The following is a 144,179-nucleotide window of genomic DNA, read 5'->3' as shown; positions in this document are numbered from 1 at the left end:
TTTCATTGCCACACCTCGGTGAAAGCAAATGTGATGACCTATTCAAATATGTTAAAATCAGTTATTTCTCCCATATATTTAGGTTCCAGTGTTAGTTTTGTGTCAATTTTGTAGCAATACCTCTTGTAGCTAGCAGCCTTTTCCTTGATTGTTGATTCCCTCCCCAAATGTGAATATATGAAAGAACTGTGATTGTGGCAGTATGTGAGCTTCTGGTGTGGGAACTTCCTCTGCCTATGAAACAAAACTTCTACAAAACTTAGGATATAATTGCTAGGGAGCTACTGTACCAATACAATGAAGGTCAACGACTTGTCCATGATCAAAAGCTAATCAACATTAGAATTTGAGTTCAGTTTTACTGAGTCTAAGCCAGAACTGTCTTGGGTCATGCTGCCTTGAGCCCATATCCAGAAATAAGGAGAATGAGTTCTTTCTGGAAAACGACTAGCATAATAATGATCATCAAAAAGAAGAGAAATGAAAAAAGTCCTCAAATATTTTACAAAAAAATCGAGAACACTTTAAAGCGTATTTCTATGCATTATTTGTAAGGGTTTAAGAGTTTAACTCTCTTATTAGGTTTATAAACATGTACATGGTTCATAGATTTTACATATAAACCCCTGCTGCTTCTCAAAATAACCATCTACCTCAAAATGTATTGTAATCTCTTTTCAAATCACAGAAAGTGAAGAAAATTATGTGACTAATAAAACATAGGCTTCATTATAAAGTTCATATTTTTTGAAGATATGAGAAATGCCTTTTTGGAAAACCATGCCTATTGGCTAAAGTAAAATTCTTAAGCAGTTCAAATTGTTTTTTGTCATCTTCTCCTCTCTTTTTTCAGTGCCCTCCTTCCTCTTCTTGTCTACTTGTCTGTCATCACACAATAACTTTATGCTTTCTCTCTGGATTTTTAGTATCTTTAATCTATCTCACAGAACCAGAATTTCAGAATTGTAAATTACTTCAGTGGCTATATAGTCCCATACATATATGAAAGAGATCCCCACTTTTACTTATCTAGTAAGTGTCAAAATTTCCCCATTTCCTTCATCAATACTCATATTCCATGAACTCAAGACCATTAACTAGCCTGTTTGTCCTCCAGAAACTTTTTAATTTTTCATGCCTTTCCTAAATTATATTGCCAAGAACTGAATGCAAAATTATAAATGTGCTCTCCTGAGAACTGAATACAAAGTTGTACCACACTGTAATGTGTCTTAATGAAGCCCAAGATAAAATTATTTTTATGGTGATCAAATCATATGATTAACATGCAACTCCCAAACCTTCCTAGATATTTTTCAGACTAAGTGCTATCCAATTACAGTGCCACCACCCAGACTTCAGTCTTCCAGGAAACTGAAGCAATTTACTCACTCTCTTTGTTTAGAAAATATTAATTGAGTTACTTGAAGAACTTCAAACTTCAAGATCCAGTTTAAATTTCATTCTCTTTGAAAAGGTTTTCCTAATTTCCTAATACTAGTTCTCTCTCTCTCTCATTCACAATTCATTCCCAATTTACTGCATCTATATCTTTTTTGTATATTTTTTGAGTGTTGTTTCCCAAATTAGACTGTGAGCTCTTTGAGAGGAAACACTATCTTTTGTCTTCCTTTCTTTTCCAAGAGCTTAGCACAAGAAGTGGAATATAGTAGGAAGGCAATCAGTGCTTAAATAATGAGCACTTCCATGTGCAATTTTTTGCTTGGGATTCTTCTGGTTATACTATAAGAAAATCTAAATTTAAAACCAGGCAGCTGTGTCAGAATGGTGTACGTGTATACAGGAAAGCCTAGAATATAAAACAAGTTTGAGTGAACTCACAAATGTTCATAATGATAAATCATCCTCTAACATATAAAGGAGTTTCTTGGTGTTGTCCTAATGGGGAGTAATCTATACAGTAGACACCTCTGGGTATGTATGATGGAATACATTGGTTGAAAGTGTGTGTGTGTGTGTGTGTGTGTGTGTGTGTGTGTGTGTGAACAGAAAGAAAGGCAGAGATAAAGAGAGAGATGTCTGACTGAAAATAGATCTCAGCGTTGAAGGGGTTCTCTAGTCAGATATCTAGAATGATGTAGGCTTTGCTATATGCTGCTTCACATAAATGAATGATTTGAACGAGGGCATATATGGCATACCTGTCAAATTTTGCTGATGATGCAAAGCAGTGAGCTATAGCTAACACTTGAGAAAAATGACTATACTTTTTATCATAAGAACAAACAATGCTGTATAAAACAAACATTTAAAAGCACCTTTTATTTTAGGTTTTCTTAAGAGAGGCAGAAAGTCCAGGTCTAAGGACATGATGGCTATGTTATTGTCTGCCTTATTCAGACCTCAGCTCCAAGGCTTTTTGCAGTTCTGGGTACTATATTTTAGTAAAGTCATTGAAGAGATGAGGGAATCAGTGCGGATGTCACAGCATGGAGAGACTGGGCGGGGGTGGTGAAGGTGACATCTATTTTCAAATATTTGAAAGTCTGTCCTGTAAAGAGGTATGAGATTTGTTTACTTTTGCCTAGAGGGAAGAACTATGACTAATGGATATAAGTTGCAGAGTGACAGACTTGAGCTTTAAATAAGGTCTACTTCATAACAAACAGATCTGTCCAAAATAATGATTTGAGGAAGCAATGAGTCCTCCTTCACTTGGGATTTTCGAGCCAAAGCTAGACAAATAGTTGTTAGGAATATTGTAGAGGGCTTCTACAAGTTTGACTGAACTGCTCCTCCCAGGCCTTCCATTGATGAGATCTGGAAAAGGTCATCCATTCTGAGAAACATTGGATGATACAGTAAGTCCTGTGTAAATACTGTTTATACCAATACCTGACTCAAGGAACCTAAAACTGTAACTAGGGCCACTGGCTCCCAGGGCTCTGCCATCTACTTTACTAATAAATGCTAGGAACCACCTGGCCTTTCAAGCTGCCCTGCTGCCTCCCCTAATTGGAATGTGAGTTATTTTGAAACAGGGACTATTTTGCTTATCCTAAATGACTTTCCTAACTCCATTATCTATCCCAATCAATCCATTTTTGCCTTGTTGCCTGATTAATATTCCTTTTATATAAATTTAATCATATCACTCCTTGTCTTATGGGTTTTTTCCTTAGGTTTTATTGATACTTTTTTATTTTGACAATTCAAAATATAATACTAGATATAACTTAACCCCCAAGCCATGAATCTTATCTTGTACTAAAAAAATAATTAAGCATGTCAGAAAGCATATGCAACATTCTATTCCTATTATCCCATGATTCTTCAAGAAGAGGAGGGGCATGTGTTTCCCATTAATTTTGTGGGCCTAAGTTTTCTCATTACAATTATATAGCTTTCAATTGTATTTTAGTGGTCTTTTAAAATTTATTATAATTGTATATAAATGTTAATAATAGTAGCAAACATTAATATAGTGCCTTAAGACTTGGAAAGCATCGCAAAGATTACTTATTTTATTCTCACAAAAATTCTGGTGTATAAATACTATTATCCTCATTTTATACTAAACTGAGATAGGCAGAGACTTATTCAGTCACTTAATTGATAAGTACCTGAGGCCAGATTTGAACTCAAGGCTAGATTCTACTTTATCCATTGTGTTACCTGGGTATCTCTTTGTATTGTTAAACACATTTCAAATGAAGAAGCAATCTTTTTCTCCTACAGTCTCAAACTCTTAGCATAGGACTCTATCCATCAATGCATGCATATTTGAAAAACATTTGCTGTTATAAATCTGACAGCTGATTTTAAAAAGTCTCTATATCCAAATGATGAAAGGTCTGCTTTTATTAAGTGTTAAGAGTTTTAGCAAAAGGATAGATAACTTCTTTTATAAAGAGGCCACACTGACCTTGTATCATGGTTCCTAAGAACAATTCTGGCTGGACAAAATTACAAATAGCCCAGGAAAAGGCAACTGATAAGGCAATATTTCAAAAATTGAATGAACTGACAACAACAAATAAAAAAGAGACTGATTATGAAAACATAAAGGAAGGGAACTCAGCTTCAAAGGAAAACTGCAAAGGACTTTTAAGGACATCACTAAGGTTTTATTGGACCAAACTATCCTACTTTAGAAGTCTTTGAAGCTAAATACCCCTAAGAAACATTAAAGCATGAAACTTAGAACCCTGAGCATAACCTGCATGGGGGCCTCTAATCAAGTACTTATACTGATTTTATGACTTAGGAAAACATAGAATAAAATCTCATAAAAACTTCTTGTATGTGCTATGTGCTCTATTCCAAAATGAGAACGGAATGATTTCATCAAATGGAATATTAATATTGATCATTATAGATTAAAACAAAATAGAATTGAGCTTCCTTTTCATTTCTAATATTCACTTTTCGGATTCAAATCAAAGAAATTGGCAAATGCCCTGTTTAAGCACCTAACGTGTATGGCACTGTTAAAGATCAGGGACTCAAAATCTGAAAACTCATGAGTCAAAATAGCATTAAAGAGTAGAGTATTCCAGGAAAGTTTCAACTAACTAGCAGAAGAAAAATGAACTTTGAATTCAGAACTTACTTCTTTGGTTTCAGTTACCCAGATGTCGAATGGCTATATTTTGGTTCTAAATGATAAGATCTTTTTTTTTTTATTCTAGTGGCCTTACAGGTCATCTAAACCTCTTTCTCTCTGTCTCTGTCTCTGTCTATCTCTGTCTGTCTGTATCTGTCTCTCTGTCTCTTTACTTTCATGAGTGAAGCAAGTAAGGCATAGAGAGGTCAACTGATTTGCCAAATGTTACACAGCAAATATCTTTTTTTTTTTTAGTTTTTTATTAATAACATTTTATTTAGTGATAACTTTTGACTCTTGAGCAGCAATGGTTTTTTTTTAAATATATTTTATTTGATCATTTCCAAGCATTATTCGTTAAAGACATAGATCATTTTCTTTTCCTCCCCCCCACCCCCCATAGCCGACGCGTAAGTCCACTGGGCATTAGATGTTTTCTTGATTTGAACCCATTGCTTTGTTGATAGTATTTGCATTAGAGTGTTCATTTAGAGTCCATCCTCTGTCATGTCCCCTCAACCTCTGTATTCAGGCAGTTGCTTTTTCTCGGCGTTTCCACTCCCATAGTTTATCCTTTCCTTATGAATGGTGTTTTTTTCTCCTGGATCCCTGCAAGTTGTTCAGGGACATTACACCGCCACTAATGGAGAAGTCCATTACGTTCGATTATACCACAGTGTATTAGTCTCTGTGTACAATGTTCTCCTGGTTCTGCTCCTCTCGCTCTGCATCACTTCCTGGAGGTTGTTCCAGTCTCCATGGAACTTCTCCACTTTATTATTCCTTTTAGCACAATAGTATTCCATCACCAACATATACCACAGTTTGTTCAGCCATTCCCCAATTGATGGGCATCCCCTCGTTTTCCAGTTTTGGGCCACCACAAAGAGCGCAGCTATGAATATTTTTGTACAAGTCTTTGTGTCCATTATCTCTTTGGGGTACAGACCCAGCAGTGCTATGGCTGGGTCAAAGGGTAGATATTCTTTTGTCGCCCTTTGGGCATAGTTCCAAATTGCCCTCCAGAATGGTTGGATCATTTCACAGCTCCACCAGCAATGAATTAATGTCCCTACTTTGCCACATCCCCTCCAGCATTCATTACTTTCCTTTGCTGTTATGTTAGCCAATCTGCTAGGTGTGAGGTGATACCTCAGAGTTGTTTTGATTTGCATCTCTCTGATTATAAGAGATGTAGAACACTTCTTCATGTGCTTGTTAATAGTTTTGATTTCTTTATCTGAGAACTGCCTATCCATTTCCCTTGCCCATTTATCAATTGGAGAATGGCTTGATTTTTTGTACAATTGATTTAGCTCATTATAAATATGAGTAATTAAACCTTTGTCAGAGGTTTCTATGAAGATTTTTTCCCAATTTGTTGTTTCCCTTCTGATTTTAGTTATATTGGTTTTGTTTGTACAAAAGCTTTTTAGTTTGATGTAGTCAAAATTATTTATTTTACATTTTGTGATTCTTTCTATATCTTGCTTGGTTTTAAAGCCTTTCCCCTCCCAAAGGTCTGACATGTATACTATTCTATGTTTACCCAATTTACTTATGGTTTCCTTCTTTATGTTTAAGTCACTCACCCATTTTGAATTTATCTTGGTGTAGGGTGTGAGGTGTTGATCTATTCCTAGTCTCTCCCACACAGAGCAAATAGAAGATAATATAAAAGAAAATGCACAGCAAATATCTTTATATTTGAAATGGATTTCAGACTAGGTCTTACTGTTGCAGGGATCAATACATTATGCTGCTTTTTAATACTGTCAAATAGTTGTAAAATATCTGGAATTTTTGTTGATTGGCCAATCAATAAATTTAATGCTAAATGAGAAGGGGGATATCAACCATCCCTTTTCATAAAACAAGATAGAAAAACACCTTTTTTTCTGAAAATTAAGAATGGTTCAATTGACTCATTTGGAATCTCTATGAATATTAAGTATAGAGAGGGAATATTCTGTTAGGTGGCCTTTTGTTCTCTTCAAAGTCATCTCATTGCTAATTAGAGGCAAATAAAATATATTTTATTCAATTGTACAATAGGCGCTTATCCTTCCGGTGTCAACATTTATGGCAGTTTATAGCAAATGAAAGTGAGCAGCTGTGAGATCATAAATGCCAAGTTTAATTAAGTTTCTTTTTCATTTCTCACTACTCCATATACAAGATCATTGTCTTTCTATATTCCACTAATTGCTCTGCTCAGCCATGTCAGAGTAGTTTGTGTCTCAACCTATAAACACCAGCCTTGTTACTTCATGCCCTTTAAGTGAAGACCGTTCCTCTACTGCATGATGATTCTACAGGCTAAGTTTGTGTGTTCTCCAAATAATGATTTTATGCTGAGTTTACATTTTCAGGCCCATTTATTTTAACGGTGACAAATCCAAAAGAACTTCTGGTCTTGCTATGAAGATGCCCTCTTCACACATCAGTTGAATCGCATGAGATCTAAGTAGTCATAGAACCATATAATTAGAAGTAGAAGAGACCTGAGAGGTCATTGAATCCAACTCCCTCATTTTACAGATGAATAAACTGAGGCCCAGTGAGGTTGAGTGGCTTACCCCAGATCATATAACAAATGACTAACTTGAGCACGATTTTAATTTAGCCTTTATTTAAGTCCAATACTGTCCTTAAAACCATGCTTCCTCATTCTTTCTATATGGACAAGTTTTGTTCACGCAACTATATCATCTTGCATGATTCTAAAAATTCAAGATACTATGGGCAGCTAGATGGCTTAAATGACTGACAGCCAGGCCTACAGATGGAAGGTCCTGGGTTCAAATCTGTGCTCAGATACTTCTTATCTATTTGAACCTGGAAAAATCACTTAAATTCCATTGCCTAACCCTTACCATTCTTCTGTTTTGGAAACAATACTTAATATTGATCTAGATGGAAGGAAAGGTTTGTTTAAAAAAGTCAAGGTGGGGGCAGCTAGGTGGTTCAGTGGGCTGAGAACCAGGATCAGAGTTGAGAGGTTCTTGGTTCAAATATGGCCTCAGATACTTCCTAGCTGTTTAACCCTGGGCAAGTCACTTAACTTCCATTTCTTAGCCTTTACTACTCTTCTGCTTTGGAACCAATACACATTCTAAGGTGGGAGGTAAAATTTTTTTAAAAATTAAATAAAAAATAAAATTTAAAAAGTAAAGGTACTCTCATTTACATGCTATTAAATTTGGCCCAGGAGAACTAGACTAGTCAAATGTTTCAGGATCACTTCAAAAAAAATAATGTTTTGAAGCAATATCTTAAAGGATTTTACCAGATATTTGGCAATGTGATAGTCACTTTATCAATGAGCATCAAATACTTACTGTGCCAGACACTGGCTTAGGCATTCATCTGCAGTGACTGAATGTTAGTAGGATAAGAGGATCCTGATTTGAAGGAGATTTGTCTTATTGGAGTTGTGTTCCAAACTATCATTATAATGAATAAATGAAACAAATGAATGTAGAGGCATCAATTAAATGCTTATTAAATGCAAAATAAAAATAATGAACAATTCATTTATACAAAAGTATTATTATAAAACAATATTGTTTGTGCCACATCACTCAGGATCATGCAAGTAAACATAATTCAATTATTTTGGGGGGGAATTAACGTTGCCAGAACTATGGCTTCTCAATTAAGTTTCAACTCAGACACATATTATGCTGAATTCTTCTATTTGAGTGAATGGTATTATTCTAATACATTTGGCAATAATAAAGGCCATGAAAACCTGATGGCACAGGAAGGGCAAAATAAGGGAAATTTTAAAAAAAATTTCATTCATTTATTTATTTAAATTAGAATATTTTTCCATGGTTACATGAATTATGTTCTTTCCCTCCCCTCCTCCTAACCCCTTCCCATAACCAATGAGCAAATCCATTGGGTTTTACATGTGTCATTGATTAAGACCTAGTTCCATATTATTAATATGCACCAGGGTGATCATTTAGTTTACATCCCCAATCATATCCCCATTGACCCATGTGATTAATCATATGATTTTCTTCTGTTTCTACTCCCACAGTTCTTCCTCTGCATGTGGATAGTGTTCTTTCTCATAAGTCCCTCAGAATGGTCCTGGATCATTACATTGCTACTAGCAGAGAAGTCTATTATATTTGATTATGCCACAGTGTATCATTCTCTGTGTACAATGTTCTCTTGATTCTATTCCTTTCACTCTGCATCAATTCCTGCAGGTCATTCCACTTCACATGGAATTCCTCCAGTTCATTATTTCTTTGAGCTCAGTAGTATTCCATCACCAACATATACCATAATTTGTTCAGCCACTCCCCAATTCAAGGGCATCCCCTAATTTTCCAATTTTTTTACCACCAAAAGAGTGCAGCTATGAATATTCTTGTACAGGTCTTTTTACTTATTATCTCTTTGGAGTATAAACCCAGCAGTGGTATGGCTGGATCAAAGATCAGGCAGTCTTTTAATGTCTTTTGGGCATAGAGATTTTTTAAAAAATAACTGTAACTCCTAGATTCATTTTGCAGGCACATCCTAGGGGAATGAGAACAATCTCTTTCTTTGGGGTGAGTTCTAGGAGAAGTGAGAAGCAGTGTTTTAGTATGGAAATACACTGAATCTGGAGTCTGTGACCATAGCTTTGAATATTGGCTTTGAACCTGCTACCTGCTGCAAGTGATTGTGGGCAAGTTCCTATAGCTCTTTGACCTTCTATTCCTCATTTGAGTGTTTAAATAATTAAATTAATTAATTAAAATTATTCACTAGATGATGTCTAAATCCATGATCTTATGAAATGGAAAATTAAGCATTTATCTAATGAATTTAATCTACTCTAATAGAAAAACTGGCCTTTTGGGACCTCTCTTCTTAAAAAGTAGATGGAAAAGCTTCAAGATTCCATTACTTTTGTTATTATCTATAAAATTACATCAACTCAAATCCTACTCCAAGGTCTCATCATGGGGTGGAGGTTATCATAGGCTATCTAATGATATGCCAGGGGAACAAAAACCATTGCAGACCCTATCAATTTGTAAAGGCTTTGAGCTTGATTGAGTCATGAAATGAATGCATCTTTTTCAAAGCCATTATAAATTAACTTAGTTTACCAAATGGCATCCAAGTTATTTTTTTTCAACCATTGTAACTAATGACAGTCTATTAATATAAAGTAAAATTGTAATCTACATTGATGGAGGGCATGCACATGGCAATTAGATCCACAATCTCAAAATATGTACAAATCTCTTTTCCTTACATTTTCTCTCTAATTACTAAAATGCTCAATGTTCCCCATATTGGGGGACCAGGAGATTTTCTTACTTTGTTGTGCACATAGTACTGATGATTCTTGTCTTCTTAATATCCCCTTAAATCAAAGTTTTTAACCTTTTTTGTGACTCCTGGAACTTTTGGCAGGCTAGTGACATCTATGGACCTATTCTAAGGATAATGTTTCTAAATGCATTACATAGTATACATAGGATTACAATGGAAAGCAAAAGTTATTGAAAAATATATGTATATACATATATACATATATATATATTTCCCTATTGAAGTTGAGACCCTCTGAAATCTACCTAGCATTTCCTTGTGGACACCTAGATTAAAATTCATATCTTAAAAGATGATAAGTGACTGTATAAAAAATGAAATTCTCTCACTGCACTTAGAATACTACTGTCCTTCCTAAAATTTTAGCATGAGGGTAGTATGTGGAACAATGGAAAGGTCACTATCTTCATCATTTAGCTTCTTTGTGTTTGAACAAATTATTTAACTTTTCTAAGCCTTAATTTTCTCATATGTATAATGAGCTAGTTGTATGAAATGTATTACTTTGGGAGGTTATGTCTTGCATTTCACTTAAGGTGTAAAATCAATGATAAATAGTCATCCATAGGACTAACTGACTTCTAAGATCTCTGAGATCTAAATCTATGATCCTACTTTAAAGGGAGATGAATATTGGTGGCCATATGCATCATTAGTGACTATATGTTATTCTTTGGCTTCTTGTGTAAAAAAAAACAAAAACAAAAACAAAAACCGATGTTTTTAATATATCTACTATGTGCCTAGTGGGAAGGAGAAGGGAATAAGCATTTATATTGTGGCTACTATGTTCTTCCAAGCACTGAGCCAAATAAGCACTTTATTAATATTATTTCAATTGATACTCATAAAAACCCTGTGAGGTAGGTACTATTATTATTTATATTTAATAGTTTAGAAAACTGAGATTAAGTGAGTTTTCTTGGGTCATGCAGTTATTAGTATCTGAGGCAAGATTTGAACACAGATATTCTTGACTCCAGGTTTAGCACTTTATTGACCCAACTATTTGGTGATGGGTAATGAATGTGGAAGTGATCAATGGTAAGAATAAGAATAATACATATTTCTAAAATATATTATGGTTACAAAAGCACAAAAACATAAGCCAAGTCATTATCAAATATAAGACCCAATAATCTTTAAGAGAAATGACATCATTAAAGAAATAGTGTGTGTGTGTGTGATAGTGATATCTTATCTAATCATGTACTGGCAGTCTGGCATTTATGATTATTTAGTTCTAAGTAAATGAATTTGTATAGTGAATACTGTCACAGGCTATGATATCAGGAGATAAATATAAATGACCTTGCTATTTTTCTTAGAAATAATAAAATGAAAAACTTACAGGTGTCAAGAAGGCCATGACAGTTTTATAACACCAAGTTGACTGTATTTCTTAGTCAAAATTTTAAAAACAGCTTACAAAATTTATAATTCACATTTTTTAAAGATCTTTAGGATTGGAGCTTAAATCCAAAAATTCTTGTTCCAAGCAAAACAAAAGATTAGGATATTAAATGGTTAGTGACAATATAGAATTTTTCTTTGACCTGGCAAAGTCTGGAGTTACATTTGTATAATTGAAAACTTTTACCCTAAAAACGAACTCCATTTCCTAGGAGCCCACTGACTTCCTGTCGTTATGTACTTTCTGTAGACAGAGGATATTAGGGAGTGGGCAGTCCTCTTGGGCTGGATGACAGTGAGCCTGGTGGTTGTAAGGTGAGTGTCTGAACTGGCTGATTAGCCATGGGCACATGGTCTTTATTTTATATCCTCTTTATTCCTTGATTTCTAATGATCATATAATATTTTACTATTTGATATTAATATTAATTTTTACATTCATTAATAGGAGAACTTTAAAATGTTGGGTAGCTATAAATCCACAAACCTCACTGTGCAAAAGATATTATAGAGTGGGGATCAGTTCTCTTGGGTTTACTTGGGGGCAAAAATGAAGAATCTGAGACATAAATAGGGTTTCCTGAAAATTAGTGTTGTCCAAAGTGGAATGAATTTCCCTGGATGGCAGTGGGCTTTCCCACAACTAGTGTCTATAAGCAAGCCTGAATAGTATTTCATTGGGGATGGTTTAAGAGAGATTTTTCTTCATACATGTTTTGGATTTAATAGCCAACAAGGTCCCTTCAAACAGAAATAACATGATTCTCTGAACTTTTTTGCTTAGGAGGCCAAAAGTTAGAGAAAGAAGAATTTAGCTCTTCTAATCAGATTTTATTACTGACACAGCTATATCATTATGATGGCAGAACCATTTGAGAAGTAACTTGAGTCAAGCAATTGTGGTACTTCTGTATAGTAGCATGGACTTTGGTCTATGGATTTTTCTTTTTGTAGGAGGACTTTAATGAATCAGCACGGGCAAAAGACATTGGGACATTTCAAATATTATGTATGTATGTATGTATGTATGTATGCACTGTCCAATAATAATTTTGTAAAACTATGACTAGATCTTTTCAAACTATTATGGTTCCATTGTATATCATATAGGGTTTTTTATGATAAATAAATAAGTTTTCTGGGGACAGTGGTAGAAGTTCCATGACACCAAGGACTATATCGTATATTATATTTATATCTCCACAGTGCCTAGAATAATGTTTGGTATATGATAGTTGCTTAATTCATTTTTTCAACATACAGATTGAAATTTATGTGGAAGAAATGTAGAACATAAGTTCATTAATAAATCTCCCCATTATATTTTTTGCTAATTTTCTATATTATCTAAGTACAAAAATAAAACATGGCGTTTGCTTCAGACACTTTTTTAAAACTCTAAACATGGTGTTTGTTTCTCTGAAAATGTTATTTTCCAGGTAGACAAATAACACTTTAATGAGAAAAACAACCTCATTTCTTCAGTGTCAAAAGGTTCTTTACCAGAATAAGGCATGTTCAACTAATTGTTATGTTCTCATTTGTTATTAGCTTATAGCAATAATGTGAAATATTTCTCATACAGAAGCTTTCATAGCCATGAAAAAATGGGCAGCAGAAAGGGAAACCAAAGTCAGATGAGGGGCAGCACAACATATTAGTTAATTTCTTACAATTTTCTCCTCTGCTCTCTCCTCTTCTTACTACTGCAAACTAAACATTCACATTTGCACACATTAACAGAGATAGAAACACACACACAGGCACTTAAAAGGAGCAAAACTTATGTTCAAATTGTCTCAATAGCCATGGGATCCTAGTGATAGTGGATTGAACTTAACCTCTCTTAGCTTTCATTTCTTCATCTGTATAATTGGCCTAAGAATCACATCTATTTCAGGGTTATTAGAAGATCCAAGGAGATAGATAATACCGAGCATTCCAAAAGTCTAAGAGCAGCTTGAAGTTATCAGACCTTAAAACTACAACTAGATTTTTGATACCTTTGCAAACTTCTATGCCTTCTGTAAATATTATTATTATTATTATTATTAGTAGTAGTAGTAGTAGTGATTTCTCTTTCTTCCACTATTTCAAATGAGATTTAAGTAAGTGCCAGATTGTATCTACCAGAAAAACAAACAAACAAACAAACCTGATTTTGAAAGTATTTCCTCTAATGTACTTCCCATTGCATATGATTGGGGAGATACTTGGTCAATATTAGGTCAGTTATTAAGGTAGAACTACTAAATTTTTTCTTTGAATAAAATGATCTGTGTAATGTTAATCCATCTTTTTAGACCTTATGAAATGATTATCATCTCGAAATTATGAAGCATCTAAAGATTACATGGTATTCTCCTCCCTACAATCTTGAGAAATAAATCAAATTTAGTATATATAGCTCCTTTTGTTGGTATCACATCTACCCATTGGAATGCAAAATATTTGAAGATAGGGGGTTTCATGGATGACACAATGGAGACAACTATGTGGAATGGTCTCAAAAAAAGCTAGCATGACCTTAGTTTGCATTAGAACATAGCATTCAGGAATAAGAAGGCAATTGATAGAGTACAAGTCTAAGAGTTAGGAAGAAATGAGTTTAGAACCTTCAGAAACTTACTAGTTGTGTGAACCTAGGGAAGTCACTTAACCTCTGTTTTCCACAATTTTCTCATTTGTAAAAATGAGGACAATAATAACACTTATCTAATAGCATTATTGTCAGGATCAAATGTGATAATAACTGTAAAGTGCTAGCAGAGTGCCTTGAACATAGAAAGCACTATGTAAATATTAATAATAATAATAGTTATTTTTATTCCCCTATTTTATGCCCTGATCAGAGAGACCACATGTATAATATAGTGTGTATTTCTTAGTGCCACATTCTTGGATGGACATTGATGAAATGGAGATTAATCATAGAAGATAATCAAGATGGTGAAGTGCTTTGAGTACATGACTTATAAAGTTAAGAAAAACAGTTGGAGATTTTTGATCTCAAGACAAAGAAGGATATGGTAGATGCCTTCAAATATTTTCAAATATTTTAAGGATTATTGAGTGTCAGAAGGTATGGATTTGTTCTACCTGGTCCCAAAAGGCAGAACTAGGAGAAATGAATAGAAGTTGCAAATTGAACTTTGGTGTCAGGACAGGATGTAATGACTAGATGGGCTTGTGGTAGGAGGAATCCTTTCTCACCTATGGCTTCTGTGGGCTATGGATACAACCCTTTTGATGATGTTTTCCTCCGTTTTTATTGAATTCTTCTTGGTTATTTTAATTAGAAGCCTACACAATGGACAACTTATTATAGGTATATGGGTGTGTATACATACACATTATGTACATATATACATACAGGTCTATTTTTATATATACACGTATACACACATATTTAGAGGCTTTATATATGTATGTGTATGTGGTATGTATGTATGTATATACCTGCCATATATGCACACACATTGATGTCAAGACCAATTCCTCCTCACATTCCTTATTGCCATTAAGGTTATTCACAGCCAATCTACTCTGATTGTGACTAAGCCAGTTAAAATGACTAATGGTAAAAATTCAGTAATATGTCAAAGAAATACTTTGGCAAACAATCCTTCATTAGAAATTTTAAAGCAAAGTAAAAAAGAAAAATGATATGGTTAATTTATTTGGTTCAAATTTATTTAATAAACATTTATAAAGTACTTACTTTGTAAAAATTTTACTTAAGTTTGTAAGAATTAAGATTAGGAACCTTGTGGTCCTTAGGATTTTAATGCAGTTTATTAAATTTACTTGAATGGGTAAAGATCATAATTAGGTAAAAGGATAAAAGTAAGGCCATTGCCTAACCTAAACTATCACACGGGGTGGTCTCAGCCTGGCCACTGTGGCCACCATAACCTTGGGGAACTCACCAGCAAAAGACAGCCTATTTCCTTCTCTCCAACCTTTTTACCTCCCTCTCTTAGTTCAACTTTAATCACATCCAGTTCAAACTTAGTCACATAACCCAGGATAGATGACATAACGAAGAGCACAAGGATGCAGGTAAGATCCCATGCATTATCTTGGGAGAGGGTTTCCTTAACACAAGTTCATGGTGATATAAAAACAAAATTAAACAATCCCCAGTCCCAAAGAATTTACATTTTATTAGGAATTTGTGAACTTGAACCATTCAGTGCTGTGAAACTCTCACACCCAAATATTTCTTCTTTTTTCCCCTCTTATACATAAGAATCATTTACAAAGATATATTTATGGAAGTAATAAAAATTGTCAACTTTATGTAATATATAATCTCCATCAGTGTACCCAAGCCATTCCATAATTATTAGAATTGCTGAAATATTTTACTTAATTATCTAATTATTAGATTACCTAAGTTGACTGTCTAGTTATCAATAGGCCATTTTGAAAAAAAATGGTTTTTGTCTATAATAAACTTGAATATGACATAAAAATGCTATTTGTTGCACCCATAATAATGATAAAGTATGCTTTTGTTTGAGTAGCTCTGTGGTATGGTAGATAGAGTGCCATATCTGAAGCCAGGAAAACTCATCTTCCTGAGTTCAGATTTGACCTTGGACACTTAGTAGCTATGATATTCTGGATTTAGAAATTGCTAAATAGCCATACACAAACAGTAATTAAGAATTGATAGCTTAATATTAACTTAAATGGAGATCCTCACTATTCTTTTATGCCTTGTCTTAGTTCATAATAATATAAAATCTTTTTGGCCAAAGGTTATATTTTTGTACCAATCACTTAGCCCAGTACCTGGCACATAGTGCTTAATGTCAGTGAAGATATAAATGCTTAATAAATATATGTATTTAGAGGCAGCTAAATAGCTCATTGGATAGACAGCCAGACCTTGAGATGGAGGTTCAAGGTTCAAATATGGCCTCAGACACTGCTTAGCTATGTGACCCTGGGCAAGTCACTTAACCACAATTACCTAGCCCTTATTATTCTTCTGCCTTGGAACCTTGGATCTTTGCTCTAAGACACAAGTTAAGGGGTTAAAAATAAACTTGTTTAATACATTTTCTATCTATCTACCTACCTATCTATCTATCTATCTATCTATCTATCTATCTATCTATCTATTTTTCTATCTTTCTATTTATCTACCTATCTGTCTGTCTGTCTGATCCTCATGTTAGTTATATACCTATCCATCATGTTGTCTGACCAAGAATGCATGCTTGGCCCTATGCTATTTAACATTTTTTTAATTTAGTTACAGGTAAGGTATAGATAGCATGTAGAATAAATTTGAAGAAGACAGGAGAGTAAGTGTTTTTTGGGGGAGTATCTAACATGGTGTATAACACAATAGTTGTTCTAAATATCTTGACTGGCAAAATTTTGAACCACACTTAATAAAATGAAGTTAAAAATGGATATATGTAAGATATATCTGGTTTCAGAAATAATTCAGAAATTAAATCCCAGAGGGTAAGATAGAAAATTATTATGAATAGTTATAGTTTTAGTGTATTATAAGCTTCATATGAATAAGTAGAGATATATGGCAACTAAAAAATCTAATATAGTTTAATCAACATTTAGAGAGGTATTGATCCAGCCATAGCACTGCTGGGTTTGAACCCCAAAGAGATAATAAAGAAAAAGACTTGTACAAGAATATTCATAGCTGCGCTCTTTGTGGTGGCCAAAAATTGGAAAATGAGGGGATGCCCTTCAATTGGGGAATGGCTGAACAAACTGTGGTATATGTTGGTGATGGAATACTATTGTGCTCAAAGGAATAATAAAGTGGAGGAATTCCATGGGGACTGGAACAACCTCCAGGAATTGATGCAGAGTGAAAGGAGCAGAACCAGAACATTGTACACAGAGACTGATACACTGTGGTACAACGTAATAGACTTCTCCATTAGTGTCAATGCAATATCCCTAAACAATCTGCAGGGATCTAGGAGAAAAAATACTATCCACAAGCAGAGGAAAAATTGTGGGAGTAAAAACACAGAGGAAAAGCAACTGCTTGACTCCAGGGGTTGAGGGGACATGATTGAGGAGATATTCTAAATGATCACCCATTAGGTGAATTGCAAATACCAACAACATGGAAATAAGTTCGAATCAAGGATACATGTGATACCCAGTGGAATCGCACATCGGCTATGGGAAGGTGGGGGGGGGGGAGGAAAAGAAAATAACCTTTGTTTCCAAGGAAAAATGTTTGAAAATGACCAAATAAAATAATGTTTAAAAGGAAAAAAAAACATTTAGAGAGGCAAAGTACACAGGAATAATGAGTTAGCAACCAATTTTAACTGCCTTGACTTGGTCCGAAGTGGAATATTCTCTTAAGTCTTAGAAGAAAACAAGATGATGATAATGATGATGATGATTCTGATGATGATGACAGTAATAAAATAATTAGCATTTACATAGTACTTTATAGTTTACAAAACTCTATGTTCCTTACTATGGAATGATATATTTTGTCAAGGATATTGACAATATAGTATCCAAAAAATGGCCAAAAAGATTGTAACCAAACCAAAGTAACCAAAGAAATTGAGCTCATTGTATACACCCCTTAATTTAGGGAATGTTGAGTATTCATTCCAGAGAATGCTTGAGAGAATAATATGATAGTTTGTCTTCAAAATACTTGAAGGATTATAAAAATGAATAGGCAATAACTCTTTCTCCTTAGCCCAAGAAGACAAAACTAGGAAATGGGTTGAAGTTATTATGAGGCAAATTCAGGTTTTATGTCAGAAGAATAATTATAATTATCCAGAAGTGAATCAATTACTTGAAAAGACATGAGTTGTCTTCCCTTAAGGTCTTTAAGCAAAAACTGTATGGGCCCTTATAAGGTTTCCTTTAGAGAAGATTCTTACTGTGGCACAGGTTTGAGAAGCTGGTCTGAAGTTACTTTCATCTCTGAGATTTTGCAGCTCTAATTCTGCTCTGCAAAATATTTGCATGACTTCCACTAAAGTTAATGACCTGGCAAAGAGAACTTTCACTCACTGAATTAACAATCAGTAGGAGTAATTCCAAAGGCATACTTTTATTCAAAATGTTATGACTAATAGTCAAATGCAACTCTGGCAGCAAGGGATCGGCTGAGCAGGTCAAATTCTGCAAGAATTCTTTAGCATAAACAGCAAGAAGAAAACTTGGGAGCTTGCAGTTTTTAGTGCCAAGAAAACATAATGTCTTGTGAAACTATGAATGTGGTAGAGAGGTCATTCACAGTGCATTGTCTATTCAGTCTATTTTAATCTCTCCTTCCCTATCGACAAAGTAATAGCACTGGCTATGCCCTATCTGGACTATGGCATTTGCTTCTGGGAATAATCTTTTTAGAAAGACATCACTAAGTTGGACAGTGGCCAGAAGAGATCCACCAAAATACTGAGAGGCATAGAGACCATGCCATATGAGGATTAGTTTCAGAATCAGAGGGAGATTGTAACGATGAAGTAATACCTGGATATCTTTTTTTTTTTTTAAGTTTAAAGGAATTTCATTATTGAATTAGTAGGAAAGCTTGGTCATTGGCCTCACAAAATATGGACTGTGGCCTATAGTTAATGCTTATTATGCAATAAGTGTGATTAAAGGATGAGTTTGAATAGGTAAAAACAGTTAGAGTTGAAAATTAACCCTATGAGTGTAAGTAGAAGATGAATGTAGTTGATAAAGAGGAGGCCATGAGAAGCTAATTAGATAGCTAACGTGTCCAGATCCATCCTGTATTTCTGAAGCAAGGATTCTAGAATCAAGGTGGTAATTATTTATTTTAAAATCATTCTTGGACTCCCTCATGGAAGTCCTTCCCTCTAGGTAATAGGAAAGATGGTTTATTTTTCTTTTATATTGTAGATAGCAAGATAGAAATAGACTGAGGAATTTATTAACTGTGTAAGTGGGAAAAGCTAAATCCCCAAAAAGAAATGTGTGAGGACTCAAAAGAAAATTTAAAAGAATTCCAGGTCAACAAGGAATCCTGGAAAAGCTCCAAAAGATGGTTATAAAACAAAAACAAAAATAAAATATTAAGAAAAGTAGAAGGAAAATTAAAATTGGGAAAGTGAATGATAGAGTCAACAACTTAGAACAAACTCACTGAAACAAACTACTCTATTAAAAAAAGAAGTATAAAATTTCAAGGAAGAAAATAACTCCCAGCAAAAGGAAGTTCAAAAGCTTAATGAAGAAAATTGCTCCCTTAAAATAAGAACTGGACAAATGGAAATTTATTTAATCCAAATGATATTAGGAAATAATAAAATAAATACAAAAGAACAAAAAAGAAAAGAAAATCTGAAATATCTCACTGGAAAAAACAAACAACTGACCCAGGAAATTGCTTCAGGAGAGATGATCTAATAATCATTTAACAGTCTGAAAGCTATATGTGAAGTAAAGAAGAGAGATCCAGCATTTGAGAATTCAGGCTGATTGACAGATTCAGCCTGAGGAGGAGTGGATAGAACTCTGAAGCCAACTGACAGGACAACTTTCATCCTGGGAAGTGAAGGAGGAAGGTGAGTTTTCTGGAAGCTGAAAAAGAGCCCATCCAGTTGGGACCTATCTTCCTTCTGTGACCCTGAAGTACCTCCACTGAGAGTCTTCAATGACAACTCCCTGAATTCTCAAGAAGGATTTAGCTTGAACTCATTCTGACCAGAGCCAATCAGATCCTTCCTTGGGATTTCCCTCTCCCTTACCTGTTCCTTGAACTGTATGGGGGGCTTTAATTAGCTTTAAGAGTAAGATCAAGAAGCAGTTGGCAAAAAGGAGAGGCCAGGGCCCAGAAGTCTCTGGCCTCCAGACTCTGAAGGCCAATGTGTAACAGGAGCAACCCTTAGGGCTCCCCCTCATGGACTTCCATTTTCCCTCACACCTCTGCCATTACTTGCCTCATTTAACCCCAAAGAAATCATTTAGAAATATTTGGACCTTGGGTTTTGGCCTGTCTTAGATAATAAAAAGAGGGGACTAGGTTCAAATAGTTTGAGTCAGGATATCAAACTGAAATCCTGTCCTTACCTGTGACAACCCAAAACCCTGACCTTGTCATATTTCTTTTTTTTTTTTAATTTTAAACATTATTTTATTTGGTCATTTCCATACATTATTCACTGGAAACAAAGATGATTTTCTTTTCCTCCCCTCCCTCCTCCCACAACCTTTCCCTCTCCCATAGTCGAGGCACGATTCCGCTGGTTATCACATGTGTTCTTGACTCGAACCCATTTCCCTGTTGTTGGAATTTGCATTATAGTGTTCATTTAGAGTCTCCTCAGTTATATCCCCTCCAACCCTGTAGTCAAGCAGTTGCTTTTCATTGGTGTTTTTACTCCCACAGTTTATCCTCTGCTTGTGGATAGTATTTTTTAGATCCCTGCAGATTGTTCAGGGACATTGCATTGACACTAATGGAGAAGTCCATCACCTTCGATTGTACCACAATGTATCAGTCTCTGTACAATGTTTTTTTGGTTCTGCTCCTTTCGCTCTGCATCACTTCCTGGAGGTTGTTCCAGTCTCCATGGAATTCCTCTACTTTATTATTCCTTTTAGCACAATAGTATTCCATCACCAACATATACCACAATTTGTTCAGCCATTCCCCAATTGACGGGCAGTCCCTCGTTTTCCAATTTTTGGCCACCACAAAGAGTGCAGCTATGAATATTCTTGTACAAGTCTTTTTCCTTATTATCAATTTGGGGTACAAACCCAGCAGTGCTATAGCTGGATCAAAGGGCTGACAGTTTTTTATCACCATAGTTCCAAATTGCCCTCCAGAATGGTTGGATCAATTCACAACTCCACCAGCAATGAATTAGTGTAGCCACATTGCCACACCCCCTCCAGCATTCATTGCTTTCCATAGCTGTCATGTTAGCCAATCTGCTAGGTATGAGGTGATACCTCAGAGTTGTTTTGATTTGCATCTCTCTGATTATAAGAGATGTAGAGCACTTTTTCATGTGCTTATTAATAGTTTTGATTTCTTTGGCTGAGAACTGCCTGTTCATGTCCCTTGCCCATTTGTCAATTGGAGAATGGCTTGATTTTTTGTACAATTGATTTAGTTCTTTATAAATTTGAGTAATTAAACCTTTGTCAGAGGTTTTTATGAAGATTGTTTCCCAATTTGTTGCTACCGTTCAGATTTTGGTTACATTGGTTTTGTTTGTACAAAACCTTTTTAATTTGATGTAATCCAGATTATTTATTTTGCATTTTGTAACTCTTTCTAATTCTTGCTTGGTTTTGAAATTTTTCCCTTCCCAAAGGTCTGACAAGTATACCATTCTGTGTTCGCCTAATTTTCTTATAGTTTCCTTCTTTATGTTCAAGTCATTCACCCATTTTGAATTTATCTTGATGTAGGGTGTGAGGTGTTGACCTAAACCTAATCTTTCCCACACTGTCCTCCAATTTTCCCAGCAGTTTTTATGGAATAGTGGATTTTGGTCCCAAAAGCTGGGATCTTTGGGTTTGTCATATACTGTCTTGCTGAGGTTGCTTGCCCCAAGTCTATTCCACTGATCCTCCTTTCTGTCTTTTAGCCAGTACCAAATTGTTTTGATGACCACTGCTTTATAATATAGTCTGAGATCTGGGACTGCAAGACCCCCTTCCTTTGTATTTTTTTTCATTATTTCCCTGGATATCCTTGATCTTTTGTTCTTCTAAATGAACTTTGTTATGTTTTTTTTCTAAATCAGTAAAAAAAATTTTTGGAAGTTCCATGGGTATGGCACTAAATAGATAGATGAGTTTGGGTAGGATGGGTCATTTTTATTATATTGGCTCATTCTATCCATGAGCAGTTAATATTTTTCGAATTTTTCAAATCTAGTTTCAGTTGTGTGGAAAGTGTTTTGTAGTTGTGTTCATATAGATCCTGTGTTTGTCTCAGGAGATAGATTCCTAAGTATTTTATTTTGTCTTGGGGTAATTTTGAATGGGATTTCTCTTTCTAGTTCTTGCTGCTGAGTTGTGTTGGAATTATATAGAAACGCTGATGACTTATGTGGGTTTATTTTGTATCCTGCAACTTTGCTAAAGTTGTTGATTATTTCAATTAGCTTTTTGGTTGAATCTCTAGGATTCGTTAAGTAGACCATCATGTTATCTGCAAAGAGCGATAATTTGGTCTACTCCTTGCCTATTTTAATGCCTTCAATTTCTTTTTCTTCTCGAATTGCTACTGCTAGTGTTTCTAGTACAATGTCAAATAATAGAGGTGATAATGGGCATCCTTGTTTCACTCCTGATCTTAATGGGAATGGATTTAGTTTATCCCCATTGCAGATGATATTAGTTGATGGTTTTAGATATATATTGTTTATTATTTTTAGGAATGACCCTTCTATTGCTATGCTTTCTAGTGTTTTTAGTAGGAATGGGTGTTGTATTTTATCAAAGGCTTTTTCTGCAAATATTGAGATAATCATGTGGTTCTTGTTGGTTTGCTTGTTGATGTGGTCAATTATGTGGATAGTTTTCCTAATGTTGAACCAGCCCTGCATCCCTGGTATAAATCCTACTTGATCATGGTGGATGACCCTTCTGATCACTTGCTGGAGTCTTTTTGCTAGTATCCTATTTAAGATTTTTCCATCTATATTCATTAGGGCAATTGGTCTATAATTTTCTTTCTCTGTTTTTGGCCTGCCTCCTTTGGAATTAGTACCATTTTTGTGTCATAAAAGGAGTTTGGTAGAACTCCCTCTTTGCTTATTATGTCAAATAGTTTTTATAGTATTAGGATTAACTATTCTCTGAATGTTTGATAGAATTCACAGGTGAATCTGTCAGGCCCTGCGGATTTTTTCTTAGGAAGTTCTTTGATGGCCTGTTGGATTTCTTTTTCTGATATGGGATTATTTAAGAAAACTATTTCTTCTTCTGTTAGTCTAGGCAATTTATATTTTTGTAAATAATCATCCATATCACCTAGGTTGGTATATTTATTGCCATATAGTTGGGCAAAGTAGTTTTTAATGATTGCCTTAATTTCTTCTTCATTGGAGGTGAGATCCCCCTTTTCATCCTTGATGCTGTTAATTTGCCTTTCTTCTTTCCTTTTTTAAATTAGATTAACCAGTACTTTGTCTATTTTGTCTGTTTTTTCAAAGAACCAACTTCTAGTCTTGTTTATTAGCTCAATAGTTCTGTCACTTACGATTTTATTAATTTCTCCCTTAATTTTTATGATCTCTAGTTTGGTTTTCTTCTGGGGTTTTTTTAATTTGTTCTTTCTCAAGTTTTTTGATTTGCATTTCCAATTCCTTGAACTCTGTCCTCCCTAATTTTTTAATATATGCATTCAGGGATATGAATTTTCCTCTAAGTACTGCCTTGGCTGCATCCCATAAGGTTTGAAAGGATGTTTCGCCATTGTCATTTTCTTCAACGAAATTATTAATTGTTTCTATGATTTCTTCTCTAACTATCCAATTTTGGAGTATCATATTATTTAATTTCCAATTAATTTTTGATTTGGCTCTCCATGTACCCTTGCCGATCAATATTTTTATTGCCTTGTGATCTGAAAAGGCTGCATTTATTATTTCTGCTTTTCTGCATTTGATTGCCATGTTTCTATGACCTAATGTATGATCTATTTTTTTGAATGTGCTGAAAAGAAGGCATATTCCTTTTTGTCCCTATTTATTTTTCTCCATATGTCTATTCACTCTAATTTTTCTAAGATTTCATTCACCTCTTTTCCCTCTTTCTTGTTTATTTTTTGGTTTCATTTATCTAAATTTGATAGTGGTTGGTTCAAGTCTCCCACTAATATGGTTTTACTATCTATTTCCTCCTTCAATTCTCCTAGTTTCTCTATTAAAAATTTGGATGCTATACCATTTGGTGCATACATGTTGATTAGTGATATTTCCTCATTGTCTATACTCCCTTTTAGCAGAATATATTCACCTTCCCTTTCCCTTTTGATCAGGTCTATTTGTGCTTTGGCTTTGTCAGATATCATGATTGCAACTCCTGCATTCTTTCTATCAGTTGAGGCCCAAATGGTCTTACTCCAACCTTTAATTCTAACCTTGTGAGTGTCAACCCATCTCATATGTGTTTCTTGAAGACAACATATGGTAGGGTTTGGGGTTCTAATTCACTCTGCTATTTTTCTACATTTTATGAGTGAGTTCATCCCATTCATGTTCAAAGTTATGATTGTCATTTGTGGATTTGCTGGCATTTTGATATCTTCCCCTAGTTCTGACCTTTCTTCTTTAGCTATTTCCTTTTGAACCAGTGATTTACATTAGGTCAGTCCCCCTAGTCCCCTCACTTGAGATGCTTCCCTTTCCAGCCCCTCCCTTTTTATGCTCCCTTCCCCTCCCCCCTCTCCTTCTCTCCCTTTTTATACTCCCCTCCCCCTCCCCCTCCTTAATTTTCCTTTCTTTCTTGCCCTAATGGATAAGATAGAATTCAGGATCCCACTGGATCTAGATGTTCTTCCCTCTCAGATTTGATTTCACTGAGAATAAGGTTTAAGTAATTCCACTTCACTCTCTCTTCCTCTCCTTCTCATATGAGAGTTCTTTCCCTCCCCTTCCCATGTGTATCTTTATATTGGAAAGATTATTCTATTAAGTCCCCCCTATTTCTTGAAGTAAGTCTTAGTATTATTGATGGTTCCCCCCTCCCTTTTCCTTTCTTTGCCCCCACTTTCCCCAAATCCTCTTAATGCCCCAATCTTTCCCTATGCCTGTTTCTTCTAACTACTCTTATGATGCTACAATTTATGAGAGTTACACAAAACATTTTCCCCACATATTAATATATATAATTTGATGTCAATGTAGTCCTTATAGAAGAGAGTTTGACTTAAAGAAAAAGATAAGATTTATCTCCTTTTCCCTTTCTTTCATATTTACCTTTTCATGTTTCTCTTGCGTTCTGTGCTTGGATATCAAATTTTCCACTAAGTTCTGGTATTTTCTTAGCAAATGCTTGGATATCTTCTATTTTGTTGAATGCCCATACTTTCCCATGGAAGTATATAGTCAGTTTTGCTGGGTAGTTGATTCTTGGTTGGAGACCCAGCTCTCTTGCCTTTCTAAATATCATGTTCCATGCTTTGTGGTCTCTTAGTGTGTTAGCCGCTAAGTCCTGTGTGATCCTTATGGGAGCCTCCTTATATCTGAAGCTCCTCTTCTTGGCTTCTTGTAGAATTTTCTCCTTTTCTTGGAAGCTCTTGAATTTGGCAATTATATTTCTAGGGGTTGTCTTTTGGGGATTTATTATAGAGGGTGATCTATGAATCCTTTCTATTTTTCCCCCTTGCTCCAAAACATGGGGGCAATTTTCTTTTATAATCTCCTGTAGAATAATATCAAGTTTATTGTTTATCTCTGGTTTTTCGGGGAGACCAGTAATTCGGAGGTTGTCTCTTCTTCCTCAATTTTCCAAATCTGTGACCTTCTCAGTGAGATATTTTATGTTTTCTTCTAATTCATTAATTTTTTGGGTTTGCTTTATTGATTCTTGCTGTTTTAACATCTCACTTTCTTCGAGTTGCTTAATTCTGGTCATTAGGGATTGGTTTTGCTTTTCAGCTTTGTCTGCCCTTCTATTGGATGCTTCAAGCTCTTTTTCCAATTGAGCATTCTTATCTGTCAGACTGCTGATCTCTTTCTCCCATTTTTCTTTCCAGGTTTCCATCTTTTGGATAAGTTCCAGTTTGAGATCTTCCAGAGCTTGTTGATAGTTTCCATTTTGGGAGGCATGTTCTGATTTTTTTTTGGATTTCCTCCTCATTCTCCTTTTTTCCTTGGGTACTTCCACCATAAAAGTTTTCAATTGTCACTTTTTTCCCTTTCTTCCTGGAGGCTTGATTTTGCGCCATGTGCACCATCCCTTTGGTGGTTTTATTCCCCTTTCCTTTTTGGTCTGGGGTCTGGGTGATGTGGGCGGTTTTTCTGTGAATTTAGGTTGCTTCAGACTAGTTCTTCCCAGCCTCCGAGGTTTCTTAGAGTACTGGGTCCCTGATCACAGCCACACTGCCCAGGTGTTCAGCTCTGCCCAGATAATCAGCGCATGGTCCACCCCTGGTGTTTAGCTCCGCGGAGATGTTCAGTGCAACCGGCCCAAGTACAGCTCCACTGACCCCCGTACTCAGCACCGCGTTCTCCAGTGAAATGGCCCTGAGACGTTTTTTCCTGGCAGTCCCCAGATCCCAAGGACCCTGGAGTGTCCCCCCCCCCCCCAGACAGAGATGTTCCCTACTCACTTGCTGTCCTGGTGAGCACTCAGGTAGCTCACTCTGGTTTGGTGGGGGAGGTGGAGTGGGGGAAGGGCGGCTCAGTTCACTTTTCTGTGCAAGCTTTTTTCCTCCTTATTATAGTGTGGAAATGTTCAAGCCCCACGTACCTTCACCTCTGTGGGATCCTGGGGAGTCCTATTCTGCCAATGGTGATTTTTATGCTCCTTTGATGTAGTCTATTTCGTTCGGTGCCGGGGAGAGGAAGCGTGTGGCGTCTAGATTGCAGCCATGATTACCCCTACCTTGTCATATTTCTCACAAGGAGGGGGTTGAGTTCAACCCCCTGTGACTCAGTATCTCTGACCAAGGAAACTGCCATTCTTTCCTTGGCAGTTGGCCATACCTAAACCCCCAGGGGCTGACAGTAGATGTCCCCTTGGGAGATGGAAATTACAAGGGGTCATCTTGCCTCACAGAGACAGATTTGACCTCAAGGGCCCTAAGCTCCTCTGAGGGAGGTATAGTACCACCTCATTGACTCACTTGCTCTCCAATCTCCTGTCCTCCATTTCTCAAGGCAACATCTCATTGGAGTCACATCCTTTCCAAGGAGAAAGTACCTGGCTTACCTCTCCCCATAAGTAATGGAGGAGAGAAACAATCCCTTCATTCTCTCTCCCCTCTTTCCTTCATTCCTTTATCTCCTCCATTACAGATAATAGAAGATAATGGATAATTTTGAAAAAAAAGATTCTGAGCTAAAGCTTCTCTGATTTCTTAAGCAAGAGGGGGAAATAGGAATTGAAAGAATCCATTAATCACCTGCTCCCGGGATTGTTATGCCAAATTCCAGAAATATAAGGTTAAGGAGAAAATATAAGCAACTAGGAAAAAAATAATTTAAATATCATGGATCCAGAGTTAGGATTATGCTGAATCTAGCAGCTTCAACGTAAAATGTTGCAAGAGTGAGAAATATAACATTCCACAAGGCAATGGATCTGGAATCATCTTGAAGCAAATGTGAACATAATACTTACTGCAGGGGAAGACATGTATATGCGATGACATAAAGGACTTCCAGCTATTCTTGACAAAAATTACAGAGCTGAAAAGAAAATTTGATGATCAAATTCAACAAAACAATTTGATGTTATAGGAGCAGATAATATAAACAGAAAAAAGGAACACTCAAGGAACTCAAAGTAATTAATTTCTGCATGAGGAAGTGATAGGTATTATATTTAAGATATCTATAACAAGAAAGATAGTTGTTAGATAAAGTACTTATTATACTAATGATATTTAGGGGACTCTGACATTAAATTGATTATAATAGAATATAATTAGAATTTTTAATATAGTATTCTATTACATGTAATAGAATAATATTAGAATTGTTAATGTTCAGAAGAAAGGTGAGAACTTTTTCACTATTTGGGCAACAACAAGTAAGAGTGTATATAGATGGCACAGGGAATAAACTGAATATGATGAGATGTCTAAAATGACAAAATTAAGGAATAAAGAGGAGCATACTAGAAAAATAAAAAAGAGAAAGGCATACGTATTTTCACATGAGGAGGCACATGAGGTTCAACACAATGGAGGGGAAAATAAGGATATGGCTGGCAATACTTCACCTAATCTCATCAGAATTGGCAAAAAGTGGAAATAACATTTACAGTCAGTTGACAATAGAAAACTATCTTACCATCTAGGGAAGAAAGAAGTGGAAGGGGTTTAAAGAAAATGAGGGGACAAACAAAATGAAGGATAAACTGGGGGAAGTAGTATTAAGAAGGAAAAAAAACATTGTGAAGAGGGAAAGACTGAAAAGAGAGAAAGAGGATAAAAAGAAAAATAAGATAAAGGGAAACACAATAAGTAATCATAAGTATGAATATGAACAGAACAACCTCACCCATAAAATGGTAAAGGATTACAGAATTTAAGGATTTATAAAATTTATAAGAAACACATTTAAAGGAGGGTTCATAAATTGAGTAAAGGTGAAAAGAATGTAGGAGAATCTATTGTGGTTCAGTTATATTTTTAAAAAGCTTAAAAAAAAGTGAAAATTGGTCTAACTTAAAAAAATAGTAAATTTACATAAAGATAAAAGGTACTATAGATAATGAAGAAATGTCAAAGCCAAATACATATGTATAAAATGGCATAGGATCAAGATTCCTAAAAGAGAAGTGACATGAGTTATAGTAGGAAATAAAACTATATTATTAGGGAACATCAACTTTTTCATATCAAAGGTAAATAAATCAAATCAAAAAATAAATCAAGAAAGAAATTAAGGAGGTCAATAGATCTTTAGAAAAGTTAGATTTGATATATTTCTGGAGAAAATGAAATAGGAATAGAAAAGAATATGCCTTTTTATCTACAATATCTGACACCTTCACAAAAATTGACCATATAATAGGACATATGAGTCTTAGAAAAATTACAAAAATAAAATAATTAATTCATCTTGTTCAGAACACAATGCTATAAAATCACTCAACAAAAAGCTGCAGAAAGAAAAAAACAATTGGAAATGAAGTAACTAACTTTATCCTAAATAGCAAGTGGATCAAAGGATGAATCACAGAAACCATCAATAATTTCATTAAAGAGAATGACATTAAGGAGGCAACATACCAAATTTTGGAAGATGGAGCCAAAATAGTACTTAGGGAAATTTTATATCTCAAATGCTCACATCAATAAAATACAGAAAGAACAGAACAATGAATTGGGCATGCAACTTAAAAAAAAACTAGAAAAAGAACAAATTAAATATCCCCAATTAATGAATTAAAAAATCATAAAATAAAAGTAATGATTAATAAAATTGAAGGTAAGAAAACCATTGAACATTTAATATAAAACAAAAGGAGCTAGTTTATGGGGAAAACAATAAAATAGAGAAGCCATTAGTTAATTTGATTTAAAAAAATAAAGAAAACCAAATGACCAGTATTAAAAATGAAACAAAAAAAAAGGTAAATTCACAACCAATGGAAAAGAAAATTGTTAGTATCAGGAATTATTTTGCCCAATCATATGTCAATAAATTCACAATCTAAGCAAATATATATTAATATTGTAAAATATATAAATTGCCAAGATTAATATAAAAAGAAGTAGGAAACTTAAATAACCCATCATAGACAATAAAAATTAAATAATCCATCAGTGAATTCTCTAAGAAAAAAAGCTTCAGGGCCAGGAAGATTCAGGAGTGAATTCTACCAAACATTTAAAAAAAATTAACTCCAATACTATGTAAACTATTTGGAAAAATAAAGTTAAAAATAGTGGAAAAAAAGTTGAAATTCAATCAAATTCCTTTAAGGCCAAAATATGCTATCAATACCCAAACCACTAAGAGGAAAAAAAAAACAGAACAAAAACTATAAACCAATCACCCTATTGAATATTGATACAAAAGTTTATATTAAATACTAGCCAGGAGATTATAGCAATATATCACAAGGATCATATGCTATGATCAGGTAGGATTTATAGCTTCAGGAATAGAAAAATATAAATGGATATTAGCATAATTGACCATACCAATAACAATATCAACAAAACTGTGTGATTATCTCAATAAAATAGAAGAAACTGTTGACAAAATATAGTACCCATTTCTCTGAGAAACATTACAGAACATAGGAATAAATGGAACATTCCTTAAAATTATAAATAGCATCTATCTAAAATAGGAATGTGGATGAACTAGAAGCCTTTTAATAAGTTCAGGAGTGAAGCTAGGACACATTATCAAAGTTGTACTAGAAATACTAGCTATAGAAATGAGAAGAAATTGAGGTAATAGAATAGGCATGATGGTGTATTTAGATAATCCTAGATAATCAACCAAAAATGAAGCAAAATAAGGACATTATATATATATATATATTTTTCTTCATATACTTAAAGGACTTTCCTTTAGAAGTGAAATTAGGAATGATTTATTTGTTTGACTCCAGCTACAGAACTAGGGACAATTCATGGAAGTTGTGAAAAGACGGATTTAGTTGGCATATGGAATATCTTCCTTTAATTAGACCTTTTCCAAAATGAAATGATTTACTTTGGGAAGTAGTTTTACTTCCTTAATGGAAAAAAAATTGGAAAAATGGATGTTAATGGGAACTTTTCAAAGATTCAATGACAAATAATTCCTGCTCAGGAATATTTTTTTGCCTTAATAGCCTCTGGGATTCCTTTGAGTTCTAAATTTTTGTGATTTATGGAGCTTTGTTTTCATTTCCTTCCTTGAATTTACATTACATATTATATATTTAGAAATCCTCTCATTTAACTACATTTCCCATTTTTATTTCCATAATTCCACTGTAAGGTAGATTAGGCATTAGTAGTATTGTTTTTATAGAAAAGGAAATTGAAATTCAGAAAGTTTAGGACACTTACTTGAGGTTACATAGCTACATGGTTTTGAGAGAGTAAGGGTCATGTCTTGACAACTAATTTAATTTTTGTTCTATAATAGCATGTTGCTTTGTTTCTTTAAACTTTTGTGCAGAAGAAAGAGATTTTCTTTCTGCTTTTGACTTTTAAATACTTTTAAAACTGGGCAATTGCCTTAAGTGCTAACCTTGGGGAACTTATAAATGAAATTAAAATATATTATCCTATACTAAAGGATATTTTATCAGTGTGGAATAGTGCAAAAGTTCAAAATTAACTTCAAGAACAGTTGAAATTAGGTATTTCTTTACCGTTTCTTTTCAGTTTATATGGTTTTCTTCACAGCAGTTCTTTAAGGTTGGTAGAAGGATTATCTTCATTTTGCAATTGAGAAAATTAAAGCTTAGGGCAAAGTGACTTGATCAATAGCACATTAGTATTAAAAGTTAAAGGAGATAGGTTTCAGTTCCAGCTCTAGCATTACCTTCTATATAAGATCATTTCTGATTTTCTCAGTTTTCATTCATTGCTTGCTTTTCTCTCTCTTGGATTTATTTATATTTGTTTAGAATAGTTTTTGCTTTATTTTAAAGTTGTATTGATAATCAATTGTTTTCACATTTTAAACATTTCAAAATTACATCATTGAAAACTCTTTTGCAAAAAACTAAAACAATAAAGAAAAACTAACAAGAGTGATTTCATCTTAAAGGGCATACTGCACTCCATATTTAAGTTTTGTTTTTAAATAAGAGAAATATTTTTCTCCTTTCTATTTACCTTATTTCAGTTGGGTGTGGTAAAGAAAACTTTTTTTGAAGGAAATACATATAATTAAGCAAAACAAATCATTTAATGATTCAAATCCTTCAATACAAAATGATTTGTATCTTTCCTCATCCTAGATATTTGCCCTATATCAGGAGTTAGGTAGATAGTACATTTTATCATTGGTGAATGGGTCTTTTGGAATTTCAGGTGATCATTTTATTACTCATGTTCCTTACAAATTACTTTTACAAATATTTTCCAAGAGGTTTTTTTGGGTGATTTTATTTTTATATTATAAACATCTATAGATCACTCCCACTGAGATATCTTGTAACAAAGTAAAGCATGTTAAGTAAATCTCATAATAGAATGAACTCATCAGGAAGCACCTGCAATAGTTCAGATCTATAGCAGATTTCCACCACTCTATTAAAAATAATAAAATATTAACTTCCCTTCTATCCCATCCTATTGGGAAAAAAAGAAAAGAAGAGCTAATTCATTTTTAACAAATAGATAGCCAAGCAAATAAAATTCTCTCAGAAGATCTTTATTATGTATGTGTGTATATCTATCTATCTATATCTTTATCTATATCTAGGTAGATATAGATATATCTTATTCTGGATCCTAAATCTACCATGTCTATCTAACCAATAGCTTGCTTCATCACTGTTCCTCTGGAATTATTAATGGTAATTGTGTGTTGAACATACTTATTTGCTTTTTTAATATTTTTATTATATTAGTATTAATATTAAATAAATTATTCTTCTGAATCTTATCTCATTTTTCATTACTTTTTAAGGTCCTCAAAATAATTATTTTTTGTATTATTGAGATCATATATTAAATTGTTCTTCCTCTGTTCACTTCACTCTTGCAGCAGGGCACAAGAAGAGCCTTTTCCTGTAATTTTGGAATCATCTAGTTCCTCTTTTCTTACATCATCATAATATTCCATCACATTGAAATACGATAACTTATTCTTCCATAACTCAATTGCTGTACATAATTTAAATTTTCAGGCTTTTTGTAAACAGAAAAATAAATTACAATGAATATATATGTATATGGTAAATATACATTTTGTATTGCTTATTTGTGTACATGTTATTTCCCCCAATAAAGTGTATTCTACTTTGTGGCAGAGACTATTTTCTTTTTCCTTTACAGTGTCTTTCATGTAATAGGTACATCAAACTTCTCATCAAATTTAATTTAATTGAACTGAACTAAATTAAATTGACTTTTTAACTATGTCTAGTTCCTTTTATGTTGTCTTTCTCTGAATTTGCAGTCAAAAGAAATACCAGTTTTCCCTATAGTCTCATAGGGACTTATATTAAAATTGCTTCAGAAATTTATATAATAAAGTCATATTCTTGTCATATTCCGATCATTACAACTTTTATTTCATGGCAGCAATATTTCCAATTGAAAACTTTGTTAGCCCAGGATTAGAAAGTATTTTAGAGCAGTTTCCTAAAATTAGCAGAGAAATAGGCAATATCCTTTACACACACACACATACACACACACACATCATGCAAATATATATTCACACATATACATGTGTTTATGTATGTATCTGTGAGAGGAGATTAAAAGTGTAAGATGCTTCAAAAAAAAGTTAATATATTTATGTCACTATTGACCAGGCATAAAATATTAAAAACTTTTGGCCTTATCCTTAAGCAGGGAAATGAAAATTTCTTCGTTAATTAGTTTAGATTAATGAGTCTAGAAGGCAATTCTTGATATGTTTTATTGAGACTCACCTTTTCCTTCTCCAAGTACGAATAAAGAAGTATCTTGCCCCAGATCTGTCCTGAACCTAGTTCTATTCACTATTAATTAGAGTCGTATAAAAAATTGCTAGGTGACATGCCCATCAAATTTTTAGCTTATATAAACCCGAGAGGGAGAGCAAACACTAGACGAGAAAATTAGGATAAAAAAAAGTTCTTCCACAAGGTCAAAACATGAGGCAAATATAGTAAGATTTAATTTCATAAAGGTAGGGGTAAAGACTTTGACCTTATATCATGCAAAGCATAAAACAACTAGGCTTATACTCACCAGATGCATTTGTAGCTGTCATAGAAGATGTCCAATTCACAATCCAAACTATAGTGAGAGTTTCTTAAGATGGTAACTTTCCAATAAGAACTCTATTTGCAAATGAATTTTGCTGTTACAATCATATACTATTATTCAGATTTTTAAATGAGATTAAAATGATTCTGAGTAATTTGGCCTAACTCTCTACATACAAAAATAAGTAATTGAAAATTGTTTATTTTAGTCTAATATATGAAATTATATGGACATATTATTTCACTCAGCAATGACTATGTATGTGCACATATTTATATGTATGCATCATGTGCATATTTGGGTTAAGATATAAATAGGGGTGTATGGGGTGTTCAGGGAGGGGTAGTATCTCTGGTATGGAGGGCTTGTCGTGCCCTCCTAGGGCAGCCCTCCAGCCTCTGACCCTCACCTGACACCCAGCTCTCATTTGTGGCTCCCAGTAGCTGCTGGCATGCAGCAGTGGCCACACCCGGTGCAATGGCTTCGACAGGCCGGCTAAACCTTGTGAGGGTAGCCATCGGGTCATTGTCGACCCCTGGTGAACCAGGGCTTTGCTCACCCAGCATGTGAAGACTGCTTCGGCTGAACAGGCAGAAGAAACCAATAAGAAGTTTCAACGGCTGAGATGGCGACACAGTAAAGCACTGTGGAGTGCTTAGGGCATGTTGGAGCACAAAAGACAGCACGGCCATCCAATGCAGCTGAGGAAGTCTCCAGGTGTAATGACTTTTCGTGCCACTGGACCCAGGCTTCCAACGCCAAGAGAGTGGGACTGTCTCTGTGCATAGACTTTTCCACTTAAATCTCCTTCACGCACAAGTATCTTTGTGTATACTCATTGGACTTTAAGGCCACATGAGGGTACAGCAATAGATGATAATGCACAAAGATAATCGTCATTCTCAGTCACTGAGAGACTACCACTTGTAAATCTTGAAATTTCTCAGACTTATGAATGTTAAAAATTTCCCCATTGGGGAATTCTCAATTGGAACAATTCCTTAGTGGGAACATTCCCAATTTTGACTGTGAGAACTCGCTAGGATCAGAAATGGGAGGACCTCTACTCCACCCATATTTAAGACTGCCTTAGGAGAGAAAACTCCTTGCTAAACAATGAAAGTACTTAGACCATACTTATAATGAGGCAAGGAGTTCTTTGAGCCCTGCCTGTTTTTAGAATTGATACAATGGGATGTGAAGTACCTATAAAGGTCGGGCAACTTGTAAACTTGCCAGGAGCAAAGAGGTGAAAACTTACTCAGAGGTTTTCTGTTGAGGGGATTAGTGACTCAGATGTTTTCTCTGGTTCAGACTTACTCAGAGGTTTTCTCCTAAAGGGATTAGTTGACCCAGCATTGTTTTTAGAATGGGTTTTCCTTTGGAAAATTCTACAGTGTTTGTTAGATGTAAGGACTTAGGGGAGGTGACAAAGGAGAAAACCCCCTATATAAGAACAAAGCAGAATCTCTTGAAGGAGGAATCCTTTTGGAGAGAAGCTCTTATGAGGATCCTTTTGGAGAATCTCTTGAGGAGAGGCTCTTGAGAAGGAAGTCTCTTGGAGGACAATCTCTAAGGAGGTCTCGCTGGAGCTCCTCTGAGGGGACTCTGTCCCTCTGGAGGCTCTTGAGAGAGGCCCTTTGAAACAGTCTCTGGCTGGAAGGCTCTTTGAGGAGGACTCTGAGCTGGCCTGGTGTCACTAGAATCCTTGCTTAGACAGACCTTGTGGTGAGTGATAAAAGACTGACTGACTGATCTCTCTCTCTTAAGACTCAGGTCTAGACCATGTTGGCTTAAGGCCCTTCATACTTATTCCTTTCTTACTCTCTCTTTGATTACTCATTGTATTATTAATTAAATTCTCTATAAAACCCAGTTGACTTGGGCATATTCATGATTAGGAATATATTCCTTGGCAACCACCTTATATTTGATTAAAAACCAAGACACCGTAGTGAAACATATTTTCTGCGGTCAAATTTACTCACCCACTCTTATATCTACTATAATTTATATCTTCCACTATTTTACTCTTACAGTTTATGACAACCAACTATTTTAAATATTACCCACTATACTATACACATATACTATATATATATATATATATATATATATATATATATTGTGTGTGTATGTGTTGTTTGTGTGTGTGTATGTAGTGTGTCAATGAAACTCATCCCCTCCCCCTCCTGAGTAACTTTACCTGGCTATTAAACATTCCTGACATAGCAGAGTTGTGCCAGGTTTGGGTCCAGGTACGTGATGTATGTCAATAAAAATCAAGGCATTGAGAAGAGAAGGAAGAAGGAAGAATTTGGAAACAGCAGGCAGATGAGGGGGAAAAGAGGAAAGAGACTGGCAGGCTAGGGACCACGTGGTCAGGTTACTTAGGAATGATTGTCTACCCTTCCTAATAAGCTTTATAAAATATATATCTGGGTAGAAATATTGCATTTTTTACAGAATAGCAACCACATTGGTTTAACAAAGGACCTTAATTTTCTTCTGATTAGTTTTACATAAGTGGGTAGGTAGAGCTTAGGAAAGATAAAAAATGGCTTCAATTTGCTGGCCTGCCTTCATATGCAAAAGGAACCAGGTTGGATAGAAGGAACAGGCTGCTGATTTTCCCGGATAAGATCACTTTGGATTAGTGAGAAATCGCCCTCCCATGTGTTTCCTCACCCCTGTTTTTATTTTGTTTTATCGTAGCCCAGGGTGGGTCACTGGAGTCCCTTCCTGAGCCCTGGGACCTAGTCCAGCCCAGCCCCTGACTTCCTAGACACACAAAACTGCTGGCTTTTAGCCACCATGAACTTAGCTGGCTGCTGGGATGCCCTCCCACTGCACTGGACACAGACTGGCCCTTGCAGTCTGGGGGAATAGTGCACAGGGGTGGCCCCCTAGGGATTGGTGTAAGACCCCCCCCATTCCAAATGGGACTGAATTTTTTTAAAACCAAAGGGCACTGGGACCCAACAGATCTTTCCCAGTCCAGTGTCTGCCTGACTTTCCCCTCATGCCACACCCCCTAGAGCACTGAGGCAAGGACATGCTTAGCGACACCCATTAAATTAATCCTGGGGGTCCTTCCAGGTTATGGACTAGGGTTAGGAGCTCCATGCCCCTCCCACTTTAAAAAACATAGTCACTGCCTATCCTCTGGGGAGGGGAAACTGCATTTTTCTCTCTCCCTCTCTCACCCTCAAACTTTAGCATATGAAAAGCCACACAAACCTTCCTTACAGACTGCCTTCCTTCTTTAGCATAGCTAAAGCCACATTTTCTCCTTTAAACTTTCCTTGAAGACTGCCTGCCTTCTTTAGGATATTAAAAGCCACAATTGTTTTTGCTTTCTCTTTATCTGACTGCTTGCTTAGATAGGTCTACCTACAGGTATCTTCCGGTCTACATGCATTTATAGTGTCACCTACTGTCAAGAATTAAAACTGCAGGAAAATAAAAAAGAATTGCCTTGTTACTGCTACTAGTGATCTAAAATAATGCTATTAAATTGAATACATTTAAATAAAAGGATTGTTAATGGGGAATATTAATAATATTAAATTTAAATTAAAACCAAATTTCTAAAATTGAGCAAAGCCAACATTAAATCAAATTAATTACATGCTATATTAAGGAATAATTTTAGAACACAATAGTATTAATACTATCAATAACAATAACTATTAATTTTCAAAAATATTATTAGTCATTATTAATTACCGATGGTTATTATTGATGATTGGTGCCTATTGTTTATAGTTCTTTATTATTGTTGATTATTAATAACAATAATTATTATAATAAATGTGTATTATTAATTATCAATGCCATCAATAATTATAATAAAGGTATATTATTATTTATTATTAATAACAGCATATATGATTATAATAAATCCATGTTGTTATTAATTGTTAATAACGACAATAATTACACTGAATACACATTCATTATTGATACTATTGCTGTGCAACAATAACTGTTTCCTTACATTAACCTTTTGTTTTAAACTCCCTCTTATTGCCTTCCACAATAACATTGAAGAACTTTGTGTCTCCATTTCTTTTTATGCCTTAGTAACATTTCATTGATTAAGCTGACCATTTAGCAATACTCAGACTAGCTTAAATAGGACAAACAGACTAGAAAATATGGGAAATACTGCAACACATCAAGGGAAATCAGGACATATTCTTCCTGATTCATCCTTGCATAAATTTCTAAATTCTTGGAGTGATCCCAGTCTACCTAAGGAGAATTAGATGACAAAGAAAGAAGCTAGAAAGTTTTGTAAGGCATAGATGGACAAATCTTTTACCTGGCCAAAATATGGCTCTTTTAACTTCAAGATCTTATAAGATTTAAAGTTAGTGATTAGAAACAGAGTCCAAAGTTTATAAATACTGGTACTTATGGGCATATCATGCTGATAAGTTGACCATTCCCTCCAATGAGGAAACCTTTCTTTCTTTGGATGCAAACCATTCTAGCTTAACTCTGTCAGTGAAATCTAACAAGAAACATGGTCTATCATCCCACCTGACCTGTGGGAGGTTTCTCCTCATACTGACCCAAACCAGGACTTGAACCCCTCTGTTTCTCTCCCTGTTGGACCTCACTCATCCCCTACTGCTCCCATCCCCTGTTCCCCCAATCTACCTCTCAACCCTCCCTTAACATTGCACTACCCAGTGTCCACCCATCTCCCATATCCCCACCCATATCATCCTTACATCAATCCTTTTCTGTATCTTCCTATGACTCATCTAGACCTCACCCATCCTACTCCTCTCCACCCCATACCTGGTCTTTTCCCCCTTCCTCTCATTGCCACCCCCAGTCCCTCCCCTGTTCCTCTCCACCCTGCCCCTGGCTCCACCCCTGATCTTTTTGCCCTGCCTCCCCACCTGTTTACCAGCTCCATTCCACTGCACACCCCTTCCCCTACCAGCCTCACTACAACCTCCTCCATTGAACTCCAGAACAGAGGCCAAGCTGCAGTTGCCACAGATGATACTAGCTGTCCAAACTGGCTTACTATGGACCTTGAATTGAATAGGGTGGCAGTTTATGCTTTTGAGGGATATAAGGGAAAGGAGAAAGAGAACACTGATTTAGTGGAAGCATTAAGGAAGGAAATAAAGAATTGACCTCTAAACAGGGTGAGAAGGATAAAGAGAATGATACTTTAGTAGAGACGTTGAAGAATGAAATAAAAGAGTTAACTGAAACAGTTGGAAAGGTAAAGCAAAGAGAGATCATAGCTCCTTTACAAGAATCCACAAAACAACCACTAACATGTCATTTTTGTGGAAAAGTTGTTCATGTAATTATGAATTGTAAGAAGAGGAATCAGGAAAATAGGTATAGAAGTTTCAGGAGAAGTGATATTGATAGGAGAATTAGTTATTCAACTGAGGCAAATCAAGACTCACACCCAATCATTTTTACCCAGTGTGGGAACTCCCCTCAGTATGGAAGACTCAGTAGTGTGGACAAAGGGGTTGTGATGACTGATGGTACTTGGGATGGGATGGAACCTCAAAGAGTCTAGAAGTGAATTTTTAAGCCTTTCCAGACTTCATTGCCTTATTGATGTTAACTGTTTCAGTTTGTTCCCCTCCCAAGAAGGAATAAGTCTCTGTAACACATTTCTAAATACAATATGTATGTAATTTACTGTTAACCAATTCATAAGCTATCAAAATTGAAATATTCTTTTATATTATCTTTATTTGTACCTCCCATATGACTATGATAGTTTTGAAGAATATTGTAAAAGCCCATAAACAGAATTTTGTTCCTTTTTTTGCCTTCGTTAATTGTCACATAGAGCTGACGGATGGACTTCACATTGGTTTCAAGCTATATACAAGTTTTGGAGTATTTACTTGTTTAATAATTTAAATTCATTTTAATGGGTATTCTGAAATGATTTTCAGATATCTGGGAGCATCCCTACTTCTGATTATTCATTTTCCTGCCTCTTGAGTTGTTTGTAATAAGAGCTAAGGGTCCATTTGTAGCTGAAGTAGAGTATAATGGTGATGTTGTATTTTCCCATCTCTGCATTTATTGTAAATGTAATGGATGATGTATCTGCAGTGATATTCGCTTTTTAGTCCTCTTCTCCATGTACAAATGGTTGGGCCATATTGGAGAGAGTTCTGTTACACTGTTACAGTCTCATACCAAGAGAGAGGGAGGTGCCTGAGGGGCTTAGTTAACCTGTGATGTGTTATAATCTCATCCAGTATTTGGGAATGATTTTTCCTATGAAGCCTTGTAGTTTGAAATGAATTTATTATATCTGTATCTTTTTATCAACTGTACAGAATTTTTTTCTGGTTTTCTCTCCTACCAAACTTTGGGATGATGGTAATAATAGACTTTGTTAAAAAAAATACCTAATCTAAGATCGAAAGATTGGCTAAACCTGTAGAACTTGTGACAAATATTCATGATCTAAAATGTTTTTACAATATCATACAGCAAGTCATGTGAATCCTAATTATAATGGTTTTTTTTTTGCTATTGTCCTTAAATGGGCTCTTAGAATTTTGGGGATTTTGTTAATTTTTAGAATCTGTATTAGTTGTTGTACTAAAGGGTTTCAAAAGGTTTTTACCTGGTGAAAAAATTATGTACACTCACACTATGGATCCTGGTCAAGTTAAGAGTGATATAAATTTCATTTTTGAGTAAGCACATTTTGTGTTGTGCCTCAGCTTGACTAACACATTGTCACATGGGATGTGAACTATGAAATTATGATTTTTTTATTTTTCTCTTTATGTTTGCAATAGGATATTTGATTTTTTCTTTCTTTTTTTCTAATCTTGGTGATATTTGAAGTACATGAAATCAGTATTAATGTTTTTTTTTCCCTTGAAGGATAAATTTTGCTGTATAAGTTATAGTATCTATTAGCCCTAGTAATATACATACTCAAAAGGCTTTCAACTATGGAAAACTGCCATTTATTGCTAAATATTATGGGACTTTATTTAAAGATCAGATCTGATCCCTGGAGAAGGGAAAAAAGAGCCAATACACAGTGCCATGTAGCACAAGGTCAAAACAGACTAAATCCAATCCAAGGAGGATTGTTGAACTTCTATGCCAATACAAAAGGACTTGTACCTACTGTGGGAATTGAAGTTGAGGCACTTGACATATATTAAGATGCAGGACTTCCTTGAACCACACTCCATGTGCAATATTTTGAGCCAAATACCTCAGGTTGGCTATCATCCTTGCTCTGTGAATTTTAGATTTACCCCACCTTGCTTAGTCTAACAAAACATAAATGTCTACACTCCTACTTAAGGATTAAGTATCGAGAAGGATAGCCTATGACAGATTTGTGCTAGCAAATGACAAATCAGAAACAACTGACAGACTTCCTGGGCTCTCCTAAGTCAAGTTTAAGCTACCATTGGTACATGTGAGATGCAGGAAGTGATGTAAAAATGGTCTATATATTTTGCGTCACTTCTACTCTCTGGCTCTTTTCTCAGAGAGGTGGCTCTGGATCTTGTGGCAGAGAGGTGGCTGGTGGTAGCATGCTGGGCATCTTGGCATCTTGGCATGGCTACAGCTATAGTCTGGATTTGGCGGATGAGCGTCCTTGATACAATACTGGGAGAAGCTTAGTAACCTAGTTCAGGTGAGGCATCTTCACTGAGCTCTCTCAGAGTTTAAGCTGATTCCTTTTCCTTTAGTTATCCTAAAAAAGCCATCCTCCTAGGAGACCCCTCATCTTGGAGGAAGCCTCATGGCTGGAAGGTCTCTGAACTTCCCTTGGCTCAGGCTAGGCCGGAGAAATCCTATACACTTTTCGCTCTCTCTTCTTATTAATTCCTTCCCTCTATATTAAATAAACCACCATAAAATTTCCAAATTAACTTGATTATTTTATTTGGGATTTGAATTAATCCTTGGTGACAAATTAAATTTATATTCAGTCTCAAACCTAAATTTACCAATAGAGCTCCCCTTATCTCTGACAGTGATGGTAAAATCAGAATAGGGAATGCCATTTACTGTTGAAACTTAGTCCATTCTCTCTTATAGTTTGGCAATTTTCTGTAGTCCTGGCTGCAAATGGGAAAAGTGCTTTATTCTCCAATTGTCCTACAGGCTTATGGGACATGAGTTACTTTATTAGAGCGTTGCTTTGATTCAACAACCTGTTACAGTTTAGTTTATACTCAAAATTTCATACATGTAAGATTTTTATTTTATTTTTGGCATTTCTGTATTTCTTATTTTTATACTTTTTATAATAAAATATTAATTTTTACTCCTTTATTTTGGGATTTTCTTCAGTGGTTTTTTTTTCTTTTGACAATTGTTTCATATACCTCATAATTCAGTCATGTATTCCAGTGAGATTCTGGTGTTGATGAACACCCCCTCAGGGGAGGGATTGTGTTATTATCCTAAAATGTAAGATTTAAAATTTTTGGAAGAAATTTCAGGAAAAGTAACTTGCTAACATCCTGAATCAAGAAAATGAATCCTTTCAGAGAAGGTGCTGTAAAGATACCTGAAGACTCCACACACTGCATCAAAAGATCCAGACTGAACTTTGGGATATAAAGAACTGAATTGAAGGGGGTTGAACATACTTATTCTGAATGTAAACTCTTATGTCAAAGGGGACTGCCCCCCAATTGGCATTTTGTCAATGCATCTTTCAATTAGTTTTTATATTTTACTCTCATCTCTATTATAACTTCCTCTTAGAAAAATGCAATATGGTATGTACTTTTAGCTAGAAGGTATTTGGAGTTATAAGATAGTTATATTTAAATGATCCATTGGGGAGACAGGTCTCCCAAAGGATCACAGGGAGGTAGGTGTCAATGAAGCTCATCCCCTCTCCCTCCTGAGTAACTTTACCTGTCTAGCAAACATTCCTGACATACCAGAATTGTGCCAAGTTTGAGTCTATGTATATTCTGTAAGTCAATCAAAATCAAGGCTTTAGGAGGATTGAGATGGAATTGGGGAAGAATTGAGAAAAGAAGGAAGAAGTTGGGAACAGAACTGGCAGGTGAGGAGGGGAAAGAGGAAAGAGACTGGCAGGCTAGGGACAACATGGTCAAGTTACTTAGGAATGATTGTCTACCCTTCCTAATAAACTTTATAAATTATATATCAGGGAAGAAATATTATTCCAATTCTTCCAAGAGGTAGAGGATGGACTGTTGGCAGCAAGGCGGTTTAATAAATAAAGCACTGGACTTGTAGTCAGTAAGGCCTAAGTGGGAATCATTTTCTAGTTGTATAACCCTGACTATATCACTTGATTTCTCTTAGCCTAAGTTTCCTCATCTGTTAAATGAGGATAATAATAGTATTGATCTAACAGTTTCTATTAGGACAAAAAAAAACCCTATAAATCTGAGATCTTATCATTACAGCTACCATTACATGTATGTTTATGTTTGCATGGATGATAAGTTTAATTCAAATAAAACAAGGAGAACTGACCAGGCTAGTTTGCCTTTTAAAATCTGGAACATTCTTTTAATGACTTCAAACTTTTCAGAAATAAAGATCTTTATTTTTTATAATCAATATTTGTTCAAATCCAAAATGATAGAGAAAAAGCAGAAACTTCCCTGAGCTCTTCCAATTGTATCTTAAAAAAACATTTAAAATAATGTCTTTAAATATTATAGAGTAGTAGAACTCATAAAATAACAGACTGAACCAGTTTTCCTGCCCAAGACAACTTAGAGAGTTCACAGGAATGGTCTCTTGCTGAGCATTGAGAGTGGAACAAAAATCAGCACAGAAAAAAACCTGGCAAGATAGCAGCAGCCCTTTGGGATAAAGGATCAGCTATTTTGGGGGCTCTCAGCCCATAGAAGGCAACTGGTTAGAAGGCACTCTAGTCACTGAATTAGTGAACGAGCAGATGGCCAGAAGGACATTTTAGGAGTTCCTTTGCTTGTACTACATTTAGGACTCTGTTTAATTGCCTATATACAGATCTGGGTCAGAGTTTTCATTTGCAGTCCATTGGTGAGGAGGAGCATTAGCATAAAAGACCTTGCAGTCAATGGGAAGTGCAGAACCTGGTCACAGTTCCAAGGTAGAAAAAAACTACTTGTATTCCTTCTCAAATGAGAGCACAAGCAAGGAGAGTAGTAAACATACCTCTCTTTAGATCACACAGCCTTGGAAAAACTGAAAACTTATGGAATCCCAGAATTAGCTTGGGAAATAATTTTACAAAATCTTAAAGACTGGGACAGTGACTCCAACCTTGGAACATAGCTCAACTTTTTTAATATGAAGTCAAAAGTCAGGATATAGAATGGAAAAAAAAAAACTTGAGAACAACAACAAAAAAAAATAGAACCTGATGATAGAAAGTTACTATAATGACAGGTAAAATAAAAATAAACTGAAGAGAAGATATCAAAGTCAAAACTGCTCCATTTAAAGCATCAGTGGAAAAATGTAAAATGATCTAAGGTTCCCCCAAAAAATATTCCTAAAAGATCTCAGAAATGATTGAAAAAATAAAAGAAGAAAAGTAGAGGGAAATTAATGTAAAAATTGAGTGCTGCAAGAAAATCAAGGAAAAAGATTAAATAGCTTTGGAGAAGAGGCACAAAAAATTCTAAAGAAAACAATGCCTTAAGAAACAGAATAGGTCAAATGGTAGAAGGGGCATAAATATTCATGAAAATTTAAAACTTATATTTAACAAGATGTATAAAAATATACAAAAAACTCACACACACTTAAAAGAATTAAAAAAAAACTGAATTGACCAAATGGGAAAAAAAGACAAATAAGAAAATAATTACTTAAAAATGAGAATTGAGCAAGGAGAAGCTAATAACTTCATGGAACATCAAGAAGAAATAAAAATAATTTTTAAAAAATAGAAGAAAATGGAAAATATCTTAGCAGAAAAATAACTGACCTGGAAAAAGAAGATATGATTAAAAAATTATTGAGCTACATGAATGTCACCTTAAAAAATGGATAGATTATCTTTTAACAAATTATCAGAGAAAACTTCCCTGATATACTAGAATCATGAGTTAAAATGGAAATAGAATGAATCTATTAGTCACCTCCTTAAAGAAGTACTCCAAAGAAGACTCTCAGGTATAATACTACCAAATTTAAGACCTTCCATATGCAGGAGAGAACATTACCAGCAGTCAAAGAGAATCAGTTCAAATATCATGGAACAACAGTCAGAATTACACAATATTTAATAGTTTCTACATTAAAGTATCAGAGGGATTCAAATATAATATTCTTGAAGGCAAAGGAACTAGGATTACAACCACAAATAATCTGACTAACAAAACTGAGTATAATAAGAAAAGAAGAAAATTGGACACTTAATAAAATGGAGGACTTCAATCCTGAGGAGAAAATCAGAGCCAAAGAGAAAATTTTGACTTTAATATTATACAAGGCTCAAGAAAAGTGTAAAAAATGTAAGCAGGAAAAAGAAATCATAAGTAATTCAGTAAGATCAATCTGTTTGCACTTTTATGTGATAAGAAAATACCTGTTACTTCTAAGGGCCTTAAAATGATCAAGGAAGTTAAAAGGAGTATACTGACAAAAGGAATAAAAATTAGTTGACTGTGATAGAATGATTTTGAAAAATATAATTAAAGAATGAGAAATAATCATGAAGTTGGACCAGAGGAAAGTTGGTGGAAGAATCAAGGAAGTTATATCAAGTAAAACTAGAGCTAAAGGAAGAATTCTTAGATTGCAGGAGAGGAAGGTAGGAGCAGCTTTATCCATATAGAACCAATAATGTGGCTTGTTAAAAAGAGAATTCAGAGAAAAAAGACAATGTCTAAAAACAGAAGGATTTATACTCTTTTAAAATCAGAGATGTGATCTCCTAAGAAAGAAAAGGAATGAGACAACATCAAGATGAGAAAGATAAGGTACAAGAGAATGAAATACAAGAAATGGCATTGTTTAAGTAAAGCAGAAGAGGAGAATAAGGATATGTTTATATGTTTTCTAGTTAAAAACTATTCAAATGTATTCACTATTTTGAGGGCAAATGTGTGGATCAAGAAACAATGATCCCAACTTCAAATTTACTTTATCCCCTCATACAGTCTGAAGCTGAAAAAGAAATTTTAATTTTTCTTGATAATCTCCATTAACTGAATCAAATTTGTGGTCTGATTATACATCATATCTTTACCTCATTTTCATGGCGACATTAATTCCCAATGATCTCCAACATCTGTCTTTTATACAATTATGTTTTCCTCAGTTCTACTTAATTTTGTGTTTTTAATATTGTTTTACCTCTCATTTTAAAACATTTGGTTCTGCCGGGTAAACATGGAGAAAGTCTAGAAGCAGGGCTCTTCCTCTCCTCATCACACACCGATATAGACTAACTCAAAAAGCCCCAAAAACCCAAATTCCTATGAATGAAGGGACTCTACAGTAGGGCGCAGCATGGAAGGTGCATGAGATTTGGGCATTTCCATACCATAAGGAGGTGAAAAAGCTCCCATCAAAACATGAGCTGACACACCCTACCCCACCCCATCTATGAAGCCAGAGGCAGAGCCAGTGTGCTAGATTCAATGAGTGAGTGAGGGGCACATATGGAGTGAGTGGGGGGAACCTCTGGGTCCTTAGCAGCTGACTGAAACCTCCAAGGTCCTACCCCTGATAGCAGCTAGTCCTGAGACTCCAGTAGACAAGAGCTCAGACCATGGGCACAGGCAAGGACAGCAAACAGTGAAAGCTGCAGAGACTTGAGAGCTGGCCTCAGCCAAAATCCTTGCTCCTTAGCTCCATACACAGAGAGCCTGACCATATCACTCAGATTTATAACTGGAGAGGGGCAGAAAAAACACCACAGTAATGGCAAATTTCCCAGTAACAACAATTCCCAATACCAAGGAAAAAAAAAGAAGGGGTTGACCCTGGATAACTTTTATGGAGGAAAAATCCAGACTACAGAGGAAATAGAAGAGGAAATCCAAATGAATGCACCAAAACCTTCCAAAAAATGGAAATTGTCCACAAGTTCTTGAAGAATTTAAATTGGAACTCATCAAAAAGATGGAAGCCTTCTGGCAAGAAAAGTGGGAAATAGTTCAAAAAGAAAATAACAGATTAAAGGACAAGAACTCCCAATTGGAGAAACAGCTAGAAGCCATGAAAACCAGGATAGACTAAACCAAAAAGGAAAATCAAAAGATTATGGTGGAAAATCAGTTGTTAAAGCCCATAATTAGGCAATTGGAAGCTAATGACCTTGATAAACAGCAAGAATTAATAAAGTAAAGTCAAAAGACTTACAAAATAGAAAAAAAAACATAAAATATCTCACTGACAAGATGACAGATCAGGAAAACAGAGCAAGGAGAGACAATTTGAGAATCATTGGTCTACCTGAAACCCAGAAATAAACAGAAATCTTGACATCATACTACTAGAAATTATCCAAGAAAACTGCCCTGATGTTTGTGAATAAGAGGGGAAAATAGACAATGAAAGAGTTCATAGAACACTCTCGGCACTAAACATTAAAAAGACAACTCCTAGGAATGTAATTACCAAATTCAATAGCTTCCAAGCTACGGAGAAAATTTTGCAAGAAGCCAAAAAGAGAGAATTCAGATATGAAGGAGAACCACTCAGGATTATAGAAGATCTGGCAGCTTCCACACTAAAGAGCCACAAGGCTTGGAATATGATATTCAGAAAGTCAAGAGAATTGGGTCTTCAATCAAGGATCATCTATCCACCAAAACTGACCATAAACTTCTAGGGGAATGTATGGGCATTCAACAAAATAGAAGATTTCCAAGTATTTGTAAAGAAAAGACCAGAACTAAGTGGAAAGTTTGATATCCAAACACAAAAAGCAAGAGAAACATGAAAAAGTAAATAAGAAAGAGAGGGAAAAGGGGAAAATGTTTTTTATTCAAACTTTCTTCTTTAAGGGCTTCAATAAAATAAAATTATTTATATTAGTATATGGGGAAAATGCTATGTGTAACTCTCATAAGTTATATTCACTATTATAGTAATTAGAGAAATCATTCACAGGAAGAGATTGGGGTAATAATTACTATAAGATTTTATGTAAAGAAAGAAAAGGGGAGGGGGAAATGGAAGATGGCACCAAGAGATAATTGAAGAAATAAAATAAATAGGATAATCTTTATCACACAAAGATACACATGGGAAGGGGAGGGGAAGAATACTCTTATAAGAAGGAGAGGAAGAGAGTGCTAATAGATAATACTTAAACATAACTCTCAGTGAAATCAATTCTGAGAGGGAAGAGCACCTATATTCATTGGGGTATTGAATTCTATCTTACCATACAGGGAAAGTAAGAAGAGAAAACTAAGGGGGTTAGGGGAGCAGGGAGAACAAAAAGGAAGGGGGGAAGTGAGGGAGAAGGGAACCCTTAAAGACCCTAGAAAAATAAGAAGGGAAACTTATTAAGGGTGGGGATTAGAGGGACTGATCAAAAGCAAACCACTGGTTTCAAAGGATATAGCAAAAGAAGAAAGGATAGAACTAGGAGAGGATATCAAAATGCTGGGGAATACACAAGTGGCAATCATAACTTTGAATGTGAATGCAATGAACTCACCCATAAATCAATAACAAATAGGAGAGTGGATTAGAAATCAAAATCCTGCCATATGTTGTCTGCAAGAAACGCATTTGAGGTGGGTAGACACTCACAAGGTTAGAATTAAAGGTTGGAGCAAAACCTATTGGGCCTCAACTGATAGAAAGAAGGCAGGAATTGCAATCATGATATTTCACAAAGCCAAAGTAAAAATAGATCTGATTAAAAGGGATAGTGAAGGTAACTACATCCTGATAAAAGGTAGTATAGATAATGAGGAAATATCAGTACTCAACATGTATGCACCAAATGGTATAGCATCCAAATTTCTAAAGGGAAAACTTGTGAAGGTGAAAGAGGAAAAAGATTGGAAAATAAATACTAGTGGGAGACCTGAACTTAACACTATCAAATTTAGATAAATCAAAAAATAAATAATAAAGAGGTAAGAGATGTGAATGAAATCTTAGAAAAATTAGAGTTAAAAGATATATGGAGAAAAATAAATAGGGACAAAAAGGAATACACCTTCTCAGCACCACATGGTACATTCACAAAGGTTGACCATGTACTAGGGCATAAAAACATGGCAAACAAATGCAGAAAAGGAGAAATAATAAATGCAACCTTTTCAGATAATAATGCAATGAAAATAATAATCAGTAAGGGAACATGGAGAGGCAAATCAAAAATTAATTGGAAATTAAATAATATGATTCTCCAAAATTGGTTAGTTAGAGAACAAATCATAGAAACGATAATTTCATTGAAGAAAATGTCAATGATGAGACATCCTTTAAAAATCTATGGGATGCAGGCAAAGCAGTACTTGGGGGAAATTTATATCCTTGAGTTCATATATTAACAAATTAGGGATGGCAGAGGTCAATGAATTGGATATGCAAATGAAAAATCTTGAAAGCAAACAAATTAAAAATCTCCAGAAGAAAACCCAAATTAGAGATCCTAAAAAATGAGGGAGAAATTAATGAAATAGAAAGTTATAGAACTATTGAACTGATAAATAAGACTAGAAGCTGATATTTTGAAAAAATAAACAAAATAGACAATGTACTGGTCAATCTATAGTATACATGTCAGATCTTTGGGAAAGGAAAGATTTTAAAAACAACAAGAGTTAGAAAAAATCACAAAATGTAAAATCAGTAATTTTGATTACATCAAATTAACAAGTTTTTGCACAAACAAAATCAATGCAACCAAAATTAGAAGGGAAGTAACAAATTGGGAAACAATCTTCATAACAAAAACCTCTGACAAAGGTCTAATTACTCAAATTCATAAAGAGCTAAATCAATTGTACAAAAATTCAAGGAATTCTCCTGTTGATAAAAGGGCAAAGGACATGAATAGGCAATTTTCAGATAAAGAAATCAAAAGTATTAATAAGCACATATAAAAGTGTTCTAAATCTCTTATGATCAGAGAGATGCAAATGAAAACAACTCTGAGGTAGTACCTCACACCTAGCAGATTAGCTAACATGACAGCAATGGAAAGTAATGAATGCTGGAGGGGATGTGGCAAAATAGGGACATTAATTCATTGCTGGTGGAGCTGTGAAATGATCCAACCATTCTGGAGGGCAATTTGGAACTATGCCCAAAGGACAATAAAAGACTGTCTGCCCTTTGATCCAGCCATAGCACTTCTGGGTTTGTACCCAAAAGAAATAATAAGGAAAAAGACATGTCAAAGAGTATTCATAGCTGTGCTCTTTGTGGTGGCAAAAAATTGAAAATGAGGGGATGCCCTTCAATTGGAGAATGGCTGAACAAATTGTGGTATATGTTGGTGATGGAATACTATTGTGCTCAAAGAAATAATAAACTGGAGGAATTCCATATGAACTGGAATGAACTCCAGGAATTGATTCAGAGTGAAAGGAGCAGAACCAGGAGAACATTGTACACAGAGACTGATACACTGGGTACAATCGAATGTAACAGACTTCTCCATTAGTGGCAATGCAGTGATCCTGAACAACCCGGAGGGATCTATGAGATAGAACACTATCCACATTCAGAAGAAAATCTGTGGGAGTAGAAACACAGAAGAAATACAACTGCTTGACTACATTGGTTGAGGGGGATATCATTGGTGATATAGACTCTAAATGAACATCCCAGTGCAAACATCAACAATATGGAAATAGGTTCTGATGATCAAGAACACATGTAAAACCCAGTGGAATTGCATGTTGGCTACAGGAAATGTTGGGGGGAGGGAGGATGGGATAGGATGTGATTCTTGTAAGTAAGTCATAATGTTCTAAATTGACTAAATATAATTTAAAAATGTTTAAAAAATCCCTTTAATTCTAATTCTCTTCCTTTTGCTTCTCCCTTTCCTAAAGAAAAAGCAAATAATATCATATTAATAATAGACATAAAATTAGTCAACACATTGCCATATTAGTTATATTGGAAGGAAAAGGCAAAAAAAATGAGAAAAAATATGCATCAATAGAGTTAATCAATTCTCTCTCCAGAGATGGATAGCATATTGTATCATGGGCCCTTTGTCATCCTGGATCATTGTCTGGATTAGTGTAGTTAAGTCTTTCAGAGTTCATTATCAGTATTGCTGAAACGTTGCACATTGTTTTCTTGGTTCTGTTCACTTCACATTGCACTAGTTCATATGAGGCTTTCAAGAATTTTATTTCTGAAACCATTCTTCTCTTTCTTATAGCATAATAATATATGATGATATACCAAAATTTGTTCAGTCATTTCCCAGTTGATGTACATCCCCAAATTTTTCCACTTCACTATTACAATAAGAACTTCCATCAACATTTTTGGACACATAGGACTTTTCACTCTTCCTTTGATATCTTTGGGATATAGACATATTACTGGAGTGGTGGGTCATATGGTAAACATAATTTTATTGCTAATTGTGCAAGAGGTAAGCAAGCATAGTACCAAATTATTCTCCTGAACAGTTGAACTTGATCACAACTCCATTCGCTGGATTAGGGTCCTAATTTTTCCACATCTCCACTAGCATTTATCATTTTCCCTTTCTATCATGTTAGCCTACAGGAGAGATATGAAGTGGTACCACTGAGTTTTTTTACTTTTTATTTTTCTAATCAATAGTGATTTAGCATAATTTTATATGACTATTTATAGCATTGATTTCTTCTTCTGAAAACTGTCTCTTCATATATCTTGACCATTTATCCTTTGGAAAATGGTTCTAATTTTTTAACATAAATTTTGCTCAGTTCCCTATATATTTGAAAAATAAGGCCTTTATCAAATAAATGCTATAAATCCCTCCACTTCATTCATTGATATTCACTTTCTCTCTTTTATTGCTATATACAGTTAAAGATATAAATTTTGTCATGAATACAATTTTTGTGGCATCCAATAAATTTTTAAGTTGTTTTATTGTCATTCTCTTTAGTGAAATTATTGATATTTTCTATAATTTGTTCCTTGACCCATTTATAATTTAGGAGGAGATTAATTTCCAATTGATTCTTAATTTTTGTATCCATGGCTCTTTTTGAAATGTAAATTTATTGCTTTAGCATATGAGAAAGGGTACATTTAATAGTTCTATTTTACTGCAATTTTTTGAGATTTTTATGGCCTAATATATAATTGATTTTTGTAAAAGCACCATGTACAGTTAAGAAAAAATTATTCTCTTTTCTATTCCTATTCAGTTTTCTACAAATATCAATTGTATATAACTTTTCTGAAACACAATTCATTTTCTTGCCTTCTTTCTTATTTATTTTCATGGTTAGATTTATCTAGTTCTTAGAAGGGAAAGTTGAGCTCCCCACTCGTATAATTTTATTTTCTATTTAATCTTGTAACTCATTTAACTTTTCCTATAAAGATCTGGATATTATTCCAATCCTTTCCTTTACCCCTTCCCTTAATATTTCCCTGTTGGATGAGATAGATTTCTATAGAAAATTCAGTTTGAACTGAGAGTGTGTTGTGTGCATGTATGTGTGCATGTACATGTGTGTATATCTGTATGTAATTTCTCTTTTAGAAAAATTCAGATGGAAGTGACTTCTATCTATATGGAGTTAAATTGCCTTAATAAAGATAAAGTTCTTAGGCTAAAGTGCACTATTTTCCAATATATAATTATAAACAGTTTAACTTTTTGGAGTCCCATACAATTCATCTTTTATGTTTACCTTTTTATGCATTTCCTGAATCTAGTATGTAACTGTCAAATATTGTATTTATCAGTGTCGTGTATATAGGCACAAACACACACACATATAAATACATGTATAGATATCTATGATGATATCTATACATAAAATTTACATATTTAATATACACATCTACACTGATAATACATATAAACATATAGGTATATGTATATGCATTCTGTGAAGGTATACATTTATGATTTATAACCTACTCAAAGGCATTTATTTTTTTGGAAAATATCATTTCAAAGAGGTTTTGGTTATTCAGGCTGACATTAAATCTCTGGCTAAATGTTAATGCTACTTACAAAATACAAATGAATGAGTTATTATATGTATGTGTATGTGTTTGTATGTATTTGAATGTATTTATATATATTATCAATCTAGGTATATATGTATAAATATTTCCAAACAACATATATAAATGTAGATATATAGGTAGATACCAACATTGATAGTACATATCAACAATAGGGAACCTACTTCATTAGCATTACCATGTTAATGATATATGATAATGTATGCCTTATCTGAATACAAAGCTCCTCATGTCTTCTAGACATCCTTTAGAATTTAAGCCAATAATAGTATATGGGTTCTTGAGAATTGTTTGTTCATGACATACTTTACTATGACTTCTCTGATATAGTAGATGGTCATTGCTTTGATTAAAATTCTGAGATCTTTCAATTTCAACATCCCATAACATATACATGACCACTGTCCAGTGAATCTAGCATGTCAGTGCCAATATTATAGCATAGATACTCAAAATCTTTTGGAGTTATTTCTTTGAAAGGGAAGAAGGATTTTAAAAATCTGTCTGAAGCCCATTTAAAAATTCATTTTACAGAATTCCTTAGTGAATTCTTTAGCACATTACAGAGGAACTTAATGAATCTGATTATAGATAAAGATTCTTCTACAAACTTTCATCAGTGCATTTTTTTTAATTAAAGAATCTAAGAAGCTACTATTAGCTTTTTGAAAAACAAAACAAAATGAAACAAACAGACAAGTCTTAAATGCAGAGTATAAACAGGATGATGGAAGATGTCACTGTATCCTTATGGTATTTAAGCTATGAGGTGGTAATTTATTGGTAATGAAATGATTTTTAAAAAACAAATGAGAAAATATATTAAAAATGAGATGTTTATGAATAATCTCTGAGCCACAGCTTATCTCCATTGGTTCTTTCCAATGTCTACCAGGGCCTTGTTAAATACACTTTCTCAAGTGATACTCAAAATGAAAAAAAATCATCAAGTTTTATCACAAGATAAAATGACCTTACCATATGAAACATCAATTTGTGGACATTTTGCTTTTCTAACCACTAAACTTTTGATGCTGTTGTCCTAATGAAATGTAAAATAATGAACATTTTTAATTATGCCCCTAATATATCTCCTTCAAGAATATATGAGTATTCAGACTGAGACATAAATGAAAACCATGCACCATGCCTTCTGTAATCTAATATTTTAAAACAGATTTGAATATCATGAAAATTCTGTCATTAGCTTTCAAATGGTGAGAATAAGAATTAAATTATTCTAAATAGTGAAGACTAGAAAGATACTAGATAATTTAAATTAAGGGGATAACAGACTATTAAATTTTGAAGAATGCAATTTTATTAGACATTTTACTATGGTTATAAAAAATAAAAATCAAGTAATCATTTTCTTAAAGACTCCTCTAACCTTATGATGTACATATAAATATGGTAACAGAAAGCATACTGTTGTATCCTTTGAGTACTGAGGGAAAAAGAAATCCTTCACCTTAATTCTATATGGAATTGAAAATGGACACTAGTCACTTTTCCATCAATGACATTTTCAATATATTTAATATTTCTAAATAGTTTCTCATTTTTGCTTCAAATTATGTAAATTTTATTTGAACTTCCATTTTTTCATGACCTTTATTTTTGAATGTATCCTCTCCCCAACCTTCTTACAAGTTGTATTTTGTAACATATTTTTTGGAAATTATTAAAGGAGGAAAAATGTTCAGCAAAATTAAGTGATACATAGAACTTTGTAGTATATACAATGTTCCACAACAATAATCGCCCACTTCCACAAAAAAAATGGAAGTGCATTTCCTATTCCTTCCTCAAGCATATACTTGGTCATAATTTATTTGGTACAAAGTTGTTTTTTTTTTTTTAACTAGAAATCATATGTTCAATCCTACATATTCTTCTCTACCTGGTTCAAAACTCTAAGACTGAACTTGATTGACCAGTGAGTGAATGTAGAGTTGTCCAAAGAATTACAACTAATTAACTTGACAGAATACTTGTTGTCTATCTACTTCTAATCTCTTACCTTCCATTCTTTATACTCAATCATTTCAAGTCTCCCCCATACCCCCAAACACCAATTACTTCTTTCTTTGGCTACAGGAATAGAATCATATTGTTACTTCTAGAAAGTGTGAGACTGAGCACTTCTCCATGGTTCCACTCATCATTCCTATGACTTATGAGACAAAAACTCTCTTCTCTGAGGTGGAGTCAAGATGGCAGCTTAGAGACAGCAACAGTTCAGACCTCCTCAAGCCCTTCCTCACCAAATCAAAAACAAAATGCTTTGAGGGGACTGAAAATGAAATCTAACAATAAGACATAGCTAGAGAACCCTCCTGCTGGATCCAACTTAAAAGGTACACCCCCCCAAAAAAAGCTTGAACTCTAGAACACACAGGTTTAAGGGGAAGGAAGAAGGAAGGTCCCAAGATCCCCTCCCCTACCTACAGTGTTGAGCCTTCAGTGGTGGTTGGAATTTCAGGGACTGGCAAGGGCTCTAGCCCAGAAGGAGTACCTTGCTGGCACAGGTGTGCCAGGCTCACGGCATTGAACATAGGTGGCGTTGAGGCAGCTGGAGGGAAAGTGCAGATCAGGTAGCCTAGTCCCAGCCAAGATGCTCCATCTTGCCCCCCACATTCCCTTCTTGAGGTTTTGGCCTTAGGGCACAGCCAGCTTTGCAGATCAACTCTGCCCTGCTTCCCTCTCATCAATAAGAATAAGGCAAATAAGAAGCCTTCAGAGGGAAGAGAAGCTCAAGCTTCAATACCCCTCCCCCACAGACTAATCTGAGAGTCTTGATGACTAAGCTCCTAGGGCAAAGATTGTAATAAACTACAGGCAACAACACTGATAACAGGGTAGGAAGCCCAGTTCCTTTTCAGCTTCTGTCAGTTGGGGAAGACCTGACTGACCTGATCAATCAGCAGAACAGAGAAGAAGCACCTTCAGGACAGAATAGCCAAAATCAATAGAACCAGCACATAAGCAGGGGAGGAAGAATACAGGCAACTACAGAGGGAAGGGGGAGGGAAAAATATAAGTAAATAACAGAAAAAGAAAAAAATAAATTACAATTGACAGTCACTATCTAGGGAATGAACAAAGAGCAAATGGAACAGAGGAGGATCAAGGAACACCAAGCAAAAATACAGAAACTCTAGCAAAATTGGACAAAGGCATTGGAAGAACTCAAAATACAATTCAAAAAAACAACTAAGAGAGGCTGACGACAACTGGAAAAAGAACTTAAAAAGCAAACTAAATCATCCAAAACATAAAACAGTGTCTTGAAAGCCAAAATTAATCAGCTTGAAAATGAGGCAAAGGAGATGAAAGATGACCTCCAAGGAAAATCAGAAAAGGAGAAGGATAACCAAAAATCCAGTGATGAAATTCAGTCTTTAAAAACTAAAATCCAACAACTAGATACAGATGATTTCACAAGACAGAAGGAAACAAAACAAAATCAAAAGAATGAAAAAAATTGAGGAAAATATGAAACACTTTATCCACAAAACAGAAGATCTATAAAACAGGTCTAGGAGAGACAACTTAAAATCACTGGAATACTGGAAGATCATGACAAAAGAAAATGCCTGGACATCATTCTACAGGAAATTATCCAAGAAAAGTGCCCCAACATTCTAAAGCAAGAGGGAAAAGTTGAGATTGAAAGAATCCTCAGATCACCTCCTGTACTTAATTCTCAATTGACAACACCCAAGAATGTTATAGCCAAATTCAAGAAATACCAGACCAAGGAAAAATTATTACAAGCTGCTAAAAAGAAATCATTCAGATATTATGCAAACTCAGTTAGGATAACACAGGATCTGGCTGAGTCTACACTGAAGGACTAAAAGGACTGGAATATGATATTCTGGAAAGCAAGGGAACTAGGTCTACCACCAGGAATCAACTAGCCAGCAAAACTGACTATATTATTGCAGGGGAAAGTATGGTCATTTAATAAAATAGGAGACTTCCAAGTATCCATAAAGAAAAGATTGTACTTGAACATAAAATTTGAGGCCCAAACACAAAACTCAAGAGAATAACCAAAAGGTAATTAAGAAAGGGAAAAAATACCTTTTTTAAAGGATCCAATAAATTAAAATTATATTATCACTACAGGAAAACAGGATATTGGTAACTCTTAGAAATTGTTACTATCATCTGGGTAGCTAGAAGAACTATACTTAGAGGAAACAGTTACAAAATGTATAGGATGAAATGCCAAGACATATATATGTGTTTATATATATATATATATATATATACACATACATATGCATGTGTTTATGCGTAAATATATACATACATAAAAGTAGAGGTAAAAAACAGGTTAATACTAAGAGAAATGGGAAAAGAAACAAAATGGGGTAAATTAATTTATATGTCATAAAGAAGCTCATGGAGAAAGTGGAAGAGAACACCAATGCACTGGATGGATAAAGAGGTTGGAGACAAGAAATACTTAATTCTTACGTGCTTTGAAATTGAATCAAAGAGGGAAGAACAATCAGATCCTTTGGAGCAAAGATTTGATTTGAACCCTATAGAGAAGTAGATGGGTAACAAATGGACTGGTGGAGAGGGAAGCAACACAAGGAAGGGAGAGTGTGGGGGGTATATTATAAATACTCTAAATAAAAATAAGATGGGAATAAGAAGGGAGGGGGAAAGGGAAGCAAAATAAAGGTGGGAAATAGGGAGACTGATTAAAAAGAAAACACTGGTGTAGAATAAAATAATGAAAGAAGGGCAGGACTAAGAGTGGAAATCAAAATGCTGGGAAATACACAGCTGGTAATTATAACTCTGAATGTGAATGGAATGAACTCACCCATAAAACGATAACAAATAGGAGAGTGGATTAGAAACCAAAATCCTACCATATCTTGTCTATAAGAAACACATATGAGGAAGGTAGACATACACAGGGTAAAGGTAAGCAGATTAAGCAAAATCTATTGGGCATCAACTGAGAAGAAGGCAAGAGTTGTAATCATGATATCTAGCGAAGCCAAAATAAAAATAGATCTACTTAAAAGATATAGGGAAAGTAATTATATCCTGATAAAAGGCAACATAGATTATGAGGAAATATTAGTACTCAACATGTATGCACCAGATGGCATACACTCCAGACTTCTAAAGGAGAAACTAGTGGAGCTCAAGGATGAAATAAATATAAAAACTATACTAGTGAGAGGCCTGAACCTTCCTCTATCAGATCTAGAAAAATCAAACCAAAAATACCAAATACAAAAGAGGTAAGAGAAGTGAATGAAATCTTAGAAAAATTAGAGTTAGTAAATATGTGGAGAAAAATAAATAGGGACAAAAAGGAATACACGTTCTTTTCAGCAGTACATGGAACATTCACAAAGATTTACTATATACTAGGGCATAAAAAACATTGCAAAAAAGTTCAAAATAGCAGAAATAATAAATGCAACCTTCTCAGATCACAATGTAATGAAAATAATAATTATTAAGGGTACATGGAAAGACAAATCAAAAATTAATTTGAAATTAAATAATATGATTATCCAAAATTGGTTAGTTGAAGAACAAATCATTGAAACAATTCATAATTTCATTGAAGAAAATAACAATGATGAGACATCCTTTCAAAACCTATGGGATGCAGGCAAAGTAGTACTTAGGGGGAAATTTATATTGTTGAGTTCATATATTAACTAATTAAGGAAGGCATAATTCAATGATTTGGCATGCAAATTAAAAAAAAAACTAGAAAGTGAACAAATATAAAATCCTCAGATGAAAATTAATTGAGAGATTATAAAAATTAAAGGAGAAATTAATAAAATCAAAAGTGAAAGAACTATTGATTTAATGAATAAAAATAGAAATTGGTACTTTGCAAAAACAAATAAAATAAGCAAAGTTCTGGTAAATCTAATTAACAAAGGAAAGAAGAAAACCAAATTAACAGTATCTAAGATGAAAAGGGAGACCTCACCTCTAATGAAGATGAAATTAAGGTAATAATTAAAAAATATTTTGTCCAATTACATGGTAATAAATATGGCAATCTAGGTAATATGGATGAATATTTACAAAAAATATAAATTGCCTAGAATATCTAAATAATCCCATATCATAAAAATAAATTGAACAAGCCATCAAAGAATTCCCTAAGAAAAAATCCCCAGGTCCAAATGGATTCACCAATTAATTCTATCAAATATTCAAAGAACAACTAATCCAAAAAGCATACAAATTATTTGACAGAATAGCCAATGAAGGGGTTCTACTAAATTCCTTTTATGACACAAATATGGTACTGATTCCAAAGCCAGACATGCCAAAAACAGAGAAAGAAAACTATAGACCAATCTCCCTAATGAACATAGATACAGAAATCTTAAATAGTGTAAAGATTAAAATTTAGGGGAGACTGGGGCAGGTAGAAATTAGTTTCTCTCTGCAAGGAGTATTATTTTTTTTAGAAGTTTATTGAAGATTAAGGATTAAAGAAAAGACAGGATAAGAAAAACATGCCTAGGCCAGAGGCCTAGACAAGACCTCACCTACATTATGGAAAGAGCCAAGTCTGCCCCAAAACGGAAGTCCAAAAGAGAGAGAGAGCTCAAAAGCCTTTGCAATCAGCTTAAGTACCTTCTCGATCTTGCCCACCTCAGAATTCCGTGAGATTACAAAGCATTTTGGAGAAATGGAGCAAGGACTTGTGTGGATTGAAGTCCAGAGTTCAAATCTCAATTTTACATTCCCTGTATGATCCTCTGGGAAGAAGTCCTTCCCCAAAAGATCATGAAAACACAATCAATTTAAAGATTACAATAATTTGAGGATAAGAAAAAAACCAATAATTGCTGAACACATTGAAAAAAAGCCAGTTAGGGGGCAGTCCCCTTTGGCATGAAAGTATACATACAAATAAATGTTCAATCAACAAAACCCAAAGTTCAATTTTGTGCAACTTGTGGTCTGGAGGCATCTTCATTATGTCTTCTCCAACAGTTCAGTTTCTGGGTTCAGAGAGGTAGCATCTTCTTTACCTAAAATTCTTCTCAAAAGGAATTTAAACTTTGCAATTTAAAATAATAATATTACATTCCCCCCGTTAAGAGGGTGATTAAAAAAGACAGGATCACTTAGGGATGCATGGCTGAGGTATGAAGTATATGAATCAATTGGCAAGAGATATTAAAAGGATATCAGAAAAATCCAAATAAAAAAAGAAAAAACTCTGGATGAAAATATAGACTAGCAAAGTCTTATGTGAAAAAATTCTAAGTAAAAAGAAAAATAAATCTACAACAGGTCCTTGAATCAGGGCCCAATTAAAATGATCTAAGCAATGATGCATTTACCCAGTCAATAGCCAGGACTACAGAAAAGTACCACACTATGAGAGGCAGAGAAGGGTACCAGATTAAAGGAGCCAAGGTTTTGGGGATACTCGTCTGTGAGTATTTTCAGAGTGAGTGTGGACACAAGGAAAGCCTATGCCTTAATACATGTTAAACATAGTAACATTGAGTCTTCACACTAGGTTCAAGACCTTTGTATTGGCCTAGAAGTGAATCAATCCATCCTAGATTGGCTTTTCTTTGGCTCTGTGCAATGGCTCTTGTGTGTATCTCTTGTCCTGGAATCAGACAGAATCATTAAGCAAAGTCCCATAATTTATTTAAATAATTAGTGGCATCATTTTTATAGTCACAAGCTTTTTAGGGCATGCATTAGCAAATATATCTTACACTGGTAGTACTGAAAAATCAAAAGGTTAAAGAAAATCTTAATGCTGGTGACATGTGCTTCAAATATAAAAGGAGAGAAAAAAATAAAAAAATACTGAAATAGTATATTGCCTATGCAAGAAAAATATAATAATAAAAGAGCTTTAAAAAAATTCAAAAATGTAGCTTATAATCATTGACACTATGTCAGCTAAGAAAATATAAAATGCAAGGCTTTCTCACCAAAAATGAGATCCATTTCCTCTTAATATCTGGCCATGATCACTGTGAGTAGAAGGCAAATGAATTGAACAGTAGTACAAATATGTAGTTATCAATATCCCCAAAATTCTCAATAGCCCAATTAATTACAATAGCAAACAAACACACTTTCATATTTCACATAAGTTGCTGTATGGCATTTTTAAAGCCTATGAATTGATGGATATTTGTCACAATTTTTACAAACATAGCAATCTTTCAACCTTGGTAATAAACATATTTTTTAAAACAAAGTAAAACTCATCTTGGGTTAAGAACATAATCAAGAAATCTATATATCATTCTGGTGCAAGTAAAGTAATGAGCTGAAGAGTATAAATAAAGGGGTGCTCCTTTTTCTTGGAGGCTTTTTAGGGGTACAAATGCCCTGAGATTAATTGCCCAACTTCTATTCACATGTGGGAAGGTTGGGGTTTATAAAATGTATTCACTTCATCTACTAGAATGGGCCTTACCTCGTGGTAGGGGCAGGCAAAAATAATCAGAGATTGTTAAAAAAAATTACAAAAATCATATTTAAAAAACCCTTAAAATCATTTGAGATATTTAGCACATTAATTTTTCCAAAGGCTGTTATACAATTGTAACCAGTTCTGAAGTTCATCTATCCTCGGCAAAATAGAAAAAAAGCTGTTTTTTTTTTTTTTCATATGGGCTTAATTACAATAATATTTGTTCAATAGTTATAGGGGAAAAGCAACAGAATTTCAAGACTCAATACATTCAAAATAAATTCAATCAACCTTCAGTGTAACGTAATAATATTCAATCCAGTAATATATGAACTTAAAATCACAAAGTTCTATCTTAAAACAATCAGGAAAAATGTAATAGAGATACAGAGATTTTTTTATAAACCATTGGAGTCTGAAATGCCTTAGAATATAGCCTTTAGTCTCTTGGGTTCTTATCCATTTAAATGTCTATTGTCCGAAGGCAGAGTGGTAAGGGCTAAGCAATGGGGTCTGAGCGATCTGCTCGGGGCCACACAGCTGGGCAGTATCTGAGGCCGATTTTAACCCAGGACAGCATGTTTTTAGGCCTGGCTATCAGTTCGCTGAGCCACCCATTTGCCTCCCCAAAGTTGAATCTTTGGGCTGAAACTTTCTTCTGGCCGGCAGTTGAAATCAATGAAATTACCAGAAGAGTCAAAAGGTATCCTTTTAAACAGCCCATTGCTTTTTAAGTTTCTGTTTATAAAGTCTGTTTCTTCTCTCTCCCTTTTCTCTCTCCCCTGCTCTGATACCTCCTCCTGGAGCCCAGGCCGCCCACGTGGAGCCAATAATGTGCCCCCCTCCGTTTTGTTACCAGCTGATAGAATTGAGTCCTGAGCAATCTGCTCCAAGTAACGGGTTTGTTGGGCAGGCAGGGCACAAGGTCATTGCAATCTTGGTTGAATCGGGTGGGCCAGGTGAATGAGAGAAAGACCGAGGGGTGGGCAGGGCCGGGAGCCAGAGCGCAGACAAACAGGGCCTGGAGCTCATGCACCAGGTGAGAGGCCAGGAGCAGAAGCAGGAGCTGGAGAGGGCCACAGGCAGGAGCTGATCAAGATAGTTTTCTAAAAAGTTATCTTGGAGCAACTGTCTTAAAAAAATTTCTAGGCACTAGCTATTAAAGATTAATATCATAAGATTGAGAGGTTTTTTTCCCATTAGGTCACCAACTGTAAAGATTAAAATTTAGGGGAGACTGAGGAAGTAGAAATTAGTTTCTCTCTGCAAGGAGTATTATATTTTTTAGAGGTTTATTTAAGATTAAGGATTAAAGGAAAGACAGGATAAGAAACACATGCCTAGGCCAGAGGCCTAGACAAGACCTCACCTACATTATGGAAAGAGCCAAGTCTGCCCCAAAATGGAAGTCCAAAAGACAGAGAGAGAGCTCAAAAGCCTTTGCAATCAGCTTAAGTACCTTCTCGATCTTGCCCACCTCAGAATTCCATGAGATTACAAAGCATTTTGGGGAAGTGGAGCAAGGACTTGTGTGGATTGAAGTCCAGAGTTCAAATCTCAATTTCACAATAGAATACTAGCAAAAAGACTCCAGCAAATGATCATGAGGGTTATTCATTATGAACAGGTAGGATTAATACCAGGAATCCAAGGATGATTCAATATTAGGAAAACCATCATATAATTGACCATATCAACAAACAAGCAAAGAAAAACCACATGATTATCTCAGTGGATACAGAAAAAGCCTTTGGCAAAAAATAACACTCATTCATATTGAAAACCTCAGAAAGTATAGTAATAGAAGGGTCTTTCCTAAAAATAATAAAAATAATAAATGATATCTCTAAATCCATCAGCAAACATCATCTGCAATGGGGATAAACTGGAAGCCTTCCCAATAAGATCAGGAGTGAAACAAGGATGCCTGTTATCAACTCTATTATTTAATAATATACTAGAAACACTAGAAGTAGCAATTAGAGAAGAAAAAAAAATGAAGTTATTAAAATATATAATAAGGAGACTAAGCTATCACTCTTTGCAGATGATTTAATAGTCTACTTAAAGAATTCTAGAGAATCAACTAAAAATCTAGTCGAAATAATCAACAGCTTTAGCAAAGTTGCAGGATACAAAATAAACCCACATCAGTTATCAGCATTTTTATATTTTTGACACATCACAGTAGCAAGAATTAGAGAAATTCCATTTAAAATCACCATAGACAATATAAAAAACTTAGAATTCTATCTGCCAAGACAAACACAGAAACTATATGAGTACAACTACAAACCACTTTTCACACCGTTAAAATTAGATCTAAATAATTGGAAAAATTTTAATTGCTCATGGGTAGGATGAACTAGCATAATAAAAATGACAATCCTACCCAAATTTGTTTACTTGTTTAGTGCCATACGCATCAAACTACCACAAAACTTTTATACTGAATTAGAAAAAATACATAACAATGTTCATTTAGAAAAACAAAAGATCAAGGATATCCAAGAAAATAATGAAAAAAAAAATGTGAAAGAAGGTGGCTTAGCAGTACCAGATCTCAAATTATACAATAAACCAGTATTCATCTAAATAATATGTACTGGCTAAGAGACAGAAAGGAGTATCAGTGGAATAGACTTGGGATAAATGACCTCAGCAAAACAGTCTATGATAAAACCAAAGATCCCAGCTTTGGGAATAATAATTCATCTTTTGATATATAATGCTGGGAAAATTGGAAGACAGTATGGGAAAGATTAGGTATGGATCAACATCTCACACCCTACATGAAGATAAACTCAGAATGGGTGAATGACTTGAATATAAAGAAGGAAACTATAAGTAAATTAGGCAAACACAGAATAGTATACATGTCAGACCTTTGGGAAAGGAAAGACTTTGAACCAAGCAAGACATTTAAAGAGTCCAAAAATGTAAAATAAATAATTTTGATTACGTCAAATTAAAAAGTTTTTGTACAAACAAAACGAATGTAACCAAAAGTAGAAGGGAAGCAACAAATTGGGAAACAATCTTCATAACAAAAACCTCTGACAAAGGTCTAATTACTCAAATTTATTAAGAGCTAAAGCAATTGTACAAAATATCAAGCCATTCTCCTATTCATATTTGGGCAAGGGACATGAATAGACAATTTTCAGATAAAGAAATCAAAACTCTTAATAAGCACATATAAAAGTGTTCTAAATCTCTTATAATTAGAGAGATGCAAATTAAAACAACTCTTAGTAGAACCTCACATCTAGACAATTGACTAATATGACAGCACAGGAAAGTAATGAATGTTGGAGCGGATGTTGCAAAATTGGAATATTAATGTATTGCTGGTTGGGTTGTGAATTGATGCAACCATTCTGGAGGGCAATTTGGAACTATGCCCTAAGGGTGCTTAAAGGATGTCTGCCCTTTGATCTAGCCATAGCACTGCTGGGTTTGTACCTCAAAGAGATAATAAGGAAAAAGACTTGTACAAGATATACAAGTGTACATATGTACAAGTGATAGCTGTGCTCTTTGTGGTGGCAAAAAATTGTAAAATGAGGGGATGCCCATCAATTGGAGAATGGCTGTCCAAATTGTGGTATATGTTGGTGATGTAATGCTATTGTGCTCAAAGCAATAATGAACTGGAGGAATTCCATGTGAACTGGAAAAACCTTGAAGAGTTGATTCAGAGTGAAAGTAGCAGAACTAGGAGAACTTTATATACAGACTGATACACTGTGGTACATTTGAATGTAATGCATTTCTCCATTAGTAGCGATGCAGTGATCCAGAACAATTCATAGGGATTTATGAGAAAGAATACTATTCACATTCAGAGGAAAAAAAACTATGGCAGTAGAAACACTGAAGAAAACAACTGCTTGATTACATGGGTCGATGGGGATATGATTGGGGATATAGATTCTAAATGATCACTCTAGCACAAACATCAACAACATGGATTGATTTTGATATATGACACATATAAAACCCAGTGGAATTGCACATTGGCTATGGGAAGGTGTGGGTTGAGCGGAGGGAAAGAATATGATTCTTGTAACTAAGGGAAAATGTTCTAAGTTGACTAATTAAATAAAATAAAATAAAAAAAAAAACTTTCTTCTTTGGCTACCACTCTACTGTGTAGCTGAAACTCCCCCATTAGAATATAAACTCTCTAAGAAAGGGGGCCATTTCGCCTTCATCTTTATATGCTCAGAATCTAGCAAAGAGTTTGAAAATTAGTAGCAAAGTATTGAATTAATGTATTTTCTTTCATCATTTGTCACTTCTATTATTTTGTTAAATTATTAAAGTAATAATTAATGTTTTCTTGATTCTACCTATTTTAATCTGCATCAATTCATGTGTCTTTCTATGCTTCTCCAAATTCTTTAATTTCATTGCCTCTTACAATACAAATGTTCTGTTATTCTGTTAATGTCACATAATTGATTTAGACATATGGAGAGTCACTGAGAATCTATGTGATTGTTAAAATCATTTTGTGGTTCGACTGAATATTTATATAGGTGGTCGCCAGGGATTTAATTTCTAAGTCCCAAAATGAATTACTAACGTAAATGTAACTTATATTAGTTTATTTACAATATTTGCAGTAGAAGGATGATATTAAGAAATGAGAGAGAGAGAGAGAGAGAGAGAGAGAGAGAGAGAGAGAGAGAGAGAGAGAGAGAGAGAGAGAGAGAGAGAGAGAAAACAAACTCTGGCTTCTTCTGCTATCAGTTAGAATTTCTAAGCCCTAGCCAGGGGAAGAGAGTCCCAAGAAGATGGGCCTTACCTGGAGGCTTCACTCCTCCAGAAAGGTGGGGTCACTAAGTCAGCTTTTCACTCACCAATGGTGACAGTCTAAAAGAAGTCTGGGTGTCTGTATTCTAGTCACTCCTCAAGGGTCTGTTTTCTAGTTACTCCTCCAAGTCAGTGCCAGAATGACTGGCCTGAATGACTGTCTCCTGAATCTACAAATCTCCTCTTTTTAAAGATATTTTTCTCTTGTGTCACCTCCCCTAAATTTCATATCTACAAATCACAACAGACGCTTTTCTCTAGGACTGCCCATTTTTTAGTTCTCACTTTCTTTGGTTAGATTTTCTCCAGGACTGCCCATTCTTTGGTTTTCACCTTCTCTGGTTAGATTATATCTTTTTGGGTTACTTAACACCTCTTTTAGTAAGTTCACCTTTTGTAGTTTCTTAACACCTTTTTGTAGTTAAAATTTAAAAATAGATTGTAGCTTAAAATTCTAACTTCACTATAAAGGAAGAGCTAAGTACCTTCATTGTTACAATCAGGAGATAGCTAAATCCAATCTTCACAGAATCTTACTTGCTTTCAGATTTTTGCTTTAAATATTTTCATGTATATAGGACCTTTCTTTGGTTTTGACCTCTTTGTGGTAGATGACTAATAGCAGAATCTCTCATTCAAAAGATAAGAACCTTTTGGTAATTTTTTAAACATAGTTCTTAATTGTTTTGTGACCAATCCATACCTCTCACAACAGCTTATTATTGTCTATATTTTTTAAGTCCTTAAATATGTAACAGTTCCATCTTTTGTAATATATATTCCTTTTAGTATGATTAAACATGATGTTGAATATAAAGTATTTTGTTATGAATAAAAAGGGGTCTTGCCAAAGTTATAAGCATTTATAGTAAAAAGAGAGATAGAAGGGAGAGAAATAGATTTCAGCTTTACTAATCTAAGGTGAGATCTGGTCCTAGCCCTCCATGATGACTGATGCTTGCCTAGCTCTCAACCCAATGAGTCCCAGTCTGTTCAAGAGCAGAAATGAAAATCCCTTCTCCTTCCTGTGCTCTACTTTATAAACCCCACTACCTCCTCCCTCTTTGGAACATTGAATATTAACCTCATGCTGAGGCCAGGGGTGCCAGGCCATTAGAGATGAAGTTACTCTGTGCTACAGGATGAAGATATTTTACTTATACAAATTTTGCCCACTTTAAAGTACTATATGAATATATTGTTGTTCTTATTGTTCTTTTATGATCATAAGTTTAAGATGGAGAGGGCTTTAGAAATTGTCTTGTTGTACCTTCTTGTTTTATTGATTCAGAAGGATAATTCTAATAAAATTAAATGATTTGCCAACAGTTACATTAATAATATCAGTGGCAGGATTAGAACACAAATCCTCATACTCTAGAAATTGTTCTTTTTTTTTTCATGCAGAAGCACTTTAGTACAATAGATTGTGTTGTATTTGAAGTAATTGCTTGAATCCAAGCTCTACTTGCTTACACTTAGCATCTATGTGATTACAGGCAAGTCACTTCCATTGTTTTTTGAGCTTCAGAGTATTTTCTGAGATTCATAGGCTTATTAGGATCTATTTCTATGGAAAGAAAGGTCTTAGGATAATCTGCTTAAAGATGGAGTTGATAGGATTGCCAAGAAAATACCATAGAAGGATAAAAAAAGAGAGGTTAGGTCAGAATTTTAGGAGAATGCTAATAGATATTGTGACCTGGAGGAAGATCTAGCCAAATAATCTGAGAGATAACAGGTAGGAAAGGTAGAGAAAAGAAATGCTATAAATATCTAGAGAATAAACTATCTATACTGAGTGGAAAATTGATCATTTCAAAGACTGCAGAGAGTTTGAGAAGCATAAAACCCAAGAAGGGCACATCTCATCTAGTAATTAAGAGATCATTGCTAACTTTGAAGAAGGTAGTTCAGCTGAGTGTTGATGTGGGGAACCAAATGACAGAGGGTTCAGGAAGAGGGTCAGAATAAAGGACTATAGCTAGAGAAGAGAGAGGAGATACAAGACAACATCAATAAACAAAACAATTTTCACCAGTTTCTTTAACTACTTTTATTATTTGGTTATAGATACTTTGTTCTCTGGTTCATAATATTCCAACTGGTAATAACTAGCATTCATATAGCATTTGTGGTTCTTAAAATTAAATTAAATTAAAATAATATTATTTCCAGCAATCTTTTGAGTTAACTCTTAAAGATATTGTAGCATATTATTTACATAGAAAATTGAGATGGTATGATTTATCTATGGTCATTTGTCTGGTAACTATCTGGGGTGAGATTAAAACTCATGCTACTGGGAGGTGGAACCAAACTGGCAAAGTGGCAAGAAGAAATATAGCAAATTCTGCCTCATCCCATCAAAAAAAATTTCAAAGAAATCTAGACAATGTAACAGATTGAATTTTGGTGGAGAAATCACACAAAAATATCACAGTGAACAGTGAGTCATTTTTCTTGCCCAAGTTAGCATAATAAATTTGTGGAATCTGGGAACAGAATATGATCATCAGCTCATCCATATTCCATCACAGAAAGTGTGACCATCATGATAAGAAGTTCCAGTACTTGCAATACAGAAGCTGAACTTGTGCACAGTGCAGAAATACATGTGAACTGGCAATTCTGTTTTTTACAACTCAAACTAAGGACATATATTCAGAATGGTCTCAGGAAGGGACTTACTCCTAAGGCGGGGTTCTAGTGTGGTGTGTCCATGGACTCTAGAGTGCACCGCAATTAGGAAAGCTAGCTCACAAGCAAGATACTCTATGGGAATCTGGACCCCAAAATGGAGCAGGGTTTCATTTCAAGCCTCCTCATTAGTTTGATATCTGCAGAAGAATAAGCAAGGCTGAGATCTAAGACCAATGGGGTAGTTTGCAGTATTGTTATGGAAGCTACCCTAGTCAGTGAGATTTTTCTGAAGCTAAATTTATTTTACTTTGCCACCAGAAATGGCAATAGCAGGATTAGTTCTGTTAGGGCAAAACTGAAAAAATCAGAAAGTTTCACTGCATTTTAAAAAATCCAGACATATACTTAATTTAACATCTACAAAAAAAGAGCCATATCCTTAGTAAGGATTCACCATAGTATGCAGCGAAACTTCCAGTAAAGCTTCATTTTTAATATAAAGTGAAATTATGCCAAGCTAGACTTAACTAAAGGAATTGCATAGATTTTACCCTCTGGAAGGAATTCAATCATTAAGAAGTAATTGTTGAGATTTTTATTGAGCATTACAGTTATACATCTGGATGAATTTGTGTAGATTTAAATGTAAATGATAAAAATGAATAATTAGCAATCCTAGAAAAATGATTTCCTTTTTAGTGATTCGTGTTTCCTTGGTGATGGTATGCCGACTTGCTAGAGGAATGTTTACATGCATGAGCTCTTCAGATTAGGCTGCTGATTTATAATTACAAGCCATCACAAAATTGATTTTAAATCTACTCAAGCATGATGATGGGGAACACAGGTGAAGTTATTAGTATTGCTCTATGCCTAGGATTAGGGTGATTTTGTTACTCCTTAACTGTGTGACCTTTGGCCAACCACCTAAAGTTCTCAACCTCAGTTTTCCAGTCTATGAAAGGAAATTCCATATAGTCTTGGAGATCCCTTTTAGTTTTAAGATAATAATCTCAGATAAAGATAAAATGATTGTGATTGTGGAAAAGTGAGGCTGATTTCCATTGAAAGGGAACATTTGTATATTTTAAATAAGCATAATTTATGATTTAAAATGACTTTATTATTTCATTATTTGTTTTCTTACAGTTCCTAGTCATTACTATGTCCAACTGGTTTTGGAATATTTTTTTGTGGTTAAATTACAGGCAAAAGTTACTGAGATATAATAATGGCAATATAAGCAAATAAGTTAATTTGCTATACCAAGAATCCAGTGGGTATCATGCAAATATTATTGTAATTAAATTACCTGTGTTCAAATCCTAGCTCTTGAACTTACTTTTGGTGTGATCTTGGCAGGTCATTTTCCTTTCTGTAGCCCTCTATTTATTCACCAATAAAATAATAGTCCTAGAATAGATAAGGTCTCTTTCAGAATTAAATATATAATTATCATAAGTGAAAGAACCTTTACTTGGTGCTTGGGGGTGTAAATAAAATACTTGACAAGATAAATAAACACGTGACAAGGAACTTGCAATTTAGGAGGGAAGCTAACTATAATACAAATAATAACTGATAAAAAATATGACATTTTATGTTGATCATGCCACTGCACATATATTACCTCATTTGATATTTAAAATTAACTTCATGTACATTATTCTATTTTCTAGATTATAGAGACTGTGATTTGGTCAATATCACACAGCTAGAAAGTATGTAAAGCAAAATTTAAACCCACATTTTTCTAACTCCAGTTCCAGTACTCTATTCCATATTGCCTGTCAAATATCCATAAATTATACAGCCATAGTTTTGTCTGATTGCTGTAAACGAGATCCCCACTGAAGAAACTAATTTTATCCAAATAGATGCTCAACTGTTCCAGTATTTGTAATCTTAGAGGCACTCAGAGGTTAAGTGAATAGTGTAGTATGTCACAGGTAGCATATGCCAGGAATAAAATTTGAATCTACGCCTTATTCTGGCTATTTCTCTGTGAACTAAGCAAAGATGCTTCTTCCAAACTGGGTTATAGTAGCTTCTTAAAAGAGGTTTGACAAAGATCTTTGAAAGTTTCTGGGAAGGGAGGAGAAGACAGACAGATAGACAGAGAGACAGAAAGAGAGATCACATTCACTTGGATAGGATTGAGTATGGTGTTATAGTGATAATTACTTTAACTCTACTTTGGAAGAAAGGGAAGATTGGAGGAGGAAGGTAATAGAAGATGGAAGATATTTAAGTTTGGGAGATTGGATTGAGCAGAATTCTTTAAACTACACACAACAAGAAGGAATGGGACCTCTACTAAATTGTATATTTGTCAGCCTAAGTAGGAATATGCTGGAGAGATAGGGGAATAATAAATGAGAAAATATGATTTTTCAGGGAGCTAATTGGGAACTATCAGAAAGTGTTGAGTAAAAAAGTCCAAATGATTTTAAAATCACTTGACAGTCTCCCCTGAAATTAGATTATTCAAATTTTCTTCTTGGAGGAAGCAGCTTCATAAAAATTAAAATGTGTTCATTTATTCAAGTATTCTCCCATAAAGACTCCTCTCTGCTGACAAAATATGGCATCAACTAAACTTTGCCTCCAAGGATTCTGACACTGAAAACATTAGCAATTTCACACATTTCTATTTTCTGGGATGACTGTACTTATAGAAGGGAGGGAGAGAAGTCACTCAATCCTGTTTAAAAGCTTTAGAGAAAGTTACTGAAAAATTGAATAAGGACCTCCTAATATTCTGAAACAACACAAATCAATTTCAGATAAGGAGTAATGATATGGAAACTAGAAAACCAAGTGTTAAGATTTCTCCACTTGAGCTCCATTTCTCCCCTCTACATGTGAAAATTATCTAATGATTTCCTTGATAGTTCCTTGAATGAATGGCTGGTTTGACCTCATGTCATAGAGACAGTGCAAGTGCTGCCACCTCTACTTGAAAATGGTACTTTTCTGTAGACATTTAACAACATTTTTACGTGACCTCTATGACATCTTATTTCAAAATCTATTTTCAAGAATATTAAGTTATATAACTTAATCACAGGAATCCTTTTTTTCAGTTCATTTGGGGGGTGGTGGTGATGGGGCAGCATACAGTAAAAGTTTCCTGAAGGTTGGCTTAATTGACACATTGTTGGATGGAAGGGATTCTTTGTTCTCAAAGGCTGTAGCAATGGAGCATGAATTGGCAAATCCTGCCAAAGTGAAAAGATTACCTTGTGGGCAGAATGATAGATTCTGCATTTACTATTCAAGGTCAGTCCTAGCTAAACTTGCTGAATCTCCCTACAATTTGGACTGGAGGATGATGATTTTTTTTCATGGGCAGGGGATACAGAAAAGCTTTTGAAAATGCATTGGCTCAGAAGTCGATGGCAGGTACACCCTCACTTAACCAAAGGTCCTGGGGTTACTAAAATCTGAGCTACTGAGGTAAAGTTAAATATATCTGAATTTGGACCTGTGTAAGCTGGTCAATATTCAAGTTGTGCCTATTCAATCAAAATAAAGAGAATGCTAGGAGTCTGCTCTTGTCATTCAGGCAGCTTGGTGTTACAGTGGATAGAACTCTAAGCTAGCAGTCAGAAAGAAGAGTTCAAACTCTCATAAGAAAACTTTCCATGTGATTCTGTGTGACATTATGCAAGTCATTTAACCTGTATTTGCTTCAATTTAAATTCCTCTGAAAAATAGGGATAATGAAACATCTACCGTTCAGGATTATTTATTTGTGAGGATAAAATGAGATACCACTTATAAACCACTTTGCAAAACATTAAGGTACTATATAAATGGAAGCTATATTCAGACATCATCATCATGATTTTTAAAAATAAATTTCATTGATTCTCCATTTACATGTAAAAATAATCTTAACAATAATTTTTAAAGTTTTGAGTTTCAAATTCTTTCATTCCTTATGCCAAGTCATGTAAATATTTTTCCATATTAGTCATTTTGTGAAAGGCATCTAAAACAAGTAAAAGATAGAAAATGAAATACAGTATATTTCATTCTACATTCATACTATCAGGTTTTTTTAGATGATAGATGACAGTTTTCATCATGAGTCTCTGAGAATATCTTGATTCACTGCATTTTTAAAATCTTTAAACAATTTTATTTATTTATTTAATTCATTTAGAATATTTTTCCATGGTTACATGATTCATGTTCTTTCCCTCCACTCCCACCAATCCCCTCCCATAGTTGACACACAATTCCACTAGGTTTCACATGTGTCATTTATCAAGACTTATTTTCATATTATTGATATTTGCACTAAGGTGAATGTTTAGAGTCTATATCCCCAATCACATCAACCCATGTGATCAAGTAATTGTGTTTCTTCTGTATTTATACTCCCACAGTTCTTTTTTTGGAATGTAGATAGCATTCTTTCTCATAAGTCCCTCAGATTTGTCCTGGATCATTGCAATGCTGCTAGTAGAGAAGTCCATTACTTATGATTGTGCCACAGTGTATCATTCCCTGTGTACAATGTTCTCCTGGTTCTGCTTCTTTCATCCTGTATCAATTCCTGGAGGTTGTTCCAGTTCACATGGAATTTCTCCAGTTCATTATTCCTTTGAGCACAATAGTAGTCCATCACCAACCATTACCACAATTTGTTCAGCCATTCCCCAATGAAGGGCATCCTCTCATTTTTCAATTTTTTGCCACCACAAAGACTGAGGCTATGAATATTTTAATACAAGCGATTTTTTCCTTATTATCTCTTCGAGGTAAAACTCAGCAAAGGTATGGCTGAATCAAAGGGCAGGCAGTCTTTTAAAGCCTTTTGGGCATAGTTTCAAATTGCCTTCCAGAATGGTTAGATAAATTGACAACTCCATTAGCAATGCATTAATGTCCCAATTTTGCCATATCCCCTCCAAAATTTTTTACTTTCCTTTCCTGGGATCACTGAATTATTGAGAATAATTAGGTCATCATATTTGATCATCAAAATGTTACTGACATTATGTATAATATTCATAAAGTTTTTCTCACTTTACTTTGTATCAGTTCATATAAATCTTTCCAGAATTTCCTAAAATCATCCTGTTTGTCATTTTTTCTGTATACCGTAACTTGGTCAACTATTCCCCAAATTATGAAAAACTCCTCAATTTATAATTCTTTGCTATCACAAAAAAAGAGTTGGAATAATTATTTTTCTACAAATAGCCTTATCCCATTTTTTATCTCTTTAAGATACACATATAGTTACAATTAGTTTTTTTTAATATTTTATTTGGTCATTTCTAAACATTATTCATTGGAGACAAAGATCATTTTCTTTTCTTTCTCCTCCCCCCACTTCTCCAATATCGACACGCGATTCCACTGGGTATCACATGTGTTTTGATTCAAACCCTTTCCATGTTGTTGGTATTTGAATTAGAGTGTTCATTTAAGAGTCTCTCCTCAGACATGTCCCCTGAAACCCTGTAGTCAAGCAGTTGCTTTTCCTCAGTGTTTTTAATCCCATGGTTTGTCGTCTGCTTGTGGATAATGTTTTTTCTCCTAGATCCCGGTAGATTGTTCAGGGACATTGCATTGACACTGATGGAAAAGTCCATTACGTTCGATTGTACCCAGTGTATCAGTCTCTGTGTACAATGTTTTCCTGGTTCTGCTCCTTTTGCTCTGCATCACTTCCAGGAGGTTGTTCCAATCTCCATGGAATTCCTCCAACTTATAATTCCTTTTGCACAATAGTATTCCATCACCAACATATACCACAATTTGTTCAGCCATTCTCCAATTGAAGGGCATACCCTCATTTTCCAGTTTTTGGCCACCACAAAGAGCGCAGCTATGAATATTCTTGTACAAGTCTTTTTTTCTTATTATCTCTTTGGGGGTACAAATTCAGCAGTGCTATAGCTGGATGAAAGGGCAGACAGTCTTTAATCGTCCTTTGGGCATAGTTCAAAATTGTCCTCCAGAATGGTTGGATCAATTCACAACCCCACCAGCAATGAATTAATGTCCCTACTTTGCCACATCCCCTCCAGCATTCACTACTTTCCTTTGTTGTCATGTTAGTCAATCTGCTAGGTGTGAGGTGATACCTCAGAGTGGTTTTGATTTGCATCTCTCTGATTATAAGAGATTTAGAACACTTCTTGATATGCTTATTAATAGTTTTGATTTCTTTATCTGAAAACTGCCTATTCATATCCCTTGCCTATTTTTCAATTGGAGAATGGCTTGATTATTTGTACAATTGATTTAGCTCTTTGTAAATTTGAGTAATTAAACCTTGGTCACAGTTTTTTGTTCTGAAGAATGTTTCCCAATTTGTTGCTTCCCTTCTAATTTTAGTTATATTGGTTTTGTTCGTACAAAAGCTTTTTAATTTGATGTAGTCAAAATTATTTATTTTACATTTTGTGACTCTAAGTCTTGCTTGGTTTTAGAGACTTTCCATTCCCAAAGGTCTGACATGTATACTATTCTGTGTTTGCCTAATTTACTTATAGTTTCCTTCTTTATGTTCAAGTCATTCACCCATTTTGAATTAATCTTGGTGTAAAGTGTGAGGTGTTGATCCAAATCTAATCTCTCCCACACTGTCTTCCAATTTTCCCAGCAGTTATTATGAAATAGTGGATTTTTGTCCCTGAAACCTGGGATCTTTGGGTTTATCATATACTGTCTTGCTGAGGTCACTTGCCCCAAGTCTATTCCACTGATCCTTCTTTCTGTCTCTTAGCCAGTAATGAATTGTTTTAATGACTGCTGTTTTGTAATGTAGTTTGAGATCTGGGACTGTAGGCCCCCTTCCTTTGTATTTTTTTTTTCATTATTTCCCTGGATATCCTTGATCCTTTGTTCTTCCAAATGTACTTTGTAATGTTTTTTTTCTAAATCAGTAAGGAAATTTTTTGGAAGTTCAATGGGTATGGCACTAAATAGATAAATAAGTTTGGGTAGGATGTTCATTTTTATTATATTGGCTCATCCTACCCATGAGCAGTTAATGTTTTTCAAATTGCTGAAGTCTAGTTTTAGTTGTCTGGAGAGTGTTTTGTAGTTGTGTTCATATATTTCCTTTGTTTGTCTCAAGAGATAGATTTCTAGGTATTTTATTTTGTCTAAGGTAATTTTGAATGGCATTTTCTCTTTCTAGATTTTGCTACTGAATATGTTGGAAATATATAGAAATGCTGATGACTTATGTGGGTTTATTTTGTATCTTGCAACTTTGCTAAAGTTGTTGATTTTTTCGATTAGCTTTTTGGTTGAATCCCTAGGATACTTTAAGAAGACCATCATGTCAACTGCAAAGAGAGATAACTTGATCTCCTCCTTGCCTATTTTAATGCCTTCAATTTCTATTTCTTCTCTAATTGCTACTGCTAGTCTTTCTAGTCAAATAATAAAGCTGATAATGGGCATCCTTGTTTAGCTCCTGAACTTATTGAGAATGTATCTAGTTCATCCCCATTGCAGATGATATTAACTGATGGTTTTAGATATATACTGTTTATTATTTTTAGGAATGACCCTTCTATTCCTATGCTTTCTAGTGTTTTAAATAGGAATGGGTGTTATATTTTATCAAAGGCTTTTTCTGTGTCTATTGAAATAATCATGTGATTTTTATTAGTTTGCTTGTTAATATGGTCAATAATGTGGATGGTATTCCTAATATTGAACCAGCCCGGCATCCCTGGTATAAATCCTACTTGATCCTGGTGAATGGCCCTTCTGATTACTTGCTGGAGACTTTTTGCTAGTATCCTATTTATGATTTTTGTATCTATTTTCATTATGGAGATTGGTCTATAGTTTTCTTTCTCTGTTTTTGACCTGCCTGGTTTTGGGATTAGTACCATGTTTGTGTCATGAAAGGAGTCTGGTAGAATTCCCTCTTTGCTTATTATGTCAAATATTTTATATAGTATTGGGATTACCTGTTCTTTGAATGTTTGATAGAATTCACTTGTGAATCCATCAGGCCCTGGGGATGTTTTCTTAGGGAGTTCTTTGATGGCCTGTTGGATTTCATTTTCTGATATGAGATTATTTAAGAATTCTATTTCTTCTTCTGTTAGTCTAGGCAGTTTATATTTTTTTATATATTCGTCCATATCACCTAGGCTGGTATATGTCTTGCCATATAATTAGGCAAAGTAATTTTTAATGATTGCCTTAATTTCCTCTTCATTGGAGGTGATGTCTCCCTTTTCATCTTTGATGCATTTAATTTGCTTATCTTTTTTCCTTTTTTAAATTAGATTGACCAGTACTTTGTCTATTTTGTTTGTTTTTTTCAAAGTACCAGCTTCAAGTCTTATTTATTAGTTCAATTGTTCTATCACTTTTGATTTTATTAAATTCTCACTTAATTTTTAGGATCTCTAGTTTGGTTTTCTTCTGGGGTTTTTTAATTTGTTAGCTTTCAAGTTATTTTATTTGCATTTTCAATTCATTCATCTCTGCCATCCCTAGTTTGTTAATATATGCACTCAGGAATATGAATTTTCCTCTGATTACTGCTTTGGCTGAAAATCATAAGGTTTGAAAGGATGGCTCACCATTGTCATTTTCATCGATGAAATTATTAATTTTTTCTATGATTTGTTCTCTAACTAACTGATTTTGGAATATCATATTATTTAATTTCCAATTAATTTTTGATGTGGTTCTCCATGTACCATTACTGATCATTACTTTTATTGCCTTATGATCTGAAAAGGCTGCATATATTATTTTTGCTTTTCTGCATTTGTATGCCATTATTCTGTGACCTAGTGTATCGTCAATCTTTGTGAATGTGCCATGTGGTGCTAGAAGGTGTATTCCTTTTTGTACCTATTTATTTTTCTCCATATGTCCATTAACTCTTGGTTTTCTAAGATTTCATTCACTTCTTTTACCTCTTATTTATTTTTTTATTTGACTTATCTAAATTTGATAGTTGTTTGTTCAAATCTCCCACTAATATGGTTTTACTGTCCATTTCCTCCTTCAATTCTCCTAGTTTCTCCATTAGAAATTTGGGTGCTATACAATTTGGTGCATACATGATGATTAGTGATATTTCCTCATTATATAAAGTCCCTTTTAACAAAATATATTTACCTTCCCTATCCCTTTAAATCAGGTCTATTTTTACTTTGCCTTTGTCAGATATCATGATTGCAACTCCTGCCTTCTTTCTATCATTTGAGGCCCAGAAGGTATTATTCCATCCTTTAATTCTGACCTTGTGAGTGTCTACCCACCTCATGTGTGTTTCTTGAAGACAACATATGGTAGGATTTTGGATTCGAATCCATTCAGTTATTCATCTACATTTCATGGGCGAGTTCATCCCATTCACATTCAAAGTTATGATTATCACTTGTGGACTCCCTGGCATTTTGATATCCTCCCCTAATTCTGACCTTTCTTCTTTAGCTATAAACTTTTAATCCAGTGATTTACTTTAAATCAGTCCCCCTATTCCCCTCCCTTGATATGTTTCCCTTTCTAGCCCCTCCTTTTTTTCCCTCCCCTTCTCCCCTCTCCTTCCCCCCTTTTTGTGTTCCCTCCACCTCTACCCCCTTGGTTTTCCATTCTCCATTACCCTGTTTAATAAGATAAAATTCAAGATTCCAATGGATCTGGATGCTCTTCTCTCTCAGAGTTGATTTCACTGAAAGTAAGGTTTAAGTAAAAACTCTCTTCCTCTCCTTCTTATAGGAGAATTCTTCCCCTCCCCTTCCCATGTGTATCTTTGTGTGAGAAAGATTCTTTTATTTAGTTTTTGTTTTCCTATTTCTTGGAGTATATCTTAGTACCATCAATGATTCCCCCCTCCCTTTTTCTTTCTATCCCACCCTTTCTCCATATCATTTTGATGCTCCAAACGTTCCCTATGCATGATTCTTCTTACTGCTCTAATGATGCATACAATTTTTGAGAGCTACACATTACATTTTTCCCACATATTAATATAGATATACACATATATAAATTGATATAAATGTAGTCCTTATAGAAGAGAGTTTGAGTAAAACAAAAAGATAACATTTTTCTCCTTTTCCCTTTACTTCATATTTACCTTTTCGGGTATTCCTTGCTCTTTGTGTTTGGATGTCGAATTTTCCACAGAGCTCTGGTCTTTTCTTTGCAAAAATTTGGACATCTTCTATTTTGTTTAATGGCCATAATTTCCCCTGGAAGTATATAGTCAGTTTTGTTGGATAGCTGATTCTTGGTTGAAGACGCAGATCTCTTGCCTTTCTGAAAATCATGTTCCATGCCTTACAGTCATTCAGAGTGGAAATTGGAAGGTCTTTTGTGACCCCGATTGGCATTCCTTTTTATCTAAATTGTCTTTTTCTGGCTTCTTATAAAATTTTTTCTTTTCCTTGAAAGCTTTGGAATTTTGTAATTACATTCCTGGAAGTTGTCTTTTGGGGATTTCGTGTAGGGGGTGTTCTGTGGCCTCTTTCAATGCCTGTATTGCCCACTTGTTCTAGAATCTCTGGGCAGCTTTGATGGATATCTTGTATTATGATGTCGAGATTACTATTTATTTCTGGCCTTTCTGCTAGACCCATTATTCTCAGATTGTCTCTCCTTCCTCATTTTCCAGGTCTGTCAGCTTGTCAGTGAGATATTTTATGTTCTCTTCTAATTTCTTAGTCTTTTGGCATTGCTTTATTAATTCTTGCTCTTTTGCAAGATCATTGTTTTCCAGTTGCCTGATTCTGACATTTAAAGCCTGGTTTTCCTTTTCAGTTTGGTCAAGCTGTTTCTGTAGTTGCATTTTTTCATGCTGCAGATTGCTGAGTTCCTTTTGCATTATTTTCCTGCCAGTAGGCTTCCATCTATTTGATAATTTCTGATTTAAATTCTTCAAGAGTTTGTGGAGAATTTTCATTTTTTTGGAAGGTTTCGGAGCTTTTGATTGTGTTTCCTCTTCTATCTCCTTTGTATTTTTGCTGCATAAAGTGTGTCCAAAGTCACCCCCTTCTTCTTGCTTTTCTTGGTGTTTGGAGGCTTTTTCACTTCTGTACTGTTTGCCTTCTCTATCTGAGTGAGGAGGACTGGCTCTTCTTGTATCTATCTGATGGTCCGAAGCTTTAGCCCCAGGCAAATTGTCTGTTCTCTGCAGCTGCTCTGTCTTCCCAGGGAAGCCTAGGGTCTGCCCTCCCCTTTCTGCCAGCATTTCAGGTGTTACTGCTCTCAGTTCTCTCCAGTTGCTTCTCCACTCTCTTACTTCCATGCTCTGAGCCAGGAACAGCACTGTCCGCAAGTTCAGTGCCTTTGCCGGCCCTGATGTTTCTGTTCTTTCAGACAACTCTGCACTGTAAGGGGGAAGGGGTCCTGGTCTCCCTGAGCTCTCAGTGCTTCTGGTGGGATTAAGTTCAGCTGGATTGGTCTGGGTGTGCCCTGAAGCAAAAACCTCAGCTGCAGTATGTGTTGGATGCCCCAAGACATGCCCTGGTTAGTTTTAAGGTACACCCTTTGGAGCAACCCCTTTGCTGGCCCTGAGGTTTCTGTCCTTTCAGAAGATCCTGCAATCTAAGGGGTGAAGGGTCCTGGCATCCCTGAGCTCTGAGGGCTCCTGATGGGATTAAGTTCACCTCCCCTGCTGTCTGTGTTGGGCACCCCCGAGACTGGCTTAGGTTACTTTCAAGGTGTGCCCTTCAGAACAGCTGGCCCTGAGGCCCTTTTGCCGACCCTGAGGTTCCCGCTGCTGCCATGTTCTCAGTGCTCTGGGTTGGGGGGGGGGGGATGGGTCCTTAGACCTTCCTTCTGCCTTCCCCTAAGATCCGAGTGATCTAGGATTCTGGATTTTGGGGGGAATACATTTTGATTGGAGTCCAGGAGGAGGTTTCCCTGGCTCTGTCCTGTTGTTCAGTTTGAATTTCGGTGCCCTAGGAGCATTCAGTTTGTGATCAGTAAGGAAGAGTTTTCAAAGGTCTGAACTTTTGCTGCCTCTAAGCCGCCATCTTGTCCGGAAGTCATAGTTATCAATATTAAGCGCACAATTATAAGCACTTACCATATATCAGGAACTGTGCTTTTTGCTAGGGATACTAGGACAAATATGAAACAGTCTCTCCTAAAGGGTTCTTTTAATAGAGAGATACAATATTTATAGTAGCAGTTTTTAATCTGGTGTCTGGGAAATTAATATATTTTGGTAACTATTTCTAATAATTCTTTTTCTGTGTATTTCATTTTATCTATTTACAAATCTTATTTTGAGTATGAGTACATGATACACAAGAAAGTGGAGAGTCTTTGATTTTTAAAAAGATACAAAAATACAGATATGATGTTTTCAGGCATTACATTATCATCTGAATGGATAGAGATAGACCTCTTGTAAGAGGTATCATTGGAGCTGAAATTTTAAGGAAGAGAAGAATTCTATGAGTGAGAAAAAACTAAAAATACGTTCCTACCATATTCAGTGGACAATCTACATAATTAAAAAAAAAAGACTGCCTGGGATAGAACCTCAGAGTGCTTTCACAATTATAAGTTATGGCATGGATAATGTTTAAATAAAGGTAACCAAGAAGCAAGACTTCCTGGGTGTCATGTAAAATAAACAGATTAACTATACTATTTTAATCTGTTTCCATTGTTTATTCTTTTTTTTTCCTTGAATAAAGTTTGAGATCTGAGCCAGCCAGCACTCTCTCAGATGGTGAGGGTTCTCTGCCCAAGTGTGATGGTCCAGTCGAATAATGGAGTAAGAGACACTGTATGTTCAATCCCATGTGCATAGGTATCACACAGTATTCTGCCATGGCATGATGTTTGTTTATTTTATAGGTTCAGTGAGTACATGCTTTTCTGGCACACAATAAATTTTCTACCTACATATTTCCATAGAACTTAACAACAGACGTGAAGTCTATGGATATAGTCAATGAAACATTGTTGCTACAATACAGATGGAAATAAATGATATGAATAGGGTGATATGGAGGTTAGTCCCTCTTGACCTAAGGAGAATCATTGTTATTTTTGGCCAGCTTTCACAATCAATAATAATTACTTAGGTGATAGGTATCAAAACATTTCATAGTTAAGCACAGGGTTAGAAAGTAATTTGATACAGACAAGATTTGGTGTTTTCCTCAATTTACAATTTCTATTTTTCTTGTATTACTTTAATGCACCTGGCAATGTTGTCTGTTTTCTGTCTGCCGTGGAGTGTGTCTTGAAGGTGATGGATGTTCTTGACTTGCCTGGCTTTTAATGGGAGTCAATGTAATTCTGTGGAGAGGGAAAGGAGGTGGGTAATGAGTAATGTTCTCTAAGTTTTGATTCTGTGAATGTAATGTTTTAGGGTAATAATCTTGGGGGATTAAGGTGAGATATATGTTTATTCTATAAGTCTGCTCTTATAGCATTTATTTTGTATTGGAGAGAGAACAATAATCATCCATTAGTGAGGGAAGTTAAAGAGAGAGAGGTCACAGAGAGGAATAAGTGGTGCCTCATTTTCTTTTCCAAACTGTGACTTTGTCAGCCAGTGGAGGGTTGATGCCTCCCCAAAAATAAAATTAATGAAAGCACTGTAATTGTTTCTATTATTACCTTACTTAATTTTTTGAAGCAGAGTACTTATCATTGTTCATTATATTCATGTACTTCTGGGAGTTGTTCTAGATCATGAGTTCTTAACTTTAGATTTCAGGAAAGAATCTGTTTCATTAAGACCAGAGATCACTTAAGAGGAATTGCATTATTGGCTAGGGGAAAGGAGGTCTATGAAAGTCCTCTTGGAGAAGGTAGGACTCAGTTTGAGTCTTAAAGCTATGTAGGTAAACTAAGAGGCCTAAAAGTGGAGCAAAATATTTCTTACACAGGGGACAGTCAGCATAAAAGATATGAAAACAGGAAATAGAATTCTGTGTTTGAGGAACTTTAAAAAGGCTCATAGATGCAATATATGGAACAGAACAGGGAAAGAAGAGTATAAGCAGATTATGAAGATGCCTGTCATATTACCTGTAGTGGGAAAAATTAATTACCAGTTTATATTTGTAGTATTGGAGGAGAACATTTAATGATGGACTTTGAGTCTCAAGCTGATCAATCTGGGCTACCTCCCAGTAGCCAGAGTTCTAATTTCTACTAGAATTAATAAGGAGTAGAATTTGTGTTGAGTGAAATCTTGTTCTACTTGCCCCTTTTAAATATTTGGTCAGCTTTCATGAAAGTTGTTCTAGGATATCCAACCTATTTACCCCAGATAAGTTCTGGCATGGTCATGTTTGGTTGTTGTCCTTTGTACTTTAAAAAGGAGCAAAATGACATCTTTGGTAATGTCTTTTGCTTCCTCATGAAGTAATTTCATGTGAAAGAGTTACACAAAGTCATCAGCTTCTTTCTGCTCCAGAATCATCAAAGTCTAGTGAAAAAACTAAAGTCAAAATTCTTACATATGACTGAGGATAAAGTGGGCAATTTTGTTTTCTTCATTGTCTAACCAATTTCTAAGTCCTCTATGGTGTCCATTTCTACTGCCTTTATAGTCATTAGAAAAAAAAATGGTTCTCATCCTTCCATTCTACTGATGGAAGTCTTTACATGGCTATAGTAGACACTCCCCTAAATCATCAAAGGGTTTGAGGCCTGTCAATTACCTTCAAATAGTTTACCAGGATGTGGACACTGCATATTTTAGCTTCTTGGTACCACAGGGGAGAACTGGGTGGCAGGTGGACACCAAAGGAGAAAAGCAGTGGAGAAAAAGACTCAGTAAGCCCTCAGACCAGAGGTACAAGTTTTCCTTGAACAACCTGTAAACTCATGTATAATCATATGGTTATAGTCTTGTGTTGAGCTCCATAATCTAAGTTTACTTAATTGTGGAGCTTCTCAATTGTTTGTACACACTGATTCATGAACTTTGCCTGATACTATTCATCTCTACCTGCTTTGTACTCTAGACTGCAGCACTGCCCTATTGCAATTCCATAATTTAAGGCCTTAGGTAGATATCCAGGCTCTGGTACCAGATTACTTTCTATTTTGTTCTGGTTAATATTCTAACTGACATTTTTTCTTCAAATGATTCACTCTGTGATATGTTATTGCTACAAAATTTCTACCCAAATGAGGTAGTATCCAAATTCTGCCATCAAAGGTACTTGGCAATACCTGTCACAGACAGACAGAAGTAGAGGAATAATGCAGGGTAGCTGATTTGATGAGAAAGTTCATCCAGGTTCATGTGAATTTTAAAATTAATATTCAATAACTAAGTATTATGTTTTATAAAGTTTTATTTATAATAACTAAAGTAAAAGAACTACTTGAACTCAGCCTGGTCACAAGTAAAAGAGAGTGTGGGAGGAGTCACAGCAAACTTAAATACAATCACATAAACTCGAGGATGCAGGAAAAGGGAAAAGGATTCTTGGTAATAAAGAAAGGAATTTTGGGTAATGTAGTTTTAGGGGTTCAAGAATTTCTATCTTTACAATTCCCTCTCATGATCCTGTTGGGAGATCAGTCTCCCTAAAAGGATCATGGAAACATAACTAACTTTAAAATTACAATAATTAGTGGATAAAAGGAAAAAAGAACAAAACCAATGATGACTAGAGTGAGAAAAAGCCAATTTGGGGGCAGTCCCTTTTGGCATAAGACTTTAAATTCAAAACAAAACATTTCAAACACCACCCCCCATAGTTCAATTCACATCCCAAAGTTCACTCTGGATCTTCTGGTACAGCACATGGTCTCTGCAGCCATCTTTATGGAGCCTTCTGGATTCTGGTAGGTAGCAAGTTTCTTATTCTAAAATTGCTCGAATTTTAAGCAAAGTTCCTCCCCCACAGGTGCATAACAACAAGTATAGGGATCACTCAGGAATGCATGGCTGAGTTATGAGGTATATGAATCAGTTTGCAGAAGAAAATCCAAAACCTCAAAAAAACCAAACCAAAAAGAAAAAAATAATGTGTAGATAAAATATAATATATCAATGTCTTATGTCTAGAAAATATAAGTAAAGGAAAAACAAATTCATAATAGATCCTTAAATCAGGGCCCAATTAAAATGATTTAAGAAATTATCCAATTAGTAGACAGGACTACAGAAAGTTTGCTACATTATGAAAGACAGAAAAGAGACTAGATTATGGGAGACAGGTAGGAGCCAAATTGAGATACTTGGTAGGATGTGGCTCAGAGGAATTCTGGCCTTTGACATGTGTCAAAATAGCTTCAACCATGAACCTCAAACAAGTTCAAGTCCTCTTATCTTGACTCAAAATTACATCAATCACACTGTGATCTGGTCTCTTTGACCTTATGCTTAATAGGCACTATACAGGTAGTTTTGTGCTTCTTTATCACTGTACAGTGGATCTTTTTGTATTGTTTATCTTGGAACCAGACAGAATCATTAAGTAAAGTCCCATACTTGTTAAAATAATCAATGACATCATTTTTATAGTCTAAAACTTTGAGGTAGGTATTGAAATTAGAGCAAATGTATTTTAAACTTGTATTACTGCAGAATCAGAAAAGTTAAAGAAAAATCTTTTCAATACTGTTGACATATGCTTCAAATACAAAAAGAAAAGAAAAAATAAAACTCAAATACTATATTGCGCATGCAAGGAAAAACAATAAAAATGTTTAAAAAAAATATATATATATAGTTTACAATCAGTGACACACTGTGTCAGCCAAGGAGAGGTAGCATATAAAGGTTACTCACCAAAAAATGAGATTCATTTCCTTTTTAACTTGGCCATGTGACTGCAAATGATTTTCAGAATAGAACAATAATATAGCAGTATAGTAGATAATGCACATTCAAAGAAAGTACCCCAAAAATCCCCCAAATTCACAATAGCCCAGTTGATTACAATAGCAAACAAATCCACTATCATATTTCACATAAGTTGCTATGTGACATTTTAAAATTGATAGATATTTGTCACAATTTTTACAGATATACGACATTCTTTTAACCTTGACAAATATATTTTTAACTGTTGATGAAATCCTTTTTGGGGTGTTGTCTAAGACATCACCAAGAAATCTAGATTGTTCTGGTAGAAGTAAATTAAACTGAAGAATTTTGCAGAAGCTCTAATTTGCTCCCTGCTTTATATATAAAACCTCTTTTGATAGAAACTTCTATTTGATTCTCTACTTTAATATACATATATACCTATATATTATAAAGAATGTTGTGTGTATATATATATGTGTGTGTGTGTGTGTGTATCATCCATTCAGAAACCACTAGTTATCTAAAATTATTTCTGAAGACCCCTTAGAATTACCATTTAAATTCTTAGCTCATTAAACTCCCCAAAGGTTGAATACAATTGTAACCAGTTTTATTAAAGTCCATCCATCATCATCTATGTGATGAAGGCAAAAAGGCAAAAAAGACTTTTAAGGTCAACATGTGATCTTTGATGGATCTAGTGACAAGGGTTTGGGCAAGATGTTTATGGGCTTATACAATGATATTTTGCTCTTCAGCAAAGGTACAAAATAAAGAATCATTTGACAAAATAGTATTGATTAGATTAATACTATATGAACTTAAAAAAAGATTAAACCTTAAAATAATCAATAAATACAATAATATAAGCAAATGATGAGGTAAAGGCAGGCAGTGCAGTCAAAATCCTTTTCACCAATTCAATAGACTTGTTCTCTATTATAGGAGGAGAAGAAACTCAAAATGATTAGCAAGGAATAAAACAATGGAGTCTGAAAAGTTTTAAAATTCACCTCTAAATCTCATTAAGGTTCTTCCTCTCCCTCATATTTATTATCCATTTAGAGTACATTTGTTAGAGGTCTGAATTTCGTCATAGAAGCACAGGGCAAACTCTCCATTCTGCATGTTGAGAGCATTTAAGACTTTTAGAATTTAGTCAAAATATTTCAGGTTAGTTTGTAGTTTAAGCATCCTAGACTGTGGCACTTCTTGAGGAAAAGGAAAAAAGTGGGAAGTCTCCAATGAAAATAAAACCTCTAAGGAAAAAAAATTAAGAATATCCAGACTGCACTTTTTAGCTCTACCAAATGTTATTTCAGAGTTTGAAGCATGCTTTGCAATATCATTTTTCCTGAAAGACACTGAATGGGGTTTGCTTACAGAGTAAACAGGAAGAAACAAAACTTTAATGGAAAACAATAGCGTATTTGCATATGAGAGAAAAAGTACTTCTCAGTGTTTTGGGTCAAGAGAAGGAAGGAAAAAACATGCTTATTCCTCAAAATTGACTTTAAATCTACTGATTTGGAACTAACTGCCCTCCCAGTGAAAAACTTTTAGTAGCAGCCTTCTGAATTAGGAGTCTAGGGTCAGTTTAAAAAAATCTGCTTGAAAAATAGAAAGAGTTGGGTTTCTTTTCTCTACACTGAAAAATGGCTAGGGCAGTCTGGAAAAACCATGCCTTGTGCATGGATAGCTCACCCTCTGTGCAGAGACTCAAATCAGAGATAGCAGTGGTAGGCAGCAGTGGAGCAGCACATTGGACAGGTACACATTCAAGTGGCAGGAATAGTGAGGCTGGGAGGTAGGAAGCAAGAGCAGTGGCAGTGGTGGTAGCAGCAGGCTGCAGGACTGCAGTGGCTGTGATGGTGAAAAAACTTACTCACTTAACTGAAAATCTCTCTTAAAAATATTTGAGAATTCTATCCCAAAGTGGTCATCCATAATGTGAGTTTTTAAAATTAAGATTCAATAACTAAGTATTATATTTTATAAAGTTTTATTAATAATAACTAAAGTAAAAGAACCACCTGAATCCAGGCTGGTCACAAGTAAAAGAAAGAGTGGGAGGAGTCACAGCAAACTTAAATACAATCATGTAAACACAAGGACAAGGATTCTTGTTAATCCAGAAAGGAATTTTGGGTAATGCAGTTTTAGGGGTTCAATAATTTCTAACTATACATTCAACTCTTCAATCATTCTGTCAACTACATCCATGTATAGCTAAACTCAGGAAGGAACCTGGCAAATATCCTAGATTGCCTTGTAAATCTGATTGTGGAAGTGAAAAAGCATCTATATGCCATGTGGATGTCTAAATATTTGGGAGATCATTTCACAAAGACCATTTCCTCAAGATAACATTGGTATGTTGGGGTGAATTAATCATAGTTAATCGTAGCAGAGAGAGAAAAGAATCATAGATTTTGAGCTGAAAGGGAACTCACACAGTCAAAACCATTCATTTTTTAAATGAGGAAACTGAGGATAAGAAAATATAAATAACTTCATCAAAGTCAGATAGTTAATAAATGATAAAAAATGGAATTTTAACTTATATCTTCTGAAATTGAATTGAATTCTTTTTCCATTTATCCTTGATGCTACTCCCACTATAAGTACTTTGAAAAAAAAGAAAAGGTTTTATCAAGTTTGGGTGGATACCAAATTCTTCAATGTCACAAACAAGTACATCTTTTTGTGTAAATAGAATTTTGTATCTTTGGACTTCATTTTTTGGACTTCAATATTTGGACTTCATCTCAAAGAATCTCTTTCCATTCATTCCCAAGTTAAGTGCATATGTTGTATAGATAAAGTTGTGTGTAACTGCTCCTTCTCTTGTTCTCCCAGGTGAATGCCTGGGAAGCTTCTCTTTACTCAGGCTTTTACTTTTGTCTTTTTATTCCTTTACTTAAAGTGATTATTGATAAATCTTATAAAATATAATACTTGGAGCATTGAATATTAATTTTTAATTTTACATTTCTGGCTACCACTTTGGGAATTCATTATCAATTTTTTTTCACTTTAAACAATCTTTTATTTGGTCATTTCCAAACATTATTCATTGGAAACAAAGATCATTTTCTTCCCAACCCCCCCCCCCCACTTCCCACCACCTCTCCCATAGCTGACCCACGATTCCACTGGCATTTTGAATAAATGGTAAGGAGGTTTCCCAGAGCTGGGGACCCACCCATCAAAAGACCAGGGACTGGTGTATTCTCCTGCTACTGCTTCTACTGCCAGTGCTGCTGCTGCTGCTGCTGTTTTCCCCTCTGCAGCCCTCTCTCCCCCTCTGGTCTCCCTACCACTGTGTGTTGTGTTGAGAGTCTGAGAGCTGTTTGGAAGCACCTTTTTGGTCCTGCTTGGAGGGTGAGATACCAATCCCTTTGGTCACCTCCTTTCCCGCCCCTATGGGTTAGCCACTTGCTCTTACATTGCTGCACACACCCTATGCTCAGTGGCTGACCAACTCCACCCCCCTCCTAGTTTCAAAGCCTAATTTTTAAGCTGACCTTGTGGCTGAAAGAGTTTCAACTGAGGTTTTTCATAAGTGGGGTTTTCCTTGCCACTCCTTCCCACCCTACAACCCAACATAAGAGGGAGGGCAGGAAGCAAAACCATGGATTTGAAGTCAGAGATTTTGGGAATAATCCTCTGATTTTTCCCCCTTTTTCTTCTGTTCCAAAACACCAAGAGAAACCCATATTTCATTTTCAACTACCCTATTATTTTCCCTGGCAGTTTTACCCTTAGGGAGGAGGAGAAAGCACAGTACTCTTCCAAGCCTTTTTTGCAAAGACCTGAAGTGGATTTTTTTTTTACCTTCAAATAGGGGTCTTTTGTTTTCTCTGTAATTAAACAGCCAATGAGTTTATCTAAAGAATAATGCTTTTAAAAAGCATAGCTCATTTTCCTTCCTATCTCAAACAGCTCCCATGCTGGAAGAGCATTACAGAGCTTCCACAACTCAAAGTTTTAGAGTATCTTCTCTTACTACTGCTCCTCAGAACACTTGTCCTTGCAATTAGCTTGGTTACTCTTGTGATTCATGGTGAGGGGTGAGAGATTCATTTCCTTATACCTCCTTCTCATTATGGCCTACCCAGTCTCTGCTACTCACACAATATGGGATTTGGCCACACTATATTCAGTGCATGTATTGGGAACTCCAGAAGTGTGACCAAAAGAATCTAAATGAATGATTATTCTGGGGAGAGGAAATAACCTTAAAGCATCTGGAGGTGAATTTTAAGCCTTTTCAGACCTCATTGCTTTATTGATTGCTAACTGCTTTAAGTTTGTTCCCCTCTGAATAGTGAAGAAGTTTATTGAAATTGGATAACAGGGCTTTTGAATTCACTGCCTTTATCCTGTCACATATATTGCATTTTGCTGAGTGTTAGCTTTAAAATTTAATTTTGTTTTGTTAAGTTCTGTATAAATGGAGATTTTGAATCTTAGACTTCATTCTCCAGAAGTCCTTTGTGTTTCCCAGAATTCCCTATAATCTTTCCTGCCTCTCCACATTGGTGAGATCACATAATCGGTATTTAACTGGCAGTAATGCCTCCCATTCTCTCTTCCTTTGCAATGATGCAGCAAGTATGGTGGTAAGGTGGGGATGGATGGCTGAAATAGCTAACCAGCCATGGGCACGTGGTTTTTATTTTCTATCCTCTTTATTCCATGATTTCTAATGATTGTTAATAAACTTCATAAAACATAATATTTTTATTATTAGAGATATAATTTAATTTTTATAAGTTTTGGTGACCAGAAGGGATGAGAACTACTCTCAAAAATTTTTAAGATAGCCTAGATAAGTATTTAAGTCATGTTTCTCCTGCCAAGACTTTTTGCCCATCCTCTCAAACCACTTCTCCTGATTCAGCTCACTCCTACTGCTGGCTCCTGCCTCCAGCCATCCACTCCTGATCTTCTTGACCCAGATCTCTCACCCAGCCCTAGCCCCAGCCTCAAGCCCCAGCAACTCTACTCCTGATCTCTAGCCTCCAATCCAGATCACTCATCCAACCCTGGGCCATCTCCAGGACCCAGGCTACTAGTAGCTGCCCCTGTGTCTTTGGAATCACAAGCCAACTGGTAAAAACTGGAGTGTTCTTTCCATAGGCAACAATTAGCCTACACATGATGGGGGACACCAGGGGAGGGGGGGACAAGGAGAAGGAAGAGACTCTTCCAAACAGGAAGTTGATTACAAGCCTGGCACATTCTATGAGAGAGCAGTGCATTGCCTATTTCAAACAGCTTCCAGGTTTAGGATTTTTTTTTTCATGAGTGCAATGATCCTTTTACTTATCTTGCCTGAGATTCAGGGAAGAAATTCATCTCCCTGCAGCTCTTTGCCATTTGGGCCTGCCCAGTTTGGTACTCCTAAAACCCATGTTCTCCCTCACTATTTGAAATTCCACAGTCCTAACAAAAGGAATCTCAATGGATATTTAAAAAATAAGTTTAAAGAGACTGGAGGTTGTATTTTTAAGACTTTTCGGACTTCAAAGTTTTATAAAAATCACTGTATTTTATTGTATTTAGCTGATTGTTTTGTTTAAGATTTAATTTTGTGGTTTTATGTTCATATATTAATGTATTCAATACTATTCTGTTACACTGTATCATTTTAATCTACTGGTTTTTAACTACTGTTATATTCTGTTTCTTTTACCTATAACTATACTGAACAAATATTATTGAATAATCCCATATAAAAACAATGTTTTTTCTATTTTGGCTTTGTAAATTGTCACATAGGGGATGGATGGACTTCATCAAAGCTGGTTACAATTGTATAACAACCTTTGGAAAATTTAATGAGCTAAATAACTCAAATTGATTTTAAGGGGTCTTCAATCATGAATTTTAGATATTTTTTCTCAACTCTGATCATTTTGCCTGCCTCTAATAGGAGGTAAGGTCCATTTTAGTACCTGAAGTGGAGTACAATTATAATTTCCACCTCCTGCATTTATAAAAATGTGAATGGATGGGACATCACAATCTCATTCAAAAGGAGCTGGGATGTTGATCCCAGGGCATGGTACCCCTGGATGGCTCCCAAAAGAGGAGCATCTCTCCTTTATATCTCCTCAGCTCACTTTACCCTTTCACCAGAATGATCTCTAGATTATTGGTGACAATTTTAGACCCAACTTCAACAGTGTAGAGGTTTGTTTTTTCTAGAATCCTCTGCGACATTTTTGTATTGATGACAGTAATAGATTAAAAAAACACATCTCATCAAAGTTTGAAATATTACTACTCCTGAAAACTTGCGACAAGTATCCATTAGCTTCTAAGGCTTTTTTTTTCTTTAATTATCATACAGATGACTAATGTAAAATATGATAGTGGGTTTGTTTGCTATTGTCATTAAAGGGGCTATTATAACTTTGGGGATTTTGATACTTTTTTGAATGTGTATTATATGCTGTACTATTGTTTTTATAAAAAAAAAAACTGACTTTGTGAAAATCATTTGCTTGTACTCCCAGTGGAACATGGCCAGGTTTGAAAAGGAAACAGATCTCATTTTTGATGAGAAATCTTTGTATTCTACATTTCCTAAGCTGAAACAGTGTGTCAATGATTATAAATTATATTTTTGATATTTTAAAACTCTTATTATTTTTTTTCTTGTATGTGCAATATATTATTTCAGGTTTTTTAAAATTTTTTCTCTCCTTTTTTATATTTGAAGCATGTCACCAGTATTGAAAAAAATTTTTTAACTTTTTTGATTTTCCAGTAATATAAGTTTAAAATATATTTGCTATAATGTCAATGCATACCCCAAAAGATTCAGACTATAAAAATGATGCCATTGATTGTTTAAAATCATCATGGGACCTTGCTTAATGATTCTGTCTGATTCCAGGATAAAAGGATACAAAAGAGCCATTGCACAGTGCCAAAGAAGCACAAAACTAAACTGCATAGTGCCAATCAAGTACAAGGTCAAAGAGACCAACCAGTCCCAATGGGCTTGATGAAAATTTTGAGCCAAGACAAGAGGACTTGAATGTGTTTGGGGTTCAAGGTTGTGGCTATTTAACCTGTGTTAAAGGCAGATCTTCCTTGTCCCACATTCTACCAAGTATCTCAAATTTGACTCCTGCCAAGCTCCTAAAAATCTATCCCTATTCTGTCTTTTATAATGTAGCAACTTTCTATTCATGGCTACTGATTCGGTAAATGCTTAATTGCTTATTTCATTTTAATTGGGCCCTGATTAAAGGACCTGTTATAGGTTTATTTTCTTTTCCTTACATTTTTTTATACAAAAGACTTTGATAGTCTATATTTCATCCAGAAATTATTTTTATTGGGTTTTTAAAATATTTTTTCACTTCTCTTGCCAATTGATTCATATACCTCATAACTCAGCCATGCATCCCAAAGTGATCCCTGTGTTTTTCAATCACCCTCTTCAAGGGGGTAATATATAAATATTATTATTTTAAATTGCAATTTTTAAATTCCTTTAAGAGTAATTTTAGATTAAGAAATATACTACCTCTCTGAATCCAGAAAGTGAACTGTTTGGAGAAGACACTATGAAGATGCCTCCACAGACCACATGTTGCACCAGAAGATCCAGAGTAAACTTTGGGATGTGGTGATTTGAACTGTGTGGTGTTGAATGCATTTGTTTTGTATGTATACTCTTATGCCAAAGGGCACTGCACCCAGTTGGCTTTTTGTCAATGTGCCTAGCAATCATTGGTTTTGTTCTCTTTTCCTCTTATCCTCAAATTTTTGTAATTTCATAGCTGGTATGTTTACAAGATTAGTCTTCCGTGCATTTCAGGGGGGAATATATAAATGGAGATTTTGAACCTTGGTCTTAATTCCCCAGAAGTCCTTGGTATTTCCCAGAATTCCCTATAATCTCTCCTGCGTCTCCACATTGGTAAGATCACATAATTGGTATTTAACTGGCAGTAATGCCTCCCACTCTCTCTCTTCCTTTGCAATGATGCAGCAATTATGGTGGTAAGGTGGGGATGGCTGAAATGGCTAACCAGCCATGGGCATGTGGTTTTTATTTTGTATCCTCTTTATTCCTTAATTTCTAATGATCCTTAATAAACCTCATAAAATATAATATTTTTATTAGAAATATAATTTAATTTTTATAGTTCACATATTAATATAATATAATATCTTTTGTTACACTGGATCATTTTCAGCTACTGTGTTTTGGTCATCAGCTATATGTGCTGTTACATTGTCTTTATTTTTACCTCCCTTATGACTTTACTGAAGAAAATATCATTGTAAAAGCCCATAGTCTAATTGCACAAACCCTTTTCAGTGGCTAAACTATGGGTCCTTATGGATGCTTGGATATCACATGTTGCCTTAGAAAGATTTTGTTCCATTTTGCCTCTGTTAATTGTTATATAGATGATAATGGATGGACTCCATCAGACTGGTTACAACCTGTTTACATTCTTTGGAGAATTTAATGAACTAAATATCTAAATTGATTTTAAAGGGATGTCAGAAGTCATTTTCAGATATCTAGTAGCATCCCAACCTCTGATAATTTGCCTGCCTTTGAATTGTTTGTAACAAGAGATAAGGGTCCATTTAGTAATTGAAGTACAATAGTATTATTGTATTTCCCATCTCAGCATTTATTAAAAATGTAATGGATAAGATATCTGAAGTTATTTTTCACTATTTATTCCTTGGCTCCATGTTGAAATGGATGGAACATATTGGAGACAGGTCTTTTACATTGTTATAGTCTCATACCAGAGGGATGGAGTTCCCCAAAAAGGGGCTTGGCTACCCTGTAATGGTTTATAATCTCATCCGGGAGGTTAGAAGGATTTTCCTAGGAAGCCTAGTAGCTTCTGAATGGGTTTTTATATTTGTAACTCTTCACCTTACTCTACCCTTCCACCATAATGTTCTAAATTCCTGGTGACATTTTAGACCCAAAAGATTTTCAGCAGCAGTACAGAAGTTTGTGTTTTTCCTGGGCTCCTCTTGCCACATTTTGCAATGATGTCAGTAATAGACTTTGTTAAAAATATCTCAGTCAGCCAAGGTTGAGAGATTGGCTAGATCTGTAGAGCTTGTGGCAAATATCCATAAATTCATAGGTTTTTTAAATATCCCACAGCTAGTGGCTATTTAGAAACTCATGTAAATCCTAATGCTAGTGGTTTGTTTGCTGTTGTCATTAAATGTGTCCTTATGATTTGGGGGCTTTTGGTACTTCTTGAATGTGCTTTAACTGTTGTATTACTATTTTATAAAGCTATTACTTGGTGAAACTCATTTGCACTCACACTGTGTATCATGGCCAAGTTAAAATGTAAATGGATCTCATTTTTTTTTGTTGAGAAACCTTTGTATTATACCTATCCTTGGCTGACACAGTGTGTCACTGATTATAAGCTATGTGTTTTTTTTATTTTAAAACATTTTATTATTGTTTTCCTTGTATGTGCAATAGAGTATTTGAGTATTTTTCCTCATTTTTTATACTTGATGCACATGTTACCAGTATTAAAGTTTTTTTTTTTTATTTTGCACAAGGGTAAGTTTAAAATATCCATTAGACCTGATGTCAATGCATACCCAAAAGCTTTAGACTATAGAAACAGTGCCATTGCTTCTTTAAAAATTATGGGACTTTGCTTAACGACTGTGTCTGATTCCAGGAGAACACAAAAGAGCCACTACACAGTGCCAAGGAAGCACAAAGTTAACCTGCATGATACCAATTGAGCATACAGTCAAAGAGATCAACCAATCCCAATGAGATTGATGAGATTCTGCACCAATACAAGAGGACTTGAACTTGTTTGAGGTTTGAGGTTGCAGCTATGTAGCTATTTGACATATATTAGACACAGGACTTTCCCATCCCACATTCTACTATGCAACTCACTTTGGCTGACATCCTGGTTCTCCTATCCCTGATAGAAAAGGTAACATCAGACCAGGGAATGCTATTTCCCATGTATTGCTAAAATCTAGCCCCTTTTCTTTCTTTCATAGTGTGGCAAATTTTATGTAGTCCTGGCTGCTGATTGTGCAAGTGCATTATTAGGGGATATTAATTACTTTAATCAGATACTGATTCAAGGAACTATTATAGGTTTATTTTTCCTTAACTTAGAATTTTTACACATAAGATTTTGATATTTTATATTTCATCTAGAAGTTACTTTTTCTCTTTTATTTGGATTTCTTATGTTTTTGATTTTCTTTTGCCAATTGAGTAATATACCTCATCACTCAGCCATGCATACCTGAGTGCTTCCTGTGTTTGTCAACATCCTCCTTGGGAAGGAGTGGGGTTTGTATTATTATCCTATAATGAAAAGTTTAATTCTTTTAAGAGTGATTTTAGGATAATAAACTTACTACCTCCCCAAATCCAAAAGATGAACTGTCTGTAGAAGGTACAATGAAGATGCCTGTAGAAACAACACACAGCACCAGAAGATCCTGAGTGAACTTTGGGATGTCATGAATTGAACTGTAGGGGGGGGGTTGAACACATTTGTTTTGAATATACACTTTTATGCCAAAGGGGACTGACCCCTAATTGTTATTTTTATTTATGTTTTAAAAACCCTAAACTTCCATCTTGGTACTGGCTCCAAGGCAAAAGAGTGGTAAGGGCTAGGCAATGGGGGTCAAGTGACTTGCCCAGGGTCACTGGGCTGGGAAGTATCTGAGGCCAGATTTGAACCTAGGACCTCCCATCTCTAGGCCTGACTCATTGAGCTCCCCAGCTGCCCTATAATTGTTATTTTTTATAAATATAGCAATTATTGGTTTTTGTTCTTTATCTCTTCAATTTCCCTTTAATCCCCTAAATTATTGTAATTTCCCTTTAGAAACTACAATATTGTATATACCTTTATCTAAAATTTTTGAGTTTTGAGTTTGTTATATTTAAATGATCCATTGGGGAGACTAGTCTCCCAAAGCATCGCAGGGAGTATGTGTAAATAGAATTTTGTACCCTTGGACTTCATCTCTCAGAATCCTTTTCCTTTCATCCCCACATTACCTGATTACATTGTATTAATAAAGCTGTGTGTACCTTTGCTCTCTCTTGCTCTTTTCCCATGTGCATGGCTGGGCAATTCCTCTTTACTCAGGTTTTTATTTTCATCATTTTATTACTTTACTTCAAGTGTTTATTGATAAATCTTATAAAATATAACATTGGAGCATTGGATATTAATTTTTAATCTTATATTTCTCTCTGACAATTTGCAAAGCTCAGATTTAAAGAAGACAGCATTGCTCCCAGGAGCTTTGAAAATACTGAGTTTGACCTGGCACTAGGTGAGCTTGTGCTTGGTATAGTGTTGCACAAGATAATTGTGATCACTGAAGATACTGATAGCATGGGTAACTCCCTCCAGATGATTCAAAATAGCCTTCATAGACAAAAATACTCATTTCTCAAAGAGTGTAGTTAAGTATATCTTGGTGAGTTTTCAAGGGAATAAAACACAGACAAAAAATAGGAAGACATTTTATCTTCTTGGTACATGATCACATTCTTGACTCTATTAAAGGTATCAATTTTTATAATAAATGAAAGTTGTAGATTTATAATATTGGGGGAGAGACACAACAACACTTTCAGCAGATAAGATATTTCCTGGGCTTCCAGTTTTAGAACTAATCTAGCTCAAATTTTATGTCATGTTTAGGGTAAGATAGTTAAAATCAGATTGTATAACAAAGTTGCAATTATACTTGGGAAATATTCAAGAGCAGTGAATATATTTGTTGCACAAAGAAGCCTTCCATTCTTCAATGCAGTAATCTTGTTTTTGTATCTTTAAACAGATTGAGAGGAGAGCCCAAGGACCCACTTATTTCTTCTAAGATAGCTGATGTAATAATTAGGAGGACTATTGTGTCCATCATAACCAAAAGAGTGGTCACATAAATAATTGGGTATCCAGGCAAAATGGTGATGACAATATGGAGGAAAGTAATAAATAGTAATAAATTAGTTCTTTTAAGGGTAAAGTTTAGGGTTGAGACTGAATATATATTTTTTACTTGGTCACCAGGGATTTAAATTCTAAATCCCAAATGAAATACTCAAATCAGAATGGAATTTTATGGTGGTTTATTTACAATAGAAGGAAGAAATTAACAATGAGAGAGAGAGGGAAAAGGGGAGGATAGCTGCCCTGGCCTGGCCTGAGTTCAGAGGCCTCAGGCAAGGGGCTTTTCCAGAGGCTGTTGCCTCTGGAAGAGCCAAGGAAAGGGTGTCCCAAGTGATGGGTCTTTCCAGAGCGGTTGCCTCCAGAAAATCCAAGGAAAAGGGAGTAAGCCTTAAAAGTCACCACATGATCAGCTCAAGGAAGCAGTCAGAAGTCTCATGCTCCAGTTTCTCCAAGTCAAGTTCCACCTCTAACATCCCTCTCACATGAAGTGATGTGAAATATAAAGGCAGTTCTTTACATCACTTCCTGTGTCTTACATTTATAAGTGGTGGCTTAAACTTGGCTTTGGACAGCCCAGGGGGTCAGTCAATTGTTTCTGATTTGTCACTTGCTAGCACACATGGGTCATAGACATTCCTCTCCCACACTTAATCCTTAAGTGGGGATGTATACATTCCAGGTTGCTAAAATTCTAAAGACTAAGCAGGGTGGAGTAAATCTAAAATTCACAATCCTCAAAATATTGAGTTTAAGGGCTAGGTCAAATATGGGGGATTGTTCACTTCACAATTTACCTATTTGCTAATAGGAAAGAAAGTGATTATATTGACCTGTAATCCATTATGTGAGCTAGAAAGGAGAAGACCTCTGGACCCTGGCTTATGTCTTTTCTTGATTTATTTTCACAGGTAACAAGAAACATAGATTCCAGCGTCTACTGACTAGTTAAGGTAAGGGAACCACATCTTTAAAAAGGAAAAAGAAAAAAAATTCTGGTTTTAAATCAAATCACAGATATATATGTGTATGAGAGAGATAGAGAGGAGAGACATAAGCAATATAAATTATTATGTAAAACATTTTGTGACCTTTAACATCCTAGAGAAATGTCATTATTATTCTTACTATAATGATTCTTTTAAGTCATTGCTTATACTCATGACAAAAACATATGGCTTGGAATTAGAAATCACTTTGCTGCTCATTGCAAAGAGAAGACCTATGGCAAACTTGTTAGGCTATATTTTATCATTTCCTGCCCTCTCAAAGCTGACCAATGACAATATTGCTGTTTTCTACTCAGAAAATAAAAGAAAATACTCTTGTTTAGGAAAATACATGTTTGAAAATGACTTTTCCCTTAACTTAAGCTATCATCTAATCAATATTTCCCAAGTGTAAAATATCAAAGTAGGACTCATTCAAATCACACAAGGCAACTTTTATGCCCCATTAAAAAGATAATAATATTCTTGTGAGAATGAGACTGTTGGGAATCTAATAATCTTTAAGATCAAATATGTCTTGGTACTCACACCTCAAATACCCGGTAGCATTCTGATTTTAGGGCAGAGTGAAGAGTTCTAACACTCCCATTGAAGGTGGGGGCTAAGATATGCCAATTCTTCATCTGCTATCTAACTATACTCTTCCAATTTCTATATATTACATCATACTCCCCTGTCTAGTACCTCCTCTCACTTCTTTTTCAACTTCTTTTTTATATTGTCTCTTCCCATTAGTTGTGAGCTTTTGAGGACAGGAATTATAATTTAACTTTCACCATTTAGCATAGAACCTAACAAATAGGATATGCATAATAAATATTTTTTTGTCCAATTGAGTGGTCATAGTATAAGATTTAGAACTGGAAGGGACTTCAGAAGCTTTATAGTATAGTTCCTTCATTTTAAAAAGGAGAAAAATGAGATCTATAAAGACAGTGATTTTTCTCAAGGTCATAAAAGTTGGGGTATCAAGCATAGTTGGTAGAGTGCTGATCCTGGAGTCAGACACTTACTAGCTAGATGACCTTAGACAAATCACTTAACCATGTTTTCCTATGTTTCTTCCTCTGTAAAGTAGGATGTCTCTGCCAAACTGAAAGATTAGCCCAAGTTGATAGCATTATCTAAGTGCATCTCTACCTGTCAATTAACCTTCATTTTGACTTAATCTACATATATTTCTATGATTTAGATTATATGAGAAAAAGTGAAAAATATGCCTTCTTTTTTCATCACTTTTTTTCAGTTACTTAGTGTGTAATACTATACTATGTGTTTGAAGAGAAATACTGAAAAATTGGTATCTGAAATGCTATTCCATTTCCTTTTTTCCCATCTATATCCACAATATCAATAAAGTTATGCCTTGAAATGCAAATAATTAAGTATTTATCTTTAACATCATCCCACTTTGATTGTAGTTCTGATCAGTGTCTTTCTAGGACTTACGTATTCAGTGTAATTCAGTTTTTAGATGGCACATAACTGGTAGGAATAGTTCATGAAATGGAGAATGAGTCAGCATCTAAAATGACCTTGAAAGGTAATGACATTGGGCAAAATCTAATTAGATGAAATTGTATAGTGTTAATTGAAAGTATTCTTTGGTTCAGACAATTGGAGGATAATATGATATGGAAACCACATGAAACTAATAAGATCTCATGTTTCATTGAAGTCAACTTCCAGGAAGAGTTTGTTAGTCTCACTGTACTCTGTTTCCTTCAGACCATATCTGTAGAACCATATTAATTTCTAGATGCTATAGTTTAGAAAAAAGACATTAACAAACTGGAAAACTTTCAGTGCGTAGACCAACATTTCACACCATGTACCATGTCACGTCAAAATGGATTCATGTTTTGGAAATGAAAGGTGACACCATAAAATAAATTAGGAGAGCACAAATAGTTTAACCATCAGAACTGTAGATAAGGGAAGAGTTTATGAACAAAAAAGGCATAGGGAATATCAAGAGATAAAACTTTGACTCACATTAAAAAGGTTTTGCACAAATACCACCAATGCAATCAAAATTAGAAAGGAACAAAAGATGAATAAATTTTAATGCATGTCTCATAAAAGGGCCTTGTTGCTCAAATATATATTTGAGATATGAGACAATTTTATCAGAATTAAAGTTGTTAAATAGTTAAATGATATAAACAAGCTATTTTCAAATGAACAATTACAACTATGTTTATCATATAAAAATTCTTTGAATCACTACTAATAGAGAAACAAATTAAAAAACTCTTAGATACTACTTCATACCTATCAGATTGGCTAATATAACAAAAAAATGATAAATGTTAGAAGTTGTGGGGTGAAATTGGGGACCTAAAACACTCTTGATGGATTGTGAACTGATACAATCATTCTGGAGAACAATTTAGGAAAATGTCCAAAAAGTCATTAAAAGTGTGAATACCCTTTAAACCAGCAACATCAGTTCTAAGCATATATTCCCAAAAGGAAAAAGATAGGGGAAATGTACCAACTTGTAAAAAAAAATCAATACAGCTTTTTTATGGTAGCAAAGAATTGGAGACTGAAAGAATGTCCATCAACTTGAGGAATGGCAGAACAAGTTGTGGCATATGATTCTAATGGAATAATATTATGCTATAAGAAATGATAGACAGGACAATCACACACACAAACCTGATATGGCTTAAATGAAGTGAGCAGAAGCAGGAGAAAGTTGTACACAGTAATAGCAATAACATATGATGATCAACTGTGAATGACATAAATATTATCAGCAATACTAAGATCCAAGACAACTCTGAGAGGCCCATGATGAAAAAGGCTATCCACCACAATAGAAGAAACTGAGTCTGGATGAAAATTGAAGCATACTATTTTCCACTTGATTTCCTTCATGAGTTTTTTTTTCTAGTATGCATGATTTGTAACTTCTTTCGTAACATGGCAAACAGGGAAATATGTATTGCATGATAGTACATGCATAACCTACATCATATTACCTGATGTCACTTGGTGAGGGAGGAGAGGAAAGTAGGAAGGAAACAACATGGATCAGAAAATGTCAGAAAATAATTATTAAAAATTGTATCTACATGCAAAAAATAAAATAAATATTAAAAAAGAAAGCATTTAGAGGAGGATAACCAAGATATTGACATGTCTTGAGTCCATGAAATGAGAGAATTATTTAGAGAGAGGGAGAATCTCTAGCAATAGGAGGATGAAGCTCAAAAGGAACATGATATAAGTCTGTTATGTAGAATAGAAATTCAATTTGTTCTGTTTAGTGCCAAAAGGGCAGATGCAGGAGTAATGGATGGAAATTACAAAGAGGGAACTTTAGGTTTGAGGACTGTAAAAAAAATGTGCTAATGGTGAGCTACAGAAAATGGATAGAAAAACTGTTCCATTTTTCAAAATTGTTTGGATACTTTTGATAGAGGTAATCAAAAGTATCTTCAGTGATGAAGTGAAGCTCAAATGTGAACTTCCCTTCAGGGCTAGGTGCAAGGACACTAAAGAAACTCTTATTATAAAAAAAATAAAATATTTATTGGAATATATAAAGATAAATAAAGAATTTCTAATTCTAAGAGATTCTAAATCCACCCAAATAAACTCCCAGGTTCCACAAGGAATTGCTTCTCCTGTGTTTCATAGGCTACACTAATCCTCCCTGATCTTACTAGCCAAAATTAGACTATCTAAATAAAAACTACCCCTATTCTTATAAATCTTAACTTCACCTTCAAATCATAAAATAGCAAAGGCTAGCTGGTTGAGTCTCAACAAGAATCAAGTTAGGACTGAGTCATAACAGAGTCCAAACCAAAGACCACAATAGCTATTCAATAGTGTTTCCCAAGTTGGGAAAGGAAAACACTGAGCTCCTTTAGATCTTTCCCTCAGACAGAGAGGCAAAAACGTTATCTCCTCCAGCCCAGAAAGACAGTCTCTGAGAGTGTGTCTCTGCCAACTGCCAGAGACCAACTTCCAACTGCCAGAGAGAGTAATTAACATAGAAAAAATGGTTATAACTGTCACATCTGAAATCAACATGCTCTCTCAGCTCTGCTTTAAATTCCAGTTCTTTTCCTCTACTTTTAATCTCTAAACTAATAAAACAATACTTAAGTTCTAATATTAGCCTAATACGACAGGACAAACTTCTTTTTTTGACTTTTTAAACATTATTTTATTTGGTTATTTCCAAACATTATTCATTGGAAACAATGATCATTATATTTTCCTCCCCCCGCCCTCCTCCCACCACTTCTCGCATAGCCGGCACACAATTCCACTGACATGTGTTCTTAGTTCAAACCCATTTCCATGTTGTTGGTATTTGCACTAGACTGTTCATTTAGAGTCTCTCCTCAGTCATTTCCTCTCAGCCTCTGTAGTCAAGCAGTTGCTTTTCATCGGTGTTTTTACTCCCACAGTTTATCCTCTGATTGTGGATAGTGTTTTATAGATCCCTGCAGATTGTTCAGAGACATTGCATTGACACTGATGGAGAAGTCCATTACTTTCGATTGTACCACAGTGTATCAGTCTCTGTGTACAATGTTTTCCTGTTTCTGCTCCTTTCCCTCTGCATCACTTACTGGAGGTTGTTCCAGTCTCCATGGAATTCTTCCACTTTATTATTCCTTTTAGCACAATAGTATTCCATCACCAACATATACCACAATTTGTTCAGCCATTCTCCAATTGAAGGGCATCCCCTCATTTCCAATTGTTGCCCACCACAAAGAGCACAGCTATGAATATTCTTGGGCAAGACTTTTTCCTTATTATTTTTTGTGGTACAAACCCAGCAGTGCTATGGCTGGATCAAAGGGCAGACAGTCTTTTATTGCCCTTTGGGCATAGTTCCAAATTGCCCTCCAGAATGGCTGGATCAATTCACAATGATACCAGCAATGAATTAATGTCCCTACTTTGCCACATACCCCCCAGCATTCATTACTTTCCATAGCTATCATGTTAGCCAATGTGCTAGGTGTGAGGTGATACCTCAGAGTTGTTTTCATTTGCATCTCTCTGACTATAAGAGATGTAGAGCACTTTTTCATGTGCTTATTAATAGATTTGATTTCTTTGGCTGAGAACTGCCTGTTCATGTCCCTTGCCCATTTATCAATTGGAGAATTATATTGTACAATTGATTTAGCTCTTTGTAAATTTGAGTAATTAAACCTTTGTCAGAGGTTTTTATGAAGATTGCTTCCCAATTTGTTGCTTTCCTTCTGATTTTAGTTACATTGGTTTTGTTTGTACAAAAGCATTTTAATTTGATGTAGATGTAGTTGAAATTATTTATTTTACATTTTATGACTCTTTATATGTCTTGCTTGGTTTTAAAGTCTTTCCCTTCCCAAAGGTCTGACATGTATACTATTCTGTGTTTACCCAATTTACTTATAGTTTCCTTCTTTATGTTCATGTCAGTCACCCATTTTGAATTTATCTTGGTGTAGGGTGTGAGGTGTTGATCTATTCCTAATCTCTCCCACACTGTCTTCCAGTTTTCCCAGCAGTTTTTTATCAAATAGTGGATTTTTGACCCAAAAGCCGGGATCTTTGGGTTTATCATATATTGTCTTGCTGAGGTCACTTGCCCCGAGTCTATTCCACTGATCCTACTTTCTGTCTCTTATCCAGGACCATATTGTTTTGATGACTGCTGCTTTGTAATATACTTTGAGATCTGGGACTGCAAGGCCCTGTTACTTTGTATTTTTTTTTTCATTATTTCCCTGGATATCCTTGATCCTTTGTTATTCCAAATGAACTTTGTTATGTTTTTTTCTAAATCAGTAAAGAAATTTTTTGGAAGTTCAATGGGTATGGCACTAAATAGATAGATAAGTTTGGGTAGGGTGGTCATTTTTACTATATTGGCTTGTCCTACCCATGAGCAGTTAATGTTTTTCCAGTTGCTCAAGTCTAGTTTTAGTTGTGTGGAGAGAGTTTTGTAGTTGTGTTCATATAGATCCTGTGTTTGTCTTGGGAGATAGGTTCCTAAGTATTTTATTTTGTCTAAGGTGATTTTGAAGGGGTTTCTCTTTCTAGATTTTGCTGCTGAACTATGTTGGAGATGTATAGAAATGCTGATGACTTATGTGGGTTTATTTTATATCCTGCAACTTTGCTAAAGTTGTTGATTATTTCAATTAGCTTTTTGGTTGAATCTCTAGGATTTTTAGGTAGACCATCATGTCATCTGCAAAGAGCGATAGCTTAGTCTCTTCCTTGCCTATTTTGATGCCTTCAATTTCTTTTTCTTCTCTAATTGCTACTGCTAGTGTTTCTAGTACAATGTCAAATAATAGAGGTGATAATGGGCATCCTTGTTTCACCCCTTATTGGGAATGCATTTAGTTTATCCCCATTACAGATGATATTGGCTGATGGTTTTAGATATATACTGTTTATTATTTTTAGGAATGACCCTTCCATTCCTATGCTTTCTAGTGTTTTTAATAGGAATGGGTGTTGTATTTTATCAAAGGCTTTTTCTGCGTCTATTGAAATAATCATGTGATTTTTGTTGGTTTGCTTGTTGATATGGTCGATTATGTGAATGGTTTTCCTAATATTGAACCAGCCCTGCATCCCTGGTATAAATCCTACTTGATCATGGTGGAAGACCCTTCTGATCACTTGCTGGAGTCTTTTTGCTAGTATCCTATTTAAGATTTTTCCATCTATATTCATTAGGAAGATTGGTCTATAATTTTCTTTCTCTGTTTTTGATCTACCTGGTTTTGGAATCAGTACCATGTTTGTGTCATAAAACGAGTTTGGTAGAATTCCCTCTTTGCTTATTATGTCAAATAGTTTATATAGTATTGGGATTAACTGTTCTCTGAATGTTTGATAGAATTCACTTGTGAATCCATCTGGCCCTGAGGATTTTTTCTTAGGGAGTTCTTTGATGGCCTGTTGGATTTCATTTTCAGATATGGGATTATTTAAAAATTCTATTTCTTCTTCTGTTAGTCTAGACAGTTTCTATTTTTGTATATATTCATCCATATAGACTAGATTGCTGTATTTATTGCCATATAATTGGGCAAAGTAATTTTTAATGATTGCCTTAATTTCCTCTTCATTGGAGGTGATGTCCCCCTTTTCATCTTTGTTGCTTTTAATTTGCTTATCTTTTTTACTTTTTAAAAATTAGATTGACAAGTCTATTTTGTTTGTTTTTTCAAAGTACCAGCTTCTATTCTTGTTTATTAGTTCAAAGTTCTATGACTTTTGTTTTTATTAATTTCTCCCTTAATTTTTAGGATCTCTAGTTTGGTTTTCTTCTGGGGGTTTTTAATTTGTTAGCTTTCAAGTTATTTTATTTGCATTTCCAATTCATTCATCTCTGCCATCCCTATGCACTCAGGAATATGAATTTTCCTCTGATTACTGTTTTTCTGCATCCCATAAGGTTTGAAAGGATGGCTCACCATTGTCATTTTCATCGATGAAATTATTAATTTTTTCTTTGATTTCTTCTCTAACTAAAAGATTTTGGAGTATCATATTGTTTAATTTCCAATTAATTTTTGATTTGGTTTTCCATGTACCATTACTGATCATTATTTTTATTGCCTTGCGATATGAAAAGGCTGCATTTAATTTTTCTGCTTTTCTGCATTTGTATGCCATGTTTCTGTGACCTAGTGTATGGTCAATCTTTGTGAATGTGCCATGTGGTGCTGAGAAGAAGGTGTATTCCTTTTTGTCCCTATTTATTTTTCTCCATATGCGTATTTACTCTAATTTTTCTAATATTTCATTCATTTCTTTTACCTCTTTCTTATTTATTTTTTGATTTGATTTATCTAAAGTTAATAATGGTTGCTTTAAATCTCCCACTAATATGGTTTTACTGTCTATTTCTTCCTTCAATTCTCCTAGTTTCTCCATTAGAAATTTGGGTGCTATACAATTTGGTGCATACATGTTGATTAGTGATATTTCCCCATTATCTAGAGTCCCTTTTAACAAAATATAATTACCTTCCCTATTCCTTTTAATCAAGTCTATTTTTGCTTTGGCTTCATCAGATATTATGATTACCACTCCTGCCTTCTTTCTATCAGTTGAGGCCCAGAACGTTTTACTCCATCCTTTAATTCTGACCTTGTGGGTGTCTACCCAATTCATGTGTGTTTCTTGAAGACAACATATGGTAGGGTTTTGAATTCTAACCCATTCTGCCATTCATCTACTTTTTATGGGTGAGTTCATCCCATTCACGTTCAAAGTTATGATTGTGACTTGTGAATTCTCTGGCATTTTGATATCCTTCCCTAATTCTAACCTTTCTTCTTTAGCTCTAACCTTTTAATCCAGTGATTTACTTTAAATCAGTCCCCCTTGTCCCCTCCCTTGATATGTTTCCCTTTCTAACCCCTCCCTTTTTGTTGCCTCCCCCTCCCCCCTTTGTTTCCCTCCCCTTTTGTTTTCCCTCCCTCCTCCCTCACTTGGTTTTCCCTTCTCCCTACCCTTGTTGGATAAGATAGAATTCAAGATCCCAATGGATCTGGATGTTTTTCCCTCTCAGAGTTGATTTTTTTGAGAGTAAGGTTTAAGTAAAAACTCTCTTCCTCTCCTTCTTATAGGAGTTTTCTTCCCCTCCTCTTCCCATGTGAATCTTTGTGTGAGAAAGATTATTCTATTTGAGTTTTCTTTTCCCCCTATTTACACATTACATTTTCCATATATTAATATATATTCATTGATATAAATGTAGCCCTTATAGAAGAGAGTTTGAATAAATGAAATGATAACAATTTTCTCCTTTTCCCTTTTCATCATATTTACCTTTTCAGGTATTCCATGCTCTTTGTTTTTCGATATTGCACTTTCCACAGAGCTCTGGTCTTTTCTTTGCAAAATGTTGGAAATCTTCTATTTTGTTGAATGCCCATACTTTCCCTTGGAAGTATATAGTCAGTTTTGCTGGATAGCTGATTCTTGGTTGAATACCCAGCTCTCTTGCCTTTCTGAAAATCATGTTCCATGCCTTACGATCATTCAGAGTAGAAATTGCAAGGTCTTGTGAGGCCCTGATTGGCATTCCTTTATAACTAAATTGTCCATTTCTGGCTTCTTGTAGGATTTTTTCTTTTGCTTGAAAGCTTTGGAATTTGGCAATTACATTCCTGGGAGTTGTCTTTTGGGGATTTAGTGTAGAGGGTGTTTTGTGAGCTCTTTCTGTGGCTGTATTGCCCCCTTGTTCTAGAATCTTTGGGCAATTTTCTTTGATTATATCTTGTATTACGATGTCGAGTTTGGTGTTTATTTCTGGCTTTTCTGGAAGTCCAATTATTCTTAAATTATCTCTTCTTCCTGTATTTTCCAAGTCTGTCACCTTGTCAGTGAGATAATTTATGTTCTCTTCTAATTTATTGATCTTTTGGCTTTGCTTTATTGATTCTTGCTCTTTTACCTGCTTGTTGTCTTCCAGTTTTTCTGACCTTTAAAGCCTGGTTTTCCTTTTCAGTTTGTTCAAACTGGTTTTGTAGTTGCATGAAATTCTTTTGCATTAATTCCCACTTTTCCTGCCAGAAGGCTTCCATCTTTTTTATCATTTTCTATTCAAATTCTTCAAAAGTTTGTGGAGAGTTTCCATTTCCTTTCAAAGGTTTTGGCACATTTGCTTGTGTTTCCTCTTCTATCTCCCCTGTATTTTGTATTTTTGCTCCATAAAATGTGTCCAAAGTTGCCCCCTTCTTGTTTTTCTTGTTGTTTTGAGGCTTTTTTGCTTCTGTGCTATTTTCCATCTCTATCTGAGTGAGGGAGGCTGGCTCTTCTGTTATCTGTCCTGTGTTCAGTGGCTTTCGCCCCAGACAAATTGTCTGTATTCCCCAGGAAGCCCTGAATTGCTGGTGTTTCGGTGTTACTACCCTCCACAGTTCCCTCCAGATGCTTTTCTGTTGCCTTACTTCTATGCTCTGAGCCTGGCTTGACACTCTCAGATGTATTTTAATGCCTTTGCTAGCCAGACGAGCCTGCACTCTAAAGGGTAGTGGCCGTGGCTTCCTGGAGCTCCAAGGGCTGGTGATAGGATTAACCTCACACTGAGTATGCCTTGAGGTAGGGACCTTTGGTGGGTGAGACTCAGATGGAAGGATCTGGTCAGGGGGCTACAGGCTCCCCCCATCTCTCTCTGTTTATCTGCTGTCTGGGAGCCTTCACAACTGGGTCAGGTTGTTTTCAGGATGTGGCCTTCAGAATAGATGGCTCCCGAGGCCCTTTTGCCTGCCCTGTGGTTCCTGCTGCTGCCTCGGATTCAGAGCTCTGGGTTGGGGGGGATGGGTCCTGGAACCTTCTTTTTGCCTACCCCGTAGATCCAAGTGATCTTGGGTTCTGACTTTTGGGGGGCCATACCTTTTGATCCAAGTTCATGAGGAGTGTTCCCGGGGTCTATTCTGTTGTTTGTTTTGAATTTCGGTGCCCTACTAGCATTCAGTTTGAGATCTGTAAGGAAGGGTTTCTGGAGCTCTGAACTTTAGCTTTCTCTAAGCTGCCATCTTGACCAGAATTCGTCAAGATAAACTTTTTAAATATTAGAGATCTCTATAAGTGAAATAATTTTCTACAGGAGATAATAGATCAATACCCTTGTCTTATTGGAGGTCTTCAAGTAAAGACTACATAACCACTTATTATTGTGTGGGTGTTCTTGTTAATATATGGCTTCTTAGGTACCAGAAATTCAGAGACAAAAATGAATTGATATATTGCATTTAGGACACCATAGATTGCCCGCTTGCTTCCTTTCTATACTAAAAAGAAAAATGAAAAGTTGTATCTGTGGCAACTCAAAGAAAAAAGTAATAACAATTCCTGTCCTCATGGATTTTATGCATTTATATATCTAGAGGTGGAAGTGAGACTAGTAGTCATCTAATCCAAATTTTCATTTTAGAAATGAAGAAAGAAGTTCATAAAGGTGATATGTATGATTTAAGGTTATATAGGTGATTGATGACAAAAACAGGATGTGAACCTAGGATCTCTGACTTCATAGCCACAGTGCTTTCCATTTTATGAGACTTTCTAGTCTCCTACTCTCCTATTCAGTTTTCACCAAAGGAGATAATTTCAGCATATAGTGTTGGTATTAACAGTCAGGGGAAGTGACAGAAAAGGAATATCAGAAGATATATAAACCTAATTTCTCTTATTTCACATATGAATTTCATTTTTGCCATGAGCAGGCATTGTTGCTCACAAAGTAAGAGAACTGTTCAGTTCCAATTCATAACCTATTGATTAGACTTCTTGTTACCCTCCTTCATGTTTCGATGTTAGAATAATGTTTGGATATTATTTGGATAACAGACTTTTAACTAGACCACAACAAAAACACTGAGAATAAATAAAACAGTTTTGTAATATTAAGTAATAGAGTATGTAAGGGATTTTTTCAGATATAGAAGATCAATAAAAGATGACCCCATCAATATTAATGAAAAAGAATTCTAAAGATAAAGAGGGCAAAAAAGGGGGCACTGTCAATTGTAAAGAGATGAGGCTGAAATTGAGGAAATTTTGGTTAGATATTTGGAGGAAGATATATAGATAAAATACAGCTACAGAAAAAGCAATCACCAAAAGCCTCTGTGATCAACAACACTTGAACTTAAAGATTTTACAATGTAAAAAGATCCCTGACATGAGATTCAAAAAAATCCAAAGTTGACATCTGGCTCTGTCTCTTCCTGGTTTTGACAGGTGTAATATTTATTGAAGAGAGATGGGGAGGATATGAAAAAACAGGGAATATGGGAGGTTTGTAGTAGGGTATGGAGGATTTGAGGGGAGAGAGGGAATATTGCTCGGTGAAGCAAAGGGGAGAGATTCATCCTGCTGAGAGGAAACAGCAGGGGTCCAATAAGGACTGTTTGTCGTTGAATGACTGAACTGATGTTCAGCTTTCTCTATGCCCATAAAAGATAGTCCACTTATCTGACTGCGAATTCAAATAATATAAAGTTTAATAACCAGTTGTGATTAGAGTTCTTCCTCAGCTTCAGAGCTGAGGCCAGACCCCAGAGGCTGGTGGAGGGTTTCTCCCACTCCGGTCTACGCTATATCAGTCCTTGCTTTGTCTAATTCAGAATCTTAGCTGTGGACAGAAAGCAAACTAGAACAGTTCTGACCTTCAGAAGTGATTGGGCCTGAATCTTCGGGCTGAACCCAGAAGAGGCACACCACTCCAGACTTGGCTGAAAATGATCTCCTCCCTCTTCCAACACCAGGAAGGAATTAAAGCCCATCAGGAAGGAAGTGCTAGTCACAAGTCCCAACTGCCACTCCCAGTTTCCCCTTCCCCCACCAACTGTCAGTCTTGTTTCCTTTCCACACAGGTAACTTCACCATAGTTTCCTTTACTTCAGAAATGGGCTAATTATATATCCCTATCTATAACACTGGGGCTATTATAAAGCATAAATGAAATTATGAATGGAAAAGTGTTATCTAAACAAAAAGCAATGGATGAACAGTAAATATGAATAGTTATTGTTAGTAGTGTTTGAATAGAAGCCTAAGTGAGAATCTTCTGGATCACATTCTACTTTCATGCAGAGGATGGCTATTGTACTGGAATAATTTTATTTATCAGTTATTTGTGAAATGAAGGGAATGACATTTCTATCATTTTCCAATAATGCCATTGTATAATAGAAAGAACTCTGTTTTGATTTTTTTAAAGTCCTGGTTTTGCCACTTTTTGCCAGTTATTTTAGCTTTCCAGAATTAAATTGTCTCAACTATAAAATGAGGTGGTCTGATTGAATTATTTTTAATATTCTTTTAAAGCATACATCTTCAATTATATTTTTGTTACACATATATTGAACAAGTACTTTGACAGATAAACAAGCTTAAAGTGTGTATATATGAGTGTATTTGTCTTTGCCTATGCAACAAGAGGGTGAATTTGCCTTAAAAAATCTTCAAACTTATATAAGAAACTTAATTTTCTAACTATAATACTTGATATATTGTAATTCCTAAAGTTTAACAGATCCATCCCATACATATCTATCTATATAGATATAGATATATATTTACAACATTTGAAAGGAAGAGATTTTTATCTTCCCCCCAAAATTATGATTGGTTGCTAAGATTGTTATATGTTGTGATGAGATTGTAGTAAAATTATATTTTCATTTAGACCATTTATATAGACATCCTTTTTGCCTTCTTTCATTCTAAGACCATCTCCTTTTATTTTTCCAAAGTGGTGATACTTTTACTCACTTTCTTCAAAAGATTTCAACTAAACAGTTGCAGGAGCTGGGTTGTCCATTTACCTGAGAAACAAATATTTGGATTAATGAGCATGTGTTTGACTTTAAAGTCTAATTTGAACTTGGCCATTATCACTGATGAAAAGCACAGCAGACTAAAGAATCAAGACTTTCATAAATTAACATTGAAAACATAGTTAGATGATGTAAAGTGAAGAAGGCTATGAAAACAATTTGTATAACTTTATAGAGAAAAACTTCAATCAATACAATAATTAACCACATGTCCCCTCATGAAAAACAAATAAACAAACAAAAAAAGCTATTACATTTCCTTCCAGACAGGGACATGATGAACTTAAAATGTATGGAAATATAATTTGAGACATTACAAATTGTAGGAATTTTTTTTGCTAGTCTAGCTAGATGAGTATAGAAGGATTAGTTGTAGTTGTTTCATATGTTCATATTTGATAAATTGAAAATTCATCTGTTTCTTCAATCACAAAATGGCAGTCACATTATCAGAGTTGATAACTTACCCATAAGATTTAGGCTTAGTGCTTTACTCTTCACAAGGAAACTATTGTTAACTTTCTAAGAACCATTTTTATCTAGTGCATTGCTGAATCTCTTTCCCTTGCAATTTGATTTCTCTTTGTTTTCTTGCCATCATTTCTACAGAATTGTTTTCTCTTGGTTTCCTCTGTGGAAGACTCCTTGCTCTGTGAGCCTGATAATAAATAGATTTTCACCTGAGTAAGACTAATTGACACAAATCTTAATTGTGATTGCAAGCACTTTGTTAGAACAAATGGCCACACCATAAGTTATTCTTGTTTGATAAATTGTTTCTTAATAGCTTTAAAGGTAAACTTATTAGAATTCAAGGGAGTGGAAGGCCAAGCCATCTGGTGCAGTACACTATCTTGTTACCTATTGTGAATAATGTTTATGAATTTTTGGATCCTGCCAAGATGATGATGCCAAAGAAACACTTCTATGAATGAGGCCATTTTTACCTTCCTTCCCTTGAGTTTGAAATTTCCTACTAGCAAAAAAACCATATTTGTTTTTTACGCATTTCTTTAATCTCTCTTACTTTGGTATGTTTTTGTTTTGTTAAAAATAGTCAAACTAACAATAGCAATGCTATGGATTTGCAAAATTCTTTCTAACAGACTCTAATAATATAAACAGATTACATTAATAATATTTCAAATGTTTCTCCCCAAGGTTAGGTAAGAAGTATAAGTTTCAAAATGGGTATAGAACCCATATCATTGCTTTACTGGTTCAACTAGTATTCTATTCTCTTAATTTTTCCAAAAGACAATTTAATACTCATTTTTAATTCATTCAGTTTTCTGGAAAAAATATATATGAATATATATATATATATATATGTGTGTGTGTGTGTGTGTGTGTGTGTGTGTGTCCATTGTAGCTTGATAATTTCATGTTTCATGTTTTTTTAAAGATTTCAATTTAAGTTAAACTTTTAATTTCCTTGTTAACATGAGGTAGGTCCCCAGTGGTGATCCTTTTTCTCATTTTGATAATGAATATTTATTCTTCTTTCTTTTTTTCTTCTTCATCTCTTTCTCCTCCCCTTTAATAGTAGAAGTAGAAGTAGAAACAGCAGCAGCACCAGCAACAGGAGTACTACTGGTACTAGTAGTAAAAGTAGCAGTAGTTCAAATCATTATCATCCCTGCAATTTAAGTACTTAGTTCCTGAGATACTGAGATATTTATTGATTCAGGGCCAGACAGTGAAGGAGCCCCAAGCAGGGAGCTGCTTGGTCAGTACAGCACATATCACTATAGAACATCTGACCAACAGACCCCTGTCAGGGAACCTAAATGTGCCGACACCCAAAACGTAGAGTCCAGGAGAAACTTGTGGGCCACGTATGGTGGCTAGTAATATGCTGTCAGGCATTGGGTATAAAAGACTCTGCACTCACAACTGCAGGTGGAACTCTTGTGCTGAGCTTCCCCTGGTGTATACCAGAATAAAGGACTCTCCTGCTTGATTGCATTGTCTGTGGGTTTTTCCTTGGTGGTGGGTGATGCAGTGACCCTAACAACAGGATGTGTTAGAGGCTAGACTTGAATCAGTGTTGTCTTGACTTAAAGATCATCTCTCTAGTTAAATAATAAATCTATTTTATTGTTATTTAAGTTAAAGAACTAATGATTTCTGAGTCATTCTATAAATCAGAAAAAAGATGTTTTCATATTCATGTATCCCTTGACAAAGCATTTAACCTATCTGAGATTCAATTTCTTTCCATATATATTGGAAATTGAAATATTTATGCTATCTCAGATTTGTTATGAGCAAATAGTTTTGTAAATATTAAGATAGTCCATAATCATCAGGCTTTGGTTTTCTTATATGCATGATTTTTCATTTTCTGTTTCAATTACTGGATGATCCTATTTCCCTATTCATTAAATATAGGTACCCCTTAAATACATCTCTCTCTCTTTCTCTCTCTCTCTCTCTCTCTCGGCTTTTAAATCTTGCAAAAATATAGTTATAATGTATCTTTCAAGGTTTATTACATATCACTCACTGTCACCACACAGATGTTTATGATAAACCAGTCTGCCTTCCATTCTCCAAACCTGACATTTCTTCCCCAATCTTTGTATATGTCAATAATTTATATTACCTGTTTAGAATCTAGTCCCTCTTCTATTCTTTATGGAATCTTAGCTGTCTATAAAACTTGAATAGATGTTTTGTTCTTTGTGAAGTTTTTCCTGATCCTTGAATATCAACTGTAGCAGTATTCTCTCATACCTGAAATTATTTTTATCATTTTTGTTTGTTAAAGTTCTGTTTTACATTTTTTCAGATCCAGTTTCTTTCCCTTCCCTCTCTCCCAGCTATTAAAAGGTAAGAAATCGAAAACCTGTTACAAGTATGTACAACTATACAAAAAAAAAATCCACATATGCTATGTCCAGAAAAAAAAGAAAGAGAAGAAAATATCTTTTATCTGAAATCTGAGTTAAACAGTTCTCTATCTGGAGGTGGTGAGCATACTTCATCATGACTCTTTTGGAACTGTAGGTTTTTATTGTGTTGATCAGAGTTTCTAAGTATAAAATTTATTTTTTTAAATATTGCCATTATTGTATAGAATATTTTAGTTATGATCCAATCATTTTGCAAAAGTTGATATGTCCTCAGGTTTTCTTGAAACCACACTCTTCATAATGTTTGTACACAATAGATTTTTTTCTTATAAATATATTTTATTTACTTTATTATGGGTCCTAATTCAATGTAAAAAATCATTAAAATTTGTATTTTCAATCCACTATTTGATAAAAACTGCTGGGAAAATTGGAAGGCAGTGTGGGAGAGATAAGGTTTGGATCAACACCTTACACCCTACACCAAGATAAATTCAAAATGGGCAAATGACTTGAACATAAAGAAGGAAACTATAAGTAAATTAAGCAAACACAGAATAGAATACATGCCAGAACTTTGGGAAGGGAAAGACTTATAACCAAGCAAGACTTAGGAAGAGTCACAAAATGTAAAATAAATAATTTGGAATACATCAAATTAAAAAGCTTTTGTACAAACAAAACCAATGTAACTAAAATCAGAAGGGAAGCAACAAATTGGGAAACAATCTTCATACAAACCCCTGACAAAGGTTTAATTACTCAAATTTACAAAGAGCTAAATCAATTGTACAAAAGAATCAAGCCATTCTCCAATTGATAAATGGGCAAGGGTCATGAATAGGCAGTTTTCTGATAAAGAAATCAAAACTATTAATAGGCACATCAAGAAGTGTTCTAAATCTCTTATAATCAGAGAGATGCAAATCAAAACAACTCTGAGGTATCACCTCACACCTAGCAGATTGGCTAACATGACAGCAAAGGAAAGTAATAAATGCTAGAGGGGATGTGGCAAAGTAGGGACATTAATTCATTGCTGGTATCGTTGTGAATTGATCCAACCATTCTGGAGGGCAATTTGGAACTATGCCCAAAGGACAATAAAAGACTGTCTGCCCTTTGACCCAGCCATAGCACTGCTGGGCTTGTACCCCAAAGAGATAATGGACAAAAAGACTTGTACCAGAATATTCATAGCTGCACTCTTTGTGGTGGGCAAAAATTGGAAAATGAGGGGATGCCCTTCAATTGGGGAATGTCTGAACAAATTGTGGTATATGTTGGTGATGGAATACTATTGTGCTAAAAGGAATAATAATAAAGTGGAGGAATTCCATGGAGACTGGAACAACCTCCAGGAAGTGATGCAGAGGGAAAGGAGCAGAACCAGTAAAACATTGTACACAGAGACTGATACACTGTGGTACAATTGAACGTAATGGATTTCTCCATGTGTGTCAATGCACTGTCCCTGAACAAGCTGCAGGGATCTAGGAGAAAAAACACTCTCCACAAGCAGAGGACAAACTATGGGAGTAAAAACACTGAGGAAAAGCAACTGCTTGACTACAGGAGTTAAGGGGACATGTTTGAGGAGAGACTCTAAATGAATACTCTAATGCAAATACCAAAAACATGGAAATGGGTTCGAATCAAGAACACATGTGAAACCCAGTGGAATCGTGTGTTGGCTATGGGGGTGGGGGGAAAGAAAATGATCTTTGTCTCCAATGAATAATGTTTTGAAATGACCAAATAAAATATTATTTAAAAAATTTTGATTTTCAAATTCTTTCTTTCTCTTCTTCCATATTCCTCATATATTAAAAAGGGAAGCAATATGATATTGATTTTAGATATGAAATCATGCAAAATATATTCCCATGATATCTTTTACAATATAAATTGTAAAACGTCACAAAAACAAGAAAAATAAAGAATGTAAAAACACAGGTATGTTTCAATCTGCATTCAGTGTTCATTGATTTTCTTTCTGGATATGGATAGCAATTTTCATCATGGATCCTTTTCAATTGTCTGAGATCATAGTTTCATCAGAGTAACTTAGTCATTCATAGATGCACATCTTTAATATCACTATGCCTCTGTCCAATTTTCTCCCCACTTTGCTCACTTCACTTTATTTCAGTTCAAGAGTCTTCCCAGGTTTTTCTGAAAGCATTGTGCTAATTATTTTTTAAAGCACACTAATACTCCATCAAAATTACATACCATATTGTTCAGGCATTCAATAATCATTTGGAATCCCCCTAATTTCCAGGAATTATTTGCCACAAAAAGAACTACTGTCCCCACAAAAGGAACATTTCAGATAAAACATTGAATAATATAAATGATGATGGTTATCCTTCCTTTATCTTGTTCAATTTGGTAACAAATAATTCCCCATTATAAATAATGATTATTTTTGTTTTCATATAGACATTACCTATCAACTTTTTAAAAAAGGCTAGTTCTATTCCTAAACTTTATTATATTTTAATAAGGAATGGGTGTCAAATTTTGTCAACAATTGTTAAATATCGAGGTAATAAAATTATTCTTGTTGGTTTTTATTGATATGATCAATTAAGCTTATACTTTTTCTCATATTGAACCATCCATTATTGCTGCTTTAAATTCCCCCTATTCATAGTGTGTGATCTTTCTCACAAATTTCTATCATCTCTGAGCTAGTATTTTACTTAAAAGTTTTACAATTATATTCATTAAGGAAATTAGTCTCCCATTTTATTTTTTTTTCCATTTTGGAGCCTATAATACCAGTTTTTTTTTACTTACTGAAATTTCATATTCTAAGCCTTTGCTCCTTTAATGTCAAAGGCACTAATTCTTACATGAACCTGACTATGGTTCCATCATATTCGAATAATTTATTCCTAGCTGCTTTAGGTATTTTCTTTTTGTCCTAAGCGCTCTGGAATATGATTATAATATTGTGAGTTTTCCTTTTGGAATCTTTTAGGTAGTGATCAGCAAATTCTTTCCATTTGTTTTTCTTTCTCATACTAAGATATTATGATAGATTTCCTTGAAAATTGATATTTAGGTTATTTTTTGATCATGGCTTTCAGATAGTCTAGTAAATTTTACATTATTTCTTCTCAAACATTTTTGTCAGGTCAGTTGCATTTTCAATGAGATACTTCACATTTTCTTCTATTTTAAAATTTTTCTTATTTTTTCTTATTTTTTAAATTTCTTGATTTATCATAAAATCATTAGTTTCTTCCTGCCTAATCCGCACTTTGAAGGAATTCTTTTTTCCCTGTGAGCTTTTGTACTTATGTGTACAATTCTTTTTTAAGAAGTACAAACTGAAGTTTTGTATTTCTTTTTCCATTTGGACAGTTATGAACTTTAAAATGTTATTTTCTTTAGCATTTTCTTAACTTCCCTTTCCAAGCTTTTAATGGCCTTTTTATTTTGTAGTTTCTTTACTTTCATTTCTTAAACTAATTCTTCCTTTATCATTATTAATTCACTTTAGACATAAAAAAAAAAAACTCTTCCAGTAATTCTTATTAGATTTTTTTTGAGAGTTTCCTTGTAACTTCATGGGACCAAGGCCCCCTAGATATTTACCTTGCACACCTAATTTTTTTCTTCATTTTGCTTCAAAATTCTCTGTTGTGATAATATATTTTTATGGTTAGGTTCTTTTTTGTTATTTTCTTATTTTTTTTCACCACCATTTAAAAAATATCTATAGTTTATTTAACATTTTCTCTCAGTTTATACTTGTTTTGGTTTGTTTGTTTGTTTATTTCTTTAACCAATGACATGTAATAACAAATTTCCAAAAAAGTTGTCCTAGGTTATATAATCCAAATTATCTTTCTCCTTTCTTCCATCCCCTATCCTATAATTGGCAAGCAATTCAATTTGCATGTATATACATATTATCATACAAAGCATATCACATATTATTCATTTTTTGTCAGTGAATAATCTTATAAAATCAAAACATCAAAAGATCTATCCAAAAACAATTGAAAAATTACATACTTCATCTTTATTCCTATTTCAACAGTTGTTTTTCTGAGGGTGGGTGGCATTTTTTTTTCATAAGACCTTTAGAATTGTTCTGGATCACTGTGTTGCTGATAGTAGGTAAAGCTATTATATTTGATCATTCCACAATATTGCTGTTACTGTATAACTGTGTACAATGTTTTCCTGTTACTGCTTATTTCATTCTGTATCATTTCATGCATCAGTTCACATCATGCCTCAGTGTTAATGGTTAATTTTGGTAGGAGTTTGACAAAAGTGAGGAGAGCAGTTTGATAAAAACACTGAGTTTAATTTAGAAGTTCTGATGGAAAGTAGAAAGGAGACAAGAATATTATTCTAATCCCAATCCTCCCTAAAATTTCTAAAAAAAAACCCTCCTCTGTCTTCAAGGACAGGTTCTTCTGCTTTACAGACAAGGTCTAACTTGTCTACACTACTCCTACCTAGAAATATATTCACTATATACCTACATAAGCTAATCAATAAACCTTAATCACCTACAAACTCCTTAAATCTGTTTCTTTATACAACTGTCAGTAGTAAAATTTCCAGTCAGTTTCTTGACTGAGAGAGAGACAGAGACAGACTTCCTGCTCCCTAGGGACTCCAGAGGAAATAGCCCCTACTCTCAAATGTTTCTTTCTTATAAATCTCATCTCCTCAGTAAGAGGAATCTTCATTTCTAGCTAACTCTCTTCTCAGCTCTCCTGTTCTTACTTAGATATCTTCTGCTTTTAAAGGGACAGAGGGAGACTAAAAATATTCCTTTAACATCAGGTCTTTTTAAAATCATCCTGTTTATCATTTATTATGGCATAATAGTCTTCTATCACCATCATATACCACAATTTGTTCAGCCATTCCCTGATTGAGGAACATCCGTCTAATTTCTAATTATTTACCACAACCAAAAAATCAGCTATAAATATTTTTGTATAAGCGGGTCCTTTCCCATTTTTTTCTCTTTAGGATACAAACTTGGTAGTGTTATCACTTAATCAAAGGGTATGCATTATTAAATAGCCCTTTGGGCATAATCCCAAATTGCTCTCCAGAATTGTTGAATAAGTTCATGACTCCACCAGCAATGCATTAGTGTCCCAATTTCACCACATCTCCACCAGCATTTTTCACTTTCCTTTATTGTTATATTGGTAAAACTGATTGGTGTGAGGTAGTTTCTCATCATTGATTTAATTTGCATTTCTCTAATCAAGAGGGATTAAGAATGTTTTTATATGATTATTGATAGCTTTGATTTCTTCATATGAAAACTGCCTTTGACAATTTGTCAATTGGGGAATGACATATATTCTTATATATTTTACCCCTTTATATATTTGAGAAATAAGACCTTTATCAGAGAAATTTGTTGAAGATACCCCAGAGTAGGTAAGCATGGACCTTCCTAAGAGACAAGCCTCCCCCTGACCAAGGTTGCCCGGCAGAGGTACAATAAGGAACATTTATGGTTGAATGGTTGTCCTTAGGTTCCTCTATGTTCTCCTGAAATGAGAGTCCTCTTATCTGACTGTGGGTTATTTAAATAAAGATGAATTTTAATAACAAGTTTGGATTGGGGAGGTGTCAGGGATGAGGGAATCAGGAATTCCCTAGATTAGGTTTGAGTCTCTCTCAGATTCTGAGCTGAGGACCATCACAGGCTGGTGGAGGCTTTCTTTTATTCCTGTCTATGCTAATCTATGTTAGTTTTCTAGGTTCTGACCTTCAGAGCTCATTGGGCCTGTCTCTTCAGGCTGATGCTCCTAAAGACCAGCCTTACAGTTCAAACTGCTCCCCTTAAAACCTTTTGTTCGATGACACAATCACAGGAATCCAGGTAGAGCATACAGTTGGGAAAGATACAGGAATAGAGGTACTTCTATCCTGAGACTGGGAGAGAGGCTCCTTCCAGTCCGAGAGTCAGAAAAGAGAGACTCCCAAACCAACTGTCATTCTCTCAGTCACCCCTCTCCTCACCAACTGTCATTCTTGTCAATATCTTCTCACTAACATCCCAACTGCTGTTTGTGCCAGCTAAGTGGCATAAAGTCCAAAACTTGCTTCAGTTTTCCTTTCCATAGTTTCTACAAGTAGAATATTAAGGGCTTGAGGGTAGAGATTGTTTTATTCTTTATTCTTGTATCCCTAGTGTCTAGCCAGTTACATATGTATGTAGACATTTATGTAACATCTATGTAACCAGAAAGTTACATAGCATGCACTTTGTAAATACTTTTAGGGTTTTTTGTTAAACAAGGACTTTGTTGACAAAAATGATACAAATTAGAAAGACACAAATTAACTCTGGACATTACTTATAAATGTATTATAGTCAAAGAATTCCAAGACTCTGCCTTCAACCTGCTGTGACTGAAGTTCAACTATATGAGAGGGCAGAATTATATGAGAGAAAACAAACAAACAACTGACACCTATAGAAATGAGTTAAGTCAAAACTGGAGGTATCATAGAGAAGTTATTTCAAGTTTTCATTCTGGTCCACCAATTCCTACCTTAATCCCCACAAAACAAGCAAATAAACAAAGAACAACAACCAAAAATCCCACCTTTGGATAATTGGGATCACTATGGAATTGAAAGTTAGATTTCTCAGGAAGATAAGAGAAAATCAGAATCATAAAGAAGAAGAAAAATTACTTTATATTACTTAGTTTAAGAGTAAGATTATTTAATCTGAACTAATCAAGCTACATGAAGAAATGCTAGAAGGAATATGCTCTGTAACAGAGGCATAAGAAGCATTTTATTATTAGACATTCTATTCACTGGAATTCCCAGTGAACAAAAGCTTTTCAGTATCTAAATAAGTGATAACTGTTGTTCACAGTAAACACTCTGGGGCTCTGACTAATTAAATAAAAATTAAGCGATATGCCACATAGTTTCCATATGAGCTATATTTGCTCATATGCCAATTTCTTTCATTATTACAGACTATGTGAACTTGGCCAAATCAATTAACCTCTCAGGTTCCTAAGTAACCATCTAGAAGTTTAATTTTCAGGACAATTACAAAGGTATTAAGGCAGCTAGTTGATGCAAAGGAAAGAGCACTTGATCTGACATTAGAAAAACTTGGTCATTCAAATATGACCTCAGATACTTACTAGCAGAGTGATACTGATTATCATTCATGTTGATAGGGGGAATTTCCATAATGGAAGTTCATTATAAGAATGAAATCAAAGATGTGGATTTGAAAAAAAGTCCCTATAATATTCACCACTGTTTCTGAGAAAGGCTGATATCACTACAATATAAGAAGCATTCACATTTATTTTAAATCACAATATTTCTTTATCCAATTGAATGTAAATCCTCTGAAAATTACTTGGTCAGGTATAATATGGTAACTCCACAGTTAATCATAATAATTGCTCATGCATTCTGGATTCAAAAAAGTTCAATTTGTATTCTAAAATGTATGCCAAAGAAAGTCATTTATGGAAAGTTCTTAGAAATCATTCATGGCAGAAAGGGAAAAAAGGAAATTGAAGCAGTATGTGGATAATATACATTTACTCGGGGAAGGGATTATCCCATTTTAATATATTTTCTCTAGTATTTCATATATCATAAGCACAATTATAGTAATTTCAAAAAAGGCCACTGTGATCACTGAGTTAGAGAAATTGTTGGAATAACTTTAAGTCCCATTATAATATCAATAGAGTTACTAAATTTTATCCTAGCATATTAATTAATTGGTTCAAATACCATCTTACAGAAGATAATTACCCTCAAAGCAAAAAGGCACAAATGTCTTTGATAAAATAGATGAGATTAAGAATAAGTAAATATTGATAAGGATGACTATTAACTCTTGTTTTATAGTAACAGCTCATGGTTTTATAACATTTTAAGAGTTACAAAGTGCTATAAAATCATTAAGTATAGGCAGCACAAATTTTCTTATTATGTTTTTAGGGATGAAGAAACTGAGGTTGAGAGAAATTAGATCATTTGTCCAGGATCCAATAGGTAGAAATCTTCAGATCAAGGATTCATAGCCATGTTTTTGAATGCAGGACCAATGCACTTTTCATTACCAAACTGCCAGAATCATTTTGCAAAAAATACGTGAGCAAAAGAAGAATGCAAATTCTCCCTTACCCTCACTGATATAATTCTAAAAATGCTGCCAAAAAGACAAGGGGAATAATTTAAAGGACTAAAGATTAAGAGAAAATAAAGGTATCTCTATTTGCTGATGATATGATGGTCCACATGGAAAATCCCAGGGAATCAGCAAAGAGACAAATTAAAACAATCAGTACAATTATAGGCTATAAGACAAATCCTCAAAAATTAACTGCATTTCTATATAATAAAGATATCTAAGAGGCAATAATAGGAAGCAGAACCCTATTCCAAGTACCTACAAAATAAATATCTGGGTAATAATCTAACAAAGTATACAAAAAATGTAGGCTAAATTAATACCGAATTAAAGAATAACATAAATAGCTACAGGATTATTCAGTGTTCATGATAGTTAGATGGCCCACTATATATAGTCAGGAGGACCTAAGTTCAATTCTGGTATCACAAACTAGTTATGTGACTCTTGCTAAATCATAACCACTTTGGGCCTCTGCCTTATTGAATGTAAAATGGGATATTATCTGTCCCCTAGGGTTGTTTAGAGGTTCAAATGAGATACTTGTAAAGCTTTTACTACAGTATCTGGCACATTGTGGACATAATAAATGCTCAATAAATTCTTATTTTTCCCTTCATACATGGCTGGGGCATGAAAAACTAATAAAAAGAATGAGAATAAAAAGTTAATTTATACATTTAATGCAATGTAAATCAAATCTTCAAGTAGACACATGATAACACTTGACAAAATAATAAAGTTAATTTGTAAAAAAACAAAAATTAAAGGATATCAAGGAAATGATGAAAATAGGTAGAGATAGGGAGGGGATAGTACTTCTAGACATCATTCTATACTATAAAGCAGCAGCCATCAAAACCAACTTGGTTAAAAAAATAAAGAGGTAGTAGATCAATGATAGAGACTAGAAAAAGGAACATCAGAAACAATGGAATTCAATAATTTACTATTCAATAAACAGAAAAAAATTACTTTGGAATGAACTCCCTATTTGTTAAACATGTTGAGAAAAATGGAAATTAGTCTGGTAGAAATTAGGTTTAAGGGAACACCTAATCTCATTTTTCTCAATACATTCCAAATGGGTGGATACATAATTTTAAAACCATGTTATTATAAAAATAAAAGAGAAGTAGATCATGTCTCTCTCCCAGCAATGGGTAGATATAATCTTCACCAGAGAAAGGACATTGGCAGTTAGAAAAGATTTTTAAAAATATAGCTTTTATTACATAACAGTGAGAAACTTCTGCAGAATGAAATTAATACAATCAATTGTACTACAAAGCAATGACCATCAAAACATTACGGTACTGACTAAAAGATGGAAGGGGGGATCAATGGAATAGATAAAGGGTAAATGACTTCAGCAAGCTAGTGTTTGATAAGCACAAAGAACACAGATTTTAGAATAAGAACTCACTATTAACTGCTGGGAAAATTGGGAAATGGTATGGAAAAAATTAGATTTAGATCAAAATCTTACACCCAAAAATGCATGAATGACCTAAATATAAAGAGTTGAAATCATAAATAAATTAGGTGAACATAGAATAATATTTCTGTAGTATCTATGGGAAAGGAAAGAATTTAAGACCAAGTAAGAGATAGAAAACATTACAAAATGTAAAATTAATAATTTTGATAATATTCAATTTAAAAAATTATGTACAAACAAAACCAATGCAACTAAAATTAGAAGGGAAATTTTTTTTTAAATTTCTGACATGGGTCTAATTTACTAAATATATAAGGAACTAAGTCAAATTTTTAAGAAATTGAGCCATTTCCCAATCGACAAATGGTCAGAGGATATGAAGAGGCAGTTTTCAGTTGAAGAAATCAAAACTATCAATAATCACATGAAAGAGTGTTCTAAATCCCTCCTAATTAGAGAAATGGAAATCAAAACAACTCTGAGGTATCACCTCACACCTAGCAGATTGGCCACTATGAAAGTAAAAGAAAATAATGAATGTTGGAGGGATGTGGCAAAATTAGGACACTAATACACTGCTGGTGGAGTTGTGAATTGATCCAACCATTCTGGAAGGCAATTTGGAATTATGCACAAAGGGCTCTAAAAATGCATACCTTTTGATCCAACAATACCACTACTTGGTTTGTTCCCAAAAGAGAAAATAAGGAAAAATACTTTTCAAAAATATTCATAGCCATACTCTTTGTGTTGGAAAAAATTGGAAAATGAGAGGGTGTTCATCAATTGGGGAATGACTGAACAAATTCTGTTCTATGATGTTGGTGGGATATTATTGTGCTATAAGGGATTATAAACAGCTTGATTTCCATATGAGCTGTAAAGATCTCCACAAACTTATGCAGAATGAAATGAGCAGAACCAGGAGAACATTGTACCCAGTGACTGAAAAATTGTGGGACAATCATATGTAATCTACTTTACTACTAATAGCAATGCAATGATCCAGGTCTATCCCAAGGGACTTATGAGAAGGAATGCTATCTATATCAAGAGAAAGAACTGTAGTAATAGATACACAGAAGGAAAACATTTCATTTTTCATTTATTGAAGGAAGGGTAGGATGGTCATTTTTATTATATTGGCTCGTCCTACCCATGAGCAGTTAATATTTTTCCAATTGCTCAAGTCTAGTTTTAGTTGTGTGGAGAGTGTTTTGTAGTTGTGTTCATAGAGTTCCTGTGTTTGTCTCAAGAGATAGATTATTAAGTATTTTATTTTGTCTAATATGATTTTGAATTGGATTTCTCTTTCTAATTCTTGCTGCTGAGCTGTGTTGGAGATATATAGACTGATGACTTATGCGGGTTTATTTTGTATCCTGCAACTTTGCTAAAGTTGTTGATTATTTTGACTAGCTTTTTGGTTGATTCTCTAGGATTTTTTAAGTAGACCATCCCATCATCTGCAAAGAGAGATAACTTGTTCTCCTCCTTGCCAATTTTAATGCCATCAATTTCTTTTTCTTCTCTAATTGCTACTGCTAGTGTTTCTAGTACAATGTCAAATAGTAGAGGTGATAATGGGCATCCTTGTTTCACTCCTGATCTTATTGGGAATGCATCTAGTTTGTCCCCATTGCAGATGATGTTTGCTGATGGTTTTAGATATATACTGTTTATTATTTTTAGGAAAGACCCTTCTATTCCTATACTTTCTAGTGTTTTAAAATAGGAATGGGTGTTGTATTTTATCAATTGCTTTTTCTTCATCTATTGAAATAATCATGTGGTTCTTGTTGGTTTGCTTGTTGATGTGGTCAATTATGTGGATGATTTTCCTAATATTGAACCAGCCCTGCATCCCTGGTATAAATCCTACTTGATCATGGTGGATGACCCTTCTGATCACTTGCTGGAGTCTTTTTGCTAATATCCTATTTAAGATTTTTGCATCTATATTCATTAGGGAGATTGGTCTATAGTTTTCTTTCTCTGTTTTTGACCTGCCTGGCTTTGGAATCAGGACCATGTTTGTGTCATAAAAGGAATTTGGTAGAACTCCCTCTTTACTTATTATGTCAAATAGTTTATATGGTATTGGGATTAGTTCTTTGAATGTTTGATAGAATTCACTTGTGAATCCATTAAGCCCTGGGGATTTTTTCTTAGGGAGTTCTTTGATGGATTTCTTTTTCTGTCTGATATGGGATTGTTTAAGAATTCTATTTCTTCTTCTGTTAGTGTAGGTAATTTATATTTTTGTAAATATTCATCCATATCACCTAGATTGGTATATTTATTGCCTTATAATTGGGCAAAGTAGTTTTTAATGATTGCCTTAATTTCTTCTTAATTGGAGGTGATGTCCCCCTTTTCATCTTTGATGCTGTTAATTTGCTTTTCTTCTTTCCTTTTTTAATTAGATTGACCAGTACTTTGTCTATTTTGTTTTTTCAAAGTACCAGCTTCTAGTCTTGTTTATTACTTCAATAGTTCTATCACTTTCGATTTTATTTTATTAATTTCTCCTTTAGTTTTTGGTTTTCTTCTGGGGGGTTTTAGTTTGTTCATTTTCAAGTTTTTTATTTGCATTTCCCATTCATTGATCTCTGCCCTCCCTAATTTGTTAATATATGCATTCAGGGATATGAATTTTCCTCTGAATACTGCTTTGGCTGCATCCCATAAGGATTGAAAGGATTTCTCACCATTGTCATTTTCCTCGATGAAATTATTAATTGTTTCTATGATTTGTTCTCTAACCGATTTTGGAGTATCATATTTAATTTCCAATTAATTTTTGATTTGGCTCTCTATGTACCCTTACTGATCATTATTTTTATTGCCTTATGATCTGAAAAGGCTGCATTTATTATTTCTGCTTTTCTGCATTTGTATGCCATGTTTCTGTGACATAGTATATGGTCAATGTTTGTGAATGTGCCATGTGATGCTGAGAAGAAGGTGTTTTCTTTTTTGTCCCTATTTGGTCTAATATCTTAAGAAGGCCATTGATAAGAAAAATCCTCTTCTACACCAAAATATTTATAGAAACTGGAAATTGGAAACCGATCTAATGCCCCTTAATTGGGCAATGGATATTCAAATTGTTGTATATGAATGTAAAGGTATGAAATAGAATAAGTTAACTGAGGAAACTATTACTTGTTGAAATAGAATAGTAAACTGATGGAAACTGAGGAAATTATTTCTTCTGCAATGACTGCTGTCCTCTGGCTTGTGACTAGAGAGGGCTGCTAAGGGAACCTGAGACTGTTTACTTGAAATGGAGGTAGGAATAAGAAATGCTGAGGGATGCTGCCACACAGGGATGCTGGTACACAGGGATGCTGCCACCCAGGGGAACTGCTACACAAAGGAACTGCTCTGGGCTTTACTCTGGGGTTTGTCTACTAATCCCTACTGATGGCTGATGGATCAGTATATCTTTCTAAATCTCCTCCCCCCTCACTCCCTCCCTTCTCCAACTCTCTCCTCCCTTGCCTCTCCTACCTCCCAATTCTTCTTGAAGACTTTGGCTTCTTCCCTTCCCCCTGAGTGAACTATAAAGATATTCTTTTATTTTCCTTTTCAAATCAGGGGGTTTATTGGAAAAACAGGTTGGGAAACTGAGGTGAGAGGGATGAGGATGTCCCTTGTCAGCATGGAATTTAGGAATCCCAACCTTGTGGCCTAGTGGGATCTGTTGAACCCCAATTTTAGATTTAGCTTGTAGATTGGGGACCCCAAAAGCTTGTCCTTGTTCCCCTGTTCCCATGAGAAATCTACCCTGAAAGGAAATGATGACCCTTGGTGAGAAAAGCATATGCTAAGGACATTCTTTGTTTTAGGTAGTGTCCCCTATTGTATTAGAACCTTTCTCAGGAAGGTCAGACCTGGGCATGAACCATCCTTTAGTAACTATTGTAAGCAGCCCCCTTCTCTTGCACTCTAGCTTCTAGCTACGATTCTTTTCCCTAGCTTGATTGTATCTTGTCAGTGTAGTTTGAACACTCCCATTTTCCTTGTAGCCATAGTAATGTCAATCATCTTTCCCTGCCCCTGGATTTTCCAAAGGGTATATAAGTTCCCCAAATTCTTTTGTTCCTCGGAGTTGTCATCTAGCATTGTGGCGCTCCCTAGGGATAACATCCCCAGAGTCCAGGGTTTGCACCCTGAAAAGGTTGTGGTGCCAACTCTGAGTAAAGGGCCAAATTGGACTTATCCCTATCCTGATTAAAGACTTTGTTTTTCTGACTATTTAATAGTTATGTCTTATTTCCAAGTTAACACCCTAATCTAAAATGAGGGTTCGAGAAAGTAGTCCAGTCACAAACTGTGACTCTTAGACAGTTAGGGAGATGGAGGAGAACAGCTGTTCAAAATCTTCTTTCTTCTTCTTTGCAAAATCAGCAAGGTCTCTTAGCTTGATTTCTGAAGCCCCCCCTCCCCCGCAAAGGTCCTTCAGTCTGAGACAACTCCTCAAGAGAGAAAACAAAGTCCAAAACCTCTCCTTCAGCCTGGCTTGTCTCCTTTCTCAGCTTCAACCCCAGAGAGAAACAAAGTTCAAAATCTCTCCTTCAGATTGGCTTGTCTCTTTTTGCAGCTTCGACCCCAGATTAAAAAAAAATTCAAAGTCTCTCCTTCAGCCAGGCTTTCCTCCAACTCTTGATCAGTCAAATCTCAGAAAGAACAGAGGTTTCCTTTGATCAGAGGACTCCAAAACCAAGTCAGCCCTACAAGGGTCTTTCAGCCAGGTTCAACCTTCAGAGAGTGTGACTCCAAGTCCAGTCCCCTCAACTCTTAAATAGACCACCAACTCAAAAGCCAAGTTTCTCCTTTTTGTCAACTTCAACTGTCCAAAGCCAGAGAACCCCCAAACCAAGTCAGCCCCACCAGGGTCTTTCAGCCAGGTTTAACTTCCAGGGAGGGAGTGACTCCAAGTCAAATCCCCTCCCCCTGGTCAACTCAACTGTCAACTGGGAACATTCCATTTTGGAAACTCCTTCTTGATTGACAGGCAGGTTAGGTCCCCAGTTTCTTGCATCTTGGTTTACAAGTTCTCTCTCTCTCCATGCCTCTACTACAATCCCCCCTTTTATTAGAAAATACAATTTACATTTTTCCATGATATTTACCTTAATAATTTCATCTATCTATCTTAACTCTTTGCTATCTGAAATATATTCTTACCCCTCACCCCCAAATAACAAAATCCTAAACTCATTTTAGCTGTTCTATCTATCTAAATGCTAAGCTAAGAGTGGGTTATAGGAAGATGGTTTAGGTAGGGGAATTAAATGAACATAGTGTCACATCACAACAAATCAATTAACAATTTTCACTCAACAATGTCAATATGTTATATATTGAACATGCAAACGTCCTATCCTAATGTCTAAATAGTCACTAAGAAAATTTCTCAACACTAAGAAATGCTAACCATAATGCAATAATAATACAATCTAAGTACTATACTTCAAAACTTCTGTCTCTACTTTCTTAAGCCTTAAATTCACTAGGCTAGCACTATTGTTAGTAGTTAGACTGTCAATAAACTTACTCTAAAAAGTTAGCATGTTAGTAACTTAGTAATTACATGTGTCCATATAAATTTACATATATACATCCTTGTAGATTTCTGTGCAAACTCATGCAGAAAAGAAAAACTCTTTGTTTGAATTTTCCACAGAAATTTCACATCAGCGTGTCTTGCTGTCATTTACCTTGTATACTTACCCATTCCACAAAATTTTTTACTTTGCTATGTAGGATGTGCATACAAATATATTTGGTGTTTACATGTTTGATGCATTCTTACACATCTTCATGGTCAAAATTTCAAGATTTCAAAGTTCCAAAGTCCTTCTGTGTCCAATCTTGTTGCTTGTAGAAATTCTCTTCCTTCCACTCTGGTCCTTCGTCTGGTCTGCATGCCATTTTCCATCGTCCAGACTTGATTGAAGACTCGTGTTCTTCAAATCAGGATCTGCTGTAATAATCAGGAACCCAGGAACATATGAACAAAACATGAATATGTGTGCAAGTTGGGTTTTTTACGTATGCTCACAATATCCTTGCAATAATCTCTTTTTTATATTTAAAATGTTACTTATAAATGGTATTTTTCCCTGAGAGGAAGAAGAGAAAGAATATTAGGGGAAATATAATGATGCAAAAAATGAAATATATCAATATAAATATTTTAAAAAGTTGGACTTCGCTAAAACTTGAAGGAAGCCTGGGAGGCCAGGAGGAAGAGATGGAAGGTAAAAAATTCCAGGTATTACAGAGAAAATTCCTTGAGACCAGAGATGAAGTATCCTTGGATCATAATAGATATTGAATAGAATAAAAATGTTTGCTACATTAAATTGAACTGAGCTTGGCTAACCCTTCTACACTTTGTTACAGAGAAATTCATTAGTTTTCTGAAAATTAATTCTTGTGTAATTTTTGGTAGCAGAAGTTTGGGTTAATTAGACTGTTACTAAGAAAGTGTGATCCAGTATGACAGTCCTTATGTTCTTATAGATAACAGTCATATGGAAATAAATATAGCAAACACTGTGCTGCTGAGTTTTTTTTTCTCCTTGTAAGTAAAATGATCATGAATTAAGGGACCCCAAAGAAATATATTATGATAATCAAATTACCTCATTGCCTATATTTGCATGTTTTATGGCAACATTTATACCCAAACACACACTATGATAGCATTCTGGAAATCAATTTGGAAGGACATTTGGTTTGTTTTCATTTTAATTAGATCGGGGGGGGGGGGGGTAATTCACTTTACCATCTGGTAAAATGAGAAAGGTAGGAATTGGTGATAATTAGCATCATTTTTCAGATAAAGAAATAATGAGGTTAAATGACTTAGCAAAGGTCACACAGTCAGTGGCTGATCTTGACTAGCCATCTCTATACTAATACATGGCCTACTGCCTTCTCTACCACTTTATTCTGAATCTCAGCACAGCAAGTTAATCAACACTGTTCCTGACCTATGGGGATACCTATTCTAACTCTGGTACATTTCTTACTCCCCATTGTTTCTCCATGCTGCAGGCTCCATTGCCTGCTAAGAGTCTCTGGCCACTTAATCTGGTTACCAGCAGGAGAGTAAACAGTTGATATTCCTGACTCCTAAGTAGCTGGTTTTAGTATTCACACTGTTTTGAGCATTTCTCTGCATTTTTTTTAGCCAGATAGCAACTGATTTCTGCAAGAACAATGTCATATTAAGCATTCTTCTATATTACTTCCATTTTTTAATTATATATTTGCTTGTTACATTAAATTCTGAGGTAACATCCACTCTCTCTCTTCCCTCTTCATTCTAAAAAAGGAATCATTTGACAAAAATATATGTGTATTATGTGTATGTATAGAACCATCTCTTTATTATTTCTAATTATCAGTTCTTTCTGTAAAGGTTTACATACAAAATTTATTTTTCAAACAATATTTCTCTTGCATATAATGTTCTCTTGGTTCCCATTTCAGTCATGTAGGACTTTCCAGATTTAAAAAAAAAATTAACCTGTTCATCATCTCTTACTGGGCAGTGGTATTCCAACATGATCATATGACACAACTTGTTAGGCATCCCCCAAATGAAGGGCAACCCCTTGATTTCAAGTTCTTTTTCATTATTGCTATAAACATTTTAGAATATATTCTTTTTTTAGAAAAATTTATATTTTAGAATATATTTAGAACACATTCTTTTCCTTTTTCCCCTGATCCCTATAGGGGGAAAAAAAACTACCTGATAGTGGAATTTCTGGGTCAAAAGGTATGCAGTTTTATAATGTTTTTTGGCATAATTCTAGATTTCTCTACAAAATGGTTGGATTGTCCAACAACAGTGTATTAGTGGTTTAGACCCTTGATTAGGTCTAAACTGATGAGACCAGCTGAGTAGAGTCTGAGGCCTGATTTATGAGACTGTGTTGGGTTTCTTTTGACATACTGCAGTAGTTGGTCTTCCTTTGGAGTTGAAAACACAGTGGTAGGGATGGCCTGCAGTCATATCCCCATGTAGAAAGTAGGATATGGAAGACCATTATGATATGATCAAGGAACTGGGGCAGTGTTCAATTTGCAATTATGCAGAAATGCCATCAGAAGAAAAGTGGAAAGGAATATGCAGCCAAGTTCATCATGAAGAATCACTTGTCATCAATGCTTTTGGGGATTGGAGTGATAGGGCAGGTGGGGTCAGCTGGGAGGAGATAATGAGGAATGTGGACATTATTCATGAGATCCACACATCATTACCCTCCATGATAACTTTGAGAAAAAGGCAAAATATAATGCTAATCTTGGAGTTGGTTTCTGGGACTTGAAAACATCAGGCTTCTCAATAAGAAAGAGCTCAATCTTTGAATCAAGCTCATAGGTTTGGGAATTGCCTATAAAATTGAGGCAAGAAATGAGTTCAAAAATACTTTTGGAACTCTGGAGTTTGTGGCTCATGAGGTTGTGAACCATTAGGACTGGAGGCCAATATATGATATGATCACATACTTTCTTTTGAGTGCAGCTTCATCATTCTTTGAAGAAAACAAGCAGGAGGCTCTCACTGACATTTCAGCTATGAATTCTGACTTAGACTAAAGGTATTTCAGTTGTACCAGTAGTATGACCACAGACTTCATCCACCAACCCCTTGTCAAACTTCCCCAGAAAAGGATAACCATTGACCAGAACCTGAAGCATTCATGGATTAAGACGATTAAGATTAAAGTGCAGAGTGAAGATAGTGGCAAGAAATCAGGGAGGGAAAATGACAATCCTACCGAAATGAATTCAATTAGTCAATGCCATAACAGCAAAATTAGCAAAAAAAACCTATTTTATTGATCTAGAAAAAATAACAACCAAATTCAGCTGGAAGAATAAAAAGTCAAGAATATCAGTGGAACTAATAAAAAAATGTGAAGGATGGTGGTCTAGCAGGAACAGATTTTAAACTGTATTATAAAGCAGTAATATCAAAACAATTTGGCACTGGCTAAGGAATAGAAGGGTGGATCAATGGAATAGATTAGGGGTAAATGACCACAACAATCTAATGTTTGATAAATCCAAAAATCCTAGCTTTGGGGATAAGAACTCACTATTTGACAAAAACTGGTGGGAAAATTGGAAAACACTATAGTAAAAATTAGGTTTAGGTCAATATAGCACAATCTATATCAGCCTTGGCAAAGTATTGACACATGTGCCCATTTAACACTTGAGGAACTGCTCCATTCCCCGTCTTCCTAATTCCTGAGGAAAGTTTTGCAGGCCCTGTCCTTCTATCCAGCCACCCAAAGCAAGCACTCTCTTCCTCAGCTCTCTGGGGTAATGAGGGGGACTCAAAGACAGCTTGAATTTACGCTGTGGGCACTCAGACTCCTAAACCTTTTGCCCATGCTACCCTATATCAAGATAAGGTCAAAATGTGTATACAACTTAAACATAAAGAGTGATATTGTAAATAAATTTGGAGATCATGCAATCTATTATCTGTCAGATCTATGGAGAAGGCAAGAATTGATGACCAAACAAGAGATAGAGAATATTACAAGATATAAATGAATAATTTTGATTATATTAAATTAAAAAAGGTTTTGTACAAACAAAACCAATGCAATCAAGATTAGAAGGAAACAATAAAATGGGAAAAAAAAACTTTTTATAACCAATTTCTTTGACAAAGGCCTCATTTCTCATATATATATATAAATATATATAAAGAACAAAGTCAAATTTATAAGAATCCAAGTCATTCCCAGTTGATAAATGGCAAAAGGATATGAAAAGGTAGTTTTCAGATAATGAAATCAAAGCTCTCAATAATCATATAAAAAAGTTCTAAATCCTTCTTGATTATAGAAATGCAAATTAAAACAACTCTGAGGTACCACCTCACATCTATCCTGGAGGGTGATTTTGAATTATGCCCAGAAGGCAAAAAAAAGAATGCAAACCTTTTGATCTAATAATACCATTACTAAGTCTATCCCAAAGAAATTTAAAATAATGGAAAAGGATCTATTTGTACAAAAATATTTATAACTGTATTCTTTATGGTGACAATGAATTAGAAACTAAAGGGATGTCCCTCAAATGGGGAATGGGTGAATAAAATGTGGCATATGATGGTGATAGAATAGTATTGTGCTATAAGGAATGATGAACAGGATGATTTTGGAACGAACTGGAAATACCTATGTGAACTGATGCTGAATGTAATGTTACCCTTTTATCATTTTGTCATTTTAGACACTCTAAGCATCAGATGATATCTCAGAATTTTTTTGATTTGTATTTCTGTGATCAATAATGATTTAGAGCATTTTTCATATGGTTAAATTTGATTTCTTTATCCAAAAATTATCTGTTCATATTTTTGGTATAATAAACTTCTCTATATATTTTAGATATGAGACCTTTATCCAAGAAACTGTCTATAATTTTTCCCCAAAGTTTCTGCTTTTTTTCTAATCTTAGCTATTGTCCTTTCATTTGTACAAAGTATTTTTAAATTAATGTAATTAAATTATGTTTTATATATCTCAAACTGCTTTCTATTTCTGATTTATTTATAAATTCTTCTTCAATACATTAATCTGATAGGTAAGAAGCTCCAAATTCTTATTTTCTTATTATATCTCATGATAGTTCATGTATGGATTTTGATATAACATGTTAAATGACATAAAATATTGGTTTGTACTTTCTGCTGAACTGCTTTCCAGTTTTCCCCAAAATTTTACCAGATAAGTGAATTCTTATCTGAAAGCTTGGAGCTTTATTTTTGTCAAACACAAGGTTATTATATCATTTAACTACTATTTCTTGTATGTCTCTTCTGTTCTACTGAACTACTTTTCTATTTCTTAGTACTAGATAGTTTTGATAATTACTACTTTATAATAAAGTTTAAAATATCATACTATTAGACCTTCTGTTACATATTTTTCATTATTTCCTCTGGATAATCTTTACCTTTTATTTTTCAAAATGAATTTTGCTATTATTTTTTCTTATTGAAGAAAAAAATTTTTTCTTATTCAAGAAAAAATAAGGAGTTAATTAATTGGAATAGTATTGAATAAAATGTAGATAGGATTATTATTTTAATTATTTCATGACTATGCACACCCAAGAACAATTAATATTTTCCAAATTATTTAAATCTGATTTTATATTGTGTAATTGGAATCAGAACCCCAGAACTGCAATTCCCAGTACCCCATTATCCTTCTCACATTATGTGCTAACATAGGCAGGATATAAATTTTGTGTTGCTTCACCTCTTGCTCTCTCTTCTTGTGATTATGGATGTGGGCTTTTTGAGAGCCAGGAGAACTTAGTCACCTGGGTTTACTTTTGTCAAATAATTAGGTTTTTATATTTTTATTTCCTTTTGATTTCTTTTACTTCAAGTGATTATTAATAAACTTTATAAAATTAATAATTGGAGTTTTGGACATTAATTTTAATCTTATAGTTTGTATAAATAATGTTTTATAATTATGTTCATGTAGTTCCTGGGTTTGTTTCAGCAAGTATACTCATATGTATTTTATTTCATCTTTGATTATTTTAATTGGGTTATATCTTACTATCTCTTCTCACAGGATTTTGTTGGTGATATATAGAAATGCTAATGACTTATGTGGGTTTATTTTAAATCCTACTTTGTTAAAATTATTGAAAGTTTCAACTAAGTTTTAGTTGAATCTCTATAATTGTGATTTTCTATATTATACTATTGATATCATTTGCAATCTAATATTATTTTTCCCATTTTGATTCCTTCAATTTCTTTTTTTCTTTTTTTACTGCTATTGCTAGCATTTCTAAATCAATATCATATAATATTCGTGATAATGGACATCTTTCTTTCACTTCTGATCTCATTGAGGTTTCTAACTTATCCTTATATAAGCTTTATCAGTTCCTACTTGGGTGACATTGGTAAAGTTTTAACATCTCTCTAAACCTTAGTTTCATCATCTTTTAAAATAAGGCAAGTTGAACTAAAGGAACCGGGAGCATTCTGCCCAGATTCTATATCTATTTACTTTATGCTAAGCTCCTGTGAAGGTAGAATTGCACAGTGCCATTAGGAGACTGCACCAAGACCTTCCAGAATTTTTCCTTCATTTGTCCTGTATACTTGATTATTAGAATCATTATTTATTAGATCTTGAGATATAGTATCTGACATTGAAAACAAAAATCTACTAGTTGCATGCCTTGGAAATGGATTCCACCATCATCAATCTTCCAAGAAACCTCTTCACCCCTAAGTACATCACTTTGTGAGATTATATCAACTTTAGTATTCATACCTTTTTAGTTCCTTCAGTAGCCTTTTCTCCTCTGTTTTGAGTTGGACAGAGGAGGAAAGGATTCCTCCCAAAGCCTCTTTTTAAAAAGACTCACAGACCAGACAAGTCTATTTTCTATCCAATATACTCCTTGGATTTGACTCCACCATGATTCTATCATGTCTTTTCCTTCCCTTTTCAAATTTCTTTTTTTTTTTTTTTGGTCTTCCCTCCTGAGTTTAATACAATTTTTGAGGTCAGGTACTATTTCTAATTTGTATACTGGTGCTTAGCACAGTATTTGACATACAGAGGTACTTGATAAATGTTTATTGACTTATTCACTTAAAACTTTAAAGTGTAGAAAATACATTACTTTTGTTATCTCACTTAAAACTTAAACACAGCATTATATGGTAGGTATTACCGGTATCATTAAGTCTATTTAAAAAAACAACTCTCACTTTCCATCTTAGAATTAATACTGTGTATTAGTTTCATATTTCCCATTAAGTTCTGAGAGTCAAGCAATTGGAAGCTAGGTGCAGCCAGAGGTATATGCCAAACTAGAGGGAAGAGACTTCAAATGTTCACAGAAATGGAACATATCATCCTATAGCCAGAAAAATCAGAATGGAATGTGTAGGGGAGGGACTAAAAAATAAAATTTTAACATCAGAATCGCAAATAAATGAACCATTAGAATGGATCCCTTCCTTTATGAGTTTTTCCCCCTCTGTGTCATTAATGATTACATTCTATATTCATGATTTTCAAGTATCTGTGGTTTTCAACCTGGAGTCTGAGTTTATTTTTTAAAAAATGAAAAAAAACAAAAATCCATTTGGTTAACTTCATTCAGTATAATTGGTTTTCCTATGTAAGTCTATGCATTTATTTTAAGCATTTAAGAACATTATTCTGAGGAAATGTGCATATACTGGTATCACTAGCTTGCCAAAGGAGTCCATGACAAAAAATGGTTAAGAACTTCAGTTCCAAATGTTTTTTCTCTGTTGGGCTTTTGCTTCCTAGAGATATGGAGAGCTTGCACATCTATTCAGAAAGACTTTCACTAGGACCTGGGCTGTCAGGATGATTTATGAGGGGAAAGGGTGGGATTTAAACATACCAGGAGTGGAGCTACAGCTTTTTGAATTCATTCCTGTTCTCCTCCAAAAGAGAATATGACTTGCATTTTATTAGAATATTGTCACTTCCTATGAAGATTAAATTCATGTTCAGCATATGCTTTGGCAATTATCTCCTAATTATTGTCAGATAATCTCATTTACCTTAGCAAAATTTTGCTGAAAGCAAGGAAATCTACTGCTATTTAACTCTTTCATGACTAGAAAGATTGTATCCTACCAGGCAAACAGAGTGGGGACCTGGCAGAATTGTGAAATAGGCCATTTGTCTTCAGTGCCTATTTGCCTTCTCTCCTTGGCTGTACCTTTTATTTCTTTGATACTTGTACTCCCCTCCCATTATACTCCCTCCTTCCACTATCCTTTTGCTGTCTAGATCAATGCCAGTGGAACCTCTCTCACCAGCCAACATACAATGTTCAGACACCAGTGTTTTCCCAATAACTTTACTCCCTCTCAGCTCACAAGATCCATGAAACTACTTCACCACATTTACTCAACTTAGTTTATGAATGACAGATTGACAATGTTAATTATCCTTTTTCCATGTTTTACTTTCAAAAGAGGGCGACTTTCAGCTCAAAAGAGGGATAGAATTTAAAACGATTGTGATATTGATCCCATGCTCTTCCCCTCCCCTATTGCTAATGCCTTCTGGCTAAGATTATTTTCCATTTCCATCACAGATATTTTTTTTTATCTACCTAATTACTTACATGCTATCTTCCACATAGAACTGGGGTCCTTTAAAGTAAAAAATTACATTTTTTGCCATCTTTTATATTCCCATTGTTTATCACAGAGACTGGCACAAAGCAATCACTTAATGAATCCTTGCTGATGTTCTGTCAACTATTGACTAAGTGGATGAAATAATTGCTTTTTACAATTGGACATAAGCAAGGTTCAGTAAGTTTATCTTCTGTAAGCTCACCAAAAACATCTTGGATCCATTGCCCTACAGGAAAATGAAGAAGATGAGTATCTTCTCCTTTGCATGTATTATTTTCATTTTTTTTCTGAAGATGGCTACTTAGAAGCAGCAAAAGCTGAGTCCTCTGTGAAAACCCTTCCACACCAATCAAAAACAAAGTGCTCTGAGGGGACAGAAAAGCAAATCTAACAATAGAACAGAGCCAAGGGATCCTCCTGTTCAATTCAACTTAAAAGGTATGCAAAAAAGCCTGAATCTCAGGTTTAAGGAAAAAGGAAGAAAGAAGTTCCCAGGAATCCTCCCCCACCTACTGTGCTGAGTCCCTGGTGTCACTGGAACCTGGGGCAAGGGCTCCAGCCTGAAAAGAATGCCTTGTGTGTGTGTGCTGTGCCAGGCTTAGGCCTCTAACCACAGCTGGCAGGGAGTTAGCTGGAGGAGAGGTGCAGAAGGGAAAGCAGCTTAGTTACAGCAACTATTCTCCATCTTGGGTCTCCACTTCTCAAGGTTTTGGCCCAGCTTCCTTCAGCCTCCACAGCTTCACCTATACCTTCAGTTTCTGCTGCCAGCTGGGGAAGATCTTGCCTCAGAGCTCATTAATTCTCCATTAGTCTAATCTAGTCAATCAGCAGAGCAGAGAAGACGTCCCTTCTGGACAAAAGAGACCAAACCCATAGATCCAGAAAATAATCAGAGGATCAAGATTATAGCCAATATTACAATGACAGAGGGGAAAGAAGAAAAAAATATGAGTAAACAACAAAAAATGTAAAAAGAAATTGCAATCAATAGCTTCTATCCAGGTAATGAACTAAGAGCAAATGGAACAGAGGAGGACCAAGGAACACCAAGCAAAAATGGAGAAACTCCAGAAAATTTGACTCAGGCTTTGGAAGAACTCCAAACACAATTAAAAAAAAAACAAGTAAGAGAGGCTGAAGACAATTGGGAAAAGAACTTAAAAGCAAAAGAAGTCATCTGGAAACAGAAGTACATGAACTAAAAAAAGAAAAATAGTTTCTCAAAAGCCAGAATTGATTGGCTTGAAAATGAGACAAAGAAAGTGAAAGCTAACCTACAAAGAAAAACAGACCAGAAGGAGAAGGATGACCAAAAATGACAGGGATGAAATTCAGTCTTTAAAAATTAGAATCCAACAACTGACTTCACCAGGCAGTAAGAGTTTATAAAACAAAATCAAAAGAATGAAAAAAATGAGGAAAATATGAACCACCTCATTGATAAAATTAGAGAAATAATTATTCTGGAAAATAGATTCAGAATAGACAATTTAAGAATTGTTGGACTACTGGACAATCATGACAAAAGAAAATGCCTGGACATCATTCTACAGGAAATTATCTTAGAAAACTATCCTGACATTGTTGAATGAGAAGGAAAAGTAGAGATTAAGAGAATCCACACATCACTTCTTGCATTTAATTCCCAATTGGCAACTCCCAGGAATGTTATAGCCAAATTCAAGAACTACTAGGCTGAGCTAAAAATACAAGCTGCTAAGAAAAAAATCATTCAGATATCATGGAACCACAGTTAGGATAACACAGGACCTGGTTGCATCCACACTGAAGGACTGGAAGGCATGGACTATATTCTGGAAAGCAAGGGAACTGGATATACAACCAAGAATCAACTACCCAGTAAAATTGACCAAATTTGTTCAGGGGAAAGTATGGTCATTTAATAAAATAGAAGACTTCCAAGTGTTTATAAGGAAAAGACCTGATTAAACAGAATCCCAAAAGCTAATTAAGAAAGGGAAAAAACCAAAACAAAACAAACAAAAAAACTTTTTTTAAGTGACCCAATAAGTTCAAATGATTTGTATTCTTATAAGTCAAGATGATATTGATAACTCTTAAAAATTGTTATTATCATCAGGGTAGCCAGAAGAAGTATGCTTAGAGGGAACAATGACAAACTCTATAGGATGAAATGTCAAAAAATCTATCTATCTATCTATCTATCTATCTATCTATCTATCTATCTATCTATCAAATAGGGGTAAAAAAGAGGATAATACTAAGAGAAATTGGAAAATAAATAAAATGGGGTAATTTTATATTTTGTAAAGAAGTGTAGTGGGGGAATGGCAGAGAAGACCAATAAAATAGAAGATTGAAAGAGTTTTGTGAAAGTCTCCAAGAAAATTTTAATCATCACAGTGGGAAGGATCAGAAAGTTTCAGGTGGAAGGAAAACTTCCAATTCCAAATTCAATCATCTTCATCACATCATCAGCATCATAAACATCAACAACACCATCATCAACATCATCATCAACATCATCATCAACAACAACATCATTAACATTATCATCATCTTCAACATGTAACTATCCATCTTTTCCTGGTCCAGGAAAGATTTTTGCTGGGTCGTCAAACCTAATAGCATACTATGCAGAGTACTGAACGAGAGCCAAAAGACCTAAACTCTAGGCTTGAGTGTCACTATGTGTCCTTTGGGGGTAAAAAGAAAGCCTTCTTTTTCCTGGACTCAGTTTTCTCATTTATGTATGAGTGAAGCTTACCTGGACTCTGCATTAAATTAATCCATCAAATTAAAGAATAAACCAGGTGTAAACAAAAAAAAATTGCTACCACTCAAGAACTTCCATCAGTGAAGAAGGTACCCATGCAGATGAAAATGCAAATATGTTTCCAGGTAAATTCTGCTTCAGGCATTTAGGTGGATTTAAAATTGGTAATTAGACCTTGTTCCTGCCTTCAGAGAATTTACCATCTCATACGGGAGACAAAACTGGCACTAATGACTAGAATACTTGCATTAATAATTAAAACATAAGTAAGTGCTGAAAAATGTTATAGATGAAGTACCCCATGGGAAGTCTAGGAAAATTCTTTCACTCAGTGGTAATTTATGTGGCAAAGGAACCATGAAAGTGTGCAAGTTAATAATTCTTTTGATGGATTTAATTCTATTTTCTCAGTTCTAAGTAATTTCATGAATACTTCTATTACTTCTCTTGTCTTTATGCTTCCTTCTTCTCCTCCCTCCTTCTTTCCTTGCATTTATTTGAATATTTTCTATGTTCTCCACTTGTCTCTTTTTAGGAATTATAGTATCTTTTCCCTATAAGATTGAGTTTTTTCAAGGTGGAGAAGGTGCTATTTAAAATGTATATCTCTCTATCTCCTGGTTCAGCCTATACCATACCATAGCCACTTAAGAAAACATACATCATACTATTTTATATTTTCATTTCTTGGAGTTTTGGTCATAAATGGTGGAGGAGCAAATCTTTATTGTTTTCTCCAAATTATATTCTATACTGACTTGTTGGCTGACAAAGCATATAGGTAAACAAGAGAGAAAATTTATTTTGTATTTTCTTTAAGTGGGGAAACCTTTTTTAGAGACCATAGATGCCAATTGGATGAAGAAGAGTTCTTGAAGAGGATTAGTCACCAAGGCTGCCAAAGAGCTCTCTCGTCCTCCTTATAGTTCACCTACAATAGCCAGGAACAGCATCTGTTGCCTCCTGAGTTTCAGGTGCCTCACTAGCAAAAGAATTTTTAAATTTTTAAATGAACCAGAGCTGGCATATGATAAAGAAAAAAATTATGAACTTTTTGTTCTCTAGATGAAAGAGATGACTAATTATCTGAGTGATTATTGGAAAAAGCAAAATAATTGAAAATGTTTGTCACATGGATAAAGATAATCTGCTGTGTGAAATCTCTGACTGAATTATATCTCATAGAAAATTGTGTATGCTTTGTCTATGAAAGTATTAAAACAGTGGTTCTCAACCTTTCTAATGCCATGACCCCTCAATACAGTTCCTCATGTTGCAGTGACCCCAAACCAAAAAAATATTTTGGTGGCTACTTCAAAACTGTAATTTTGCTACAGTTATGATTTGGAATATAAATACCTGATATGCATTATGTATTCTCATTGCTACAAATTGAGAGGTTGAGAACCGCTGTATTAAGAGATAAGAAAAATTCTATCTTTAATGTTTAGATTCCCTTCCCTAAACACTAATTTAAAAAATTCATTCAGGAAGAGATCAATACATACTGATTTCTTCATCTTTCTGTTATTAAAGTTTCTATAGTTTTGTGGCCTTGATTCCTTCCCTTACTTTTCCCTTCACTCTTATTCTCTCCTTTTCTAAGCAATCAAATTTTCTAAGCAATATTAGCATTTGCAACTAGTTTATGCACATTTTGATATGCAGAATAGTTCTTCAATTGACGGGCTATTAATGATGTCATTTTATTTTAAATGGTTTCCCCAAATTAAAATTAGATATCCTAAATGAGTAGGAGCAAGGAAAAAAAATAAAGAATGCTTCCTTTTGCTACCCCTAATTTAAAAGAAGGGAGATTTAAATTGATGGGCTGAAGGTACACATATCTGGAAAGGACAGAATTTCTTTGCTCATATCTTTTAGGTCACAGAACTAAGTAGTTCAATTTAAAGATGAGAAAAATGATGGATTTGCAAAATCAAGGATAGAAGTTTTCTTTATTAAGCAATTTGAACTTAGTTTGGCACCCATGAAAAATCACATTGACAAAGAAGATTGTCTGAATCAAGATAAATGATTTTTGTTTAGTGACCTTTTCAATATTCCAATACTACTGATGCATTAGGAGGAATAGAGCCCATCACACACTAGATATATCTACTCCAAATACTTTTAGAAAAAAACAAATAATTGATCAATAACTAATTAGAGATAGTGTTTTTCAAGCTCAAAGTCAAGGCGATCACCTAAAATCAGATAAAACTGACACTGAAGCCTTTCTAGAAAACTATTGATTCACTAAATAAGATAGGTTCATTTCACTGAATTATATTTCTAATTCCATCAATCAACAAGCATTTATTAAATGCCTACTATGTGTCAAATGTAATGCTAAATAAAGGAATGTAAAGATCATATATTTATCAACCTATTTCTATTTTAAAGTTCTGTAAATGAATGAGTTAATAAAGCAACTATTAAGCCCTTTCTATATATTAAGCATTATTTAAGTATGGCAAAGGAAGGCATAGTATAGTTGTTGTTCTTCATGCTCAAAGAAGTCCAAAATGCCTTTTGGGGCCAATGTATAATGTTTCTGACCAGTTTGAACTTGGAAAGTTCTGCTACAGGTGAGGCAAAAGCATAC

General features: G+C 34.7%; 1 pseudogene; it reads left to right on the top strand.

The window, feature by feature from the left end:
* The first annotated feature begins 26,466 nt into the window (after positions 1-26,466).
* On the top strand, positions 26,467-134,301 carry LOC130458974 (death-associated protein kinase 3-like; annotated as a pseudogene).
* The last annotated feature ends 9,878 nt before the right edge of the window (positions 134,302-144,179 follow it).

Source organism: Monodelphis domestica, chromosome 4 (assembly GCF_027887165.1).
Source record: "Monodelphis domestica isolate mMonDom1 chromosome 4, mMonDom1.pri, whole genome shotgun sequence".
Taxonomy (NCBI): Eukaryota; Metazoa; Chordata; class Mammalia; order Didelphimorphia; family Didelphidae; genus Monodelphis; species Monodelphis domestica.
Note: the sequence above shows the minus strand (reverse complement) of the source record. Positions and strands in the feature narration are given on the sequence as shown.